Source organism: Sarcophilus harrisii, chromosome 3 (assembly GCF_902635505.1).
Source record: "Sarcophilus harrisii chromosome 3, mSarHar1.11, whole genome shotgun sequence".
In the NCBI taxonomy this organism is placed as follows: domain Eukaryota; kingdom Metazoa; phylum Chordata; class Mammalia; order Dasyuromorphia; family Dasyuridae; genus Sarcophilus; species Sarcophilus harrisii.
Window position 1 is genome coordinate 216173714 of NC_045428.1, and position 144179 is coordinate 216317892.

Sequence of the window (144179 nt, forward strand, 5' to 3'; positions counted from 1 at the left end):
AAAGAGGATAGAGATAGAGAATCACCAGTGTATTCTCATGTAGAAAGATTTAATTGTTATATAATTGTCATGATTATTTAGTCATATTCAGCACACTCAAATCTCATTGTTCAATGAATCCAGGTTACAGAGGAGAAAAAAAAGACCCAGAGCCTCAGCTGAGTTTCCTTTCTGACCTAGAATTTCAATCCTAGAAAGGAAAATATTTCTTCCAGGTAATAGAAGGCACTCCAGAGAAGATTATAGAAATTCAAGACAGAGGAAATGTAATTGTACTGGACTTAACCAGAGAGGGAGGAATGGACACGGCCTAGACACATAGAACTTCTCAGAGCACTAAAATTTTGGTCACTAAAATAGGAAAAAGAAGCATTGCTCTTCAGATTCTCTTTGGAATTGTTTGGTGATTAGGGGACAAAATGACAGCATTCCTTTACCTCTCATTCTTTCTACTTTAAAAATATGAGACCTTCCTTTCTCTCCTCTTATTCCATCTACCTCTTCCCCTTTCCTTTTCTCTCTTTTTCTTTATGATCCTTTCTCCCTCCCCTTCATTTCTCTTTTTGGAGTCAGGAGGCCTAAATAGCCCCATGTCAAGGTAGGCTCAGTTAGATTTAGGAATAGCAATCTAAAACCATATTCCTTTATGAGTGTACTTATGTGCCTTATTTATTACCTTTTCAAATTCTAAAGGATTTTGAGTGGATATGCATGTTTATCCTGAGCTAGATATTTTGTTTGAAGTCTAGGTATGTGCTTCTCTTCAATAAATACATTTCTCCCTCTCTCTAAAGTAAAACCATTTTTTTATTTTGTGAGTTTCAGTCAGTCAAGCATCCTTTTGTCCATTACCTAAAATATTTCTGAGTTACTGACTGGGAAGGATAGATGTCATTTTACCTCAAAATAGCTTCTCAGGCAATTTTGCTTTAAGTTGTTGGTCAGAGGGCATGGGTATAAAATTATAAATTTAGCAGATGTCTTCATAAAGAATACAAATGGAGTAAAGGAAAGCAATCCATCCATAAAATATCTCCAAGCATGCAGAAGGTCAGAAAGGAGAAAAAATATCAGAAATCTCTCTCTAAGAGGTAGAACAATAAAGGATTTGTCCATAGAGAGTAAAGATGGCAGATTGGGAGCAGCCATCTATCTGAACTCTCCCAATATTACCCTCTTAACAACTTTAAAATGATTTTTCAAATCAAATATTGGAGTGGGAGTGCCTACAAAAGGTTGGGGTGAAACAATTTTTTCCAGACCAAGAAAACTTAAAAGGTTGGCAGGGAAGTTAGTGACACTTGGCTAGAGGGCTATTCAAAATACATATACATGGTGGTAGTAACAGTAACTATAGCAACGGCTTCAAGCAACAGACAATTAGGGTAGAAGAGAAAGTTGGGCAACTGGCCAGAGATTATAGGAAACCTTTACCGGCACTGGATATAGCTGGTGTTGATTGGTAATCCTATTGCCAATATTTGGTTCTGGATAGCTGTTCCAGGGCATAGAGGAGTATTACTGATTGGTAACAAAGAATCAGAAGTTTCAGAAATTCAGGGGGCTCTTCCTGAGTAAAGATCAAAGAGCAGACCAGTAGAGCAGTGACCACACCTCTTCTGGAATCACACTATTTTTGAAACTCGAAAACCCCCAGAACTAGCTCTGAAAACAGCACACACACACACACACACACACACACACACAAAACAAAGCATGAAGCTTGGGATGGTGTCTTCTTGCTCCTTGGTGAAAGAAGTCCAGCTTTAACATATATATAACTCAAAATCAAGAAAATTGATTGTCAAATTAGCAAATAATTAAAAGAATGAATTTCAGCATAAAAAGCTACCATGGTTGGAGGTAAGACCAAGACATAAATTTAGAAAAGTCAAAAATGTAAAAATAATTACTCCTAAAAGTTTCAAAGAAAAATGTTAATTGGATCCAAACACAACAGTAATTTTGGGGAAAGTGTTAAAAAGATTAAAATAGTACAAAAAATTGGAAAAATAAATGAAAGTGAAACAAGGAAAATATGAAAAATGATTATCAGCTTGGTAAAAAAAAAAAGGCACAAAAATTACTGAAGAAAATAATACATAACAATTCAAGGCAGTTCCAATAGATTTGTGATGGAAAATACCATCCATATTCAGAGAGAGAACTATGGAGACTGAATGTGGATGAAACCATAGTATTTTTACCTTTTTGTTTATATTTGTTTGCTTGGTTTTTTTTTCTTTCTTGGTTTTTTTTTTTTTTTGTTTTTTTTTGCTTTTGATGTGATTTTTCTTGTGCAGCATGATGAATATAGAAATATGTTTAGAAGAATTGCACAGCTTTAACTGATATTAAATTGCTTGCTCTCTTGAGGAGGGGGAAGAGGGAGAGAGGGAGAAAAATTTAAAACACAAGATTTTGCAAAGGTGAATGTTAAAAACTTCTTTGCATGCATTTGAAAAAAACAGAATACTATTAGAAGACAAAAAAGAAAGAAAAGAAAAGATCACTTTAAAAAGCAAAATTGGCCAAATGGTAATGGAGGCACAAAATGACTTATTAGGTCAAATTCCTTCTTAAAATCATATTGCTATTATTGATGGAGGTGAGCCCTGAAACTATTTCCCCTTTAATCTGTAAAAGAAGGGAGATTTGGGGTCTCAGGCTCTCTCCTAGGAAAAACATACCTTTTCTGGACAATCCCTTCCCAAGTTAAATGGTTTCATTCAATCAGAGATCTTGGTCAAATCACCCTCCTTTGAAACTGAGATCTTTTAGGGGTAGCCTGGAACCCCTTCAGGGAATTCCCAGACAGTGGGAAGAAGTCTTCAAACTCTCAGTTAAGCAATTTTATTCAGTTAGAGATCTCTGTCTGATGGCCCTTTAATGATTACCTCAGAGAGTTTCCAGCCCCAGGCCAACATTTGCCCATATAACCAGGGGCCTATTAATACACCTTTGCCAAATTCCTAATCAGGAATTTTGCTTGCTAAGAGATCCTCCTTCTTAGTGAACAATAAACTTCCCCTTTTGTCATACAGACTTTTTGAGTTTGTGAATTCTTTCACATTGGACCTGCTCTGACCAGAGGGGAATTCCTCAGTTCTTGCACCTCTTCACTATCACTAGCACCATATCATTAGTATATACAGTACTCTCTTGGTTCTACTCATTTCATTCTTCGTTAGACATCATATTTCAATAAATTGTTAAGAAAACTGTCTTGCAAACTTAGATCCAGAGAATCAAGTAGAAACTGAAAGGATTCATTGATCACTTCCTGAAAGAAATACCAAAATGAAAATTCCCAGAAATATTATAGCAGAATTTCAGAGCTCCCAGGTCAAATAGAAAATGCCTCAAATAGCCAGAAAGAAATAATTCAAGTATTGTGGAGCCACAGCCAGGATTACACAAGATTTAATGGCTTCCCTCCACATTAAAGAAGATGATGGCTTGGAATAAGAAATACTGGAAGGCAATGGAATTAGAATTACAACCAAGAATAACCTATCCAAAAAAACTGAGTGTTGTCCTTCAAGAGAAAAAGAATGGATATTAATGAAGCTTTCAAGAATTTCTTTAAAAAACCAGAGCTGAATTTAAAAAAAAAAGAAAACAAAAAACAACATTCAAACAAGAATTATGACAATCATAAAAAGACAACACGAAAAAGCAACCATAAGAAGCTCAATAAAGTTAAACCACTTACATTCCTATATGGAAAGATGATAACATGTAACTCCTGAGAATTTTATCATTATCAGGGCAGTTTAGAAGGAATTTGCATAGAGGATATGATGGAATGATCTCCAACAGAATAAAGAGGTGAGAAAGAAAGATGCATTGGAAGAAGAGAGAAGGGAAAGATAAAATAATTACATTTTTCTCACATAAAAGTGGTTAAAAGGAAGAGCTTTTACAATGGAAGGGGAAATGGAAGGTGGGGTGGAGTAGGGGATGCTGTTGTTTGTCCTTCAGGGAGATAATGCAAAAATATAAAAGTGAATTTGATTATTTGAATTCAGTGGCCAGATATAGATCAGAATAACTGGACATGACTTTGTGGGAGAACTTGGCCTTTTTAAGCTAAGATCTTTAATAGGTCTCAGTTTGACTAAGGTATCTGACCATGCATTGATTAAGGATAGGTAAGAAATGAGGCATAGAATGCCATCTTTTACCTAACAAAAACATATAATTAATTATCAAAATTGGTCTAGTTTCCTTTTAGTTAATTAATAAACACTTATTAATCACCTATTATATTTCAGGCACTGTGCTAAGCACTGGTGATACAAAAAGAGACAAAAGAGTGGTTCTGCTCTCAAAAATTTCAGTCTTACTTGGAAAGATAACAAGCAAATAAACTGAAATCAAGATAAATAGGCAATAGGGAAGCAATAGAATTAAGAGTGGCTGGGAAAGATTTCCTGCCATTAAGATCTTGTAAGCCTGCGCATTTCATGTGACCTAAAGGAAAACATACAATTAGATTATAATCATTTAATAGAATTAAAATTTTTAAAAAACCCTATGATATTGAAATCTCCTATCATTCCATCTGTTTGGTAAAAATCTGTAAAAAGCAAAAACAAAAAACAAACACACACAAAAAAAAACCAAACTCCAATTCCCATTTCCTCATCTTCAGTCAGGTGTTTTCAGTGCACCTGAGTGAGCTTTCCATTTTCAAAGTAATTGGGGAAAGCAGAGGATTGATCTTACTAACATCTGTTTGAGGTCTCATACCTTTATAAACAGATTGTAAAATAATTCAAGTAACTGTCTCACAGAGAATGCCACTTACTGACATCTTTGCTCCCTTACTTACTTAGAACCTAATGAATCACCCCTGTTTTCTTCTCTGGCTGCCTTCTGGCAGGTCTGTTGTGCCTCTGAAGTCAAGATGACAAAAGGATTCAGGTATCCCTTATTCCTATGCCATAAAAGGCAAGATAACTCCCACCGAAAATCTCTCTGTGATAGATTCACTATCCATGGGGTTTCTTTCTGGCTTGTATGTAGTTAAGTGTCTGTCCTAAACTGGTCTACTTCTTTGATTTTATATTCCCTGCTCAACAAAATAATTGAAGACTTTCTAGCCATAGATTTTATAATAATTTAAAGCGACACATTCCTTGACCCTTATATTTCCTATCCTTTTCTGATGACAAAGTTTTTACAAGAATTTTCAAGGAAATACAATGTAGCTTCCAACCTTAGAAACCCCATGGTCTTAAATAAAGGTTTTATAGGAATGGAGGGAGATTCAAAAAATCTTTGAATAGTCACCTTAGTACAGTGCCTAGTATCAAGCAATCTAATATTATATATATTTATCAAGTGCCAAATATATTCTAGGTACTATACTCTAGCACAGGGATTAAAAAAGGCAAAAAGTTTCTTATCTGGAACAGGGGAGAGAACATGTAAACAAATAAGTATAAAAATATAAGCATATAAAAGATACGTAAGAAAAATAGTAAACAACTGAGGGAAGACTCTAGAATTAAGAGGGAATTAGAAAAGCTTTTCTTTAAAAGATTTCTTTTTTTAATTGAAATTTAAAAGAAACCAGTAGTTAGAGTTGAGGAGAGAAAGCATTCCAAGCGATGCAAACAGCCAGAGAAAAAGCATTAAGCCAGGTGATGAAATATCTTGTGTGTGGAACAGCAATAAAGCTATTGTCATTAGACTGAAGAATATGTGGCAGAAACTAATGTATAAGAAGACTGGAAAGGTAAGAATAGGCAAGGGGTTTAAGGACTTTAAATGCCAAACAGAGAATTTATTATGTGACTCTGGAAGTGACAAGAAGTATCTGAAGTTTATTTGGTAAGAGGGTAACCTTGTGCTTTAGGCAAATCACTTTAGTGATTGGTTTGAATGTATTGAAGGAAAGAGATGTGAGGCAGGAAGATCTACCAGCAGATTATTGTAATAGTCCAAGTGTGGGGTAAGGAGGGCCTGAACTAGAGAAGAAGGAGAAAAGGGGTTATATTTGAAAGATTTTGCAAATTACATTGACAGGCTTTTTCAACATATTGGATGGGGGAGGGGAAGTATAGCTATAATGAGTTAAGTATGGCACCTGTATTGTAAGTCTGAGGAACTACATGGATGGTATTGCCTTCTTCATTAACAAGAAAGATAAGAGGTAGGGAGAGTTTAGAGAGAAAGTTAATGAATTCTGTTTGGATATAGTGAATTTAAGATGTCCACTGGATATGAAATTTAAGGTGTTTGAAAGGCATTTGGAGATATAAGATTGAAGGTCAGTGGAGAAGCTGGGGCAGGATAGATTTAAGAATCAAAACCATAGCGATAGTGGTTTAATTCATGGGAGCTGAAAAGATCGCCAAGTGCAATAGCATAATAAATACATAGTAAGTAATTAATAGATGTTTTTGACTAACTAAATAACCATTTTTAGTAGAGTCTGCTTAATTTTTTTTTTTTTATCACAACTGCGTTGGAAACATTCTGAGCCCCCAAAAGAGTACAATGAATAAACAGATTCAGAATGAGTAAAACAGTTCAAATTTTTAATAGGTTCATGAAGAAGAAAACCAGAAAACTCCATATGAGTTCACAAACTGATACAGAAGGAGAACAAGCTTTTATACTCTGTTCCTACTCCTCTCTTCAGAGTTCTGGCTGGCCCCAGCCTTTCTGAGTTATAATCTTTATCCACTCCTTGCATGTTGTTCCTAGATGTGTCCCCCCTCTCAGGTCATATATACCATGTTCAAAAATGGTAAGTAGCCCCTCCTTCAGGGTGTGTTACTTAATATGTATGAGGTTCATTAAGGATATGTGTTTGCATAAAGCTTGTGTTCTATCATTGAACCAGCCAGTTTTAGCCAGCCTTAGGCCTAGGTCCCTTTATCAGAAATTTTGTGCTTTAGCTAGCTTCTTAACTCACAATGTGATTGGATATCTTAACAGGATGTTTTACCCCTTCTCTTTATTCCTTTGCAATGTGTATGGAAACTTAACTATCAACATTTCTTACAACCTCTTCCAAGACAATTGATTATTTTATCATCAGAGGAAATCTGTCCTCTCTGGAAATAGATATACACACAAAGCATAGAACAACAAAAAAAGAGAGAAAAAAAAAAAAGATAGATTCAGACTGCTGAAGGTAAAAAGGATTCCCTGGAGTTGAGAAATTGATCACTTCGTGGTCCAGCAAACACACAGTTGATATGCTGCCAGAGAACCCTCTAGCAAAACAGCAAGAACAACCTGCCTAATCACTAAGAATGCCTGGCCCCAAATCTCTATTAAACTGGCTTTTTTATGACAGCCCATAATTGGCACCCCACTTTGACATCCCAGGAAAAATGCTTACAATTGTGCTGCTGCAGAAGACTGAGGCTGTAGGTGTCTTTCAGCATCATTGTTCTCTGCACTCTGGGCAATTGTAGCTAGATCTATGACCTTACTTAGTCTTCTACCATTTAACTAATTTAGAAAAATGATGCCAAGCTAAGGATTTCCCCTGAGCAGTGCTATAGGCAGAGCTTCTTCACCTTCATTAGGACTACAAATAGACTGAGTTTTTGACAGAATTGGATAATTAGAATTAACATTCTAAACTATAAAGACAACTAATTGACATTTTTTAATGAATTCCAGATGGAGGACACCCATCCTGGGATACCAGAAATCAAGAAAGATCAGAATACTTAAAATCTGTGTTTAGCATTTCTGGTCTTGGAGGTCATGAGAATGCTCAGAAAAATGAAATATCACTTGGGTATATCAGTGTACATTTGAGTATATTAAAAATAGGCTCAGATTTATTGTGTATCCAGAGACTGAGAGAAGCAGAAGTGAGAGGAAATAGTCCTAATTTGTTCTGTACTGCAGAGAGAAATATGCTTACAACTAAACAAGGATGACAGACACCTTAGAGGTCATGTTTAACATCTTTATTTATGTAAATATGAAACTGAGAACCACCCAGATTTTATTTGCCCCAAGTTCACAGGGATAGTCAGTAGCAGAGTAAGATTTAAGTTTAGTTTTTCTAACTCCAAATCCAGCTCTCTATTCATTGAATTATGCCATTTCCACGAGAATGTTTGAGGATTTTCCCTTTTCCCTAAGGAAACACACATTCCAAAACAGGGTTTGGGAACCTTTCTTTGCCAAAAGAAAATTATGCAAAAGAAAATTATGCAGAGAAATCTGGATACATCCAGAAGCAATTCAAGCCAGTCCTCTGGAAGTTTTAGGCTTGATATTAGAAAGAAATTAAGATTTAGTTTCTGCAGCAGTTAACCAGACTTTAATTATATTTACTGCATTTATAGTAAATTCTACCAATTCTAAGTTTGCCAAAACACATTCACTTCAAAGGTGATTTCAAAAATATGATTAAAGTAGGATCTTGGCTCTTTTTTGAGAGCCTATTCAATTAATCTTCTGAATTTTTGATAATTGACAATATAGCATAGCACCATTCTTTTAAAAAGTAGGATCATAACACCATGGATTACAAATTTAGAGTTGAAAGAGATCTTAGAAGCTATCTATTCTCATGTCATTTTTCAGATGAGGAACTGACTAACAGAGATATTAGGTGTTGGCATCACACAGGTAGGAAATAAAAAATCCCTAATTTGAACCCAGACTCTAACAGTTGAAGTGACAGAAAAGTTGTACACAGTGTTTTTATAGTTTAAAAACTTCCACATGTTTCTGGGCTATAGATATTTATTAGCTGTGTGACCCTAGTCAAGTCATCAAGTCTTGTTTGTCTCAATTTTCTCATCTTTAAAATGAGCTACAGAAGGAAATGACAAATCATTCCGGTATCTTTACCAAAAAAAAAAAAAAAAAAAAAAAAAAAAAAAAAAAAAAAAAAAAAAAAAAAAAAAAAAAAAAAAAAAAGCAACAATATTATAGGATCATGAAGACTCAAGAAAACTGAACAACAATTGAATTGAATGCAAGTTCCTTAAAAGAAAATGGTTATTTTTCTCTTTATCTTCAGTGCTTAGATGAGTTACTGGAATATAATAGATATTAAACAAATGGTTGTTGATTTATTTATTTATTAGTAAATTCTACTCTCCAACTTGTGATTCCTCTTTTTTTGTCCTACCCAACAAATTAGGTCTTATACTTCTTTTGTTTCCTCCATTCTCCCCTCCTCCAAAAAAAAGAAAAATCTCCTAATAAATAGTTTTTTTTAAAATCTAGGAGGATTAGGAAAGGAGAAAAGAACAATCTACTTCTCTCTTCTCCACTCAGAAAAAAGAGGCCCTCAATGAATTCAGACAAGTCAGACAATTTATATCTTCAGGAAGATGGAAGCCAGAGAATCAAAATTCCTCTTTTTATTTCCTTGTAGATTTGTTCCCATGAGGAAAGAGAACCTTTAAAATTTGTCTTTGAATCGATTTTGTTATTGTCATCACTGCACAAACTTTAGAAACTCCACAAAAGGCAAGTCATTTTTCTTAAAAATTCTTTAAAGATTCTGAACTGTTTCCAACTGAATTATTCCACTCATTTCTATTGGAAATGTTCTAATATCTTTTAAATATTACTTTTTTTTCCTGCAGAGGCAGCTAGATGATATAGGGACTAGAGTGCTGGGTCTGAAATCAGGGGGACTCATCTTTGTGAGTTCAAATTTGGCTTCAGGCACTTACTAGCTATGTAATATTGGGTGTAGGGATTTTGATGGATTGTTGGTATTAAATGACAGGTAAGTTTGAGCTTTAACACTTTCTTAATTGGTGGTTGCTTTTAGGCCTACAATGTTTTGTGTTTGTTTCATTACCCTCTAGGTAAATTTGAGCCCATAATCTGCAGACGAACCTTAATTCCTTTGACTGGCTACTTCAGGCCCATTTGTTCCTGTTCATGTCCTGTCCATGTTCAACCATGCTTTTTGTGGAGGCATTTGTGATGGTAACAATGCAGTTTGGCCTCATATCGTGGCATCTCCAATGATCGTTAAGGCATTAGGTAGTTTTTAATTTGGGGATGGTTTATCAACAGGGCAGGAACCTGGGGGACGCCATTAAAATAGCAGACTTACATAACAAGATCCAATAACGTTTCAATCAGACATCAACTGAGAATGATAGCGGCACACACATTTATTTCCAAATGGTGTTATTTAATGAATAATGATCAAACATAACATTACCTAAAATCAATTATAACATGTAATGTTTGGATATTAAGCTAAGTAATTATAATCAATTGACATAATTAATCAATGATCGTTAGACATATCTTCCTGAACAAATCACCTAACCCTATCTGTCTCAGTTTCTCATCTGGAGAAATTAAAATGATCTGAAGAAGGAAATGGCAAATTACTCCAGTATCTTTTCCAAGAAAATCCTAAATAGGTCCACAAAGAGTTGGACATGACTGAAATAACTAAGTAATAACAACAATTCTATTCTAAATCTTGTGGACATCAATTAGTCAGAAGAAATTACAAAGCTAAGTGGTATAGTCATATGAATACAGTTCAGCATAATTTTTGCCTGTCCTTGAGGTGTTTAATCACATATCAACATTTTTCATATGAAAATTTTATTACTGAATAGTACCTAGGAAGGTTAAAATGCATCAATTAATTGATAACCAAATAAGGATAAGGAAATATATGCTTTGGATAAGGAAATATATGCTAGAAAGAACTATAGTTCTCATGGGACATCAGCCAGACATTATAGACTTTTGATGGACTAATTGTTAGAAGATTAGTTGTCTATCCAATTTCATAACTTAGAATACCATCAATTAGCATTTCTCTGCATTCTAACTATTGGGAAAGTGGGCCATAGGACACAAACAAAAGAATGAAAAGAAGAAAATGCTAGGTGCCATGAACCCATGTAAAAAGGAAGGTTTCGTTTGATCATAATTGGTTGTTCCTAAAATGGACAAAAGTCTATTAGAATTAGATCCGCCCCAGAGTATTATATTTGGAGGATGAATTTTATTTTCAGGATTCAGAATGGTGTTGAAAAGTGACAGGTAAGTGAAATCACAGGCCATAGAGTAAAAGAAGGAACTTGAACTCAGCACTGGACATGGGACTTAGACTTCTGGAATAATATAGCCCAAAAACATGTGGAAGTTTTTAAAGTATAAAAACACTGCGTACAACTTTTCTGTCATTTCAAGTGTTAGAGTCTGGGTTCAAATTTGGGATTTTTTTATTTCCTACCTGTGTGATGTCATAATCACCTAACATCTCTGTTAGTTCCTCAGTTCCTCATCTGAAAAATGACATGAGAATAGATAGCCTCTAAGATCCCTTTCAACTCTAAATTTGTGATCCATGGTGTTATGATCCTATTTTCTTTTAAAAGAATGGTGCTCCTGAGAAAGAGATTAAAGGAATAAGAATAGGCAATGAGGAAGCCAAATTATCACTCTTTGCCGATGACATGATGGTATACTTAGAGAACCCCAGAGATTCTGCTAAAAAGTTATTAGAAATAATCCACAACTTTAGCAAAGTTACTGGTTATAAAATAAACCCACATAAGTCATCAGCATTCTTATATATCACTAACAAAATCCAACAGTCAGAGTTACAAAGAGAAATTCCATTTAAAGTAACTACTGATAATATAAAATATTTAGGAATCTATCTGCCAAGGGAAAATCAGAAACTTTATGAGCAAAATTACAGACCACTTTTCACACAAATTAAGTCTGATCTAACCAATTGGAAAAATATTAAATGCTCTTGGATAGGGCGAGCAAATATAATAAAGATGACAATATTACCTAAACTAATCTATTTATTTAGCGCTATACCAATCAGACTCCCAAAAACTATTTTAATGACCTAGAAAAATAACAACAAAGTTCATATGGAAAACAAAAGGTCAAGAATTTCAAGGGAATTAATGAAAAAAAAATCAAATGATGGTGGCTTAGCTGTACCAGATCTAAAACTATACTATAGAGCAGCAGTTACCAAAACTATTTGGTATTGGCTAAGAAATAGATTAGTTGATCAGTGGAATAGATTAGGTTCAAGGGATAAAACAGTCAACAAATATAGCAACCTAGTCTTTGACAAACCCAAAGATCCCAGCTTTTGGGATAAGAACTTACTGTTTGATAAAAATTGCTGGGAAAATTGGAAACTAATATGGCAGAAACTAGGCATTGATCCATACTTAACGCCGTACACCAAGATAAGGTCAAAATGGGTTCATGACCTAGGCATAAAGAATGAAATTATTAATAAATTAGAGGAACATAGGATAGTTTACCTCTCAGACCTGTGGAAGGGAAGGTTTTATGACCAAAGCAGAACTAGAGATCATTACTGATCACAAAATAGAAAATTTCGATTATACCAAACTGAAAAGTTTTTGTACAAACAAAACTAACGCAGACAAGATTAGAAGGGAAGCAATAAACTGGGAAAATATTTTTACAGTCAAAGGTTCTGATAAAGGCCTCATTTCCAAAATATATAGAGAATTAACTCTAATTTATAAAAATCAAGCCATTCTCCAATTGAAAATGGTCAAAGGATATGAACAGACAATTCTCAGATGAAGAAATTGAAACTATTTCTAGTCATATGAAAAGATGCTCCAAGTCATTATTAATCAGAGAAATGCAAATTAAGACAACTCTAAGATACTCACTACACACCTGTCAGATTGGCTAAGATGACAGGAAAAATAATGATGATTGTTGAGGGGATGTGGGAAAACTGGGACATTGATTCATTGTTGGTGGAGTTGTGAACGAATCCAACCATTTTGGAGAGTAGTTTGAACTATGCTCAAAAAGTTATCAAACTGTGCATACCCTTTGATCCAGCAGTGTTACTACTGGGATTATATCCCAAAGAAATTATAAAGAAGGAAAGGGACCTGTATGTGCACGAATGTTTGTGGCAGCCCTTTTTGTAGTGGCTAGAAACTGGAAACTGAATGGATGTCCATCAGTTGGAGAATGGCTAAATAAATTGTGGTATATGAAAATTATGGAATATTACTGTTCTGTAAGAAATGACCAACAGGATGATTTCAGAAAGGCCTGGAGAGACTTACACGAACTGATGCTAAGTGAAATGAGCAGGACCAGGAGATCATTATATACTTCAACAACAATACTAGATGATGACCAGTCCTGATGGACCATCCTCAGCAACGAGATCAACCAAATCATTTCTAATGGAGCAGTAATGAACTGAACTAGCTATACCCAGAAAAAGAACTCTGGGAGATGACTAAAAACCATTACATTGAATTCCCAGTCCCTATATTTATGCACACCTGCATCTTTGATTTCCTTCACAAGCTAATTGTACAATAATTCAGAGTCTGATTCTTTTTGTACAGCAAAATAATGTTTTGGTCATGTATACTTATTGTGTATCTAAGTTATATTTTAATATATTTAACATCTACTGGTCATCCTGCCATTTAGGGAGGGGGGGGGGTAAGAGGTGAAAAATTGGAACAAGAGGTTTGGCAATTGTTAATGCTGTAAAGTTACCCATGTATATATCCTGTAAATTAAAGGCTATTAAATTAAAAAAAAAAAAAGAATGGTGCTCTGCTGTATTGTCAATTATCAAAAATTCAGAAGATTAATTGAATAGGCTCTCAAAAAAGAGTCAAGGAATTTCCCCTTCTCTATCCTACCTTAATCATATTTTTGAAATCACCTTTGAAGTGAATGTGTTTTGGCAAACTTAGAATTGATAGGCAATATCTGTATTCCAAATGTGTATTCTAATTCTATTTTTAAGTACAGTTTTTATTGTTTTTATTTTTGAGTGAGTGGACAGATCAAAAGTGCAGAAAATCAGGAAGAAAAGAAAGCCTGGAAGCAACATACTTAATGTCTTATTTTTCTCTGATATTGCTTTGAACTAGATTCTTCAATATTTTATTACCCAGAATCTTTAACTTAATTAGAAAAAAACACAGAGTTTAGAAGAGATGGATTCAGGGAGGATATAACGAGTTTTGTTTGGGACAAGTTGAGTTTTAGATGTCTTGATGACATCCTATTTGAAATGTCAAATAGGAGATTGTTGATACATGCATTTAGTAGTTAGCAGATGAGGTGATCACAAAAGTCTGTGTGTAGAAGGTGGTGCTTGACTTGCATCTTGGAAGAAGAGATTCTCTGAGGTGGAGCCAAGGACTGAGTTCCTTACAGGCACAAGAAAGACCATTACAAAAGCAAAGAGATAGAGAGTTCTGTGTGAATAACAGAATGAAGGCCACCTTGGCTAGATAGAGTATGGGAGAAAGGGTAGTAATATATAATGAGGCTAAAAATATAGATTAGAGTCAGATTGTAAAGGGCTTTGAAAGCTAAACAGGAATTTCTATCTTGTCTTAGAGAAAAACCCTGTGGAGTAGAGTGAATAGAGGAGTGACATAGTAAGCTCTTTTAGTAGCTTGTGGAAGATGGACTGGAGTAAGAAAAGACATGAAGACAGGTAGACAATTTTCTTTGCAACAATCTTGGTTAGAAGTGATAAAGGCTTGAATTAAGGTATTAAGTATATGAGTAGATTAGTAGTGTACCAGTAGCCACCTAGTGGAAATATAAAAATAGCAAGACTTAACAATTGATTAGATAGGTGGGGTGAAGAAGAATGAGAAATTGAGGGGAACACCAGATTTATAAACATGGGAAATTAGGGGAGTTGATGGTGCCTTTGACAGCCACAGAAAATTTGGAAATGGGTAGATTTTGTGGGAAAATAATAAATTATATTTTGGACATGTTAAATTTGCTATGTCTCTAAGACATTCAATTTGAAATAACTAATAGTCAATGCTCATAAAGGGTTAAAGCTCACAGGAAATATTAGGGCTGAATATTTAGATTATGAATCATCTGTACTTAGATCATAATTAAAATCAAGACTTCAGTGCAAAGATAGTCATTGAAAAGAATCATGGAAATCATAATTTAGAAGTTAAAAACAAGATTAGCTAAAGACTTGTTGGCTACCCAAAAGCTTAATACCTCTATATTAGGAATATCTAGTATAAGACTTCTGAAATTTTTTCCACTTATGACTCCTTTTCAATCGAGAAATTTTTACATGATGTGTTTCTGGCAGCATTCATGCATGCACAGTACAAAGTGTTCATGTCGTTTGTTCAACACCAAGGCTGCAGTGAAATTATGCAATGCAACATGGGCAAGCCCTACCAGAAATACCTCAGATTCATTACACATTTGATTTTGAATTAACTTTTGGTTATTGCATTCAAAAACCTTTTGTTGTTGCCAAGTTTTTCATGCTGCTCACATTCAGTTATGGAACCCTATGTGAGAGCACAACCCACTGTTTAAGAAGCTTTGATCTAGTATACTAGTACTGAAGTTATTATACACAGTAAGATAAAGTAAGAAGGCATACACTTGCCAATTTTTAGGTTTTCTTGTTTTCATGAAAGATTTTTGAGTCCAAACTGGTACAGTATGTTTTCCCTAAAAAGTAAAGTTCTCTAATTGTTCCTCATCACTTGCCTCACCATATTGATAACATGAGGTCCCAGGTTATTGAAATGTCTCCTTAATTACAATCAAAATACTATGGCCTAACTATTCCCACAGACCCCCAAAAAGTGGATGAATAATACCTGGTTAAGATTATGATATGTAATTGCTCATAGTTCTAAAGTGCATGTATCTTGGACAGATGCTACTGATGTATGACAAACTTCATCTAGAATTAATCCAGAAAATATTAGGATGGATTGCATGTCAGAAATTGCACAGTATTTTTAATGATCACAAATCTCTCTCTGGTACAAAGACTTATCTTTTAAAAAGCAATATTCTTTTGTTGGTGTTTTATGGCTGTGAGCTGTAGAACACATCTTTAAAGGATTAAAGTTGCTTATTGTACAAGGAAAAATGAAAATTGACAATGAAAAGGCCCATATCAAACTGCAACTAGTTTAATTTATTAAATCCCACATTATTCTGAAATGGAATAGGATGGGTCTTCAAAGTGCGAACTTTGAATGAAGAATTACACAAGAGAAATGACACACTGGATGTTCATCAGAGAGATGTATGACCAGAAAAGAAGAGGACTGATCATGTATTTCATGTAGATAAGGAAGGAGACTGATCATGTAGGTAGTGGATAACCCAACTGCTTCACTGGTATCACTCAGGAGATCCAAAGAGAGACACTTAGGAAAGTATTTCAGAAGGATGTGGGCAAAAGTCATACATAATGATAAGATGAGAATAGTTTACAACTATGCAGTCAGAATGAACACCCACAGCAAGATAATAGATTTGTCAAAATATAAAGGAACTAATCAATAAACATTTAATGAGCATCAATTATGTGCCAGACATTGTATTAGGTGTTGGGCATGCAAAAAGAAGAAAAAGATAGTCTCTATCCTCAAGCACCTTACAATCTCCTGGAGAAAACAAAATGCAAACAAATATATACAAGGCAAGCTGTGTAGTGATAAGTGGAAAATAATAGAGCATTAGAATCAAGAGGGAGGAGGAAAGATTTTTTTATAGAAGTGGGTTTTAAATTGGAACTTGAAGCTGAGAAAAGTCAGTAATCAGCATGGAGGAGGGAGAGCATTCCAGACATGAGAGAAACCAGAGAAAATTGTCAAAGCTGAGAGATGTGATGTCTTGTGCATAGAACAGTCAGGAAACTATTATCGCTATATCATAGTAATGTGAAGAAATTTTTTTTTTTAAATTGCAGCTACATGTTTTTTTTTTCAGAGTTCTCACTTTGGAGACTCATGCTATTCTATTTCAGAATAATATGGGATTTCATAAATTAAGAAAATGAAGTACCAAAAAGTCAAAGGACTTGACAGGAATCAACCAACCAGTTGTAAGTGAAGGATGCAAGTTTCCAGAATTCCAGACTTAGCCTCAAACTACTAGACCATGTAACCTCTTAAAAGTGCACTGAAGCAATAAAGGAAGCCAAATGCTTTATCAATTTTGTTCTTCTCATGCCCCAAATGTGTCATTATGCTCATTTAGAATATACCTGAATACTCATATTAATAAATTCCTTCCTCATTCTTTTAACATAAATCAATAATATTCAGAAATAGGTAACCATAAACACATTCTAATAACTGTCACTGCTATCAAAAAGTGACAGCTGCATTAGTTAAAAGCACTCAATACCTACAAGAGCCATAAATACATAATGTCCTTTAAAAGCTTTTCTAAATTACAGACACCTCAGAGGGAAATGAGATCCTATTTCTCAATTTGCTTCTAACAAAAAAGCTATTTCCTACCTCCAAACCACCTTAGGCAACAAAGGCACAGATTACTGTGATGATGTCTAGGTCATTAAATATTGAAAATTTAAAATATCATCAAATTGGTCATTTTCAATAAAAAAAAAATTAAAAGCCTTAATGAATTGTTACCTTTCTTCCACAAATTAAACTGGACCTACAAAAACATGGTAACTTCTAGGTCAGAAAGAAGTATTTTAATGGTGGAATTGAATCTACTTTATTAAGTGTTTAATCATAACCTTGCTTGAAAGATAGTAAGGTCATTATGTGATGATCAACTGTTATAGACTTGGCTTTTTTCACCAATGAGATGATTCAGGCCAATTTCAATAGACTTGTGATGAAGAGCGTCATCTGCATCCAGAGAGAGGACAACAAATAGGGACTAAATGTGGATCACAACACAGTGTTGTCACCTTTTTTGTTGTTGTTGTTTTCTTGCTTGTTTTTTTTCTTTTTCACCTTTCCTTTTTGATCTGATTTTTCTTGTGCAGCATGATAAATGTGGAATATGCTTAGAAGAATCGCACATGTTTAACCCATTTTGAATTACTTGCTGGCTAAGGGAAGGGGGAGTGGGGAGGAGGAAAAGAAAATTTGGAACACAAGGTTTTACAACTGTAAATGCTGAAAATTATCTTTGCATTTATTGAAAAATAAAAAGCTATCATATACATACATATATATGAAAAATAGTAGGTTATTCTAAATAATGGGAATTGCCTAAATAATAGGATTAAGAAGATAATGAAATCTATCGGGTTGTATTCTTTTCTATGACATTCATGGTACTGGTGAAATGGATTGTGACTGAAGTCAAAAAGGCATTAGTTTGAATTCTACTTTAGGTACTTATTAGTTATATAATCTTGGATGAATCATTTAATTGCTCTCATCCTCAGTTTCCTAATCAATAAAATGGGAATAATAGCAATTTCTATTTCATGGAGTCATTATTAGAATTGATTCAAAATAAGGCTTTACAAACCTTAATGTACCATTATTATTAAAGACCATGAAAATAGCTAGAATTAATAACTAGCTAGAATAGAGACCAGTGAGATACAGTGAAGAGCTGTGACCCTCTGGTCAAGTCATTTGATCACAAAATGGGGATAATAAAACCTACTTCCAAGGTTTGTATAAAGATAAGCATAACATTTGTAAAGCAGTTTCCAAACCTTTGAGTGCCATATCACATGACTATTTTGATGATGATGATAATTGATGATGATGGTGACCCCAAAAGTAACTAAAACCTGGGATAACTAATTGAAAAGGAAACAAAGTAGAAAAAAAGAATCTACATACTACATAGATTTTGAGAAACTGAGGTTCAATTCCTGAGGGACAATAATAATTTATTTTTTGCCAAAATAGTATCATGTGCTTTGAAAACACTAGCCTAGTATAGGTAAAACCAATATGAAGACTTAAATATGAACCTGGCTAATAGCTACTTTCTGAAAAGGGAAAAATAAAGATTAAAAAATAGTTGATTCTTTAGAAAAACTATAAAAGAGGAATTTAAACATGAAATGGTTCTCCACTTTTTGAAAGACCTTCCTCCCAGAGTCTGTAGTATTTTCTACTTGATTGACATAAATAAATAGTAATAAAAGCTAAATTATTCCCATTTGTCTTGCTGGTTTGAGCTGCCCATAGGGAAGGAATATCCCCAAATGTTATAGCTGTTGTGTTTATGCTGTCGGCTCTGAAGAGGGCCATTAAATAACTTCAAAAATATTTACAATGAAAAAAATACAGCAGCCTCAAAATGTAAAAATCATTCTAGTAAACAACGTATGCCACATGCATTTGTTCTAACCATCTGGAGCCAGCTTGCTGGTAATTTTGACAATCAAAAAGAAAAGAGAAAGTTGCTTTTTGGAGTGTTATTTTTGTCCACTGCCTGTTGTGATGATCGCACCAAGCACTGACAATATTCTAAAATAACAACAATGAGAATCATCAAGGATCGAATTTTCCCTGCATGTGTTTCCCTTTCCTAGGGTGGAACTCTTGTTGATTTCAAAGGAAACTTTATATGTAAAAGGAGAATTGACCCACCAGGAGAAAAGAGCTTGACCACAGAAAACAAATTAACACAGCAAAACAACTCTCCTACTTATATAAATGTGATCTTTCTTTTGAAGAGTCTAAAATGTGTTAGTTCATCGTGTCTTTTTAATACATACAACATGACTACAAATAAAGTAGAGCCAGAGCGCATTACTGTATAAAACAAAGGTTCTTAATTTTTTTGTGTGTTTCCTGGACCCGTTTCACAGTATGGTATAGGTTATGAATCCCTTCTCAGAATCATTTAAAAATGTTTTTAAATGCATAAAATAAAATTCACACAAATACAAAGGAAATCATTTATATTGAAATTCAGTTATCAAAATACTTTTTTTAATCTTCACGAATCCTTTGGAGATTCATGTTCCCCAGGTAAAGAAGCCAGATACGTTCATTAGAAATCAGCCTCCCAGTCCTTGCTCTCCCATCTTTTTCTATTTTAGCTGTGAAAAACAGAAAAGATATTGTTGACTAAAGGGAGCATTTATCTTAACCTCTTATAGTTGTCAGTTGGCCCATATCATGTAAGTTTCTATTGATAAAACTGCCTTCTGGATGCCATCTATAATAAAGAATTTTAGTTTACTGATAGTACATCTCAATCCTCTGTTGTCCTTAAAAGATGATACACCAAGATGCCCAAAAGTTGGGGATATGACTAGAAAAGCCATAGTATATAAAGATAATGGAACATTATTGTTCTATAAGAAATGATGAGCAGGCTGATTTCAGAAAAGCCTGAAAAGACCTACATTAACTGATGCTGAATGAAGTGAGCAGAATTAGGAGAACATTGTGCATAGTAACAAGATCATGTGATGATCAACTGTGATAGACTTAGTTCTTCTCAACAATATGGTGAATCAAGGCAATTCCAATAGATTTTCGATAGAAAATGCCAGTCACATCCAGAGAGTGAATTATAGAGATTGAATGTCGATCAAAGCATAGTATTTTCAATTTTTTGTTTATTTGTGTGTTTCTACTTATTTTTTTGTTTTAATGTTTTCTTGTACATGACAAATATGGAAACATATTTAAAAGAATATCACATTTAAGCTATATAAATTTGCTTGCTGGCTTGGAAAGGAGGAAGATAAGAAAGGGAGAGAGAAAAAGTTATAACACAAAGTTTTACAAAAAAATGAATGTTGAAAACTATATTCACATGTATTTGGAAAAATAAACACTTTTGAAAAAAAGAGTTCAGGGGTAGAGTAATGTTTAAACTTCAAATTAATGTTAAAAGATCCAAATGGAGAATCCTAAATAAAAAGACTAGATATAAGCATTGTTGAACAACCAGAATTTGAGAAGCAGCTTTTTAAAAAGGGGGTAATTTTGTTTCTGGACTTACTAGACAGGCTGCTTGCCAAGGTAAAGAGGAAGCAATACAGTAAATTGAAACTTTTACCTACTAAGGTGCTTTTCAGAATCTAATCAATAAAACATTATGCTTATCCCAACCAGGAAACATTATTTGAAGGTTAATAAAGGCAACTAAAAGTTTTTCATCTTGGATTTTATCCTAATGGTTCAACATGAGTGAGTGAAGTGAAATTTTGAAGACAAAATTCTTCAGAGGATGGAAAATTATTTATATTAAATTTGTGATATTACCTGCACAGTTTGTAACCATGTGCTATTTGGTGAACTCTTCCCCTGAGGCATGACCTAGAAGAGAAAGAAGTTGCTTATACATGGCCAGACTTATGTCTTCATATTATTTTAAGTAGTTAGGGCTCTAACCTATAGAATACAATTCTTATTGATCTGACTCATATCATCTAAGCTTATAAAGATATAAATAAGATAGGGGCATAGCCATAGATGTAGACATAGAGGAGATATTAATATAGAGATAAATAGATAGATAGATTATACAGATATAGATACATGACATAGATATAGACATATTTATGAGACACTGAATTGAATCCAAATCCCTCCTCAAACACTTACTAGTTGTGTGATTTTCAGCAAGTTACTTAATCTGTCGGTCTAAACTTCCTCAGTTGTAAAATTGGGATAATAATAACACCTGTTTCCAGAATTGTTATGAGAATCAAATAAGATATCTGTAATGCTTAAAACAGTGCCTGGCATGATATTATCATTTGGTATAGGTATAAGAATAGATGTGATAGATAGAACATTTGATTTAGAGATAAGATTGAGGTGAGACTCTATGAAAAATGTACAGAACTTAGCTGAGCATCCCTGGCCACTTCTGGTGACATATATGGCTTAGGGCTAAAGGACCTATGTGTTAGGAAGATAAAGAATACCCTATATTGGTCCATTGAAACCTTTGCAAATCCTAAAAATCTGTAAGTTTGTTAAATATACATTTTTTTCTCTTTCAATATTATAGATAATTTTGTGGAATGTGATAATTTTGGCCAAAGGCCCAGTTCTTTTGCTTGTTAGTAGATATGATTCTAGGAACCGTGGTCTTTTATTGTAGCTGCTGATAAATCCTGTACAATTCAAATTGTAGCTCCAGCATATTTGAATTAGGTTTTTGTTGTTGTTGTTGTTTGTTTCTTTCAAAATTTTCTCTTTGGTTTGGGAGTTTTGAAATTTGGCAATAATATTCCTATGTGTTTTCTTCAAAAGATCTCTTTGAGGAGGTGATCAGTGGATTTTTTCTATTTCTACTTACTCCTCATGTTCTATTACAGGACAATTTTCTTGTATTCTTTCTTGCATTATCGTGTCAAGGTTTTTTTTTTTTTTGGTCACAGCTTTCAGGCAGTCCAATTATTCTTATATTTTCTCTTCTTGATCTGTTATCCAAATCTGTTGTTTTTGTGTAAGATGTTCACATTCTGTTCTATTTTTTCATTCTTTATAATCTGTTTTGTTATTTATAAGTCTCTCATAGCCTCACTGGCTTCCCCCTTACCCAGTTCTAATTTTCAAAGAGTTATTTGGAGACTCTGTATCTTCTTTTCTAGTTGCTTAATTTTTTTTAGCATTTTCTCAATGTCTCTCATTTGATTTTTAAATTCTTTTTTGAGTTCTACAAATTCTCTCTGGGCAAGGAGCCATTTCATATGATTCCTTGGGGCAGAAGCTTTTTATACTGCAGTGTCCTTCTCTGAGAAGAAACTCTAGTCTTCCCTGTCCCCATAGTAATTTTCTATGATGGGGTTCTTTCTTTGCCAGTTCATTTTAAAAAATAAGATATATTAGTTATATATATATATATATATATATATACATATATATATATATATATATATCACCTCTAATCACGGGGTGGGGATGGCATTTCTAGCTTCACTTCAGCTCTCCCCTCTGACCTGAAACCCCAAACCAAGAGCTCTACCCTTTGAGAAGTGCCCGAAGCCAGGAGCATCCTTTTCCTACTGCTTTCCCGAAAATTCTGGTTCCTTCTCACCCAGGACACAATTAGGCCTGGTGTTCCTGATCAGTCAGATTGACTCAGTCTTCCTGGACTCAGATGCCCAACTGCACATACAATGGGGAGGTGAAAGTTTCTGTGGTTCCTGTTGAGGTTTTAGCCAAGCTAGCCCCAAGGGATTCCCACTTGGGAGCTGGTCTGGAAATATTTTCACTTCACACAGGTTAATCCCTAGCCTGGAGTCTTTCTTTAGATTTTCTCAGATTGTACTTGGAAGATCCTGTTTTGCCTGAAATCTTCTTGATTTTTTCATCAGTCTATGTTCATCCTGAGGTATAATCTTTTTTTTCTATTTGGGGGGAAATCTGAAGAGCTTAAAATATACCAACCTACTCCATCATCTTCTCAGAATCTTCCTTAGCTCCTGTCCCCTCCCCCAAAAAAATACTTGGTAAAAGGGTATATTAGAGGAAGCTTAGAGTACAGCTTAAATAGAAAACAGTGAGACACATGCCTTCCAAGGTTTTTGCCACTATCATAAATGATGCTCTAAAAGGATCTAAAGGAAAGAGGGATCCCTTATATCTTTTGAGATCTTCAAGATGCTTTTGTTTGCAGCCAATATTGGCCTGATTGTGGACAGTATTAGACTGGTTGTATGAGGTCCCAAAACATTGAAGAGCCCACTAAATGACATAATCACTGAAAAAATTAAGCTCAATTATCCACATGGGAAAATTCAAGTGGATGAAAAATATGAAGAATACCAATTGTTCAGAGTCTATGATACAGTTGAAAAGACCTCATACTTAACCATATTCTGGGCCTAGTCCATATTTTGTCCTTACTGTCTGCCTGATCATTCACTCAAATGAATGTGAAGGTAGAATGATGGTAATGATAGGTATCACACTGTTTCCAAATTATTTTGATTTCTTCTGCTTGATCTCTATAATTGGATTTTTTTTCATTCCAAATAGTCTAAATATTTAAAAATAGTCCATATGAGAACATTTATTTAAAGTATTTTCACATGTTTTGATGGATAAATGTTATATTCACACACTTGTAAGTAAAGAGTTCTGGCTATAACAAAGTTCAAATTCCAACACAGTTTGTTTGTGAAACTCAAGAACATTCTAGGATACAATCTGTAGTACAATTCTTCATCATATTTGAGTTTGTAAAGGATAGCAAGCCTCCTGGTATATAATTCAAGATGCATGATTGTATTCTTCTAGATATCCAACAAATTCTAAATTTTTGCAGCTCTTAGTGATATATTACATACTTTCCACCATTTCATGACATGATATGCATTAGTCTATTAGTCCAGGCTCTTTAAGAATAATCTTCCCATAATTACCACTGGCAATAATGTGATCATGAATTACTAAATTAAATTCTACCATTTCTAAAAACAAACCTAAATGACTTGTCCATTTGTCCAACTTTTCTTTCTTAACATATTGTTGGGTGAGCACCTTTTGAATCAAGCAATAAGTCAATAATTAGCAAACAATATTCATTAAGTACTTGCTATATGCTAGATATTGTGTTACACACAAGATGTGCAAGAATAAAATGAAAATGTTCTTTACTGGTGACACTGAAATGAGCAACACTATAAAATCTCAGTCCAGAAAATACATGATTATCACAATATTTTATACCAGAATTCCCATACAATTTTTAAAATAAGTACCATCTTGAAATATGTCACTAAAGGAGATGACAAAAGACCAGTGCGTGCTCTGCAGATAGCAGAAGCTACTTTTTCCATTAACTGAGACACAATGACAATTTATTGTAAATAGAGTTACATTTTCTGTTTCAGTCACACATTTAAAACCCAATCACTTGCAATATTTTATTTGTACAAGAAGCTCTTAAGCAATTTTAGAATCTGAGGCCATAATTTAAAAATGTTTCTTAAGTTCTATAAAACACAACTGAATGATTTCTGTAATTTCCAGCTTAACAATCTATAGACATTTACATTAATATTTTGGCTACTGAATAATTACATGCAGCAGAAGATAGTTTTTCAAGCTCAATTTCATTTTGTAAAAGCTGTCATGATTATCTAACCACAAGAACAGCTTCAACAAATTCACAAGATTCATTAACAGAACACTAGATTTCTTTAGCAATGAAATTAATTACATAAGGATACCACAGACAGTAAAGCAATGAATTTTACATATATTCATAGGTTAAGAAAAAACATGACAGCAAAATACACTCTATTTGAAAGTTATCCTGTAATCATTTTTTAAACACCTATATCCAATCATTCTCTGTGTTTGAGAATAGAAAAAGGAGAGGCAATTTTTGGTTTAAAAATGACCTTTTTTCAAGATTTCACCAGTTTATTAGATTTCTTAATGGTAAGATATTAGAATCCCTACTTTGACCAAGTAGCTTCTGTAATCTGAGCATATATATATATATATATATATATAAATAGAAATCATGAACATTTTTTCATACTGCTGTATTTGTAGTGGTTAGACATGGTTCCTAATCAATGGAGAGACTACAGAAGTAATTCTGTGTTTCTGTATCATTTGTGAACTTAGAATCAGAGATCCTTGGAAAAGAGATGTGTGGGTCCAAAAGTTCTTTAGGAGAGATATGTGGAAAGAGGAAGAAAGAATTTAGAACCTACAGACATGTTAGGGAAATGGACACCTAAACATGACCTGGTTTCTAGTTTGCCTACCTTAAGGACTTCTTTTTGAGTGAGATTAGTTAGACCTTCTCTCTTTCAATTTGAGCTAAGATTTTATCTCATTCTCATCTAAATTGACATTTGTTCTCGTGTATTTTCTGGAATATGCTGATCTGTATAATTTCTTCAACTTCTATTTACTATTTTCTTAGATAAATGTATTTGCTCATGATCTTTTGTAAAATGAGTGTTTTGTGGTAAAGAGCCAAAGTGGTACATATAAGCTTAAGTCTATCCTTCCCCTTAAGCATGACTAGTGAAATAACTTTTGTTCTAATCTAGACCAATAAGGTCCTGGAGATGGAAGAAGGGGAAGGGAAGAGAAGATGTAGCTGATAGATATAAATCTAACCTATAATTCTATTAGAGATAGGGAAGTAACAAGAGCTCAGTCACATCTCTTTTGCTCTCTCTGAGCAAAAGTCCCAGACTCTCACAGAAAAAGCCAGTTAGATAGGTAGCTATCATACCACCTATGTGTTTATGTAATTTAACTATCTTTGTGGAATATATGTCTTATGTGGTCAAATATATCTTCTATTTTCAAGATCGAGAATAGAAGGAATTAAAGGCCAAGACCATACATTGCCCAAGTAATCAATAACTTATGGCAAACATTTTTTTACAATAATGTTTCTCATATTAGGAAATAGAAAATACACCATATTTCAGCAGAAAAATCAGGACTGAACTTATAATTTCATTTGTAGAGAGAGGAAATTCCATTCATCAACATAGATCAGCAACTTTTCTGCAGCTGACAATCTTTTAGTGTACATACACCACACTTCTTTTTATCATTATATTTTAGGATAGATAGGTAGATATCAATATGTGCATGTTATATTTCTGTGTATATTATATATGATATTATCTTATATCTGTGGCATTAATATGCTGTATATGTTACATATCTACCTTCTATCTATATAGTAGCATATTACAATATAAATATATTTATGTAATATATATTATTAGCATGTTAAATATCACTTATCATTAGATTATATTATAATATATAATTATAATATATATAATATAACATGTATTATATATAATATATATAATCATTATATTATATATCTATATTAGATTTCCCTATGATACCTTCATTTTAAGATATCAGTGCATTCCCAGCTGCCACAGAGACACCTATGCCACCCACAATATATAGAGAATAATGTGAAATATCTAAAACAGGCTGAAATTCACAGAACCCCAGTTGAATGGCTTCTCCTTACATACATAGCAAACTCTTCTTCCTCACTGTGTACCCAGGCAACTTTCACTGATCTTTAAATTCATGGCTGTGACCAAACCCTTCACCAGTGTGGATTCCACCTTTTCAAGTCTTCTCATCCATCTGAATTGGCAAAGAACAAAGAATCCCATCACTGAAACATATTATGGGAATAGGGAAAAATGGGGTTCATCTTCAGAGGAGGACACTGGAGTTAAAAAAAAAAACAAACTTCTACTCCAAAGAATAATGTGAAATGGCTCCCAGTCCAGAGAGAATTTATACAAGAATTCAAAAAAGAAAAGATGGACTCTCAGGAATATAATTTCTTCTACTAATATATACACTTTCTTGATATGATAATTTTATCTTATTATAAGATAATAACGTCCTTAAAATAAGCTTTTTATACTTTGTGGTTTCTATCATCATTGCTGCCATGTTGAAGGTAATTCTACTCTAAGATATGTGAGTTTTAAACTATGGTCTTCCTCAGTCATGTTACTGAGCTTCAAGGAAATGATGAAGAGGATATGAGTGATATTACATTTGTTCTATTACTATAGATTATCTTAAAATGAATCCTTCTAGTGGTGGTAGGTCCAGATAATAAAATCATGAACAGGAATGTCAGATAAAAATTACTACCAAATACTAGTTAACAATAACTGCATCAGAAATAAATTTCTACCATTAAATTGGTCTTCTTAATGATGCTAAATGCAACCTCTGTAAATATTTTTCCAAAAGTCAATGCACTGTGAGAGATAGGGTTCTCCAATTGTCCATACCTTTCTTTTCATACAAGCAGAGGGGATAATTAGATTATTAAGATTGCACATCTCTTGTCTAAATATTACTGTATGAAAATATTAGAAGCCAACAATTCTGTATGGAGATTCATAGATACATATTTAAGTACATTCCACTCACTCAAAAACATTAAGGACTCCAATTAAAGAAACAAATAATTACAATCGACAATTAAAGTCTAAACAGTGACAATATTTAATGAGGTGCTAATTAATTGGATATTCATATGTAACATGGTATTATTGTATATATAAGTATGTTACAGAGACAGAAATAAGCTCTTCAGAGTTTGACACTACTGATCTCCCTCCCCCTCTATTCCCTTTATTCTTCTAGGTTTTCTTTGAGATTTTAATTTCAGTTTATTCATTTCATCATTTTTCTGGCTTTCCTTGAGATTCTCTCCTTTTAAATGTAGCCTTTTTAGATATCCTTTGCCAGTTCATCATCCTTAAATGTGTACTTGTGTGTGCATGCACACACACACACACATACACACACACACACACACACACACCTAAATACTTAAATTCAGCTGTCAGCAGCAAGAAAAAAAATCTTAGTAATTTTTATTAATTGAAGTCTTCTTTATAGTTCTGTTGTGAAAGATAATTGTTTATTAGTTAACATAAGATCCTGAGTCTTCCTGCTTGTCATCATGTTAAAATAGAAGCTGAAACTGGATACCTATATGCAAACATCTGCCTGGTTCCTTGCCCCTTTGTAGCTTGGTTCACTTAACCACCATCCTTAAATTATAAGACCAATTCTATTTTCAATGATCGTGTTTTAGGATTTCAGTGACTTACAATCAAGTCACCTTTCCTGTTGTCTTACTCCTAATCTTCTCCTTTTCTAGTAAGTAGGGTCCTAACTTGTTCCCTATTAAAAAAAAATAACATTGCCACATTTTAGATTCTGTCTGAATATAGGTTTCCTGTGTTATTCCTCTATATCAGAATCACTTATCTGGTTCTCAGCTCAGTTCCTTAATTCCTATGGGAATGGAGTTCTACTGTGATTCCAGAGACTAGAAATGTATTCCCAAGCTTGGTTCCAAATGTTGAATCTTTGCCATCTGTTATAAGAATTCCCAGATATTTTTGCCTAAAGTTTAATTTCCTGCCTATTGAATATTTTCCTCTTTATTTTATAATTCACTCTAATAGGTCAGTCCCAGGTCTCCCACTACCAATTGACTCTTGCATAGTATACCATGATAAAAATGAAGGCATACAATTTCACATACAAACACTTATATGTGTGTGTACATGCATGTGTACAGTTACAGGTCCTAATAATTATAATAAATTAAGGAGACCTCAATTCAAACAATAATGATTAAAGTTGACAACAGAAATCTAAACATGACCTAATTATTGAATTGTTAACATCTATTTTCAGTTGTGGACGTTGGTTTATTCATGCATACAACAACCATTTGATTGTCTGCTACATGTAAACCAATGTAATATGCCAGTAATTTTATAATTTACATAAAACATGTAGATTATGACAAAGAATCATAATAATAACATATTATCATTTTGTGTGATAATATTTGGCATTTCACCTTAAAGTTTGCAAAGTGCATTACAGATTATCATTCACTGATATATATTGTCATAGATTTTAACAAATACACAATCACAATAATAGCATATTAATATATTATATATAATATAATAATCATAATATTTGGCATTTCTTTTAGCACTTTCAAGTTTACAAAGTGATTTACATATCATCATTCAATATCTATTAAGCCTTACAGCAAAGTTTTGAGTCAAAAACTACTAACTTTATTATCCCCATTTTATAGATAAACATACGAAGGTTTAAAAAGGGTTAAGTGATTTGTCTATGGTTGCATTAGAGATGGGATATGAATCCTGGTCTCTCCTGACTCTGTTGAGTGCCCAATGCTTATTCCACTCCACCACACCATACACACATATGCCTAATAACAGATACCAAATCCACATGTGAGCATGGGATCATCAATTTAGAATTGAATTTAATCCATTTAATCCATTCTCCTCTTTTTATATCCAGTTTGATGAGCAAACTGGAAATTAAAGTTGTTTTGTGACTTGTTCAGGATCACAGAGATTAATAAATAGTAGAGTTGGGATTTGAAACAAACTCCTCTGATTCTAAAAGAAATGCTTTTTTTCCCTATAGTGTGAACTGTACATATGAAACCAATGTCCACTTTGAATAAGGATAGTCAAATCTCACCATAGTGCTTACGTTTCCAGAACTAACCCTGTCTTCCACTACCTGCTGGTCGTACTTCTTCACAGTCTTAGGAAATTCTTCACCACCAACATGATAATGATGCCAACTTAGAATTCATCATATATAACTATAATTCTATTTAAAGAGGAAAATGTCTACCCTGGAATCATTATCAGGATGTTGTTCTAGATTTAATATTCTTTAGAAATTATTGTTCTATGGGAGGCACAAGGATTTAATTTGCCAGGTCTCTTCTGACTTTCTCACTTTGGGTACCAATGTCTCAGACTAACTAATGATGACAGTAATTAGTGTGCAATTGATTAGGTAAAACATAATTTCAGGTTCCTCATTTAGAGTCCATGACTTTGACTAAGTGACTATCCATAGTTATTTTATTAAAATATCATCATATAAATGTTCCCACATTCAGCAGGGGAAGAAACACTCTGATATCCTCATTATCCTACATCTTCTAGCAGCAACTGGCTGTGATATGTGAAGCAACATTTTAGCAGAAATGTGACTGGGATTGTGAGCACTTAATAGGAGATTTTCTACTAAGCTAAGTAAATGTCATTCTTAGCATTCAAAATGGCTCTTATAATGCCAAGTCTGTGTTTTAAAAATGTCAAAAAAGACATAAAGAGCTAAGTACCCCTAAGGAAAACTTATATAGTTCATGTTCCAATAACACCAACTCAAATAATTTTATTGTGTTAAGATATCCTAACAACTGTATCTAGCTAGTTGTCGATATTTTCATTGGATTAAATGGTCTAGAGGACAAACAGCAATATCAAATTTATTAAATTAAATTTAAAGAAGAATTGAGCCTGCTCCTGACCTATATTCACCATTATTTGACTCTGAACTAAGTTGTAATGTATTCATTTCTTAGGTATATTTCTTAGACTCCTTACTTCCAGAGATGTGCTGAAGCCAACTTTTAGCAGCTCAGGAGTTAAATTTTCAGTGTGAGCATTTACATCTCCAAAATCAGTGAATGCTACAAATTTGGCTTGATTTATTGTTTTGTTGATTATCTAGACTTAGATAGATGTGGGAAATGATGCAGATTAAACTAAAGAGTGTATCCTGTGTACTTTTTTTATTTTGGAGAGCTGGTTGTTCAACATTTACTAATGCATACACCTCTATATAACCAATGTGCTAGGTTTTGTCTCCTATTAGTTTTTATTTCTCAATTACTTTTCCCTTTTTTTCTTTTAGTTTATACTTCACAATCAGTTTTCACTTATTTGGGGGGCAATTCCTGAAATCAATGAGACATGTGTCTAATTTTGTATAATTTAAAAGTATCTCTAGAGGAGAATTATGACTTCAAATGCCTAGAAATTAAAACCTGGAATCATTAAGATTTTTATATGGATTTAGTCTAATCCTGAAAATTATTCTTTTTTTCATTTTTCTCTGTAGCATATCTTTGGAACTATACTCTCAACCTTCATTCACATTGGTGGGCTTGGTATCTAGAATAAGGTTGACTGCTTCTCCTCTTAGGGATCTTGGAGGGAGTAGTTATATTATTATGATTCATTAGGCCCTACCATTGATTATCAATTATTAGTCACATATGTTGTATCACTTTAGAAAAGGATAAGTAACAGTAGTTACAAACAGTAGAAAGAACAGCAGTTATAAAACATCACTTGAAAAGTCTGTGTCATTCTCCTAACAGTGCATACATAGTCCAAGTAAATGTGAACTTGGGTGAACTCTTATCTTCTAGTTGGTAAAAAGGTCCTTTTTATCCCTTTCATGAGGTCCTTATGAAATTCATTTTATATAAGGTACAACTTTTTTGCTGATGGAATTTCAGTGTTTCATTTCCTCCTTTTTTCTGGTTGGAGACAACTTTCAATTCAGATATAAGGATGCTGATGAGAAATCCAAATGTTTCAATCTCCTAAAATTTACAAGATCTCTCTCTAATCAAGATATAAAGAAGAAAGAAGTTCCTTTCCTTCTCCTTTCTCAAGTTTCCTAGCTGATAATATTTCCATCACTAGCTGACATTAGAGGAGATACAAGGCATGACAAAGTTTCCCTAGCCAATTGTTACATACTTCCCAACACACATGGTTGAGATGCCTTTGATTGATTGACTCAATAGAGATATTTTCATCCGACAAAGGTCTTAGGGCTAAAATATCTTGTTCATTCCTTTAATTGAATTGAGTGATTGATAGATGGACTGACTCAGTCAAACCTTACCCTAATCTTTTATACCCCAAAGCAATAAACAATGAGAGGAAATAAAGTAATAGTTGTTGAATACTACAAATATAGGATTATTTAAAAATATCTTTTTAAGATGAACATATCAGTGCATACTTGCAGACCTTTGAGGTTGAGGTTGGTAAATTGATTGAGTATGGGAGTTTCTGAACTATAGGCAGACTAAGGCTAAATACGTATCTACATTAAGATTGTGATCACCAAGAGAGTGAACTATCAGAAACAACTATCAGAGGTCCGCCTGACTGAATAAAGAGGAATTTATTAGCTCTAATCAGAAAAAAAATGGAGTATGTTAAAGCTTCTGTGCTGATTGTTTTGAATAGGTGAATGAGAGGCCATAGTACTCTCAAACTGCATGAGATAATAAGGTCCAATCTCAAAAAATCCCCAACAAACCATTCTTAAGTTACTTAGGATTATAGAATTAAAAGCTAGAAAGGGGACATCAAAATTTAGTGAGGCATATGATAGAAGTGATAAGGACCTCAAATGCCATCATCCAGTCTAATCACCTCATTTCATGGATGTGAATATTGAGGCTGAAAACAAAAAGGTTAAGCAATTTGTTAAACAATTGCAGGATCACATAGCTAGAAAGCATTAGAAGGATATTTAAACCCACGTTCTCTCAATACTAAACTACCTGTCTTTATGTAGTTTTAGGTTGCTTCATTATTTTGTAGAAAAGAAAACATGAACTTGAGAGATACAAATGTTTTGCCCAAGATCACACAAATAAAATTAATAACCAACATCTACATGATGATTTCAAGTTTACAATGACTTTATCATGTATTATTTCTTCTGTACCTCACAACAATCCTGTGAGATAGATGGTGAAAGATCCAGAATTTGAACCCCAATCCTCTGGCTATATACAATACAATCCAGTGTTCTTTCCAGTATGCCAAAATGGTTCTCCAATTCAGAGGACATCTAATACAAATAGGAAGCAAAACCATCACACTCAAAATACGTGACATAATTGGCTCAAATATTTCCAAAGCTATTTGGCAAAGAAGAACCTGACCTTTATTAATTCAGCTTGCCACTTTAGTGACAGTCTCCAGAATGTTCTGGAATTAAAAATGTAGGAAATCAAGGTAAGTCTCATTAGATCTTGGGTCTGATATACAATAGGCAAAATGTGTCTCTATATATCATGGAAAAGAAATTATCAAGATGATGCTCAAAAATACAGTGCCTACCCCAAAACTTTCCAGTAAGTCCTAAAGGAATACAAGCAATCAAAGTAAAGCCACAAAATGGGTTTTTATGATTTCTGCTATTCCTCTCTGCCTTTGTAGACAAATCCAGAGAACAAATGTATGTGCTGTGGCTTCCTTTTGAGTTCTGAACATTTTCAGTCACTGCTGCTTTACTATTGGCTGGCACAATGCAGGCATATTTAGGGATTTTATGCTATGATCATGACCCGCAATAAGTATCATTGTTTTTAGCACAAAGATCCCATCCTGTTGCCTTTATTTGGTGAGAACATCTCTATTCAATCAATCAATCAATCGAGTAGATTTCAACTGCATGAATCAGGAAACATTAAGGAAACATTCTCAGGACGTTCTATCATACCCTGTGAAACTTCTGTAAATTAGCAAGGATTATATGATTCTTATGTCTGATCAATGAATGATGAGATCAATTCCACCCATTAGTTGAGAGCAGTACACTACACATAGTTGGTATGTAAAGTATTAACTGAATTCATTTTTGTTTGTTTTCCTGAAATGGTAAGAATCATACCCAATCTGGGCAATATGAAAAATGAAAAAAAAAAATTAACCTTGAGACTCTTGGAAGATAAGTAAGATTGTTGCTAGTATATGTTAGGCACAACTCCCAACTTTTCTCATGTCACAGGCCCTTCTCAATACTGGAAAAATTACATGGGCAATTTTCAAAATGAAAACATTTTCCCCCTTTGGAATTTTTCATAATTTCCAATTATAGAAATGCATTCCCTCTTTTGTCCTGGGCTTGGAGACTTCAAAGCTCTACTACTCACAGAACTCAATAATCAATTAGAAGTGGTGTCAGGCAGGAGAGACTTATTATAAGCCAGCTTGTGTTTTACTAGAATTTGAATATTCTCTAGGTCAGAGATCCTGTCCTCTGAAACAAAATTATTTCTGATAAAATCTTAATGCAACACAGTTAATTTTAATGGAGCTATTAACACTCTCTCCAAATACCAGCATTATAAAGGAATTTCACTGTAGTTTGAAGCTTATTTTTGAATGTCCCAATACTTCTCAGATTTGAAGACACTGTTAAAATTGGGTAATTGTGCCAATTGATTTTAAATACCCTAAAAGGAGACATAAAATAAGACCTTTAAATAAAAGACCAGTTATATAGATAGATAGATCTATATCTATCTAATTATATCTATTTTTAATAATGTCCTCATTTCTATCCTTCTGGACAGTGGGAAAGTATAGCAATTTATTCCAATGATTGCTTCTAGTGTTTAGGAAGGCATTCTTTAGATTCTTATATTTTAATATAAGAAAGATGCTCTCTGACATATATCTCTTCATGAAGCACAGAGATCTCAGTTTGTCTGAAGTAATACCTATTCAATCACTGAAGTCTAGGAGTGAAAGAGCCTCAGAGTTTCTGACCAGAACAGAAAAAATGCCAGGCATATATCGCAAGTCACTGACAAAAGTGGTGTTCATATATACTAGTTCATATATACTACATTATTTATAGGATCACTTGTAATGGTAGAAAAAAGCTGAAAACAAAGTAGATGCCCATCAATTGAGGAATGTCTAAACAAATTGTAGAATGTAAGGAGATATTACTGTGTCATAAGAAACAATAAATGTGATGAATACCGAGTAGCATAGAAAGATTTATATGAACTGTTTCAAAGTAAAGTCAACAATATAAGAAAAGCAATATACATGATGATTTCAACGATGTAAATGGAAAGAACAATAAATAATAAAAATAAATGTTGCAAAATTATAATAAAAAAGCTTGGCACTAGAGAATTTATTTGAGAAGAAATCTCCCTTTAATCTTCTGTTTAAGGTGTGGTGAGAAGTTTATTCCATGGATGTGAAACATTGTTTCTAATGAAAGATTTTTATGTATTGATTGATTTTGCTTCATGTTTTTCTCTTTCCTTTTTTTTCTTTTTTTTTTTAAAGAAATAATTTGTTATAAAGGAAGACTCTCTAGAAGATGGAAGAGATGCAAGGGAAAATTTAGTTGATATAAAATAAAATTACAATACGGCAGGTCTTTTTGACTCCAAAGACAGTCCTACTATGGATGATGTCTCTTGGGAAGGAACACAGGAGGCAGCAGTGATTTTAGCAAAGGGATGCTGCCACCTTCAGTTTTATCAATTGAATCCCAGGAGAAGCCTACAAGTTCCCTTGTAAATTGCTGCCTAAGTAAAGCTAAATTATTATGGAAGTCAAGAATCTTAATCATCTGAAAATGATTGGAGGACATATGTCCTTGGCTATGTCACTTATTTGGACATCATCTCAAAAAATAAACACCTTCAAACTGAATGTTAGAAGTGCAAAAGAGTGGAAAATGGAAAATGTAGTTGATTTTTAAAAGAAAAAGCAGAGGAAAAATGAATCTTTCATCATAAACTCACAGAATCACCTTTATGGTCTTAGATTAATTGGAAAGTCTCCTTTAGCTGTTTATATTTTAATATAAGGCAGGTGTTTTCCCTGAACGTGCCATAAATTTCAAAAAGGAGCATTGTGCTAACCAGGTGACATCTCCAGTAGAAAGTGGAGATAATACCTTCTTGTAAAATTCTGCTGTTCTATAATACAGTCATCCTCTGCTTTTCTGCAATGCAGTTTACTTTTTTTTAATGCAGCAAATATAAAACTACCAGGCACAGAAAATGATGAGTCCAAGCATATAAGGTTCATTATTGTTCAATTGTTTCTGTCTTCTGTTCTCAGTACTAATTTTTCCATTTCCTTTTGAATTTTTTTGTCCTTATTGTTTTGATTTTATACTTAGAACACAAAAACTGCACTATATCTGAGTGAAGCACATATTTTGGATCTCATATGTGTTGATAATTCTTATCAAAGAAAATAAATTCAAAGGGATATAAATGGCCAAATTGGCAGGTGAATTGGTAATATTTTTCCTACTTGGTATTCATGCAAGAATGTGGCATGTTCTTTCTACAACACAAAACACATTTCACCAAAACAAATTGCTCCTCACATGTTTTGTCACTATTGCATTTGAGAAATAGTTTTGAATTTCTTTTTTTTTTTTTTTTTTTTAGTTTTGAATTTCTGAAAAGAACTGGGTAAAAGAACACCTCAGTTCTGTTCCTTGGCTCTGAGGATGTACTCACAGAAGAAACACTGTATAAATAACAAACTCAAAGTGTTCTCTCAAAAAAAAAAAACACACCTTTCCAATTCTTGCCAAAAAAAATACTCTAAATGCTAAAGAGTTCATTGAAAGGACCTGCTAAAAATTTGATTAAGTATCTCAAAAGAATTATATTTGAAGCCCTAAGATATACAACTGTTCTAGCTGCAATTTTAGGTCAATTAATAATTATTTTTTTTAAATTTCTTAGTTCAAGCTCATATATTAATAGTTGCTATTGAAGGGTCAGGTAGGTGGTGCAGTGGATAGAACAGTGGCCCAGGAGTCAGGAGCACTTTAGTTCAAATGTAGCTCACATAATTTATTAATCACATAACATTGAGGAAGTCATTTAACTATTGTCTCTAAAATTGTCTCTAAAAAAAAAAAAAATAGTTGCCACTATAAGAAATGTATCAGAATAAGTGTTAGCAATGTTTGGATGCCTCTTTATGAATACTTGGGCAGGATCAAGAACCAGAATAATTATGAATCAAGCCTATCTTATTTATTAAGAAGTATAGCTGCATGATTCTTTTTTTTATCTACATCATCATCACCACCACCAAGCCTCCCATACTATTACTTTCCCTTTACACTTTGTAGACAATTAAAACTCTCCATACAAAATGCCATTATCTTTATAAACACTTTAATTAGATTAAATAAAAGGAAAATAAAATTAAATAGAAGAAATAATTTCACACACACTCCAACCCCAGGGTGGAGCCTCATTTGTGTAAATTCTTTCATTGTGAAAGAAAGAAAAGTTCAGGTGCTTAAAGCAAATCTCTGATTTCCTGAACTTAGATTCATGTAGACTTGGGAGAAGATGTCAGTCAACTAAGAACAACCCTTACTAACTACAGTGACTTAAGTTTCTACAGAAACTTCCCAGTTGTCTTATCTTTTTCTACCTTGGCCTCTCATCAACTTTGTAGAATAAGAATTTATTCTTTTATTCACATCAAATTCCAGCTGACTCTACACTGTTTATATTTGATGTCTTCTACTACTAAAGGGACCTGAAGCAGAGTCTTTTTCCTGCCACTATGTTTTGTTCTGTCTTTTATCTTAAAAAATCCAAGACAATTTTGAAAATGACATTCATTACCCTCTATCTTTCATATTTATCAGAATGTCCCAATCGACAGTAGGCATTGTGTAAAGTCAAGCAGGTTACATTAGGATAGATTACTTATAATAAGACTAAAAAGTACCTGCTATATTATTTATCAGAGAATACTACTTAAATAAATCCTTGAGATAAAAACCTTCATGGTATTAAATTACTAGGGTCTAGATGGATGTATATATGGCTATGATAAAATTCTTGATGAGTTCTAGACATGGGGTACCCAAATGAAATTACAGTTTAATTGAGGTCTAGTGGCAGGTTCGGGTTACAGGGAGTCAAATAGAGCTCCCCTGAAACTCCTTTGGATTCGACACAAGGATACAGAATGAAATGAAGTCTAGTAGTGGCACGAGAGTGCCCTGTAAAGGAATTTACAGGCCCCCAAACCTAGATTGATAAAAGAAGTTTATTATGGGGTTGGAAATAAGGTTAAAGTATAGTTAAGGAAATAGGTGAAGATAAAGAGAGGAGGGCACCGGAAACAGGGTTCCAGTGGACAGAGTCCTTAGTGCCAAGCATGGTGCTGACATGTTTCAACCCTCTGTGAAAAGAGAGCTCCAGCTTGACTCTTTTATAATGAGAGTTGGCTCCTCGCTGGATTTCAGTGAGAGCTAGAGTTTGCTTGGGGGGGGGTTGACTCTTTTATAATGGGGGGTTGGGAGACCTGAGCAGATCATTAGAATGGGGGCTGGGACAGCCCAAGTTGGCTCAGATCTGGGTGGGGGCTGACAGGCCCCAATCTTCTATTGGAATTCAAAGGATTGCTTTTGACCAGGATTTGTGAATCAAAGGTCCTAGCTTCCTGAATTGATATTATGAAGTTGGGAATCAGAAAGGAATAAATCAATCTAGTTTTTTAAAAGGGACCACAACCCATATCACTCTCGCTGTCCAAGAAATCCTCTTTGGCTGTACTTGTGATTTTTTTTTTCTTGTGATGTACCTACAATGAAGAAGCTGTCTTCATATTTCTCCTTTGGATTCACCAATAATCTGGGATGTTTGCTAGACAATTTTTCAGTAATTTTTTTTGATCTATTGAGAAAATAAGTATTAACTGGAGAGCCTAGCAAAATTTAATTAATCCCAAAGTAAAGCCATGGTATTTTACAAATATAAGAAATGCTGTTCTGTGTTGAAATTAATGTATTGGCTAAGGCTGGATATCTATTGTGAAATGTAAAGAACATACTTCATAGAATCATGTATTTGGAAGAGTCCTTTTAAGTCATCTAGTCTAAAGATGAGGAAATTTTAACCAGGGCAGATTAAGTGATTTACTCAATAAAAGCTCAATGCTCAAAAATGGTCAGTAAATAGTGGCCATAAAGGGTAGGATTTGAATGTTATTAAGTCATTTTTCAGTTATATAAGACTCTTCTTGACCTCTTTTGCAGTTTTCTTGGTTTGCCATTTCCTTCTTTAACTCATTTTTACAAATGAGTAACTGAGGTAAATAGGATTAATTAATTTTTCTGTAAATGTTTGAGGCCAGATTTGAATTCAGGAAGATGAATCTTCCTGATTCCAGGCAAGGCTCTCTATTCATTATGCCACATAGCTGTGCATAAGATTTGAATCCAAGACCTTTTACTCTAGAGCCAGCATTCTTAGCCCAGTAACACATGATTTATATCTAGTACTGAATACAAAATTTTAAAAGATTTTTTTCTTTATTAAGGCTTTTTATTTTCAAAACACATGCATCAATAATTTTCACCATTTCATGCTTGCAAAACTTTGTGTTCCAATTTTTTCCTCTCTTCCCTTCATCTTCTCCCCTAGATGGCAAGTAATCCAACACATAACAAATCCAACAAATAACACAGTCAATTCACACACACATACACACACACACACACATATCTACAATTATTATGCTTCACAAGGAAAAATCAGATCATAAAGAAAAAAGGAGAAAGAAAAAATGTAAGCAAACAACAAAAAAGTGAAAATACTAAATTGCAATCCATATTCAGTACTCACTGTTCTCTTTCTGGGTGCAGGTGGCTCTCTTTATCACAAGGTTGGAACTGACCTGAATTACCTTGCTATTAAAAAGAGTCATGTCTATCAGAATTGATCATTGTATAATCTTGCTGTTGTTATGTACAATGTTTTTCTGATTTTACTCACTTCACTTAGCATCAGTCTATACAAGTCTCTCCAGGCTTCTCTGAAATCATCCTGCTGATTGTTTCTTATAGAAAAATAATATTCCATAACATTTATATAATATAACCTTTTCAACCATTCTCCAACTGATGGGCATCCACTCAGTTCTGGATACTAATTTTTTTAGATCAAGTCACAGTTTCTTTAAATAATACTCTCTAGTACCTTAAGTATATATGGTATTATCATTTGTGAATTTTCCAGTTGTTCTATTCTTCTAAAAATATTTGTCTTTAATAATGGCATGTGGATGGAATAGACAGAAATAATCATTATTGTAAGGCCTCATGAGTATGATTAGGAGTGGAAAATAAGAAAAAGGAGGGAAGATAAATTGATGCAAGAAGTGGGAAGGCGGGGGGAAAGATAATCTATGGGAGAAGTAAAAGAGGTTCATCTTCTTGAGTTTAAATCTGGCCTCAGACACTTCCTGTGTGATCCTGGATAAGTCACTTAACCCTGTTTACCTTAATTTTCTCACTTGTGAAATGAACTAAAGAAGGAAATGGCAAACCATTCTAGTATCTTTTCCAAGAAAATCCTAAGTGGGGTTATAAAGACTAAATAAACAAAATGAGAAGGTAGTAGAAATGAAGGGCTCTTTGAAAGAATAAAAAGGATCAAAAAAGATAAGTGAAATAAAGAAAATTAAATGTAGGGAAAGGGAAAGTATAAGCCAAAAGACAGAGAAATGGTAAGGCAAAGAGAAGTAAGCCAAAGGGAAAGGCAGAGTCGAAGTGTGGATAATTTGAATAAAGTGAATAGAAAAGAGCAAAATAAAAGGAAGGAACTAGATAAACAACTAGAGATGCTTAACAAATATTCTATCACTTAGATACCACTGAGATATTTACCTTAAATGATCTTAAGATGAAACTGTAAGTGTATCTGGTCAAAGCTCACATAGAGAGAAGAACAGGAAGGCATCATTAATGTTGCTAAAAATATACTCACCAGAACATTAGCAGAATAAAAGTGGTAGCTAAAGTTAATGAAAAAGAAGATAGCCAGACAGGATCCAAGGGCTAGGGTTAATCAAATGTCATGCTTCAGTGTGTAAACTGATCACCTGCAGGGATTAGAAAGAACCTTTTCACCTTCATGTACAGAAATGCTCAGTTAGACAAATACAATTTTTTGTGTCCTTTAATCCTGCCTTTTAAGTGTCAGATAATGTCACAGTTATTGACTAGAAAATGATAAACCTGTGACCTATAATCTGGCAAATCCAGTATACACATGAGCATCCAGTTCCTCTGAAGATGACCTGTCACTAGATATAATCCTCTAATGATAGAACATGAGCTAGAAGCTAAGTCAAGGTTATCACCAGCAAAAAAGGTCAATCCAGTTTTGTGCACAATTTAGTGAATGCTAAAATAACCTGAAATGATTTTGTGGCTTTCCAGGACACTCTCACCTCTAAATAAGTGAGTGAATAATATTGTTCAAATCTTAAAATTAATCCCAGACCCTATCCATTTTCCTAGAATTTTCTAGGTTTTGAGATCTGGGCATCATGTGCACTACTCCTGTCTTTACAGGAAGCTTTCACACCCCCCACTCCTTAACTTGATTTATATATGTCAGGATACCTGAAAATGAATGAATAAATATAAAATAAAACATTTTACAACAATGACTATATCAAGGCAAATCTTCCAAGTTTACTTCATTCATCCTTCTTCACTAGGGCAACTTTAAAGATGTAGAAACTAGCACAAAATACAAAGGATCATAGTCTTAAAATGGACCTTTAATCCATTCTCTTAATTTCATATAAATACAGTGCCAAAGATGCCAAGTATCTTGTCCATGTTCATATAAATAGTGAGTGATCACTCAGATCAGCTTAGCTTCTTTGACTTCAGAAAGTTCTTAAGGTTCCTACTGAAGTTACCCATTGACAAGTATGAATCTAAATTGTAACATATTCCAGGGAATTTATATAGTTGTGTGCCTTTAAGTTCTACCATATCCAAGAGACAGGGAACTCTTTAAGTGATGGTGGACAGATGCTGTTAAATTGCCACTTGCTGCCTCCTACTTCAAAATACATGCAAAATTTACTGTTGTAATGTTTCCCCAACAAAAAAATCAAGTGATTCAGAATTAAATATCATGATGACATTCAGAAATTCATTCATTTGCTCAAAAGCATTTGTATGAAGTAAATGTTATATGCAAAGATAATAATAATTCTCTATAACTGTATAGGGAGCAGCTAAGTGGTACAGTAGATAGTGTACAAGGCCTGAAGTCAGAGAACTCATCTTCCTGAGTTCAAATCTTGTCTCAAACACTTACTAGCTGTGTTATCCTGGGCAAGTCATATGACTGTTTTTCCTCAGTTTCCTTGTCTCTAAAATGAACTGGAGAAGGAAATGATAAACTACTTGAGGATCTTTGCCAAGAAAACCCCAGATGGGGTCACGAAGAGTCAGACACAACTGAAATAACTAGACAACAACATAACCACATAACATTTTCAATTAATAGTCAATTAAATTTATGGTTTCATTTCAATCTCACAAAACCAATATGGATAATTAATAAATATCTTCATTTTATAGGTGGAACAACTAGTACTCAGAAAGGTTCAAATAGTTTGTCAGTTTCTCCCAAGTTCATCAGTGACAGATCCAGGATTATCACCCATGTCTGCTAATGCCAGACGCAGGTGTCATTCCACAAGTTCATTTTTGGTGGGTAATAATTAGTGAAGAGTTAATCTTCAGGATCTATAATACTTGGTCATATATTACTAGTTTTGCTATAAATGATAGGTTGTCAGATCTCTCTTTAGAATGTTCCATCTTAAAAAAAAGAATGTTCAATCTTACATGCAGAACAACTTATGAAATATAGGTAATGTATAAAAGTCAAGATTTGAGTTTGCACTATCAGATTCATCATATATATGTGTGTGTGTGATATATATATATATATATATATATATACATATATATATATATGTCTCTTAAGAGCAAGTATTTATCTATATAACTGTAGTAGAATATTAATTAAAAGAATCATTTGTTGGGTTCCAATAAGCTCTCCTCATTCTATCTGGGAAAAAAATCAATAGAGCCATTTCAATTGCTGAGTGTTAAGTGTTTTTACTATATAAAGTCAATTCTATGCAAGTTAATTAAACTCTATTTTGAATAGCTAGAATCAAAGTCAAGAAATACAAATGAGAAGGTACAGTAATAGTAAATCATCTATCCTGTCAATTTGGAATATTAAATTAATAATACCTTGTACTTCAAGGAAATTCTCTGATGAGGAACAAAGTACTTTAAAATATTTTAAAAGTCTTCATAGTATCATTCTTATGCTTATTGAGCCTTCAGATGATATCCATTGGTAGAAGTATTTTTACTCTAGAAGACAAAAGAACAGTTTAAAATTAATTTGATGAAATAGAATAATGCCTGTTGATCACAAGGTAATCTTAATGAGGAAAATCACAGAGAGGTATACCAAAGGATCAAAAACATATAGAGATGTAAGATGAAGGTTACCTGGGTATGTGCAAGAACAGTAGAAAAAATATGTGTGAGGTATAACACTTTAAATAAATTAGTAATTAAGAAATATTGTTTTTCTTTTAAGTATAGTGCAGCAAAATGGGAAATATGCCAAATATAGAGTTAGAGGGTTTGAATAGTAATTCTACCACTATGTGACTTTGGTCAAGATCTCTTTCGAGGCTTCAATTTTCTCATCTGAAAAGGTGACATCTAAAAGTCCCTTCCATCTTTAAAATTTTAATCTATATAAATCCAAACCAAAGCAAATAAATCAGGTTGGTGATTAATTTCATTAGAAAATTACTTCTTTTACCCCCAAAGTGTTAGTTTGCATAAAGTTTTATGTATGTCTTATAACTTGTGGGTTGCATGAGATAGTGGAAGGAAGGCTGGCCTTGAAATCAAATATCAGTTCTGATACATATTGGTTTTAAAGACAATTACTTAACCTCTTAGTGTTTTAGACAACTTTCTAGTACTATAAGTTTCAAAAAAAAAAAAAAGGCTTACTTGCACTAATAAATAGTTTTCTTTGAAGAAAGGAAATAAGAATTATCAGATGCCTATGTTCTAGGCACTGTGTTAAGCACTTTGAAAACAATGTCTTCCTTAATACTGAAAACTACCCTCATGGTAAATATGTTATTATTCCCATTTTATAGTTAAGGAAACTGAGGCAGATAGAAGTTGAGTGACTTGCTTAGGTTAACACAATTTGCAAGACTGTATTTGAACTCAGGTCTTCTTGATTCCAACTATAATGCCCTATCTACTACATCACCTTTCTGTCTTGGTATAGGCTCTCTGGAGTAATCTGAACTGTACCAATGAAATCACTAGATTAGTTCAAAATACTATTTGACAGAACTATTTACAAGTAAAGATAAAATGATCGAATTAGAGTAAAAAAAATATGAAGACATCTCTGAAATGATAATGTGCAATGAGGAAATAGGAAAGAATAATTTAATTTAAGAAAAATCAAATTTATGAGCAACTTTAAGAGATGTATTTCTTTTTAAAAATGAAGTAGACATACATGTAATATATATTTACAGATGTGTGTATGTTGAGCTACCATAAGCAAGAGTATGATGTACAAGAACCAGAAAATAACTCTTTACTATATTTGACATTAGTCAAGAAAGACTCTCCACCTTTATAGATGGATGTGAAGAAGTTGGAGAGACACCAGAGGGAACAAAAAAATTATGCAGTTGAGTCTTTCAGGAAAAAAATTGAGTAAAAGAAGTATAAAAAAAGAAAGAAGGACTGAAGTCAAATTAACTTTCCTTAGTATTTGAAGGATTTCATGAATACTGAGGAAATGAACAACTGTTTCTCAGATTTGAAAGAGTTACAACTGCAATAAGAAAGATTAGGTTAGTATAAAAAAAGAGAATGTCATGTGTTAAAAACAGATTATATAACATATATAAAAATGAGATTGAACAGAGATCATTATGTTTCCTGGTGAGAGTTAAGCACAGATAGGCCTGTAAGTTTGAGTGAATGAATGAATTAGTGAAAAATTACTAAGAGATTACTATATATGACAAGTACTAAGCTCTAGGAATAAAAAAGAAGAGTAAAATAGACTCTACTTTCAAAGAGCTCATATTCAAACAGGTTGAGAAAACACATATAGTAAGTTTGAGCTGCAAATCTAATGGAAAAGCACAGTGGCCTTAAGAATATAGAAAGGCAGATAATAATCCATTTTCATTACTGGAATTTCCATTAATAAAATTATATCAGTGTCAGGTGTTGAACCATTTGATACAACCAAGGACTTTGTTGGTGAGAACTTTCTTTCTTGTATCTTTAGTAACTGATTAGTGAGGAGGTGGAGGCTATTACCTCTACAGAGTCAGTTATCAAGCTCCACCTCTAAAAATTGATATCCTGGATGATGTCAGGAAGATGACATTCACTTTAATTCTGTCAACTCTGCCTTTCTTTAGGTATTTTTAGGATATTTCAAACAAAACCTAAAACTTTATCATCCAATCTGTAACCATAGAATATATTGAAATCAATCCATTAATAAACATGTATTAAGAGCTTATTGTGTGTCAACTATTGTGCTAAGTTCCAAGAAGAAAAACAATGGCAAAAATATAGGCCTTAAGGAGTCTACATTCTAATTTGTGAGACTGGAATATTTATACCATTTCAAAATAGATACCACTGTTCAAAAACTCAGATGATATTAAAAACTAAATTCCTTTGAAAACAAAAACAAAAACAAGTGTAATATCTAAGAACAATGAGATTCCTGTTGTAACTTGTTTTGCTCTGGCATGGGTTGGTTATACTGTGGATAGAGTCATATTTCCATGCAGTTAGTGATATATCACAAATACCTAGCAGCCAATACTAATAATTTTAAAAATGATAAAAGTGGGGCCTAAAAGGTAATGTAAATTAACTAAAATGATGCTATAAATTAGTGGTGTAAACTCAAATCTCTGAACATCCAGGCCAAAGCATTTTCTAGTTCTCTCACTAGAACACAGAAAGCATATAACATATGTTATCTTCGTCTCTCAACATCTGTGTTATAACAGATTGTTCTGTACCATATTTATCTTGGTCATTTTGCTGGCTTCTCTAGCACAAATGGCATTTGCAAAATCACCTTCAAAAGCCAATACTTTTGACTTTGCAGGATCACTGTCTATGGAATTGCTAAGCTTTAAATTTATTCATTACTATGTTTCAGAGAGTATTCTTATGGGACTCCCTTAACTATTCCAATTCCCTATCAGCACCATGGACAGCTAAATTGGTCATTTAAAGGTATGATCTCCCAAATGTATTTTTCTCTTTAGATTTATATTGCTATTTTGCAACATTTCACTTAGGCTGGACTTACATTAAAAAGTATGGAACATGGTCTGAACTCAAAGAATGTATTTGGATTCATTGTTAAGATAAAAAGAATTTAGACCTTCCCTATTATTGGTCATGATATCTCCCAGTCAGTAAGATTTGCAAGCTTGGTATCATCCTCACTTCCTCACTCTTATTCCACATATCCAGGCAGTTGCCAGATCTTTTTGTTTTCACGTTCATTAAATCTCTTCTATAAGCTTCTTTTTCCCTATTAACATTGCCATATTTCTAGTTCAAATCCTAATCACCTTTCAATCTGGTATTCAGTTATTTTAATCATGTCCAACACTTTTTGATGCCATTTGGGGTTTTCTTGGCAAAGACACTGGAGTGATTTGCCATTTCATTCTCCAATCATTTTTACAAATGAGAAAACTGAAGCAAAGAGAGTTAAGTGACTTGTCCAGGACATATAGTTAATAAGTGTCTGAGGTCACATTTGAACTCATAAAGAGGAGTTCTCCTAACTCCAGGTCCAAAGCTATCCATTGTACCACCCAGCTTCCTCACACATAGAAAACTACAAAAAACATTTGCTTCAAGTCTTTTCTTACTCCAACCCATGCTGCTAAACTGATTTTCCTAATGTGTAGGACTTCACTGTCCTTTACAGTGTGTGTACACTTTACACTGTGTGTGTATATATATATATATATATATATATATATATATAAAATTAGCTTTCATTTAATGTGCAGAGAGGTCAGAGGTGATAACTGAGAAAAACAAACAAACATTAGTAGCTTTGGATTGTCAATTCAGTTGAATTATAAAATTAATATCCAGTCCTGTAGAAAGTTAAGAAGAGAGTAACAGGAGAGGAAATGAAAGCATCAGTTGTTGACAGACTTCTCAAGGAGTTTAGACAATATAGAGTAATAATTAGTGGGGATGAAAGAATCAAGTGAAAGATTTTTCCAAAATGGAGACATAGGTATGTTTGTAGTAAATAGGAAAGCTGCTGATAGGGAAAGATTAAAAATAACTGGAAATAATAGAGAAGGCAATGTACTGAGAGCTCGAGGGGATTTCTCTGTGTTCTTATTGTATAATTGTACATTGTATCATTGTATAATGAAGAACTTGTAATGAAGAAGGAAGAACCTGAGTGAGCTATAAGATGATAAACCAATTTCAATTTATCCTTTGTTATCCATGACAAGAGAGGGGAACAGGGCCTGTTTCAAACAAGATTGGCCATGGAACAGGAAAAGCTACCCATTTAATAGTCTCAAAAAGAAAAAGAGATTCCATTGTCTTTAGCATATCAAGAATCTTCAAGTTCTCTCAAACTTCTATTGATATCATTAGAAGTTCCTCACACATAGTAACAAATTTGTGTGTTTATAGCTGAGCCTTAAACTGAAACTTAGTTGGTTTCCTTTTTCTGATTTATATTTCTTTTTCTATATACAAATGACTGTACAACAATCCTGAGGTGTGAATATTTCTCTTCTTATCAGGAACCTTATGAATCTCAGACTGTTGGATCGAGTTATGATTGATCTGCTGGAAATTTGGGTGACAACTTCTCAGAAGAGAAGATACTACTTCCAGAAGGAAGACAGGATAGCCTGGTTATCTAGAAGTTATGGAGCCTGAATGAGTTTTATAGAGCTGAAATAGATAAAATGAAATATCCTTTCAACAGTGACAAGTATTTCATATTCAATCAGTCTATTAAATGAATGTAATAGAACTTAGGGGTTACTGTTTCATTTTCACAATGCTTGGAACATTTTAGGTGCTTAATAAATGTTCATTGATTGATTAGGGTTTTGTCAGTGCATGCTTTTATATTTTAATCATTTCTTTTGTAGTGGATAAACAAATGAACTATCCTATACCTGAATTACTCTAAATGGGATATTTTTTAAGGAGGAACTCTGCTAATTGTCTCTGGGGGAAATCCTAGATGTGAGCCTAAACTTTTAGGTTTTTAAAGAGATTTTCTTTAGAGTTCTTCCCTGTGGTGAGGGCAGAATGAGTCAGTTGAGTACAAGAATACCCTGATCTTTAGAACATAAATATGTTCAGTATGAACCCAGAACAGGATCCCATTAGTAGGACAGGGCTTCAGGTTTTACAACAGAATTAAATTGGGCCAAATTTCTAGAAGCCTATCTTAGTCTCTAGTAGCCTGGTCAAATTCTCAATTTATCAGCTTTAAAATCATCAAGTTGTCCCTTCTATCTAATCTAAATCTACTTTTCAGAGCTGAAAAACAAGTATTGGCTGTTGGTATTCACAAATTTCTTCAGATACTAAGAACAAGTAAGTTGACACCAGTCTTTTTTCTTCCTCTATTCTTTTCCATGATTTCTTTCTTAAAGATTGTAATATATTTATCATTTTTAAAATTTTCTTTAAACTTCTTCAAACTCATCATCAAAAGACAGCTCTTTTTTCTGAGGAACACTATGGCTTTCAGATGGTGATAGATAGAATTACTATGAATTACTATTGTACATCCCTTATAATTCATTTTTAAACCATAATAAGTATCTTCCCTCAAAAGGAACCATAGAGTGCCAATATCAGTAGAGACATTAAAGTTTACCAAGACCAACTCCTATTTTTCAGTTAAGGAAACCATGAACCAATGAGATTGGTTAGCAGCAAGACCAGGATTAAAATCCATTTCTCCCAACTTCCTATTCAGGGAGCACTAAAAAGGATGGCTTCCATTAGCCACTTCAATGAAATATCTTAGAACATGTCACTATTACCATTCAGTTTCTGGAGACCAATGTCCAAACCTTTTTTTATTTAAATTTCTGGGGAAAAGAGATTTATAAAGGGATTTGTTGTTGTTGTTGTTGCCAGTTTAACACTTTAGTATTTCTACTCCTGATATTAGCAAAAAGATTTCAAGGGCTTTGGGAGAACATCTGCTAGCAACTTAGATTTCCTTGCACAAATAGGAAATATGTTCTGTAGGATGTGTGAAGCAGCTCAGGAAAGTACATCGGTCTTCATTATTTCTTAACAGAATGTCAACTGGCTGCTTAGCATATGGTAGATATATCCCATAACATTCTCTGTTATTACAGAGTTAGGGTGTCACTACACTAATTACTTTTTGAACCATCTATGGAGAACTCATAGTTTAATGATGACCATCACTCATAATCACTGCTAAAAGACTGAGTGAAATCTCTTTTCTAAATAAACTAAAAAGTTAAATACCTCAACACACTGAATATACTTAAGTGTTTCTTAAACATGAGCAAGCATATTTTAACTAGAAGCTGATGTGTTTTCTAGTCATCTTTATGGATTTAGTAGAGCATATTCCTAATGCCTAAAAATAACCCTTAGTAACATCATTATAAAACTTAATAAGAAATCATCTGAAATAATTGCCTTTAGCAGAATAGAATTCACTTACTTTATTTGAAAACATATCATATTTCTAGCTGGACTAGTTACTTTCCTGTGTTACTAAGAACAAAAGGATTTATGAAGAGAAAAAGTCTCCAAACAAATACAATTTTGAAGGAAATGTAACAGTGGACCTACAGGATATTACTCCAGCTCCCTTTCCCTAAGAGGGATGGACCTTCTCCTTTGAAAATAGGGATGTCCTAAAACTGGTTTCAGTTCTGGAGCAACCTAATTTCTAATGAAAAGGGAGAGACTCCATTTTCTCAGACGTGATATTTTTTTTTTCCTTCAATTCCGCACTCCAGCATCTTGTTAGCAAATTATTTAAAGCTCAAGTTTTGGCTCATATCTAGGCTACTCACTGTCCAATATGAATCAAATAAAAGGCAGATATTTTTTCTTACACTCAAAATAAAATCAAAAACAAATAAAGAGAAAAAAAACCTTTCACAATTATATATAGACAGTAAGGCTTAAACTCAACAACTACCAGCAATAGTACTAAGTATTGTTATACTATGACCTTCGTAAAGGTTGGAGAGACAGGTTTCTGGGCAATTTCTTAATTTTATTAATAAGGCCACCAGGTCATTAATAAATGGATGTTCATTTGACCAATCTCTCTTAGACCAAAGACAACCTGGCAGACTTCCAGTTTATCTACCCTCCAACTAAGAGAGCTGATATCACCCCATCATCATATCAATCTTGGACAAAGAAAATATCTCTATATCAGATGACCCTAGCCTTAGACTATCTAACTCTCTTCACTTACACTTGAATGGTCTTCCATTAAACACAATGATCTTCCTCCTAAGATTAAATTCCTTGTAAAGTTGGGTGGGGTCTGACCAAGTCAGAGGAGAGTTAATACAATCTCATTATCTGTAATGTCTTTCCAGGAAAACTGAATTTAAAAGTCAGGATTTTGGAAGAAGAGGAGTGGGAAATTCTGGATTTCTCCAAGGTATTGTTTACTAACAATCATTTCACACAACACTTAACCTGAAAGTTGACACTTAAAATCACTTGAGAACATAAAGCCATTTGCAGGACTGCATATTAAGCATTTTACATTTCATCTCAGTTCTGTACTGTCTTCACCTCCATGTCTTCTAGTAAAATAAATCATAATTGGCCCAAACCCAATTTTTTACATTCATCTTTTCTTCTGCCAGTCAGTTCCAACAAAAAAAGAATTCAAGAACACTTGACCTTTTGAATTCACAAGGTTCTTCCCAAGAATAAACATAAACTTGTTTGACCAGCTGAAGGTGACCATTTTCTCCTACCCAAGTTTAATCACCTACTCAAGAAAGAAAACACAGCCAGTAGTTGAGGGATAGTCTCATCCAATCAAATTCATATTCTTGGTGGAAAGAAAAACAAAGTGAAGGGAAAGAACACTGTCCATCCCTTCATCCAATATCGGGGAATCAAGAGATAGAGTTTACTACACCCTACCTCATTCCTAACTCCTGTTGGACTAGAGTTGAGGGTCCAGAGTGCCAGGTCCTCTCAATGCTAGGTCACAACATAGCTAGAAGCAATCAGTGAATTTGTTCTATCCATGGAACTAAATGTGAGTCACACATATTTAAAAGCCAGAAGCAAAAAAAGAGATATCACTTTAGGCTCTGTATAATTCATGTCAACACATACTTTAAATACCTCCCATAGCTAATAAACACATTTGTATGTGTATTTATGCAGAACAGCATATTGATATGCTCTCTTTTCTGGGGGGAAAAATGACTGAATAAAAACAGATGTATCAGGGTATAAATATAATATCCACATTAAAGAAGGAATTATTTCCCTTTTCAATACTATTTCTTTAGATATGAATAGACAATTTTCAGATGAAGTAATTAAAGCCATTTTTAGTCATATGAAAAAATGCTTTAAATCACTATTGATTAGAGAAATGTAAATTAAGACAACTCTTGAGGTACCACTTTCTACCTTTCAGATTGGCTAAGATTTCAGGAAAACATAATGATAAATGTTGGAGAATATATGAGAAAACTGGGACACTAAAGCATTGTTGGTGAGGTTTTGAACTGACTCAACCATTATGGAGAGCAGTTTGGAACTAAGTCCTTTAATTTGGGCACTACAGGGTCTGTACCTCAAAGAGACCATAAAAAAGGGAAAATGACCCACATGTGCAAAGATATTTGTAGCAGCCTTTTTTATAGTGGCAAGGAACTGGAAAATAAGTGGATGCTCATCAAGTGGGGAATGGCTGAATGAGTATATGAATGGTATATGAATGTATTGGATATTATTGTTCTATAAGAAACAATGAGCAGGCTGATTGCATAAAAGACTAGAAAGACTTACATGAACTGATACTGAGTCAAGTGAGCAGAACCAAGAGAACAATGTACACAGTAACAACAAGATTATATGATGATCAATTGTGATGGATTTGGCTTTTCTCAACAATGTAGTGATTCAAGACATTTCCAATAGATTTGAGATGGAAAATGCCATCCACATCCACAGAGAAAATTATGGAAACTGAATATGGATCAAAGCAAAGTATTTTTACTTCTTGTGTGTTTATTTTCTTTCTTTTGGTTTTTTCCCCCTTGCAGTCTGATTTTTTTTTACACAATATGACAAATATGGAAATATGTTTAAAAGAATTGCATATATTTAGCCTCTATCAGATTGCTTGCTGTCTTGGGAGTGGGGAAATAAGGGTGAGAGAGAAAAAAAAATTGGATTACAAAGTCTTATAAAAATTGATGTTGAAAACTATCTTTACATATATTTAAAAATAAAATACTACAAACCACAAAACAAATAAGAAAGAAATTAAAGAAGTAAATAGAATATTAGAAAAATTAGGTATGTTGGATCTTTGGAGAAAATTGAATGGAGATAGAAGGGAATATACTTTCTTCTCAGCAGTTCATGGAACCTATTCAAAAATTGACCATATATTAGACATAAAGACCTTCAGAATTAAATGCAAGAAAGCAGAAATAGTAAATGCTTTCTTTTCAGATCATGATGCAATAAAAACTACATTCAACAAAAAGTTAGGGGAAATAGACCAAAAAGTAATTGGAAACTAAACAATCTCATCTTAAAAATGATTGGGTGAAGCAGCAAATTATAGATACAATTAATAATTTCACTAAGATAATGACAATGATGAGACATCATACCAAAATTTGTGGGATGCAGCCAAAGCGGTAATAAGAGGGAATTTTATATCCTTAGAGGCTTATTGAATAAAACAGAGAAAGAAAAGATTAATGAATTGGGTTGCAACTAAAAAACTAAAAAAAGACCAAATTAAAACCCCAATCAAATACTAAATTGGAAATTCTAAAATTAAAAGGAGAAATTAAAAATATTGAAAGTAAAAAACTATTGAACTAATTAATAAAACTAAGAGTTGGTTCTATGAAAAAGCCAATAAAATAGATAAGCCTTTGGTAAATCTGATTAGAAAAAGGAGGGAGGAAAATGAAATTAGTAGTCTTAAAATGAAAAGGGAGAACTTTCCACCAATGAAGAGGAAATTAGAGAAATAATAAGGAGTTATTTTGCTCAACTTTATGCCAATAAATTTGATAACCTAAGTGAAATGGATGACTACCTCCAAAAATACAGACTTCCTAGACTAACAGAGGAAGAAGTAAATTGCTTGTATAGTCCCATTTCAGAAAAAGAAATAGAACAGGCAATTAAACAACTCCCTAAGAAAAAATCCCCAGGACCAGATGGATTTACATGTGAATTTTACCAAACATTTAAAGAACAATTGGCCCCAATGCTATATAAATTATTTGATAAAATAGGGAATGAAGGAGTCCTACCAAATCACTTCTCATGACACAGACATGGTACTGATACCTAAAGCAGGTAGGCTGAAAACAGAGAAAGAAAATTATAGACCAATCTCCTATCGAATATTGATGCTAAAATCTTAAATAAGATATTAGCAAAAAGACTCACAGAAAATCATCTCCAAGATAATACACTATGATCAAGTAGGATTTATACCAGGAATGCAGGGCTGGTTCAATATTAGAAAACTATCAATATAATTGGCCATGTTAATAACCAAATTAACAAAAACCATATGATCATCTCAATAGATGCAGAAAAGCATTTGATAAAATCCAACATCCATTCCTATTAAAAACACTTGAGAGTATAGGAATAAATGGACTTTTCCCTTAAAAATAATCAGCAGCATCTATTTAAACCATCAGTAAGCATCATATGTAATGGAGACAAACTGCAACCATTCCCAATAAGATCTGCAGTGAAACAAGGTTGCCCACTATCACCGTTACTATTTAATATTGTATTAGAAATGCTAGCTATAGCAATAAGAGCTGAGAAAGAGATTAAAGAAATAAAAATAGGCAATGATGAAGCCAAATTATCACTCTTGCCGATGACATGATGGTATACTTAGAGAACCCTAGAGATTCTGCTAAAAGTTATTAGAAATAATCCACAACTTTAGCAAAGTTGCTGGTTATAAAATAAACCCACATAAGTCATCAGCATTCTTATATATCACTAACAAAATCCAACAGTCAGAGTTACAAAGAGAAATTCCATTTAAAGTAACTACTGATAATATAAAATATTTAGGAATCTATCTGCCAAGGGAAAATCAGAAACTTTATGAGCAAAATTACAGACCACTTTTCACACAAATTAAGTCTGATCTAACCAATTGAAAAATATTAAATGCTCTTTGGATAGGGCGAGCAAATATAATAAAGATGACAATATTACCTAAACTAATCTATTTATTTAGCGCTATACCAATCAGACTCCAAAAACTATTTTAATGACCTAGAAAAAATAACAACAAAGTTCATATGGAAAACAAAAGGTCAAGAATTTCAAGGGAATTAATGAAAAAAAATCAAATGATGGTGGCTTAGCTGTACCAGATCTAAAAACTATACTATAGAGCAGCAGTTACCAAAACTATTTGGTATTGGCTAAGAAATAGATTAGTTGATCAGTGGAATAGATTAGGTTCAAGGGATAAAACAGTCAACAAATATAGCAACCTAGTCTTTGACAAACCCAAAGATCCCAGCTTTTGGGATAAGAACTTACTGTTTGATAAAAATTGCGGGAAAATTGGAAACTAATATGGCAGAAACTAGGCATTGATCCATACTTAACGCCGTACACCAAGGTAAGGTCAAAATGGGTTCATGACCTAGGCATAAAGAATGAAATTATTAATAAATTAGAGGAACATAGGATAGTTTACCTCTCAGACCTGTGGAAGGGGAAGGTCTTTATGACCAAAGCAGAACTAGAGATCATTACTGATCACAAAATAGAAAATTTCGATTATACTAAACTGAAAAGTTTTTGTACAAACAAAACTAATGCAGACAAGATTAGAAGGGAAGCAATAAACTGGGAAAATATTTTTACAGTCAAAGTGTTCTGATAAAGGCCCTATTTCCAAAAATATATAGAGAATTAACTCTAATTTATAAAAATCAAGCCATTCTCCAATTGAAAAATGGTCAAAGGATATGAACAGACAATTCTCAGATGAAGAAATTGAAACTATTTCTAGTCATATGAAAAGATGCTCCAAGTCATTATTAATCAGAGAAATGCAAATTAAGACAACTCTAAGATACCACTACACACCTGTCAGATTGGCTAAGATGACAGGAAAAATAATGATGATTGTTGGAGGGGATGTGGGAAAACTGGGACATTGATGCATTGTTGGTGGAGTTGTGAACGAATCCAACCATTTTGAGAGTAGTTTGAACTATGCTCAAAAAGTTATCAAACTGTGCATACCCTTTGATCCAGCAGTGTTACTACTGGGATTATATCCCAAAGAGATTATAAAGAAGGAAAGGGACCTGTATGTGCACGAATGTTTGTGGCAGCCCTTTTGTAGTGGTTAGAAACTGGAAACTGAATGGATGTCCATCAGTTGGAGAATGGCTGAATAAATTCTGGTATATGAATATTATGGAATATTACTGTTCTGTAAGAAATGACCAACAGGATGATTTCAGAAAGGCCTGGAGAGACTTACACGAACTGATGCTGAGTGAAATGAGCAGGACCAGGAGATCATTATATACTTCAACAACTAATACTAGATGATGACCAGTTCTGATGGATCAGGCCATCCTCAGCAACGAGATCAACCAAATCATTTCTAATGGAGCAGTAATGAACTGAACTAGCTATACCCAGAAAAGAACTCTGGGAGATGACTAAAACCATTACATTGAATTCTAATCCTTATATTTATGCACACATGCATTTTTGATTTCCTTCACAAGCTAATTGTACAATAATTTAGAGTCTGATTCTTTTTGTACAGCAAAATAATGTTTTGGTCATGTATACTTATTGTGTATCTAAGTTATATTTTAATATATTTAACATCTACTGGTCATCCTGCCATTTAGGAGGGGTGGGGGGTAAGAGGTGAAAATTGGAACAAGAGGTTTGGCAATTGTTAATGCTGTAAAGTTACCCATGTATATATCCTGTAAATAAAAGGCTATTAAATAAAAAAAATAAATAAATAAAATACTGTTGAAAATAAAAAAGAGAAAAATAAAAGTCATTATGGTTGCTTTGAGAAACAAAATCCAGTTAGATTCCATTATAGAAGAAAAAACAACTATTCCTTTAAACCCTGACCTCTTGGCACATTTTGTTGTTTACAAAACTGCACAAATGTTGATAGATTCAATATCTATCAGGAATGAAGGTAGACTATTCTAAATAATGTATCAATAAGAAAATATAGAATTTACAAAAGTCAATACAGATCAAATATGGAGAAGGAGTGCTTTGATCTAATTCTTTAAATTAGGTAGAATGGTAGAATATAATCTTGGAACAGAAGGACTGTTTATAGGGAGGGGTGATAACTTAATCTTTAAAAAAAACCCAGCAATTCTAAGATAAATGGGAGAAAGGAGAATATTTTGGGGGAATAAGGGAAATAGGAAATATGTGGAAATTAATGTAAAAGTACAAATTATGTAGATTAGTATGAAAATCACAACTTTTGTCACAAGAGAAAGATGATATAAATAACATGTAAAAAGACTTGTTTACCTTTTGTTCTCAAAAAGGAACAATGGCATCAGCAAGATCTTGACTTGCAAGTGAATTGGATTTAAGTGAGGCAGAGTTGTGCAAAGTCATCAGCCTCATTTTCCAAACTTGAATCTAATGGTAAGACCTAGATCAGAATGACTGAAGATGGCCCTAGTTGCAGTGAGAGACCTTGTCTTTTTAAGATAAACTCTTTTCTAGGTTTCAGTTTGTCTAAGGCTAAAAGATAGGTAAGAATTGAAAAGGGGCAGACGGGATCTGCTAGGTAACCCTCACTGGGCAGTTTTAGTATCCAGGAATTATCAAATGCTACATCACTATTGCAGAGAGTTCCGTTATGCAGAAAAACAAATTTAAAAAATCTTGGATAATCTAAAAACCTATTATAATCTATAATCTTATGTAACCTTCCCTTCTCCCCTTCTCCTTGAAGAGTGCTCTGAAATGATCTATTCCCTGGTGCTCTGATTAGAAGTAATCATTAAGGCAATAGCTATGGGAGGGGCCAGATAGTATCAATGCTTGATGCAAAACTAACCAAAGAGGAGGAAAAAAGTAAAGGCTAATAAGGCCAACAGAAAAAGTTTTGGAGAAATTAATTGTCCCTAGAAAAACTGGCAAGCAGAAAGAAAAAAAAGGAGGTAGAATGGGCAGTGAGGCCAGTGACATAACAATATAACAACACATTATAATGTAATAGAAAATAACTGCAAAACCCCTAGTGAAAAAGAAAGTAAAAAGATAAAAAAACTCTGTGAATCCACTAGGAACTGGAACAATAGCAAGAAACTGGAATAATTTAGAAGAGAAACAGGACTATTCAATTAGGAAAATAAGGATGGAAATGAGCAAAATTAGCACAAAAAGCAGAGATATAAAAGAAGAAATGAATAAGACAAATGATAGATTAGAAAATGATAACTCGAAAACTGAATGATGCATTAGAAAAAGAATATGTCCAAGGCAATAGAGACTCTGTAAAAAATCATGACAGATATGAAACTCAAAAATATAGATTTGTAGGGGAGGAAAATAACAGAATCAAAGGATGGCTTTATCAATCAATTGACTAAAAGGCATTATCAAGAGCTTATCAAATGCCAAATACTGTGCCGTTTTTTAGGATGCAAAGATAAAAATGAAACTGTTCTTGCCTCAATAAGGTTATATTTTAATAAGAAAGATATCACATGCAAGAGAGAGAGAGACTGTGTGTGTATAATATATACAAACTAGCTAAGCAGAAGAATATGAGCAACTAGGGGGGATGAGGAAATGCTTCATGTAAGGATTGTATTTGAATCAAAAGTGCCTGAAGGAAACCAAGGCAAAGATGAGAGAAGGAGGGAGAAAGATGCATTTCTCATATTTAAAGTGAAGTCTTGCAAAATTTTTTTTTTAATTTTTGGAGGGTTGTATTTTGTGGTTTCCAATTTAATGTACATACTTCCTGAAGTAAATAGTTCCATTCATGAATATCAACAACTCAATTCCAATTTATGGTTTAAGAGATTTGTGAGGAACACTGAGTGGTTTAAATGATTTGCCCTTGGTAGTAATGAATATAGTTCCCAAACTCCCCATGTATTGCATTTCAGGTAGTCTATATTTACTACTGGTATTTTCTTTCATTGTGCTTCATTCAAATGCTTTCCTTCTCTGAGTTTCATCTTTAATCACTTGAACATATCTTCCTATTGTATAATATTGTTCATTCCCACTTTTTTTGCTTGTTCTGTCTCTTTTGATTAAGAAAACACCATGTAGGAAATGTATTTTCATTACAGTTTTTATTATGCTAAATTTCAGTAATATTTCTGCTTACTACATTAAATGTGTAATTTCAGTAATGCAGTATTCCTTACAATTATGAAGACTGAAATCTATCCAACCATGCCAATCCTATGCAAACTCTTCTATATATCTTTTTATATGTTTACCACAAGGCATCCATTTGATCATCAAGTTCTTCTAATATAGCAAGAGAACATGTGAGTTATCCATAAGTCATTCTTCATTCTTGCCACATCATCATCTCATTTTCATTTGCACTTATACATCTTTTTGATGGCATCCTTTCTTTAAAACTACTTTCCAGTATTTCCTTGTTTGTAATGTGCTACAGCTTGTTCAAATAAATGTTCTTCCTTCCCTTTGAGTATTCCTCAACTTCATTTTTTTAGAATCTATAGATTCCATAGACTATACTCAAAGGGGAAAATAATGGTATTTAAATATATGTGTTTGTTTCTTGGAAAAGCTTGAGGTCTTAAAAAAGATTTTGTATATACCAAAGGCATTTCATCCCATCTACTTACCCTGTTAAATACTGGCTCCAATTTACTATCCATTTGCTGCATTTGTCCAAAATATAATTACGAATTAAGATCTCTCTCTTTCTCTCTCTCACTCACTCACTCACTCTGTGTGTGTGTGTGTGTGTGTGTGTGTGTGTGTGTGTGTGCATGCACAAAAAGAGTGGCTGTTGAGTCATTTCAATCACGTCTGAATCCTTGTGACTCCATTTGGGATTTTCTTGGCAAAAATATTGGAAAGGTTTTCTATTTTCTTCTCCAACACATTTTATAGATAAGGAACTGAGGCAAACAATAAGCATCTAATCTTACTCATAGCCCAAAGGAATCACCACTAAAATATAACCTGTAAGTAAATTCCCAGACTTGATTGAATATCTCCAATGAGGAAAATTGTGATGACTGCATTTAGCACCCAGAGTATATTAGAATCAGCTGGAGTCAGAATAAGGGAAAATGCTTGATCTTTATTCTTTGTGGAAGTGAAGGGGAATGGCGATAAGAAGTGAGAGCAATCACGACACGAATCCGGCCAATAATGCCTCTGCCTCTCTCACTCCACCCACCAAATCGTCACTATGTCATCTCCTATACAACACATCAAAACTTGCACAGAGAGTGGGCGGGGCCATTCTTTCTCCAAGCATATATTAACATTGTCCAATTGCTATTTAGCCTCATGTGCTTGGGACTTCAGTGCAACAACTCAAGAGCTTCAGCCCATTACATCTCCCACTTTCTTTTGTTTTAGAACACAGGTGATCACACCCTCCCTGACATCTCAGGAAGGGAGATGAAAAGCACCAAAGGGAAGTGGAGATTGCTAGCAGGTTTCTGGGCTGAAGGGTCTTATTAGAAACAGGTATACACAAACTCATCAGCATGGGAGGTATTACACAAGCACATAGCAATAACACAGAGGCTATTAGTGATGACTCTCCCCACAGTCAGTACAGGCTCGATATGGTGTGACAAACATGAATTGTACATGCAAGTAGCAGTACAACAAACAATATAAATCAATGGTATTGTAAAAGATTTCCAGAAGTCCTAGAAGGAGGGTATGTAAACAACAGTCACAAATATGCCTTCTTCAGCAGCCAAGAGATAGTCCAAAACCAATCTATTGTCCATTGCTTCACGTGTCAGGGAATCCAATAATCCCCCCAAATTTTTGAAGTCCTGCAACAGTCCTTTTATGTGTTAGGGAATCCAATGATTCCAGCAGATTTTGAAGTCCTGCAACAGTCTTATCATTTCTCAGAGAATCCAATGATTCCTGAGGGTTTTCAAGTCCTACAACAATCTTATCATGTCTCAGAGAATCCAATGATTTCTGAGGGTTTTCAAATCCAACAATTTTTGATGTCCATGAGTCAAATGCCATAACTGCCATGCTCTTTCAGTGGTGAGTACAATCAGCAATGGAACCACCCAATGTTTCTTGGGTCTTCTCCTTTGTTTCAAGGGTCTGCTCTGTCTCTCTGCAATGGATAAAGTGAATACAGCTCCTTGACACCCATCTGATTCCTTCTCCACCTGTAGAGAAAGAAGCAAACCCTCTTCCCCAAGAAGTTAACCTATCTGGTCCCTACCATTCACCACTTTCTGGGTCTCTCCACATCACCTGGTGATTATCTAAAGATAGTGGAGCCGCTAGCACTGGACACTGTCCTTCTGGTGGGTTATAAAACCTGTCTGCCAGAGCCAGTGCATCTTTCTCAAAGATCAAGAAGTTAATAGTATAAAGGACTAGATTTTGAAGTTCTCTAGGATTACCTATGGCTCCCCCTGTCTTTTGTTTTTGGAGGAGCGTCTTAATGTCTCTCTTTCTCCTCTCTACTGTTGCCTGTCCTTGAGGATTCAAGGGTATGCCAGTGTTGTGTAAAATCTTATACTGTGCACAAAAGTGTGCAAAATGTTTAGAAGTATATGCAGGTCCATTATCTGTTTTTATTGCTTGTGGCACACCCATAATTGCAAATGTTTGAATAAGGAACTCAGTGACCACTCAGGCAGTCTCTTTTGCTGCTGGTATTGCAAAAGTGAATCCTGAAAAGGTGTCTACCACAACGTGGATAAAAGACATATGACCAAAAGATTTATAATGGGTCACATCCATTTGCCAAATTTCATTGGGTCTCAAACTATGAGGGTTCTTTCCTGGAGGCAATGTAGGAGCATGGAAAGGAAGGCAAGCCCTACAGGCTTTTACTATGCTCCTAGCTTCCTCTCTTGTTATTCCAAATTGTAAACATAAAGCTCGAGCAGCCTGATGACATTTAGAATGAGATTCCTGGGCTTCTTGTAATAAAGGAGTATTGACCAACATAGTTTGAAGACTATTTGCCTTTGAATTATCATCAAAAATAGGATCTGGAAATCCACTATGAGGGTGGATATGCAAAATATAAATCTTACCTGGATGCTTTCTTACTTGCTCTTGAAGTTTCTTAAAATGCTGATATATATTAGAGGCTACAAATTTTATTTGGTCTGTGGCAATTCTTTATACCACACCTACTGAATAGGCTGAATCAGATATTATATTTATATCTCCTGGATAATAAGTAAGAGCTAGAATAATTGCATACAATTCATTCTGCTGAGTGGACTGAAAAGGAGCTCTGACTACTGTCTTTATAGTTAAGTCACAAAAGTATACAGAGCAAATATTATGTTTGGATGCATCTGTAAAAATAGTTCCTCCTTTAAGAGGGACTTTAGAAACCTTTTCTTTAAGAATCCATTGCCAGCCCTGTTTGTAGTGGCTAGAAACTGGAAAATGAATGGATGCCCTTCAATTGGAGAATGGTTGAGTAAATTGTGGTATATGAATGTTATGGAATATTATTGTTCTGTAAGAAATGACCAGCAGGATGAATACAGAGAGGCCTGGGGAGACTTACATGAACTGATGCTAAGTGAAATGAGCAGAACCAGGAGATCACTATGTACTTCAACAATGACACTGTATGAAGATGTATTCTGATGGAAGTAGATTTCTTTGATAAAGAGACCTAATTCAGTTTCAATTGATCAATGATGGACAAAAGCAGCTACACCCAAAGTAAGAACACTGGGAAATGAATGTAAACTGCGTGCATTTTTGTTTTTCTTCCCAGGTTATTTTTACCTTCTGAATCCAATTCTCCCTGTGCAACAAGAGAACTGTTTGGTTCTTCACACATATATTGTATCTAGAATATACTGCGACATATTCAACATATATAGGACTGCTTGCCATCTAGGGAAGGGGGTGGAGGGAGAGAGGGGAAAAACCGGAACAGAAGTGAGTGCAAGGGATAATGTTGTAAAAAATTATCTTTGCATGGGTTCTGTCAATAAAAAGTTATTATAATAAAAATAAATTTAAAAAAAAGAATCCATTGCCAATTATGTAATAGTCTGGTTATCTTTAATGGAGACCCATGTGTAAAATTTGGAGCCGTGGTCAATAAAATTTGCAACTCTGAGATGGTCTCACATTAATTTGTGTATTAGTATAAAAAGTGTATATCTTGTCAGGTCTTGTCCCAGATAATTGTACTGCTTGCTTAATGGCCTTTAATAAAATTCTAGGTTGTGGTTCTGTGGTTCTGTTCTGGTTGTACTGGGAAGTTCACCCACTCTATCACACTGTCTCTTTGATGAAGTACTGCTGTGGGTGCCTCGTGTAGCAAAAACTGGTATGTCCAAGGGTTTTTGAGTGACTCTTTCAACCACATTGGATAAAGCCAGTTCAACTTCTTTCAAAGCCTCTTGAGCTTCTTTTGTAAGCTAGCGTGGTGAGTTTAAAGCACTGTCTCCCCTTAAAATATCATATGATGGTTGCAATTGATAGATAGTCAAGCCTAACACTGGTTGCATCCATTGGATATCTCCTATCAATTTCTGAAAATCATTTAAGGTGTTTAGCTTCTCTGTTCTTAAGGACAGTTTTTGTACTGTAAGCACCTTAAAGTATACTTCATATCCTAAATATTGAAAAGGAACATGTCTTTGAATTTTTTCTGGCGTTATGTACAATTTGTAATTCCTTAGTGTTTCTATGATCTTTTGTAGACATGCTTCTAACATTTGTTCCTCAGGTGCACATCCCAATATATCATCCATATAATGTAATAACATTACTTATGGAAATGCTTTTCTTACTGAAGAGCAGCAGCAACATACATTTGACATATAGTAGGGCTGTTTTTCATTCCCTGTGGCAAAACTGTACATTCATATCTTTTATAAGGCTCAACTAAGTTAACTCTGGGCACTGAAAAGGCTAATCTGTTCATATCCTCCTTATCCAGAGGGATAAAATAGAAACAATCCTTAATGTCTATAACCCAAAGAGGCCATTCTCTAGGCAATTGAGTAAGAGATGGAAGTCCAGGCTGAAGAGTTCCCATAGTTTCCATCTGTTCATTCACCTTTCTTAAATCAATTAACATCCTCCATTTTCCAGATTTCTTTTTTTACAACAAATATTGGGGAATTCCAAGGACTTAGAGAAGGTTGTAAGTGTCTTTGGTCAAGTTGTTCCTGTATTATATCTAATAAGGCCTGAATTTTATCGCTACCTAAGGGCCACTGTTCTATCCACACTGGTGTATCAGTTTTCCATTGGACAGGAACAGGTGAAAGTGTTGGCAGGCTTTCAACAGAATCCCTGCCTAAAAAGCTGAAGTACTCATTTTTAACCCTAATTATTGTAAAATGTCTCTTCCCCACAGCTTGATGGGCATTTTTTTAACTATAAAAGGATTAAAAACTCCTGTTTTGCCTTCAAAAGTGCATCTCATAGGGGCAGCACTAACTTCAGCTGCTATTGATCCTCCTAAGCCAGACATGTAGGTGTCTGCTTTAATCTTTGGCTAGTGACTGGGCCAGTTGGGCCCTCTAATGACTGTATGATCTATACCAGTGTTTACCAATCCTAATAATGGCATGCCATTTATATAGATCATGAGCATAGGTCGATCAGCTGTTACAACTGCTATCCAGTATATTCCTGGATTTTGTAGCTTGGAGTCAGAATCTGGGCGACTATCTCCAGATTGCTTATTAAGAGTTTATATCAGTAGACCTGATGCTACTACTTCTCCTGGGTGATGTCACACATTGTCTACCTGTATTAGTAACTGGGATATTATCTACACATTCCCCAGTTTCCCACATCAGTGTGTGGATGGACACTGTTTTGTACATACTCTCAGGAGGTGAAATGGTCAAGCCTACTGTGCCTGGAGGCAAGGGATCCATAGGCTGGAGAGGAACAGATTTCACTTCTCCAGGGCATATCTCAGTTGTCCCAGCTGCATACAACTCTATTCTCCCCAACTGTAATCCCTTTCTCCCATCAGGTTGCTTCCTGGCTGATTGATTGTGTAATCCCTTTCTCCCATCATATGGCTTCCTGGCTGATTGGTCATGTCTGGGTACTGAACTTTTAGGCACTCTCTGGATGCACCATTGGCTGCCATCATGCCCCAAGTATTTTTTGCCTTGGGCCCTGGGGCTGGCCTCTTATCCCATTTCCCTGAATCAGTCTACATTCTGAGGCCCAATGGAAGCCTCTGTTGCATTTTGGACATGGGATATTGGGTCTTTTTCTCCCACCCTGTTTTCTCCCTCTGTCTCTATACCAACATTGAGCTTTCAGATGCCCTACTTTACCACACTGAAAGCATTGACAAGTATCCCTGGAAGTCCCTTACCAAAAGGGACCCTGTCTTCCCATGTTCGGATCTCAGGAAGTCTGCATCATGGCCTGGCTATAAAAGGCATTTGTGCTCACTGTGGCACAGCATCTTACGAGCTCCTCTAAAGGAGCATCCTTGTGCAGTCCTAATATAATTCTTCCGCAAACCTCATTAGCATTTCCTTAGCAAGTTGCCTTATCAAAATGTCTGTTATTGCATTTTCACCATTAGTTCTTGTGATAGCTGTCTGCAAACATCCCACAAAATCAGCAAAGGATTCATTTGGCCTTTGTGTTATTTTTGTGAATGCCTCTCTCTTGTTGTCTTTATTGTGGATCTAAGCTCATGCTTTGATAGCAGCAGCAGTAGCAATTTGCTCCTATGCTTTTATGGAGTAATTAATCTGTACTGCGATGTCTGCATAAGAACCTACACCTGTTAGTTGGTCACAGGTGATTGGAGTATGAACTTCACTTTGACTATTTTGTTGGGCTTGTATCCTACAGAGCTCACTATATTCAGAAAGCCACAACAAGTTTTGTCTAGGTTCTAAGTTTACCCTTGCTATAGATTTCCAGTCACTAGGGGTTAAGACTTCAAAAGCCAAATTCTGTAATAACATCTTAACATAAGCTGATGTAGCTCCATAAAGAGTGTAGCCTTTTTCAGGTCTTTGAGGATTTCTATGTCAAAAGGAGCATATTTTCTACTTTCTTGACCTGAAGAGTTAAACTATTGAATCACAGGGAAAATGTGTGGTCTTAACTCAGTTACATCTTTCCTTTCTTCTGTGACTTTGAGTAGTGCCTTTTGCAGTCTACTCATAGGAGCAGTTGGATGCTGGGGGGGAGGGAGGGAATAGGGGAGAGATCTGGTGGTTGTCAATGCCACCACTCCTCCTCCTTTAATCCTGGAAGGTGGAGTTGATGGAGGAAAGTCATTTATCTGCTCCGTAGGTTGTGTTGAGGCTGCCTAGTGGGGTGGAAAGTCTGGTACCACACTCTTGAGCCTTACTTAAATCTCCATGCCCTGTGGGATATGGTCATTAATCTGTTCATTGTCTTCCTCATTTTCCCTACACTTCCTCATCTGGCTGTTCCTAGAAGTTTTCTTTTTTCTATAACTTGCAGGATTCTTTAAGGCCAACTGTATTATATTGTATACATAGAATGCTTCAATGGAAATTGAATGAGGACCTTTTTCATTGTAATATTCAGAGAGCTGTTGTCCTATTAATCTCCAGTTATCTGGAGAGGTTTGCTCTTCCTCTAAGAATCAAAGGGAGGTGTGTTTTAATGTACCCAGAATTCTAGCTATCTGTTTCTAAGTTATAAGTAGGCCTTGTCCCTCTATCAACTTAAGCATGCTTTCTATAGCGCCCCTTTGGGGTGGGGATGGGGTGGGGATGGAGGAGAATCTTTTCCCAATATTTGTCCTATTTCATCCAGAAAAGATTACTAGTTTAGCCCTTAACAAAGTAAGTTCCCTGTTTGTCTATTAAAATACTTACCTAATTTCCTGGTCACCAGAGACTTCTTCAGTGAAAGTAGGGTCCTTGGTTCCATGTTGGGCACCAAATGTGATGACCACATTTAGCACCCAGAGTATATTAGAATCAGCCGGAGTCAGAATAAGGGAAAATGCTTGATCTTTATTCTTTGTGGAGGTGAAGGGGAATCACAACACAAATCCGGCCAGCAGTGCCTCTGCCTCTCTCACTTCACCCACCAAATCTTCTCTACATCATCTCCTATACAACACATCAAAACTTGCACAGAGAGTGGGCAGGGCCATTCTTTCTCTAAGCATATATTAATAGAGTATTATCCAATTGCTATTTAGTCTCACATGCTTGGGACCTCAGTGTAACTACTCAAGAGCTTCAGCCCATTACAGAAAATCTCTTACTTTCCAAAGTAACCTGCTCAATTTTTGGATACTTCAAATTTTTAAGATATTTATCATGACTTTAAATCTAAATATTCATCTTTATAAATTCTTCCTATTTTGCATTTGATTTGAGTATCTGAAGTCAAACAGAAAAAAAAAAAATCTAATCCCTCTTCCATATAATGACTCTTCTGATTCTTAAAAACAACAACCATATCTTCTAATTCTTCTTTGTTCTAGACTAAGCACTTCAATTAGTTCTCAAAGTGAACCATTTCAAGAATGGGTCACAGGAAAGGCATGAGAGTAATCAAGGGTTAAAGAATGATGTGAAAACTGTCAATGGGACAAAAGTACATGAAAAAGAAAAGATAGAAGTATACCAAGATTAATTTTGCCTCTCTTTCAATTGACCAGTGGCCAGAAGTTCAAAAGGGTAGAGACTAAATCTATAGATGAATTATCTGAAAAAAAGTTGTTCTATAAAGTTGTATTTCTCTCTAAAAGCTCACTGCTAGTATTTATCCCACAGACTCTCTGAAGAACTATTTCGTTTTGCAAGTGTCATTGAGAAAAACAAAACGCCAAAGATATTTGGGTCCATGAAAATATTGTTGTACTTTTCCATATTATTAAATAATGCAACATTATGATTGATTAGAAGTTGAAATTTTCCTGGGGGACTGGCCAGATTCATGAGCCCACTCAATATGATTGGAACTAAAACAAACCATATCAGAAAACAATTATTTTTTTTTTTGCCTTTCAACTTGCTCAGAGCCATTATAAATTCACCAAGGTCACCAGGGCAGTTATGTTTCAGATTTATAACTTGCAATAAAAAAATTTAAGAGCTGGAAAAAAGAGAAACAAGGTGATTCCAACTTGTGACTCTTAATACTGTTCTTCAGTGACCATTTTCAAATATAAGTAGGAAGAAGAGAAGCCTCCAGAAGTAGAGTAAACAGAATGCAGTAAACAACATACACAATTACTACACTCATGTAAATGAAAGCAATGTTCATTATAATGACCCATCTGGTCCCAGAGAATTAAAACATACCTCCATCCTCCTAGTAGAGAGATGGATAACAAAACTATAGGATATAGTATATACTATCAGGCAAGGTTGTAATGTATGTTGTTTATGTTAAAATATTTTTCTTTGTTATGAAAAGATTCATTATAGAAGGGGGTAGGAAATTAAGATAAAATGTCTGTGGTTTAAAAACAAGAAGCATGAATAAGACTTTAAAAATAAAATGGACATAATATTAGTTTCCTTTAGATGCAACACTAAATTTTCAGAGGAAAAACAAGAAAAATCAGAAAAATATAAAAAATTAATAAAAGTTCAAAATTTTTAGAAAACAAGGGTAAACTGCCAGCAGTTTTTTTTTTAATCAGAGAGACAAGATACAAATAAATATATACAAAGCAAACTATAAACAGGATAAATAGGAAATGATCAACAAAGGGGAGGCATCAGAATTAAGAGGCAAACCCAGTGGTAAAGGCTTTCTAGAAAAGATAGGATTTTAGTTGGGACTTAAGGAAACAGAAATGTCAGTAACCAAGAGAATATGAGGTAGGAAAATATTCCAGGCATAGAGTAAAAACCAAATTTGAATCTAGGTCTTTGTGTTTCAAGATCGTATTCACCACACTACCTTGTTGCTTTTTCCTGGGATCACACAGCTTATAAATATCAGAAACAAAATATGAGTCCAGGTCTTCTAGTCTCCATCACTAGAAATATATGTTAGGTGCTATCTCTTTTATAATAATGCATTAACAAGTATTAACTGTAACTTGCATGTAAAATCCATAGTGTAAGACATTATGTCTCTAAAATATTTAGATAAACTTTGTTTTCTCAAGTAGGCAAACATTACTCCTCATGTTTACACTGGTAGTAATCAAATTAATGTGGCAAAAATAGCAAGGTAATACTGTGAAAAAAATGCTGAGTCTGGAATCAGAAAGGCTTGAATTCAAATATGGACTCAAACACTTACTATTGATATGTACTTGGGCGAGTTAACCTTCATATGCCTCAGTCTCCTCATCTGAAATAATGAAATAAAAGTAGCACCTTCCTCCTAGTGTTGTTATTACAAAAATTCAAAGTTATTACATTTATAAAATAATTTGAGGTCACACATTTATATGTGATATTATTATTATTATACCAACAAGCATATTCTTAAATTTTTAAATTTACTTATTTATTTTTGACAGCAATAACTTTTTATTTTCAAAATACATGTAAAGATAATTTTCAATATTCACTCTTGCAAAATCTTGTGTTCCAAGATTTTCTCCCTCCCTTCTTTACACCCCCTCTCCTAGACAGCAAACAATCCCATATGTTACACATGTGCAATTTTTCTATGCAGATTTCCACAGTTATCATGCTGCATAAGAAAAACCAGATCAAAAAGGAAAAAAAAAATGAGAAAGAAAAAAAAATCAAGCAAACAACAAAAAAGGTGAAAATACTATGTTATAATTCACATTCAATCCCCATAGTTCTCTTCCTGGAGGCAGATGCTCTCTCCATCACAAATCTATTAGAATTGATCTGAATCATCTCATTGTTGAAAAGAGTCATGCCTGTCAAAGTTGATCATCATATAATCTTTTTGTTGCTGTGTACAATATTCTCTTGGTTCTACTCACTTTGCTTAGTATCAATTAATTTAAATCTCTCCAGGCCTTTCTGAAATTATCCTGCCGATCATTTCTTATATAACAATAATATTCCATTACATACATATATCATAACCTATTCAGCCAGTCCCCAGCTGATGGGCAGCCACTCAGTTTCCACTTCCTTGCCATCCCAAAAAGAACTATCAACAAGCATATTTAACAGATTTAGTGAGCTAATTGAATATTTCTCCATAGAGAAATAATAGATTGATATTAAGGAGGAGAATCTTAATATTGTAATATCTTCTACATTGGGATCTGCTTCTCAGATCATTATACTTCTCCTTCCAATGTCTGTGTCATCTTCAATTGATAAGTGTACATCCTATCATTTTATCTATTTCCTCTCTTAGAGCTTCAGTTCCTCACTCTAAAATAGGCTAATAATACTTGTATCCAATGCATCCCAAAATTGTTATAATGAAAGTTTTTCACAAACCACTCTGTTAACGTGAGTTATCAAGTATTTGTTCAAGTTTCTGATTTTAAAAAGCAGCGAAAAGTCAAGGGCAGATCACTGGAATACTCTACTAAGGACTTTCTGTCAACATAAACCTGTTAATCACTAGTCTTTTGAGTCAAGTTATTCAACTACTTCTGAATTCCTTTAATCATGTACTATTATCTACTGTACATTTCTTCATCCATCTATGAAGAAAATATGAGATTTATCACTTTGCTGAAATCCAGAAATTTGTGGCATTTTCATGATCTACTAGTGTAGAAAAAAAGAAGGAAGGAAGGGAAGGACATATGGGAGAGGGAGAGAAAAAGAAAGACAAGAAAGAAGGGAGGGAGGGAGATAAGAAGAGAGGAAGACAGGAAGAGAGAGAGGAAAAAGAAGGGAAAGAAGGAAGGAAGGAAAGAAAGAAAGAAGGAAGGAAGGAATGAAGGAAGGAAGGAAGGAAGGAAGGAAGGAAGGAAGGAAGGAAGGAAAGAGGAAGGGAGAGAGGTCGAGGACTCTAGGTCAAAAAGGGATAAGCTATGTTAGGCTAACTTCACCTCCTTATATCTCTATATAAGATATTGGGGGGAAATCTCTGCAACAAATATTGATAACATATGTCTGACAAATAAGATATATAGGAAATTGCATCAAACATGACAAAGAGCCTTTCCTCAATTGATAAATGGTCAAAATATTTAAACAAATAGTTCTCAAAAGAACTGCAAATTATTAACAAACATATATAACATTGCTTTAAATCATCAATAGTAAAAGAAAGGAGAATTAAAACAAGTCTGAGAATTCACTTTATACTCAGCACTTTGGCAATGTTGCTTCATTGAGAATTAATAAATATATTAATACACTGTTGATAGAGCTGTGATTTGAAAGAATTACTAAATTATTAGCACTCTTTGATACAGGGATTTTACTACTGATTGCAAGGAGATAAAAGACAAAAAGAAAAGATGCCACATATACCAAAATATTCAAAAAAAATCACTTTATATGATGGCAAAAGATAGAAACCTAGTGGGTGTCCAGAATTGTATAATGATTAAACAAATTATGAAAAAAACATAAAGCAATGTTATTATATTGTTTGAAATGACAGCTTTGTGAAATTCAGAAAAAGAGAAGACGTGTATGAATTAATGCAGCATGAAATAGGGAGATCCAGAAAAATAATGTGACAAGCATGATTCTAATAATAGAAATGAAAGAATAATAAAAAGAAGCTGAGATCTGAATAATTATAATGATGAGTCTTGACCCCTGTGAAGAAATGAGGAAAAGCTACTTTTCCCACTGGAGAAATAAAAGACAATAGGTATAAAAATTTTCACATAGCATTACAAAATCACAATGTTGATTGCTTTTATTTACCTGTTATTTGTTACAAAGGAAAGCTGGGAGTAGGGAGACTGAGGGAGTAAATATTGGAGGTGGTTAATGTCCAGCAAGATGATTGTGATGTAAAAACAAAAGGCATCAATAATTATATAGAGATATAAGGAGGTGAAATTAGCCTAACATAGCTTATTCTGCTGAGTTCTCAGTCATCCGTTCTTAGTTTCCTACTTGCTCACAAACCATCCATTTTATAATATATTCTAGAATATTGCCAGTAATTACAGCTAAGTGCATCAGGAGATACTTTTAAGAATCCATCTGCTCTCTCCCCCCATTTTTTTTTAAATAGGACAATTGGCTTGTCTCCAGTCATGCAGCACCTCTCCCTTTTGCCAGTTTTTTAAAGATCACTGACAACTCAGTGATGAGTACATTGCCAATCCTTTCAGTATCTTGAATTGTAGCTTGTCTAATCCTGAAGATCTGAACTCATTTAGGGTGGATAAGTGCTTTTACTCCATCTCATCAAACTTATTGGATCTTAATATCTAAGTTTGCTATTTTATTTATTTCCTTTCCCTCACAAAGAAATGCCCTCATCAGTAGAGAACACATGCAAAAAAAAGGGAAACTTGTAGAAAATATCTTGATGATAAATGTCTCCTATTAGTATTATATCACACTTCTGTGACAGGTTTATGATCATTTTTCTGAACTCATTTATTTCCCTCTTTCTGCCTACTTGGTCAGTAGTTTATTCCCAGGAAAAAATGTTATTATTATTAATAATAATCATTTATATAGTACTTTAAGATTTTCAAGTCATTTTACAAATATTGTCTCATTCTATCCTTACAACAACTCTGGGAGAGAGGTGCTATTATTCCAATTTTAAAGATGAGGCAATTGAGGCTGAGAAGGGTTATTTTAGTAGCTCCCTGTCACCATCAAAATCAAATATTAAATTTTGTTTGGTGTTCATAACATATTACCCATTCCAGTTTCCTTATATCTCACATCTTCCCACTCTCTTCCACTCCCAAATACCCTTCAGTACAGAGACAACTGATCTTGCTCTTCTTCAAACACACTCAATTTCCCAGTTCCATGCATTTTTACCAGCTGTCTCCAAACATAAAATTCTCTTCTTCACTTCTGCCTCCTGGATTCCCTGATTTCCTTCAAGTTTCTTAAAATACTACCTGCTATGGGAAATCTGTCCCAATATATCTTAATTTTAAGACTTTTCCTCCATTGATTATCTCTACTTCTTCAAATATAGTTTTAAATCTTATTTGTAAACAATTGTTTTCATGTCACCTCTGCCATTAGATTTCATGCTTCCCATGAACAAGCCCTGTCTTCTACTTTCCTTTGTATCCATCACTCTTAACACAATCCCTGCCACATTGAAGACATATAATAAATGTTTATTGACTAATCAACCTAGCAGGTATCTGAGACTAGATTTGAGCTCAGGTCTTCTTGACTATGTCCACCACTATATCATTTAGTTCCCATTGACTCTCATTCAAATTCTTGTTTCTTATTCCAAGATATATATTTCCATGTGACTATATCTTCTTAAAGATTCCACACTCTTTTTGTTTTTTTTTTATCTATTCTATTGCTTTCTAATTTGGTATTCTCTTCCCAAATCAAATTCCAGTCAAATAAGAGCTGCCTGTAGCTTTTGTCTCTGAGGGGGTATAAAGAAGGAGCCAAATGTCATTCTTTTTCCATCCTCTTTTTACTTCTTTATGCTCTCTTCTCAGACCATTTCATGTATTATTACTTTTTTGGCTTCAATTGCCCTTATGTCCCTATATCTTTTCTGACCTCTGACTGATCTCCAAGACCTTACTCCTTCCTTCCATTTCTTTCTTTTTTCCTGAGGAAATTGTGGTTAAGTGACTTGTTTAGGGTCACACAGTTAGGACATGTTAAGTATCTGAAGCCAGATTTGAACTCAGATCCTCCTGACTTCAGGGCTATTCACTACACCACCTAGCTGCCCCTCTTTCCTTCCATTTTTCTAACAACTGTGACTCTGTGTTATTCCTACCACCACAAGTTTCTATTTATTTATATCATGGTGGGGTTTTTTGCCTATTCCCATAATAGGATAGTAGTTTGCTCAAGTTCCTTTAATTGATAATTAGCAAATTCCTCATCTTTTTTTTCTCTTTGAGAAACTTATGATATTACATACTAAGGTCTCTTGACTCTAGGTGCAGTGCTCTTTCTAAATCAGTGATTCTCAAAGTGTGAATCAGAGAATCCTGAGGGTTTCTGAAATCCTTTCAAAAGGTTTTTAAATTCAAAATTAGTTTTTATTTCTAATATGGAAAGTATGGGAAGTGTAACCCAAATAAACAAAACTCTTTGGAAGATTTTTAATTTTATAATTTTAATAATATAAAGATACAAAATGAGCAAAAGCAAGAAAACATTACCCACAGTAAGGACAAGATTATGTGACGATCCACTTGTAATGGACTTGGCTCTTCTCCATGATTCAAGGCAATAGATTTGTTATGGGAAGTGCCATCTGCTTCCAAAAAGAGACCTATGAAGACTGAATGTGGTTCAAAGAATAGTATTTTCACCTTTTTGTTGTCGTTATTTGCTTGTTTTTTCTTCTTCTTTTTCATGTTTTTCTCCCTTTTGATCCAAATATTCTTCATAGCATGATGAATATGGAAATATGTTTAGAAGAACTACACATGTGTAATCTATATCAATTTGCTTGCTGTCTTGAGGTGGAGGAAAGAAGGAAGGAGAGGAAGAAAAATTTGGAACATAGTTTTGCAAAGGTGAATGTTGAAAACTATCTTTCCATGTATTTAAAAAATAAAATGCTATTAAAATAGTATAAAGATACTGTGGGCAAAAGTTTAATTGGGGACTATATTTGGTCAGTTGATTTACCCTATTTAAATTTGCTTGAGTCTGACTAGCGTACTAGTTCATATATCATTAATTTATTGTTGTAGATAAATTTGTCCATGCAGCCATATCTAGATGTCTTTTACATAGTACTTACTTAGCAGGTCAGGCCATGTAGCAAATAAAAATCAGGTTCAGATGGTGACTTATATTGAGGATGAAATCAAAGACTGAGGAAGGAGGTAGTATTGAAGCATGCCCACCTTTGGTTTCTGCTGCCCCTTCTTTTCTTCAAGCAGCCCCATTCCATCACCAGGAAACTAAGAACTTCCATATCATTCTGAACCTTTTTGTCCTCATTATGATTATCTAACCCAAAGTTGAAGCTTGGTTCAAACAAGACTGTCTACCAATGAGATGAAGATGCTATTTGACTATAGTGAAGGAGTTCTGAAATTTCATAGAACTTCATGGAAGATGGAAAAATTACTGGACACATAGAAGATGCTAACATGTGTACCAGTGTTTAAAAAGGAAAAGAAGAGGAATAATCCTGAAAACTAGACCTGTAAGCACAAAGTCTATAAACAGGACAATACCAGGAGACAAAGCCACAAAATCAATTTATAATCTGCTTGATGTGATAAGGGCAGTGCCTGACAACTAACATGTCTTCATAAAATAAAGTCCTGTCAGCTTGAGTGACAGTCTTGGCAGACTGAGAAGAAGAAACAGATCTTATCTGTCTTGACATTAGCAAGGTTTCTGATTCTATGCTGCATGACATGTTCATTGGTGAATGGAGAAAAGAAGCTGAGATCAGAAATCAGTCATTTGTATTATTGTTGTCATTGATGCACAACTGAGGCAATTGTTTGTGGCATTGCTTATCCCATTGCCCATCTTGCTTTTTTCTCTTCTCTTTGTCCTTACTTTTTCTGATTGTCTTTTTCTTCTCTTTCTCTCTCTTTAATCTTTTCTCTCATTCTCTTATCTATCTATGGTGAAGAAGAATTTTCATGCTGTAGGTTCTATATATCTCTGTTTCAGAAAACAGCTTGTGTAAACTAAAATGATGGCTAGAACTTCTTGTTTCTTCTTGTCCCCATGATATGAAGCAATTTTGTAAGATGAGATGAGAGTTTGATCAACATGAAATAGGGAGATTCATTTATGAGTGAAATTTGCTACTCAACTTCTCTCAATTTGTTAGATTGAGCCCCAGTCTGTGAAAGAGAAGATGGTCTCTCTTTGTCAACCACTTAAGGTTATTGATCATGATGGAACTGGATTCTTTTTCATCCTCTTTTTAGATAAATAAGCTTTAAATAGGAGATTGCTTTCTAATTTCAATGAAAGAATTCCCAAATTTTGAGGAAAAAAATGCTTCTTTCAATTCCCCCAAACCTTGGGATATCTGGAATGCAGTGAATTTACTACAAAGGAACTTATGTGAGGAGAAAAGTGAGGAGGCAGAGAAGTCCTTTAGTCAAAAGTAGCATAATACTACTCATAGTAAAGTCCCAAAGAGAAATCAGTGGGGAGGGACCACTATCAGCCACATTCTACTCCACAATGGGAATATCAACTGTACTGTGATGTTAAGAATAAGGTTCGAACTTCATGACAGGGGAAATGATTATAATTAATATGGTAGTGAAGGATAGAATGGAAAGAAAAGGAGATGGAGGGGGAAAGAAGAGGAAGAAGAGAAGGAGATAGTGAAAAAGGAGAAAGAGAAAGAGAAGAGAAAGAACCCAAGGAAGATAAAGATTAAGAACAAGATTGAAACAAAAATATGAACAAGAATAAAACAAGAAGTTCTTGATGATTAAATGATTAATTAATTAAGATAGTGAAAATGGAAATTCACTTTTTAAAAGGTACATTCTAAACAATATGCTGGAGTTCCTTATCTTGCAGAATCCTCTCAGATTTTATGTAAATCTTCACCACTATAAAACATGTAAAATTGTGTCATCATTTCCTTCTGTTAATCGTTTAGCTAATTTCAGTCATCTCTGCCTCTTCCTGCCTGTTTTGGACACTAGCATTCAACTCTAATATATGGTAAAAAGGAAAAAAAATGCTTCTTTGAATTAAAAAGCTCCTAGATTAAAATGGTATAAATAACCTAGAGACAGTTATCAATGGCTACAAGACTCACAGGACTGTGAAATAATTCTTTCTTGGTAACAGAGTCAAAAATTAGAGGAATTTCAATGTAATCAGTAAACTACAATAATTTGTTTGTCAAGGGCTAATTGGGCCTATCCCAATATGCCAATGAACTTCCTGACAGAAAGTCAATCACTACTGTTCTTCTTCCACCTGAACACTATCACAGTTTGAAAATGTACTGAAGGGCAACCATTTGTAATGTGTAAAAGACCATAGATTAGAGCACTGTTAATTTCTATGTGCTTAGGGAAAACAATTAAGCAATAACTGATTTCTGCTATAAGCTTTTCAATGCACTCCAGATTTATCGGAAAATCTTTACAGAAGCAGCTAGATGGCCCAATGAATAGAGTAATGAATTTGGAGACAGGAAGACTTGAGTTCAAATTGTGTTTAAAGATATTTATTTGCTTGACTACGTGATCCTGCACCGATTAATCTCCCTCTACCTCAGTTTCCTAAACTGTAAAATAGAGATAATAATAGCAGCTATCTCTTAGGTTTGTTGTGAGGACCAAATGAGATATTTGTCAAGTGCTTAAGAAGAGTGTCTGGCATATATTAAGCCTCAAATAAATTGAGCTGGAAATATTCTTTTAAAATTTGGTTTGAATTTTTAGGAATCAGACCTTAACTCAATTTGAACTGCTGCACTAATGTTGATTTGGAGTAAATTCTAAAGTCATTTTCTATAAATACATGAAATTGTTCATTTGATTTCTATTGTTACTCTAGCTCTACTCGTCAGTAGCTCCAACAATCCCCTGTACAGACCTTGTACTTCTCCACCTCCATGTTTTCCTTTGTTCCCTCTACTTGGAGTACAGTCCTTCATATCCTTTACCTATCGAATTCTTATCTACTCTTTAAAGTCTAGTTTAAGATAGCTTTTCCAAAAAGCCATTCCTAATTCCACTATTCCATTACTGTTGGCAATAAAATTTCCCTCCCCTAATTATTTAACATGGAACTTATACAATTTCTAATGTATTGAGAATGTCTTATTGTGTTATTATACCATTTTTATTATACTTATTTGTTTATGAATTGTCTCCTCTGACTATACCATATTTCTTAGTTTCATGTTTCTTACCTAAACTTCATATTTCTCCATTGTCTAGTACATGCCATTCACAAAGAAATGACTTAACAAGTGTTATATTGAACTGAGTAACAGAATATAAAGCATCCTTCACTCTGAATCAGTACAATTCACTTTCTTTGTCCTCCCAAAACCCTATTTAGCTTTCCTTCACAGTACATATCTCACAAAAATTATTGATATCATCCAATATTTCCACTCATGTATTGATCAGCAGAAGCAAAATTTGCAAGTTGAATGCAGATCTTTTTATAGTAAGGATGGAAGAAAATAAACTCTGAATTTACATTGTTAATGCAAAAGTGGTAAGGAGCTTCTGGCAAATGGAAGGAAAGAGTTTTTAAGGAAGAAAAAAAAGACTAAGGGGAAAGAAGTCTTTAACCTACAATAACTCTTCAAGGAAAATAATCTTAGATGCATTTGGCCCCAAAATTACATAACCATGGCACATATGCAACCAATCCCCACAGGTTCTGAGTTTATGGAAAATTGACCATCCTTTCAAACATGTTGATGCCAGATCTCTCTTCCCCACAGGCAGAGTTAGAAATAGGAGTGGCCCTGAGGACACCAGCCCTTGACATGGAGTGTAATGTCACAGCCGAACACAGGAAGGTCACCTAAAACTAAATGAGAAAAGTGATCAAGAATAGGGTTCATGGCAACTGTCATCAAAACAGAAACATCACTGTGGTGGTTTTGTGCTTCCTAGAATAAGATGGGGAAAGGGGATGAACTGTATTTAAAATTCTATGGCAATAAAATAGTGAGGTGGGCAATCAGTGCAGTGGCTACTCTGCCTATGGACTAGAAATTCTCCCCTCCATAATTAGCTCATGCAGGCAGATTTCAGAAAATAAAATTATAGCCTGAAAAGAATTCAGTCTAGGCCTATCTCTTTCTGAAACTGTTATTGTCTTCTTGCAAATGAAAAAGAAAGTTGAGCTCAATAAAAATGGAAAATGAATGCACAGAGAGGAGGGAAAAAAACCTCTTATGCATTTTCAAGCAATAACAAAAGTGCCTAAACTGTTCTTTTGGAAGTGATTTCAAATTATTGCAATCTATGGAAAATGTCCTTTGAAAAAGTCAATAGGATTAGATAGAATCAAGCCATAAGATACTACCTCTTGATCTTTTATAACAAGATAAAGTTTCTAACACACATTTTTAGAATCATATTCTTAGTATCATGAGACTGCAAAAGAGATGTCCTGTCTCTATGCAAGACTCTCATTAATAATAATATCAATGATGACAATTGTTATTATCTAATACTTTAATTTTTGTAAAATATAAATATTTATTTGACCTTCACAATAACCCTTGGAAGAAAGTACTATTTTTATCTCCATTTTACAGAAGGGGAAATTTCTGCACATAGAGGTTAGGTAATTTGACTGTAGTCACATAACGATAACACGGCTAAGACAGAATCACAATTCAGCTTTTCCTGACTTTCCTGACTCCAGGTCCAACTCTCTATCTACCTACCTGCCTATTTATGGTGAAACACACAAGGCAAGTGTTACTTTTTTCTCTTTCAAAAATTGCTTAACAAAAACAAAATTTCATATTCCCTTGTAAGAGATTTCCTGACAGACAGTTCTGTGGTGAATAAAGTCATTATATTACAAACTACTTTTCTCTCTAATAGAATTTGGTTTTTCATGACTTTTCAAAACATTTTATTTTCAATTTATGAAATAAAACAAGCATTTCCACAACAAAGTACAAAAAAAAAAAAAGATGATTGTATATAAAACTGCAAATCTGCCACACACAAATACAATAAAATTATCATGTAAATTTCTTTTTTCCTCCCTCCTCCCTCTCCTCTGTCCTGGAGGTAGTTACTATTATTTGCTATTGTACATTGTATGTCTATTTTATTCCATTGATCTATCTTTCTATTTCTTAGCCAATCAGTACCAGATAGTTTTGAGAATTACTATCTTATAATATAGTTTAATATCTGGTACTGTTTATGCGTCTTCTTGTTTATTCTTTTTTCCATTATTATCGTTTATTTTCTTGACTTTTTGTTTTGGCAAATGAATTTTTCAGTAAAATAATTTTGGATAATTTAATTGTGATCGCATTGGTATTATGGCTGATTTTAATGAGCTAAAATTTATGACATTTTAAATTTTTCAGAGTTTCGTATGTGTTATCTCATTTTCTCAAGGAGGTCAGTGCTATTATTGTCTTAATTTTACAGTTGAAAGTGGGCTAAAGACTGAGGTTTAGAGAGGTTACATGAATTGACTAGAATGATATGGCTAACTGATGCTTGAAAAAGGTTTTGAAATCAGGTCTTCCTGACTCCAAGTCTAGCTTTTCATCCACTTGGCTGAATGTAGCATGATAGAAGAAAGGAGAAGAAGGATGAGGAGAAGGAATATGAGGCAGAGCAGGAAGAGGAGGGAGAGAAGGCAGAGAAAAAGAAAAGAAGAAATAAGAAGAAGAAGAAAGAGGAGGAGGAAGAGGAAGAAGAGAAGGAGGAGGAGGAAGAGGAGACGACTTATCTAAGAGTAAGGCAAAATTGGATATCCTCTATGTAAGAGGGACAATATATATAAATGATAGATCTGCTTTCAAGTCCTGTCTACAAACTAACAGTGTAAATCTGAGCAAGCCTTTGAATCTCATATTGTTCCTAGGCAATTCCTTAAGACCATACATTGCACATTAGTCATTTGATATTGATAGAGTTTTCACATAATGAGTTCCCTACATTGATGAAATTATCATTTCATAATTGTACTAAAAAGAAAAAAAGTATTCCTAAATTTATAGGAGCTTTTTGTTGTTATTACAGGAAAGCACTGAAAACTAGGGAGCCATTGTCCATATATCAGGGAAATGGCTGAACAAATTATGGTCTGTGAATATAATTGAATATTATTTGATAAGAAATAATAAGAGAAAAATTTCAGGGAAATATGAGAGGACTTGTATAAACTGAAGCTGGATGAATTAACCAAAACCAGAAGAACAGCATATCTAAATAAAATATTATACAGAAAAACAGCTCTGTAACACTTAATAACTATGACCAGTGTTATGATCAACTATGGTTCCCACAGAATCAATAAGGAAGCATGCTATACAAGCTGTAATGTTCTTCTCTAAAATATAATGCTCTCTGGGAGCAGGTCTCTTGAGGGGCTTCTGGGAGCAGCCTTCATTTCAGTTCAGAGTATTCGCCTCAAATGCAACCAGGAATTAAAGTCCAAATCCTTTATTTTCTCCTTCAAAGTCTTGTCTCTTTTCCTGGGGCCTGGTTAGCTTTAATAGAGGCCTATCTCTCTCCTTGGTTCTGAGAGCTTAAACTGCTTTCTTTGGCTTGTGAATATTCTCCACTGAATCCTGGCTGAGGCTCTTTGGCCCTGAGAGCTCCTCCTTATATATGCTCTCTTAAAGGTGTGAATCTTGTGGAATTATAGTAAGTACTAAGTACATGTAAATTAGAGAATCATTATCTCATCAATTCCACTGGCTTGGCACCTAGTAAGAATCCTAACAACCCTTAGCAAGGAAGTCAAATGAGATACGCATTTTCAGATGCAAATAAAGTGGAATTTGTTTTTCTTGACTGTACATGTTTGTTGCAATGATTTTTTCATCTTTTCTAATGGAAGAGGAATTAAAAATAAAATAACTTTTTTGAAGAAAAGGTTTTGCTAACTTGTATACTATCCTGAAGATAATTACCTTTGTTCCTATTTGTCCATAGAAATTAAGAAATCAAAAAAAAAAAAAAAAACTATTCTTTAAGAAAAGTTTAATTACATTCACTATTTTAAAAATTTTAAAATATTGTTTAAAGCTAAAAATACATGAGAGAACAAAAGTAAAAATATATTTAACACATATAGAGAAAACTTATTAGAAGTAAAAAGGAAAATGATCCAGTAATATAGTAAAGAATAAAAAGGAAAAAAATTCTCTGTTCTATTCAGCATTAACCAGACTTGACTCATAACTATACCACCATCTAGTTTGGAATGACATATACTAAAAAATCAAGTTGTTCTCTTTTATAGGAAAAAAAAATTGAGGGATCCCATAGATATTATACCACCTGCAGCAGAAAGTTGGCTGGTAATTTATTTGTCTTTTGGTAGACACCTTTACCTAAGGCAACTGATATATGAGCAATAAAAATAAGGGGGTAGATAGGGAAAGCAGAGTTAAAAAATCAATAAATAACAAAAATGGTATTTTGCAAGCTAAATTTCCTCCCTCACTAAACCTTTGAGACTAGAGCATCCCACAGATACCTAAATGGGCTATTTTGAGTCCAGACCTCTTCCCTGACTCATCCTGTGCTGAAAGGGAAAATAGGCAGTGAAATAATTGTCATGAGGTAGCCAGCATGAGAGAGGAGGAATAGAACCAAAAGTATTCTTATGAAACTTTGATAATCAGCACCCTTTCCTCTTCACCTTCTAATGCTCCCTGAATGATCAAGGCTTGATTATATAAAAATGTAAAATTCATTTTAATGTCTGTTTTACACTAGTACTACAATAATACGTTATTTATAGTTTCACAGAATTTAAAACTTGAAAGTATTTTGGAGATTATTTGGTTGTATCCACAGAAGGAAACAAAGACCACTTATCCAGCATCATCAGCACTTCATATAAATGAATTTTCCATATAACTGGAAGCTAATCCTTAAGATACCAAACCTTGCTATTGAAACTATTTTCATATAAATCTTTCCTATCTTCTTACACAATTAATTACAATTTAATTTTTCTTGATAATTCCTAATTACCAGTATAATATCAGTTATTATATACTGCTATAATAATACTGAAGGTCCCACAGGTTGCCCTCTACTGCTTAATGAATAAAGTGCATTTGCTTTAGTGATGTCTATTTTAACAACCAATAAAACAAGATGGAAATATGGATATAGTACTGGCCCTGGAATAAGGATGACTTGAGTTCAAACTCAGTTTCAGACACCAGCTGTGTGACATTAGGCAAGGCACTGAACCTCTGGCTAACTCAATAAAGCAGAGAATATAATAGCATGTATCTTCCAGGATTGTTGGGAAGATGAAACAAGATTACATTTATAAAGGATTTTGTAAATATTAAAGCTTAATATAAATGTTAGCTCAAACAAGCATTTTTAAATATCTATCACTATCATTATGCCAGTACTAGGTACTAAAGATAAAACATGTGAAGAATATTTTAATAGGATCCTTTTTTAGAATATTTCATTTTTGCTTTCAACTATATTTTAAAATTGTTTTTATTAAATTTTATTTTAGTTTTAAAGATCGGCCTTCTCTTCTCACCCCTCATTGAGAAAACTAGAAAAACAAACCCCCTATTATAAATATGTATAGCCCAACAAAACAAATTCCCAAATGGTTCACATTCAAAACAATATATCTCAATCTTCACTCTGAGTTCATCATCATCATCTCTCTCTCAAGATGAACTAATGTTTCATCTGAGTTTTTAGAATTGAGTACACAGGAAAAAGTGACTTCTGAAGTGAAACCATCCTCTATCATGTAGGTCTATATTAGATAGCATTATGACATGCTAGTCATAATAATGAGTTTCCATTGAAATCTTTCCAAAGCATTATATACTATATATCAGGCACTATGCTAAGTGTTGAGGATACAAAGAAAGAACAAAGGAGATGGGCAGGGAGAGAAATAGTCACTGGTCTCAAGAAATTTACATCCTAATAAGGGAGACAACATGTAAATAACTAAGCACATAGAAGATATACAAGAGATGGAATTAACCAGAAAGGGAAGACATAAGAAGCTTCAAAAAGGCCTTCCCCCCAAAATGGAATTTGAGCTGGGTCTTTAAAAAATCATGTTATAAAATTAATATTATTTGATATCACATAAAATTATAGCCATTACTTTAAAAATACAATATATTTAAAAACCAGTTTAAAAAACATACTTCAGTCTCATCAACATAATTGATCTGCAATGTCATTAATACAAACATTTCCTCTGATGTTTCAGTTTGTAATCGATTTGTACTTTCTTAGCCTGTATGATTTATAACTATTTTCCCATAAAATTACACTTATTTCACAGATAAGGAAACAGAGACAAAACAGAATTTAAATGACTTGCCCCAGAGTACACAATAAGTTTCAGAGGCCAGATATTTACACAATGTGTAAAAAAAGAGGTTCCCAAATAGGTTAATCTCTTGTTTCCCTCAATGGTCATTTCTCAGCCACTGATAATCTTACTGGACTCTCAATGGTTAGCATACTCTCAGTGCCTCATATGCCTTCCATCCTAATGATTCTGAATTCTGTCATTACACAAACTTTGTTCTTCACTCCCAATACTCTTTCCTCTTATGCCCATCCCCTTTTTAGCCCCACCTCTCAAATGCCCTGCTACAGATATACTCCTTCCACTGTACTCTTTGAAATGATATCATCCTCAACTCCTCACTCATACTCACCCCATATATCATATATCAAATATCAAATCTTATTTCACAATTTCCAGTTCTTCAAATCTTAATCACTCACTGATCATGGTGAGGAATTTCAGAATATGCTTTAATCTTTATTGTCACTTCTAGATACTCCTAAACCTTACAACATTGAGTAATTGCTCCCCTTTGGAAATCTATTTGTGTGTTTGTTTGTTTATTCCAAACTTATCACCTAATCAAGATTGATTCCCAGACTGAATGTGGATCACAACATGGTATTTTAACCTTTTGTTGTTGTTGTTGTTGTTTGCTTGCTTGTTTTTTCTTTTTCATTTTTCCCCTTTTTGATCTGATTTTTCTTATACACCATTATAAATATGGAAATATGTTTAGAAGAATTGTACATATTTAACCTGTATTGAATCGCTTCCTTTCTAGAGGAGAGGGGAGGGAAGAAGGGAGGGAGGGAGAAAAATTTGGAACACAAGATTTTGAAAGGGTGAATGTTGAAACCTATCTTTGCATGTATTTTGAAAAATAAAAAGCTATCGTATATATAAAAAAGATTGATTCCCAGGACATTATTCCTCTTTTCTCAATGAGTTCAATGCCTAATTCAGTGTTTTCTTCACCCCCATTTTTACAATCATATTAGGGAACTTTAGGGTATATATACTGATAATCAAATACTCTATCTTCTCAGTTAATCAGTCTATTCATTCTCCATAATCTACTAGGCCTCAGCTGTACAGAGAAATGATCAAGCCCTGGATTTTGTCAGCATCCATAAGTGTTCAACTTTCAGATTCATGAACTAATCATAATCTTTTATCACCCTATCTTTCTCTCTGTCTTATGATTCGTAACTCCATTCTGTATCCTCATTGTTATCTCCAATCCTTGCTACTCTCACTTTTATGCCAATCCATCACACATACATTGGTCACACTCTTCCATTCCCCATCTTGACCCATTGGGGCTATTGCCACTTGTTTTAACCTTTGTCTTGTCTTTGAACTCCAGTGACTCTGGAGGAGAGAGCAAGGCTGACAATTTTGCATGGCTATACCACACTCAAATCCAGTTCACATGTGAGTCATAACATTCATGTCGTCATTGGTCCTCTTCAAGAATGAAGGATGTACACCAACAACCAGGGTGCCACTGAGAAAGCCAAAAACAATATATTTTTCAACATTGTATGAATATAAGTATAGCCTTCAAGCTATTCATTAGTTATTCCTTGCACTTATTCATTGTAGGACTGCTGTATCTTGTTTTCCAGGTCCACAGTTTTCTGATGATATCCTTTAATCTGAGTTTCCTGTACTATTTATTAGTAATTGCTGATATGTCAGCCTAGTCATGTCTACCATGCACTGCCCTTTGAGGGATACACAGTTCTAATTATTTGCAGAGTTATATTTCATAGTTCCCAATCATGGAGGATACCTGGAAGAATAACAATGTTTAATTTAAAAAAAAAAAAAAAAAAAAAAAAAAGATGGACCATTGTTTGAGAAATAAGCTAGAGGTCACTAAATACTCCAAATATTATTATGCTCTCTCTCACTCTTTTTTTCCCCCTGAGGCATTTGGGGTTAAGTGACTTGCCCAGCGTCACACAGCTAAGAAGTATTAAGTGTCTGAGATCAGATTGGAACTCAGGTCATCCTGACTTCAGGGCTGGTGCTCTATTCACTGCATCATCTAACTGCCCCTCTTTCTCATCTCATTCAATTTTGGGCCAAGTTCATTGTACATCTGCAGTATCTATACATAGTTTGTGGATTATTCATTTAGCTGCATATCATAGAATAGCCAATAGGCATTTTTCATTCATTTGCCTTTACTTGTGGAGATAGACTTGGTAAAATCAGTTAGCGTCATCTATAAGAAGGAGTATATAGAAGACCTCTTCATCTATAAAATATCCCTCTTTTATTGGGATCCTATGCAGGAAACCCTTAATGATGATAGCAAATACCTTTGGAGAGCATACATCTGTTTTACTTTTTTATTACTATTAGTATTCAGGGAGTCTAACAAAATTATCTCTGCTATTATACATTTTAGGGAATTCTATATGATTTTTACATGTATTTGATATCTTGTTGGAGGGAATACTTTTAGACAATATTCTGCTCAATCAATATAAAAATAAAATCTGCCATTTCAATAAGTTATTAATAGAAACTAAAGATTTATTTGGCTTCCATGAAATCTTCTGTTATCCTTAAAGGTTTTTTTCTTCTCCACTGGATCCTTATTTGCATTTCTCCCATGCATTCAATCATAACTGAAAGAGAGGAATGAGAATAGTGGACAGATGAATGAGTAGTAGGTATAATTGCTAATAATAGTATAGACTTCACTCCTCTGGTTTTCCCTCTTGTTCCTGAGAGATCCTTCCCACTTTAAAACTGTCTTTTGTTTTTCTGTTTTTTAGTTTACAGGATGTGATTTTGAAATGTTTATATTTATAGTTTAGTGCATATTCCTGGACACCATCGAAGGCCTTAGGTTCATGGCTTAGAATCATAAATCAAACATCGATATGTATCAGGCCTTAGTTCTCAGAATCCTTTCTAAATGGAGGCAGCTGTAGGAGCCACTAAAAGAATTTCATTTGCAAGGGCAGCATAGTACCATTCAATGTCATTATTCCTCAGCTACTATCCCCTGATTTCTCTGGGATGTTTCAAGATTCAATTCAAATCCTACCTTCTGCAGGGGACCTTCCTTGTTTTTTAAATTATTATTAATGCTTCCCATTTCAGACTGCTTTCATCTATCCTGTATATATCTTTTATGTATCTTGCTATTTAAATCTATCTCCCCTCTTAGAATGTAAGTTCCATAAGGACCAGGATCAAGTTTTTGTTTTTAATTACCTAGCATGCTCAGAGTTAAATATAATGCCTAGTATAAAGTGCTTAGAAAATATTTACAACTGGCTGACTTTATGAATATATTACTTTTTTCTATTTTATTTTATTTTTAATTTATGATATAAAGCAAGCATTTATATAATAAAATATAGAAAAGGATCATTTCACATGAAACTACAAAACAATTATATACAAAATACTATTCCTTTTAAATATATAAAGTTACATATATATATTACATATATATATATATATATATATATATATATGTCTTTTTTCTTTTTTTTCTTCCCTCTCCTCCCTCACCCTAGAGATGGATACATTAGATACAAATAAATATATGTGTGTGTGTATAAAATTCTTTTATACACACTTTTATTCTATTGTATATCATCAGTTCTTTTTTCTGGATGCAGATAGGGTCTTTCTTCATACATCTGTTAGGGTTACTTTAGGTACTTATAATAACATATTCAATGGGACTTGAAAAAATAATACTTATAACTAATGGTTTACTCCTTTGTGAAAGATATATATATATATATATATATATATATATATATATATAGTATTAAGAATATGACTACGAAAATGCAATTTTTGTTAGTTTGTCTCTAAGGACTATATGAACTACAAGTTAGTTTCAGAATTATTGTTTTCAGGACATGCCACTGCTTACTTGTTATGTTTTCTATTCTTCATCATCCACATATTCCTAAAGAAATGAAATGATATCATCTCTGATTGTAGCCTGTCCTCACAAGCCCTCAGTTGTTCTTCCATTCATGTTACTCATACATGAACTACTTTCCTTTAAATTATGCTTTAAATTCCAAGGCCCTAGCCTTGGAATATCTTCCCCTCCCACTCATTTTTTCATCTAGTTTATAGTGGGATCAATTATTTTGACACACAAATATAGGGTAAGGTCCATTTATATGAATTCTATCATTCTGCTAGTGAAGATGCCATTCTGCCTTCTCAGAGGCACAGCTTGGAAAAAGCTGACAGAGTACAATGATAATAACTGAAAAAATGATTTTTAAACACATCTCATAACCACCCAAATAATGAGTCTAAGAATGATCTGTAATTTCTTCAGAGTAGTGAATTCCCCTAACTAATGCAAGTCAAAATTCAATAGTTGTATCATAGATTTAGAGCTGGAAAAAATTTAGAGGTCAGGAAATCCCAGTCACTTGACTCCAGATTCAGTATTTTTTTTCTTCTGTGCCATCCTGGCCCCAGAGTTATCTAAATTGTAGAGAATTTAAGGTATTTACCGAGGTCATAAAGGTAGCCAATGGCCACCCAGGTCTTTCTGATCTCAAATCCAGTAATCTATCTACAATAGCAGCAGAAGCAATGGCAACAATATGAACATGGTATGTTGCTTTTATAGCACATGATTTTAAATTTTCCGTGTGTCAGATATCCTTTGCAAAGCTAAGGCCCAATTCTCAGAATTTCATTAAATGAATAAAATAAAATATGTAGGATTATGAAGGAAATTAATTATATTTAAAAACAGGAGTTAGTGTTAAGACACATTTCATTAATTTTATGCAGAGCTACTCAACATTTAAATCCTTGATTTTGCTGTGACTATGATTATATCATCATTATCATCATCAATTATTTGATCATCATCAATATTTATTAAGTCTAAATATAGAATTAAATGTTTCCCCAAGTTTTTTCTTCCTTTGACCCTGAAGAAACTTTTTGCTATGACATTCACAGTGCCTATGTATTAAGACTATCCCCACATGTAACATGTAGCATCGCAACAAGAATTATAATCTTGCAGTGGCTATCTTGGTCACCTGACTTTTGAATGCCATAATTTTCTCCAAGTAGACCCCAAAAGATACACAGTTTTTAATGATAGCAGCAGAAGTAATAAAGTCAGGGGAAAAGAAGCTGAGGAATTCAATAAATTGCAGATATTACCCAAGAAAAATACAAATAAGAAAGATGAAAAAAATCATAAAAAAATCAAAGAGAAAATTAAATTTAAAAGGTCTTATTCCCCTAGTTCTATTGAAGAAAATATTTTTTTTAAAAAAGAGAGAAATCTCAGAAGAAGGAAAAGAAAAGAGAAGAGGAAATAAAACAAAACAAAAAATGAGAAACATCACAAGAAGGAGCAAAAGAAGGAAAGTTTTTTTTTTTAAATGTTAGGACAGGAATAGTTCTGCCTTATGGGTCTTTTCCCCTTTAAATAAGTAAAATATACATAAAAGTAGTACATTGTTAGAATCCTTATAAAGTGTTAACTCACTGAAATTGATAGAAACAATGCTTAAGTTTACACCTTTGAGAGTTCAAACATTAGCTCACACATTAGAGTTCACAAGTTCAGGATATTCACAAGTCAGAAACCCACAATCCCACTCTCTCAGAGGAGGAGTCAACCTTTGGGTTCACACCTTTAAGAGATCATATATAAGAAGCTCTTAGAGCTTCAGTCAAGAGACTTGAAGAGATTGAGAAGTGAGAAGTCAGTTGAAGAGATTGAGAGTCAGCATTCAGTTGGGAGATTCAGAACCAAGATTCAGAGAGAGCTGGAGGCTGAAGCTAGCAACAAGAACTCTCAGAACCAAGGAAAGCTAACCAGGCTATTTTGAAGGAGACAATAAAGATTTGAATTTTAACTCCTGGCTGCATTTGAGGTGATTATTAATCTGAACTGAAACTAAGACTGCCTTCAGAAACTCCCCAAGAAACTTGCTCCCAGAGAGAACCATTATAATTGAGAAAAGAAGAACACTAAAGTACATGAATCAGAGAGAGAGAGGAAGAAGGAGGAGAGAGAGAGGGTGGATGGAAGGAGGTTGGAGGGGATGTCTAATCTTTCAGAGACTACATCAATTGATAAGCTACTTTGTTGTTCTCAGTTTTTATGGGCTCCTGTCCCCTATAAAGCAGCCACAGAAATATAGTTCCTTCCTTTAATCCTTTCAACACTTTGGGGAAAGTGATAGTTTAAAACTGAACATTCCAAGAAGCTCTTAACAAGTGTCATTCTTTTTTTTATTTGGCATAATACAACATATATTATATCTATAGTGTGGATGTTATGTGTGATAATATGAATAAAAAAGCTCAGGAATGAGAATGAGGACCCCTAAAATTAGGAATGAAGCCTTAAGAGCAGAAATGAGATTTTTTTCCTATTGAAGCATATTCCAAAGATACTCACAGATGGGTATTGACTGATACCACCAAGAGGAGTCTGTTAATTAATTATTAAGGTGGCAGCCTGCTTTTCTGTAGGCTTGCAGAAATTAGGACAGTGAGCTAGAAAGAGACTATTAATGCTCATATATAACCTTAGGTTCCACCTAAGAAACCTATCAACCAAGTATATATCCCACTTTACCCACTATGTGAGTAATGTTGCTACAAGAGGGCCACTTTTCACATATCCATCACCCATTCATTTTGCTAAGATAGAAACAGTGATGCTTGGGCTAGAGTAGGAGGGGAAAGAAGAGAAGAGAAGGAATAATGATAATGAAGGTCAGTTTAAAGGAGTTGGCATGGTAAAAAAAAATGATTGGTTTTCTCAATGTTTTTCTCCACATCATCCTTTTCCCCATACTGTTCTTAACAAAATATACACAATAGAGATTCCTTTCATTACTATATTTTATCATCTCATTGAGAGTCCTTCATTTCTGACCAATCCTATATTTGAAAATAACTTCCCAAAACATATTCATAACAATTCATTGGACCATACTTTCAAGATTTATACTTATTCAGTATTCTTTGCAAATCCATATTCAATAGAAAAAGAGACTCTACATTCCAAAGAGGAATTAAAACAATTCAGCTTTCTGTGAATTTATATACAGATGGCTAGGAAGTACAACAGACAAAGAACTGGACCTGTAGTCAGGAAAACTTGAATCCAAATACAGTCTTTGTCATTTACTAGATGATGATCCCAGACAAGTCATTAAATCTTTCCTGCCTCAGTTTATATGATGATGATGGAGATAAATGAAGCTAAAAATAGCACTTAACTCTTAGAGTTGTTGTGAGAGTCAAATGAGATATTTATCAAGTGCTTAAATCACTTTATAAAAATTAGCTAACTAGTGGAGCAGAAGTAGCTGAAAGAGCAGCAGCAGCAATACAAGTATCACCAGTAGCAGCAGGAGTAGCTGTAATAGTAACAGTAGCAGCAGCAGTAACAACAGCAAATAGAAGCAATAATAGTAGTAGCAGTATCATCAGCAATAGCAATAGTAGCAGCAGCAGCAGCAGTAGCAAGGAGAATCTGGGTTACTAGGTGGGGTTGTCAAAGAGATCCTGAAGTATTGATGAAATTACTTCTTGAGGCAGGCAGAGAAGGGCAGTGATGGGAATCAGTTTCACCTTATAGTCCCACCTTCTGTGGAGGTTGTAGATAGCCCCACCTTGTTATATCCAGTCAGAAATCCAAGTTATGCCAAACCTCCAAAGTTAAATTTCCCCTATAATTCTATTCATGGTTCATGCCATCTTTGCTGAATTTCTTTTGGAGTTATAGCCCATCATGGTACTTTGCCACATAGTGTCTTTCATTGCCCCATTCCCCCATATTACAGGATGTCTTTCCTCTCCTTTCTCACCATTCCTCTATATTTTTTCCTTCTTATAGCTAAGTAGTTCTTTTAGGGTACTAAACTCCTTTATAGATTTAGCCTGCCAATCAGTGGCATACTCCCACTTTATGGAGTATTTCCTTTTTTCCTGGTTAATTGTGAGTTCTACTAGAGAACTTGCCTTTTCCATTGTTTTAGTGGTAGTTGAATTTATTCCATTTGGTGCCTATAACAATCTCTAATTGCTGTCCTGAACGTGGTAGTAGTAATATATATATATATATATATATATATATATATATATATATATATATATATATATAATTACTCAAAATATTTACAAGAAAAACTTTTTAAATCTTAAAGAAAAAGTAATATTAGGTGAGCTATAATTATCATTCATAGTTTTATTTGAATAAATACAACTACCACAAAACAGGTTTTAACCCTTTTGTGCCTTACTAGACAATCTTCATAAGTTGTTGTGGCCAAATCTCTTATCTCAAACTTTTGATCCTAAAACTTTCACATTTATGTAAATTGTTCCTCTGTCAACATTGAGAGAGAGAGAGAAATAAAGAGAGAAAGAGCGGGGAACAGAGGGAGGGAAAGAAGGAGAGAAGAAAGGAAGAAGGAAAGAAATCTTTTTGCATGGCTAGTTTTTCAAATTTGAATTCAACTTTGAAAACACGCATGTACACACACACACACACACACACACATACACACTCACAAAATCATTTATATTGAAATGGAATGGTTTCCCACAAATCACAGGCCTCTCAACACCATTATGAAGCATTCATTTATTGAATTCACATTTATTGAACATGTGCTATATGCCAAACGTTTACTAAAAATCAAAGACAATACAAAAATCATCTCTGTGCTCAAGAAACTTACATTCTACTATGTAGAAGCAACCAATATGTAGATAAATAAATCTTATCAATATTTGAGGATTTGAGTAGAGTTTCTCTTAGGAAATTTAATATATTCTCTAATACTCATTTATTCAACGTCATCCAAATATTTTATTTTCTTTTTAAACCAAATATCTTTATGTTATCTAGGCTGAAAATGTAGTTGCTAAACAAAGTCCTGATCTCAGTATTAATCATCATAGAAGCTTTATGTGGCTGTTTCTTGCCCCAACATGAGCCTGTTTGACCCTTTCTTAGGTAACCTACTATAATACCTCCTCTTTAAGGGACTCAACATTTTGAAGCCAAATTTAGAGAAGACACTCAATCAGCTTAGTCCACTGGAGCTCAGAGTTTCACATTTCCTAATATCCAACAACCTCATCTGCCCTAGAAGTTGGGAATAAAAATATAAGCCACCTGCCCAGTACACTAATAAATTCTTTAGCAATTATAAGATATGAGACATTTTAAAGTCTACATGTAATAGAAGTTCTGATTTTTTAAAAAAGTGGAAGTCACAGGAATGGAATGGCAGTCCACCACAGCTGAATTTGATGATAAATTCTTAGGAGCAAATAACTACTCACTGTACAAAACAATGTATGGGGATCATGGGCAAAACCACTTTCACTGAGGCCATTTCTGGTTTCAAACACACAGTGTGAGATCTAAGTAAACAAACAAAAATTCTGCAAAGTACATTGAACAATCATGTATGGAGACTATGGCACACTAGCTACACCTAATGGGAAAATGTATAACTGCTTCTCATAACCCAACAGAAATTGCTATAAAAGACTTCCTTGGGATATTCAGCTTCCCTGAGTATCCTGCTTATTTTGATCACTTAAAGTTAATCACATTCTTATACCACCCGTCTGCTCTGTTTTATCCATCAGGTTTGAAATCAAATTTTAAATGCCCATTCAATTCACTTTTATTCAGTGCATCTTATTCTGCTATTTTTAGCTTGTTCCTAGTAGTGATGTTTCAAATAAACTTACTAATTGAAAACCTGTATATGTCCATTTCCCCTACCTGATACAAATCATTTTAATATTAAATATTTGTTGATTGCTCAATTAATATTTAATTTTCTAAAAATGCTTTTAAATCAACCTTCTGTGGTAGCTAGCAGAATCTTCTACATCTAGTAGGTGCTCAATAAATGTTATTAGGCATGTAGAGATATAAGACATTAAAGAGAATGGCAAGATAAATACAAATTTCCCTTATTTAGATGCTTTTTTTCTATTCAAATCTAAAGATTTTTTACCTTGCATTCATTTTGATGAGTTCAGAAGAATATTCTAAAGAATGTGATTTGGAATATGAAAAAAAAAAAAAAAACACACCTGATTTTGTCCTCAAGGACATTTGGAGTGGTACCTCTGTTGTGTTTGAGGTTCAGCATCAAATGATGAAATTTAGGAGAGCAATTGGTATCAAATGTTGGAGTTTGGCATTAAATGTTGCAGTTCAGTCATGATGAATTCACAATGGCCTTTCTCTTTGGGAAAAGGTAGGTTTATTTATGAGAAGAGGTTACAGACAAACTGAAGAGATGCAATAAACACCAGAAATGGTAAATATGAAATAGATTTGAGAGAGCATATTGTAAATAAGGAAAGAGGTTTTTACAATTAACAATGGAAAAGACATGTTCCATAGTGGAACTCACAATTAACCAGAAGAACACAGCTTTCAGATTAGCTAAGATAATAGGAAAAGAAAATGATAAATGTTAGAGGGGATGTGGGAAAAGTTCAGAAAGGTTTGAAGAGGTTTACATGAACTGATCCTAAGTGTAGTGAGTATAATCAGGAGAAATGCTGGAAATGTGATGCTAAAAAAAATTCCAACCTCTCTTAGCCTCAGTTTCTTCATCTATAAAGGGAGGATGATAATAGCAACTACTTCATAGGATATTGTGAGGAATACATGAGATAATATATATAAAGACATAGCACTTCAATACACATACATATGTGTGTGTATGTATATGCTAGCTCTTATTATTATTATCCTTGTCATGTCACTAAAAATTCCTTCTTCCTCCTCCTCCTTCAATTCTTCTTCTCTTCCTCTTTCTCTTCTTCCTCCTCCTTGTTTTCCTCTTTCTACTCTTCCTCTTTCTCTTCCTTTTCCTCCTCCTTCTCCTTTTTCCCTTCTTCCTCTGCCTCCCTTCCTCCATTTTTTTCTCTTCTCCCCGTCTCCACCAAAGATCTTCTAACCAAACCCAAAGTCTGATTTTCCTAAGTCTGATTATTTTTTTAGCCTTTTTATTATATTTTGTACTGCCATCCCTGACTTTGTATTCACAGGGACACAGGATTTAGAGCAGGAAGAGATCTTGAAGTCATTAGCCAAACTCTTTAATTCATCTTGTACAAATGAAGAAATTAATGCAAGTGAATTTCCTAGGACTAAGCAGATAGGAAGTAGCAGAATCAGGATATAAACCCAGGTTCTCTGATTCCAAACTCAATGCTCTTGATAATTTACCCTCCTGACTGCCATTTAATCCTTGGGTCATTCTTTTTCTATATCCCTTCTTGACTGTATTTCATTTCTCACTCTGGACATTTTTCAAATTTTATTTGTTGGCTCCTTGGCTTCTTAGCCCTTCTTGTTAGTTGCACTCTTTCTCATAGAACTCATAGACAAATGACTTCATCAAACATCTCCATGCTGATGACTCTCAAATCCACAATCCAGCCTTGATCTCTCATTTTCTCTTTAATCACTTACCTCTAGCTGGCTGGGAAGATATTTTCCTAATCTATTATATTTCACTAACCACTGTTTCTCAAAACTTTAAATTAACAGTTCATCACTAGGATTATAGATTTAGAGCTAGAAAGAGATAACCAGGTTACAAATATTTATTGAGCATTTACTATATGCCAGGCAGCTGGAAGAGATTCAGCTAAGAGAAATGGGATTGGAGTCAGGAAGACTTGAGCTTAAATCTGACCTCAGATAGTTATTAGCCATGTGACCCTAGGAAAATAAATTAATCTCTACTTGCCTTAAATCACTGGAGAAGGAAATGATTCTAATACTTTTGGTAAGAAAACACCATGACCAGGATTGATATGTCTACAAGGTCATAAAGAATCAGACATAACTGAACAATAACAACAATATGCCAGGTGGTGTGCTAAGTGATATATAAATTCAATTTTTAAAAAGAAGGAAGTCAAGAAAATCTTTCAAGGAAGCCAAATTCTAATGGGGAAGACACTGTACAAAAAGAGCTGAAAGGGTTGAGATGGTAGGAGAGAGGAAAAAAGGAAAGTATGGGCTGAGGACATGATAGCAAAATATAGAATCAGAAACAGAGTTAAGAGAGAAATGAGGAATGGCTAGACCCTTCCCCAAAAGGAAAAATTGAAGTCATCAAGAGAAAGTGGAACTGGAGAAGCAGAAGGCTATTCCAAATTAATAAAGTAGTCCAGGCATTTTTGAAAGAAGAGGACATAGAGGTAACCAACTCTACTCACCCTCTACTTTAATTTACACATGGGAACACTGTGTAAGACTCTAAAGGAGCATTTGATTCCAAATCCAAACACCTATCCATTACAACAATTTTTCTCAGCTACAGTGAGACTGTCTAATGTCTGTCTTCAGATAATAATGAAAATAATGAAATAATGGCACCTTGTATAGTATGAAGTACAAAAGAGAGGATGCTTGAGTGGGGGAAGGGGGGATATCAGGTGAACAAATTTCCCAGATATCTTCTAACTCACTCAAGCTCATAAGGCCTTTTACCTTTAAGCTTCTTTTTTAGCTTAAAAAAAAAAAAAAAAAAAGGCATCAGTTGGAGCAGCTAGGTGGCACAGTGGATAGAGCACTAGCCCTGAAATCAGAAGCATTTCAAATTCTGGTTCTCAGACACTTAACACTTCCTAGCCATGTGATCCTGGCAAATCACTTAACCCCAATTGCCTCAGCAAAAAAAAAAAAAAAAAAAAAAAGCATCGTTAACTATAGCCTCACAATAAGTCAATAAAGACTTTTTTATACTCAATACAGTCTTTTTCAGGATGATTCTATCTTCCTGTGGATGGTAAGAGAAGAAATAGTAAGAGTGGAACGCTCAAATGAAAATAACAAAAGAGAATAAGAAAAATATGCTGTTTGGGTGAATGATTCAGACAGAATCAAGATAGCCTCTGAGATGTAGGGGAAAACTAGCAGGAGCTATGCTCACTCCATTAGAAATGTTTAATAGAATGTCTCTTGGCTGGGGAAAGCTTTGTTGGCACAGAGCCCAAAAGAAGACTGACTGCACAGGTAAGGTAGAAGGTCCATCCAAAGAGTTTTGTCCCCCAAATGATGAGGTTCTGCTCCTCTCAATTCCTGGTCAGGGAACCCAATGAAGAGTTTCAGGATTGTGTCCCCAAACGATGAGGTTCAGTGCAGGGCAGGGAGTTGTGGTGAGCGCAGAGATCCTTCATAAAGGAATTTATGAACCCAAAAAGCTAGACTGGCAAAAGAAGTTTATTATTAGAACTGAGAGGTCAGCTTTAGCAGACTGATTTCCTTAGTGGCAGGTTCTGACAGAGTAGTGAAAGTTTCTAGTGGAGGAGTGCTGGGAGAGAGAGAGAGAGAGAGAGAGAGAGAGAGAGAGAGAGAGAGAGAGAGAGAGAGAGAGAGAGAGAGAGAGAGTTTCTAGCAGAGAAATCCTGTAGCAAGAAATACTGATAGAGAAGTGAATAAAGTCTTGTTAGGGAAATCAAAAGATAAAGAGGGAGTAATGCTGAAGGAGAATATCATTTCAGCAGGCAGAGGGTTTCAGCTTATGCCAAGGGAGAGAGAGGTTCCTTGGCATGACATGTCAGGTCTTCTCCAAGGAATGAGCCCCAAGTTGCCTCTTTTTATAATTGAAACCTTGCCTATAAGCTGGGGGCATCTCTTGCTAGGGGTCGGGAGCAGTTTGAGCAGGAATTAGAATAGAAAATCCTGGAATTGAATGAATATCTCCGGGCTAATTTCCAACTCAATAGGGTTAGAAACGTCCTGGACTCAACCAGTCCCTCTCAGATAACAGAATGAAACCATTTTATCTTGATTCCCTAGGGAGGGTCTCTCAGGGGAAGAGCTTAGCATTCTCCCTAAAGTCAGAAAGAGTTTCCAGGCTCCTCTTGTCACATCCATAGCAACACTCCCAGAGGAGACTAACTGCAGAAAGCTGGAAGAAAATAAAAGTCCTAAATAACAAAACAGATGAAGTCAGTGTCTCAGTTTTAAAATGGATGATGGCACCTGTACAGGGGGTAGAAGGGAAGATATCTTCTTCCTTGCTCTCTGTCAAAGGAGAAAACTTAGTAAAAAAAAAAAAAAACAGAGGAGGCTGATAATGCAGTAGACAGCTCATAGAGCAGCATGTCATATTTAGGAAAGTCAAGGACAAAGTTCATTTCTTCAGGGACCAATGAGTCTGGAAAAGAGAATTCAGTCAAATCATAGCTAGAAAGGAGTAGCATTGAATTCAGTGGTGGGGGTCTATCCGTCTTCAGATTTCAAAGGAGTAATGAAATAAGGAATGCCTGCAATAAACTACTTAATATTTAAATTTTTTAATTAAAAAACAATAGGGCAATATCATATTATCGACTTAGATTTGGTGAAATTGGTCTTAGATATTTATTAGTTATATGACATGGACAAATTATTTAAACTCTCACAACTTCACTTTCCTCATCTGTAAAGTGAAAAGACAAATTTGACTTCAGAAATATCACTGAAAACTATAAAGATGAAGGTCAATACCAGAAAATTATTTTGGACATGTTTAATTTATTCAAAAAGAAAAGGAATAGGCAATAAAGACTTTGGAAAGAGGCAGCATCTATATTAAGAAGACCTTTTCACGTGAGGAAATTAAGGAACCAGACAACAAAAGAATGGTAGAGAACATTTTGATAAACATAAATGAAGAGAAAAATACCATAAATTTTGTCATTGAACTATAGATCACTAGAAAGGGAAAGGCAGAAGCCTAGCAGGTGGAAATGGTATAATGATGATGAAGGACTTAAATTATTCAGACATCCATAGAAACATTCTGCCAAAAGTGAGTAGATATTAATTTCTTGACTTACCTTAATAATAATTTCAATATTCAAAAGATGAAAAACCAAAAAAGAAACTAGTTTTTGTATTTAATTCTCAAGAAAAGTGAAAAACTTTTTTTGCTGGGGTAGAAATGATGTGTGGGGGGAGAGTGGTCACTATCTACTAGAATCCTTGATAGAGCAGAGGAAAACTGGTGATAGTCTAACATGCAGCTTTGATTTGGGGAAAGTATATTTGAAAAGGCTCAGAGGAAGGATAGATAGGATTCCATGGAATAAAATTTTGCAGAAGTCCATCTAAAAGTAATGTGGAACTAGCAAAAACTGAAGAAATAGGGAGATGCAAATGGAGAGAATTTCAAGAAGGAAAAGTTTGAGGGTACCAGGTGGTTGTCTGAAGAAGTATTATTTGGATGTACAAAGAACTTGTCAACCAACTTAAGTGTCTAAAAGAAGAATGCAAAAGATGGAAAATAAAAGAGAAAGATATTGTATGATTCTGTAAATCTACAGTCAGGAGTGCTAAGGCTCATAATGAGCTGAAGCTAGTAAGCACAACAACAATAACAATAATAAAAGTATTATGTAACTGTGGGAAAAAAGAAGATCAAACTGTGATGGATTTGACTTTTTTCAACAATGAGGTGATTCAGGCCAATTCCAAGAGATTTGTGATAGAGAGAGCAATCTGCATTCAGAAAAGGAGATATAGGGACTGAATGTAGGTCACAACATAGTATTTTTACCTTTTTGTTATTGTTGTTTGCTTGCCTTTTTGCTTTTTTTTTTCTCATTTTTTCCCTTTTGGATCTGATTTTTCTTGTACAGCATGATAAATGTGGAAATATGTTTGGAAAAATTATACATGTTCAACCTATATTGGATTACTTGCTCTCTGGGGGAAGGAGATGGGGAGAAGGGAGAAGAAAAAAATTGGAACACAAGGTTTTTCAGGGGCAAGTGTCAGAAGCTATCTTTGCATATATTTTAAAAATAAAAAACTATTATTAAAAAAAAAATTTAAAGAGCCCTAGAGGGAAGAGGTATTTCAGGTTATGAGGAAGATCTGAGGTCCACTTCATTAAAGGGCTCCATGGATCCTTTAATAAAGTGCTATTGTCTCAGGGGAAAAAAGAAGAGAAGATTAATAAATGATTCAGTAAAGGGAATAATAATAGAAGACAGAATAAAGCAGAGACGATCAAACATTACTTGGCTTCTATGTTCTTTGGCAAGGACAGTAAGTTTTGTACTGGGAAAGACAGAACAAAAATGGCTAACAAAAAGTTGATAACAAGATAGACAAGAAAACATTATGATCATACTTAGCTACTTTTGATGAATTCAAATCATCTGAATGATATGGATTACATCCTGGAATACTTAATAAACTTGTAGACATGATTACTGAGCAACTATGACTGCCTTGTAACAGTTACTACAATTTAGATAGAATAAAATGACTTTGTTTTGTTTCAAAGGACTATAGATAAGACTCATTTATTTCCCTTTCCTCAGCATACATTAGGAGAACCTAGATGGCAAAATAGAGTCTTCATGCATTCAAATCTAATCTTAGACACTTATTAGCTATATGACTCTGGGCATATAGCCTCAGTTTCCAAATTTGTAAGAGCTAAAGAAGGAAATGGCAAACTACTATAGTATCTCTGCCAAGAAAAGTCCAAGTGAAGTTATAATTGTTGGACTTTATTGAAAAAGGACTGAATAGCAACAATATATAAACATATACTATTACTGGTGCTTATAAAGCACAGGTTACAGATATTCATAAAATATAGCATATGTTGTCAGATGGAGTCATGCTGGTTTCTTTTCTTTTTTCTTTCTTTCTTTTTTTTTTTTTTTTTTTTTTTTTTTTTTTTTTTTTTACTTTGTTACATTGGACTAGGCCTACTGAGAGTGGGTTAGAAACACTGATTATGGTATGAAAACACACAAATTGTGTGTTTTCATTCAAAAATATCAATAAAATAATTTTTAAAGATGTCTCTGTGAGCACCGTATTAGTAGACACATAATTATTGAGTTTTTCTTTAGGGTGCCTTTGAGGATAGTTGATCATTCAACAAGTATTATTGAATTCTTATCACTTGCCTACTAAGGGAAGTTGTTCTTTCATAGGTGCTAGAACAATGGATTTAAGAGCTGACTGAGAGGCAGAATGATTTGATCCAGTGAAATATAGAAAAGGGGGTAGACTGTTATAGGGCTTACTTATCACAGGAACAAAGGTTTCCAGTTAATAATACAATTTATGGCTTAAATGTATTTTGGCTAGTCTAGAGTACTTCCTCTAGAGGCTGGCATTCAAGTTGTCCCTTTCCTGTAGATGATGTGTTCTGGACTCTTATGAAAGAATCTTCTAAACTCACAGTGAACTATAAGGAACAATAAATATCCACTTCTGGCACTGCTGCTTTGAAAACTTTCAATGTTTTCTCTCCGTTGGATTTCAGAAAAAAAAAAGGGGGGGGGGAAGTATTTCTTTCCCTCCTAAACTCATACTAGCAACAATGGCTGCTCACAATACAAGCACATTTCAAAGAGAACATATGCTTGCCTAGGTAAGCCTGAAGCCCTACCTATCTTCTTCTATCTCTCTGTGTGGTTTTTTGTTTGTTTTTTTCTTGAACATAAGTTTGTAATCTCAAATCTTACCTTCTGCAAGATATCTCTCATCTACCTCATTTCTATCTCCACTACAAACTGATTTTGCCCTCCCACTGAAATTAGTTCCCATTTATGCCATATATATTTTCTGTATACATGGTTGTTTGCATGTTTTAGGTAGAATTCAATCTGGAAGACAGGGACCATGTTTTTGCTTTTCTTGTATCCTCAGTAATTAGCAAAATGCCTGGTTCACAATAGGTGCTTGATTAATGTTTATTTACTAACTGAGAGATGGACACTTCCAGATTGTAATACTGTAGAGAGAATCTCTGAGTAGAATTTTAGGAAAATCTGGATGAATACTAATCTCCCTCTCCCACTGACTCATTTTCTAAAGGGACTGCATAGTAGTCCTTCAAAAGGCCACATAACAGAAAGTGGCCAGAAAACATCGCAGGTTTAGTGGAAATATCCCAGTTTACCCTTTGCTCCATATAAAATCCAGTTTACAAATTATCTTTGGTTATTTAATATGAATTATGAACAGAAATAGCCATCATTCTTACTTCTGCCTTTAGTTAGTGTGTCCATCATCTCCCTTAAATATGTATCTCTTTTAATTCCCTTTGAATTCTGTCTCACATTTAATCTCATTTTTTACCAGGTGACAATTGCCTTCCTGACTTCTGTTTTCTGTCAGCTACACTGAATTTTATCTTTTCCATTTAGTGAGAATATTGAAATGTTAAATGTCTCCCCATTCCATTTTCTCCTGCAACATTTATTCCAAAGTTCATTCTTCCAGAGTTTGACAGGCTTTCTTGAGTTTTATCTCTTGTTTGAGGTGATAAAGAGTGTATTAAAAAAAAAAAAAACACTCCAGCTCTTTTCACTGGATTCTAGAAAAGTATTATGCAAACTAGAAAGCTCCTATAACAAATTAGGTTACTGAGTTTCTTAATTATTGTTTCTTTCTTACTAACAACATTCTGACTTTTGGAACTTGAAGAAGTTGGGAATTGTTGCATTCAAATAAACTTCTTTTCCTCATGGTTTTGGTCATTAAAGCCATTTTTAAAATTGAAGAGAATTGATCCACCAGTAAAATATAAACTTCTCGGGGTTGGGTATTGAGAAAATGCCATTAGATTTGACAGTCCAGAAATCACTGATGAGTTTGGAGAGATCAATTTCATCTGAGCAATGAAATTAAGAAGAAAATAGGAACAGGAGAGGGAAAGGGAGGAGAGAAGAAAAGAAGGAAAGAGAGTGTGTACGTTTGGATAACTTTTTCTAAAAATTTGGCAAGAATGGAAGGAGAAACATGGGATGATGTTTTCAGGAATGAAGATTTTTAAGAATGAGAGAGTCACAGGAAATGTTAAAAAGCAGTAGGGACTTAACCCTTCAAATTTTGTATTTGGGTAATTAATGAGAAGGGCAATCAGGTGGCACAAAGGACAAAGCCCTGAGTCTGAAGTTAGAAAGACTCATCTTCCTGAGTTGACATTCTAGCCTCAGACTCTTACTAGCTATATAGCCCTAGGCAATTCTTTTAACCTTATTTACCTTAGTTTCCTCATCTGTAAAATGAGCTGGAGAAGGAAATGGCAAAACACATATCTTTGCCAAGAAAACCCCAAATAGGGTTATGAATGAAAAAGAATGAATAAACAACAATAGCAACAATTAATGAGGGATACATAACATTCTGCATAATGGAAGTTATAAGATATAAAAAATATATCATTGCAAAATCAAATTACCAAAAAAAATAGATTTTATGAAATTGAACAGTTTCAAATTCAACATGAACTAACATTTTTTTTGGGGGGGAACAGAAAGAATATGCTATTACTATGATTATTTTCCCCCCTCAAATTCAGTTGTTAGTCTCTAGGGTCACATTTCAAGTACAATTCTCATAAGGGTCAGGGGAGGAGCCACACACAGTGCAATCAGGAAGTACTAAGGCCTTGAAGCCTGAAATCCCCTGATGTGTTTTTTCTGTGATCAGCACAGACTGCTTCATGGGTGGGAGTTCTGGTCACATTGAGATCTGCATCATCAACGGGAGGTGTCTCCTTCTCTAATTGGCTGTGTGTGTGTGTGATCTCATAGACCCTATATAAGATGTGGGGACCAGGAAGTAGGAGGAGTCCTACCAGGAGTTTTACTAGGAGTTGACTAAGAGTGAGCAGGAGGTCAGAAAGGTAGGATGTGAACACATGTAATAAAAGAGCTTAAGCTTGCATGTGGCTGTCCTCAGGTGCTCTGTGGTACATAAAACCACCGCTGGATGAAGTGGTGGCCAGAGATCTCTGAAGACCTCTGATTGAGATCAGATTGGTAGAAGTACTATACTAGACAGGAGCCAAAGATTCTTCTGAGGGCCTGAGAATTAAGAGGGACTGGTAATAGTGGTTTCTGTCTGGGGAACCATAAATTCTGAACTGAAAAAGATCTAGGTCATCCAGGTAAATCAATACTAACCCCCCAAAAGAACTAAATCCAAATCATTCTGGAGCTCTCTGTGACACTTATTTCCTTAGCCTCTGAGTATAAAATCCAGTGGAGAATCAAAAGGGTTCTGGATCAGAGGACCCTCATTCAAACCCTCCTTGTACCACTGACTACACATAGGACTTTAGGAAATCATCTAATTTATCTAGGTCATCTTCAATTGTAAAATGAGAAAATTTGATTAAATGTATTCTAAGGTCTCTAACAGCTCTAAATCTATCATCTTTCCATGGTCTTTTCATGTTAGCCATGGTCATCAATACAGCTTTTCTTGTACTTCTTCACTTTATCCTTTGTTAACTCTTCTAGCCTGACACAGTGGGAGATTTAAAAATGTTTGTTGACATTTTAAAATGTAATTTAAATTTAAATTAATTTAAAATTTAATTTTAAGATTAAATCATAATCTCAGAGATAGAGGAGACTTTATCAATCGAATCATATAGTTAGAGCCAAGACTAAGACTTAGGTTCTCAATTAAAAGCCCATTTTCTTATCACTTTATAACACAATTTCTTACTGAAAAGGGCTGTTTTTATTTTAGGAAATTTTCAAGGCAGCCTCCTTTGGAAAAGGTGATTATTTTTCTAGTTTTATAGAGACCATTTCAAAAGTTAGGATTCCCCATCCTTGCAGTGAATCAATGAGCTATAATTCTATACTTCGTGCTCTAATTTTTTGAAACTTATTTTCTTATCTATTATCTCCCATGCTCTAAATTAAAACACCAAGGTCTCTATATAGTAATAGTAATAATCATTGTTCAAGATTAGAATTTAAACACATTTTTTCTGTCTCCAGACTAGAATCCTATCCCCTATTTCATGATTATACTTACTCAGAATTGTTAAATAATAATTTTAATAATTCTTGATCTCTTAAGTCATTATTCTGGCTTTGAGGACTACAATTGTAACATCACACATCACCCATAAAGGTGCTTGCCACACAGTATACCAGAGTAATCTAACTTTAGTTCCTTTGGGTTGATTTGACTGTAAAGTATGTTTGCCTCCTGCCATTTTATAGGAAACATTTTCATCCTGCCCAGTCTTTTAACTTGTGGAAGGAGACATGATAGCCAGCAACCCCAGATGTTGCTTCTGCCCTCATTAATTCTATATCATCCTGAACATCAGTTTTAGATTGAAAAGATGTGGGTTGTTCACAGATGCTTCCTCTGCCTCTCTTGGAGGCACAACAGTAAGCTTCACTTCCATTATCCCAAATCACTGGAACTGATGGAGTGATGGGAGGGGCAAGAATTCTCCTTAGGGTAGAGGAAAATTGGAATAATTCTTTGAACCATCCTAAACCTCTGTTAATCATTAAGGAAACAGATTGGGTGGGCAGCGACTCAGAGACAACTGGGGATACAGGGAGGGAGCAAATGTGATATTTAAGAGATTTAAAAGACATAATTTTTGTGTAATTAATCATTTTATTAATAATTCTAATATTTTAATAAAACAAGTCAGTGGCATTCTGAAATGCCAAAGACCCTCATGGTGTGGGCTCAAGGTTTAAATGTCTTTGGAAAAGTGAGTGTTCATGAGTATGGCAATTATCTCTGATTGGTTAACAGTAATGAGAGAAAATGAATATTACAATGGACTGGTTCTATTCTAATAATATTATTTACTTCTATTCTATTATTCTATTTTAATTCTATTTACTTCTATTCTATTATTCTATACTATTCTAAATAATATTATTTACTTCTAAATTGTCCCAGCCTTGGGCAATCTAATCAAAGAATTTATCCCTACCAGAACCAGAGTACAACACAATGGGCTTCATCACCTTAAATTAAATTCATTGCAAGATTGGGTGAGATCTGACCACAATCAAGGAAAAAGTTAATTAAATGTTCAGAGACTGAGTTTTGAAATGATGAATTTTTCTTTTCTTTTTTTTTTATTATAGTAACTTTTTATTGACAGAATCCATGCCAGGGTAAATTTTTTTTTACAACATTATCCCTTGCACTCACTTCTGTTCCGATTTTTCCCTCCTACCCTCCACCCCCTCCCCTAGATGGCAAGCAGTCCTATCTATGTTGAATATGTCCTAGTATATCCTAGATACAATGTATGTGTGCAGATCCAAACAGTTTTCTTGTTGCACAGGGAGAATTGGATTCAGAAGGTAAAAATAACCTGGGAAGAAAAACAAAAACGCAAACAGTTTACATTCATTTCCCAGTGTTCTTTCTTTGGGTGTAGCTGCTTCTGTCCATCATTGATCAATTGAAACTGAATTAGGTCTCTTTGTCAAAGAAATCCACTTCCATCAGATTCTTTATACAGTTCGTTGTTGACGTATATAATAATCTCTTGGTTCTGCTCATTTCACTTAGCATCAGTTCATGTAATTCTCTCCAAGCCTCTCTGTATTCATCCTGCTGGTTGAAATGATGATTTTTTCTAGAAAAAGAAAGGAACTCTGGATCTCCCAAATCATTGGTTATTAATAATAATTTCTCTCAGAAGGCAGAGTTTGCATATATATAATCAGTTTATAATAATAATTACTAACATGTATATACTGCTTGGCATATATTATCTTACAGTTTTTCACAACAATCCTGGGAGGTAGGTGCTGTAATTAAGTCCATTTTAAAGATGAGAAAACTAAGGTAAACATAACAAATATGACTTGCTCTGTGTCACACAGCTAGTGAATGTAGAAGGCTTGAATTCAGGTCATCCTGATTCCCTATTGGGTGCTCTCTACACAGCTCTATATGTCATAGTACTTCCTACTGTCAAGGAGATAATGTCCTTCTCTTCTCTCTTCTCTTAATGTGCTTACCTCTATATTCTTTGTTGCTTCTTTACCCTTTTATGGATGTGCTCTGTACCTGTAGGAAAATTTAAGAAAAAGGAGAGATTGAATTGCTTCCATCTCTTTCCTTCTTCTCAAATGACTCTGGGTCCCTGGCATTTGAGAGTGTCATTGACTTTTTTTATTAAAATGCTAGAATTATTAAAATGATTAATTACCCAGAAATTATGTCTCTTAAATCTTTTAAACATTACACTTCCTTCCTCCAGCCCCACCCAGTTATCTCTCTAAGTTAAAGCCCACTCGGTTTGTTTCTTAAATTATTAACAGAGATTTAGTCAAAAAATTATTCCATTTCCCTTCTAACCTAAGTTAGAACCCCAGAGTTGACCCTAAAAGGAAAAATTATGTACAAGGGCTTGACAGGAGCAAAAGAGGACATCAAGAAATGACATTTAATTTTCCTCCACAAATTGCTGGGTAAGGAGGAGGCTATTTGAAAAATAGGAAATTATTTAGATTTCTTCTTGGGAAACATGTTAATTGGCATTTATATCTGAGAGGATGTCCTGCCCAGATTACTTGAACCTAGTCCAAATGTTACTCCACTCAAAGAAGAGTATATATGAACCATCTCAATGCTCAACACCTCTGTCCTCTAATCTCTCAACCCCTCCTTCAGGGATTTAAGAAGAGAAATAGTTGGGGCAGAAAACCACTTTAGTTCTCATTGTACTTGCCATATCACTAAAGAAGTTCAATTGAGCATTTGACACAATGATTTACAATTTAACTTTTTTATTGGGGCAGAAAAGGCTCTTGAAGGAAATGAGAATTGCACCTCTTTAAAATTAGGACCCTGAAGGGCTGAGAGAATTGCTGGAGTTCAAGACTTTACATTTTTATTAAAACCAGTCCCAGGGCCTTGGGGAATTTCATACCAGGACTTTCAAAGAAAAATCTTTAATCTACTGAGACCTACTCCAGCAACTATAGTCAGCCAATGAATGCTTCCTTAATGAAAAAGGACTCTGTGTCACTGTGGTCTTGGCAATCTGCCTAGTAAGTACAAAGTAGACTCCTGGTATATATTGTACCATTAAGCAATAAATATGTCTTTACCTGCACATCTATGATAAGGAAGGAAATGACAATTGGGAACCTTCAGACTAAATGAATCTAATTCTTTGTGTTCAGTGGAATTATAAGTCTAAAATTGGAAGGGGTCTCATATGATACCTAGTCCAATCTCTTCTTGCATCCATAAAAGATTCTTCACATAATCCAAGTCTTCCTGGGTTGTTGTTGTTTTTAATCTAATTGTATTTTAAATATGCCAAGATAACTTCCTTTTTAAGATAATCTTAAATTATTCAGGATTACAAACTTGGAATCAAAGCCTTATACTATATAAAATAGATTTGTGAATTAAAGTCCCTAAGTCATACCTGTCTGACCTAATTTGCCCTTTACCACATCAGATCAGTTGCATGTTTTGCCAGTTTTAATACCACAATGTCTCCAATAAGTACCCTTCTCTCAATTCATGTTATTATTACTTTCATTCAAGCCCTTGGCCAGTCTTGTCTATAATTTTATAATACTTTTCTAATTCATCTCCTTGAGTCCAGTCTCTCCTGCTTGTCCTCCCCTTCCCTCTTTCTTTCTTCTTTTTTCTCTATCCCACTCCAATATCTCTTTTTTCTATCTGTCTGAATGTATCTCTGTCTCTGTCTCTGTCTCTGTCTCTGTCTCTCTCTCTCTCTCTCTCTCTCTCTCTCTCCATCCTCTACAAAGATTTCAAAATAATTTTCCTTAGGCATAGGATGATAAATTTAGAGGTAAACACAACTTTAGAGGACACCTAGTTCAACATCTGCATTTTACAGTTAAGGAAACTAAGTTCCATATTAGTAAAGAGATTTGCCAATGGCCATAGAGATGGCAAAGCCAAAATGTAAACTTAGCTTCTCTGCCTCTAAATCTATTGCTTTTCTTACTTCACTATATAGTTTGATGTTGCTATTCCTCTTCTCAGAACTCTTCAGTGAGTCTCCCATCATCAGACTTCAATCTACCTTTACAGCATTATTTCATATTACTTGTCTTCAGGCTATATTATAGTCAAATTGTACTAACAGCATGTATATAGATTCCATATTCCATCTCAGGATTCTATGGTTATGATTAAGATATGAATGGAAAATTTCTCTTCTCTGCCTTTCTGAATTAATAATAACTTCCTACAAGTATCAGCTAAGTTGCTACTTTAGCTTTGATATAGGTGATGTAGACACCAGATGATGGTAGACACCAAAAATTGGGGTTCAGTTCACAATAGCCATTCTCTTGGGCAAATGTAATGTGCTAAAACTGAGCAGATGCACTGAGGTTCGGACAAGCAAGCACTTAAGGCTAATTACCTGTTGGACAATACTCTATTAGCATTTGCTTGCAAAATAGCCTGCCCCACCATTCTGTGCTGGCTTTATCTGTTGGCCTATAGAGAGATTTGGAGGAGGGATTAAAGGGTGGAGTAGGACAAGAGAGGGTAACTCCAGGCGGTAGAAGAAAGAGGAGATTCCTATGTCCACTCTCTCTTCTCTCCTTTTAACAAAGAATAAAGATCAAGGACTTTTACTTATCCTGATTTCATCTGATTTTAAAGTATCCAGGGTGCTAACACAGTCATCACATTTGGCGCCCAATGTGAGACATGATAAGATTGTTGTAGGACTTGAAAACTCTCAGGAATCATAGGTAGATTTAATTAGGGAAGAGGTTACAAACAAAATTAAGGGATACAATAGGCATGGGATTGTCTATGGTAAATATGGTAAATATGAAATAGAGTGGGCGAGCATATGAAAGACAAGTTTCTCATTGGAACTCACAATTACCCAGTAGAAAAGGAGTACCCTCTAAGGTTGGGCCATGCCCTTAGCTGACAGACTAAATCCTAAAAGGGACCTAGCACCCTAAAAGAGTTAGTTAGCTGTAAGGAGAAGCAGGATTGAGAAGCAAAGTGGGATTAGGAAAGATACCAAATGTCTCTGGGAAAGGGGGAAGACACTATGAGGCAGAATTCCATGGTCAGTTGGACCCAAAGGAAGGCAGCAGCAATGGGATGGCCTATAAGAAGATTTTATAGAGAAATTTTAACCTCAGAAACATGACTGGGATTTCTGACAGAGCATGGCAAAGTGAGACTGCTTGAGTCTTCTACAGAAGATAGGTCTCAGGAGCTTGACATAACTTGGATTTCAGACTGGACATCCTCCCCAAAGGAGTTAAACTGATCTCCATCTGTGCCTTCTCCCTGCTTGCCTCAAGGTTTAATTTTTATCAATTCCCTTGCTAACTGCACCTAACATTGAAGACATCATCACTATTGCTTTCAGAAATCGAGACAGGACTGAACAACTTTGGAATTCTAACCCTCCACAGCTTGATGGAACACAGGAAATTGTACATTGCCAGACAATATTCTTCTGAGTAGAAAAATGTAAATAGCAGCTTCAGAACCACAGAAGAGACACACGTGGGGACTTCATGCTCTGCTGAGCTGTCAAGCTCAGGGCCAGTGTTAACAATATCAAACTCACTGAACAGCAACAATGCTCAGTACTGTTGGCAGCATGGGTCTCCTCCTTGCTAGAAAATGGAAAAATCCTGAGAAATTAGAGAGTAAGTTTTGAGGGAAAGGTGGATGTGTGTGTGAGAGAGAGGTTTCCAGTTGTCTGTGACCTGAAAAAAAATGTTTTTATGTGTTTTTGCAAAGCATACTGATGAATGCAGTAAATGGGAAAGTTTTGTGTGAAAAGCAATTGAAGGCATGGTTTCTGAATGATCTCCAAATCATATTTCCCCACTCTGGCAGCTGAGGGGAGCTGAGTTTGGGCAGCATTCCCAGAGGTGGTGATTGCCTTTAGGCAGTTCACTCAACCACACAAACCTTGTGACACTTCCTTCATCCTACTTGCATAGTCTTGAGACTGATAAATCCCAAGGTGGCTAAAGCTAAGCTGGATAATGGAAATTATAATGCCATACTTTTTTCTGTGCCCTTTGACACAGTATCTTATAGGCTACAGAGAATGAAAAAGAAAAGGATTGGAAGAAGGAGGCAACCAAAATTAATGTAGCTAAGGTTTAGGGAAAATGGGGAAATCAAAGAAAAAAAAAAGCAATATAAATGAGAGAAGCACATTATAACACAAAGTAAATGAGAAAATAAAGGACAAGAACAAAGATTTTATTTTCTGATCTGCATGCATGTGTTACTATTGGACCAGGAATTTTCACAACCATATAGTATTCAGGTTCATTTTGGGGAACTGCTCAATTTTTCTTTTTCTTTTTTTTTTAATAGCCTTTTATTTACAGGATATATGCATGGGTAACTTTACAGCATTAACAATTGCCAAACCTCTTGTTCCAATTTTTCACCTCTTACCCCCCCACCCCCTCCCCTAGATGGCAGGATGACTAGTAGATGTTAAATATATTAAAATATAAATTAGATACACAATAAGTATGCATGACCAAAACGTTATTTTGCTGTACAAAAAGAATCAGACTCTGAAATATTGTACAATTAGCTTGTGAAGGAAATCAAAAATGCAGGTGTGCATAAATATAGGGATTGGGAATTCAATGTAATGGTTTTTAGTCATCTCCCAGAGTTCTTTTTCTGGGCATAGCTAGTTCAGTTCATTACTGCTCCATTGGAAATGATTTGGTTGATCTCGTTGCTGAGGATGGCCTGGTCCATCAGAACTGGTCATCATATAGTATTGTTGTTGAAGTATATAATGATCTCCTGGTCCTGCTCATTTCACTCAGCATCAGTTCGTGTAAGTCTCTCCAGGCCTTTCTGAAATTATCCTGTTGGTCATTTCTTACAGAACAGTAATATTCCATAATATTCATATACCACAATTTATTCAGCCATTCTCCAACTGATGGACATCCATTCAGTTTCCAGTTTTTAGCCACTACAAAAAGGGCTGCCACAAGCATTCGTGCACATACAGGTCCCTTTCCCTTCTTTATAATCAAGCCTCCTATTGCATTTCTGAAATTCACATAGAATGCCTCTGAGGCAATTAAATAATATTTTTCAAATCATCTTGGATGATGTGGACCTGGGAAATGATAGACTCTCCTGACTCTCCAGCATGTATTCCCTTAGGAAAGAAATAACAAAGAGGCTGGTACTGTCCCCAAATTGACTACCTTTGGTTTGTTGTTTTGTCATATGTTTGTTGTAAATCCATTGTTAGTCAATTGAATGTGAGTATGAAGGGGAAGTATCCTGAACTACAGGTCCACACAAATGATTCAGAGAAGCTGGAAATTTTCCTAAAAATTAGAGTTGCCTAAAGGTGGAATGGACTTATCTTAACAGCTACTAAATTTCCTATCACTGAAGATCTTGAAACAGAAAGTGAATGACCATTTGACAGGAATTTTGAAAAGAAGATTTGTATTCAGGTAGTGATTTACTCTATGATCTCTCCAATTCTACGGAACATATAAAATAATATATGTTAAAAAAAAAAAAAAAAAAGCTTAAAGAGCTGTATAAAGGCCAGCAATTGTTTTTCTATGGTGCTAGATGTCAGGATATGATGAGGTCTAGCATGTAAGGAAATACAATTAAATGCTCCAAGAAAGAAATTTTATAAGTAATTCTGGTTTTCAGAATTCCCAGGATCATGGGATTAAAGTAAACTCAAAACAAGCAAAATTGAAAAGTAGGTTATCCTTTCTCACTTCCCATGCTTTCAGCCTCCAGACTGGATTTCATTCTTGCTCATTTCTATGAGTATATTGTCCCTTATGAAAAGAAAGAGAAGAGCTGATAAACACATAAAGCAAATTAAATAGATAAAATGGATATTCTAGAAATTATCCATCTTATAGTTGTTGTTTACATTCTTAAAGGATACTAAATCCCCTTGAGGAACTCTCCAACTGGTTTTCTGGTTTTCCACTGATCCACACTCTAATTAATAGGACTCCTCTAAATTAGCTTTAGACACCTACCTAAATGGCAACAGACTCTGTGTGTTTTTGTTCCTGCAAATCTACTTAAAGTAACCCATTTATTTTTTGTTTATATCTGCTCCCGCACAAGCCAATGTCACTATAGGTATTGGTTAAAGTTTATTCTTCTCTAAGCAAGTGAAAGAAATTTCAGTTCATTTACTTTTTAATTTAAAATTTTTTATCATTTATTTGTAATATTCTTTTTTTGTTGTTAATTTTGAGTTCCATATTCTTCCCCCTCAGTCCTACCCCTTCCTTATCACTGAAAAGGCAAGCAAAATGACATTAATTATACATATGAAATCTTGCAAAACATATATTCATATTAGTTATATCACAAAAAAGTCAAAAACACAAAGTGAGAAATTTTATTTCAATTTGCACTAAAAGTTCATCAGTTCTCTCTCTGGAAATGAATAACATTTTCCATCATGAATCATTTGAAATTGTCTTAGATCATTATACTGATCAGAGTAACCAAGACTTTTGCAGCTGATCATTACAACATTGCTGTTGACTATACAGAATGATCTCTTGCTTCTCACTTTACTTTGCATCAGTTCATAGTTTCATTTTTTTTATGAAACTATCTCTCTCATTATCTCTTAGTGCACAATAATACCCCATCACAATTATGTTCTCTCTGTGAGAAATATCTCCTCATTTCCCAATTCTTTGCCATCACAAAAAAGAGTTGCTACAAATATTTTTGTACATATAGGCTTCTTTCCTTTCCCTTTGAACTCTTTGGCATACAGACCTAGTAGTACACTAGTTAAAGAGTATGCACAAACAGATTTCTCTAATAAAGACTACATTTCTCAAATATAGAGAGAACTGAGTCAAATTTATAAAATTAAGATATATTCCTCACTTTATAATGCTGAAGAAACTGAGGCAAGATAGAGATTAGAGAGTATTTAATAATTTATTTGAAAGGGAGAGATTTACTGGGACCAAATGGATCCATGGTTTGATCCCAGGGCTGAATGAGACTATCATATCCAAGAATTCAGCAAATGATGTGAGTTCTCAATGACATATATATACATGTGGCTCAGACACAGGGGATAGACCAAGGCAGGGGCAGAGTCAGAGTGCTAAGAGCAGGAACATGGGACTAACAATCCACTTCTGAAAGTGTAAAGGGAAGCAGGGGGAGTATCTGATAATTGGGATTACAAAATGGGGAGAGGCACCCACATTCTGATGATGCCTAAGATAGAAGTTCTTTCTCCTTATCTGGATCATCATGATTAGGAGGGAGGAGTGGTTGAACAGAACAATTATGAACTGAGGCAGAACAATTCAAGGTAACCAAGGCAGGACAATTTAGGAAAACTGAGGCAGGACAATTAGGGAAACTGAGTCAGGACAATAAAAGAGAATTGTAGCACATTCCACACACACACTCTCTCTCTCTCTCTTCTGAATATTCAAATCATTGAATTACCTTCCTCTAGATAGGTCCTAGCACCATAATTTTGACCAACCCTATGTAAAGCAAATTAACCAAAATAAAACTAGAAAAAATGTAAGGACTTATAGGGCTGGGACAAGTCTAACCCAGAGTTAATCAGCATTACAAAAGGCTCCTTGTTGCAAGAATGTCAGGTCCTCAACAGTTGGGACTTCTCAGCCAGAGAATCCAGTTTGAGATGGACAGTTCACTGTGAGTTAGCCCCATGGTCATTTGTGCATTTAACTCAGCCTCTGCTTATATAGGAAGTAGCAGTGCTCAGGACAGTCTTGCTGCCCATCCTAAGAAGGGCATGCCAAGTCAGTCAGGGACTCCAAAAGGGGGAAAAAGTGTTGCCTGGAGTAGCTCCAACTGTCCTCTCTCAATCGAACAAGAGCTGCTACTAGGATCCAGATTTCTGAGCAGATTATGCACAGTTAGACCAAAGCAGGTAACCCCAAACTTTTAGAGGCCTAATACCAAACTCCAAGGTCTTTAAGAATGCTGAAATACTAATTAAGGAACTGGGGTTACAAGAATGGAGAAACTAGATCAGAGAGACTGCTAGTCCCAAGACAGGTGTCTGATTTCTGGTTGTTTCTAAAAAATAATTCCCCAAACTGAGTCTATTTTCCAACAGAATAAGGGATTTCAAAATTAAAACATAACCAGCAAATCAAAATCCAGTAATTTTAAGCAAAGACTAAAAATGAAAAGGACTGTTTAAAGGATTTCTAGAAAAATACACGTTTCCCCAATTTTCCTATCTCTTTCTTCTCCTTTTTTTTTCTCACAGAAAGGAATTATCAAATTACATACCACATATTAATCCCAAGAGTGAATCAAAATTCCTATATATAATAGATTAATACAGTATCCTAAAAAGTTCCTCAAAGATAACAGCAATAGTTCCAGTTTTAACAATTTCCATCCCAAATCTTAAACACACAATAATAGATGACCCAATCAGGGTTCCCAAATTCCCCATATTAGTCTATCAGGGGTGAGGGACAAAGCCTCATTCAAAACTGCTTCAGGCTGGGCATTGGTGGAGACTCTCGGTCCATGCAGGGGATATGTGCGGTGTGATGTGCTGGCAATCAAAGCTGATCTAGGTCCCACAAGAAAGTCAATACCTATAATTTGACCAAAATCTAGAACAAAAAAACACAAATCTAACAAATAAAGGTTAGAAGTCTGAGATAGAAAGACTGGTCCACAATGACTGCTACACAATGTGTCAAGGCCAAAATAGATTGGCCAGCAGCTTCCTATGTGAAGAGATAGTTGTCTCACAGGTAAAAGAATCTCAGTTATAGTCCCCATAAATAAATAGCAGTTAGGTCTCACTGTGCTAATTGTCCTCTCATTATTTAGAAACTTAAAAAAAAAAAACCACTTAAAAATCTTATTTTGCGCAAATGTTTAGGATATTATGATTACATATAACCAGATTGGAAACAGCAAGGTATGACATATAATCAGATTGGAAATAGCAAGGTATGACATAATTGAATTGCATTAACAGTTTCTATTGACCATTGATCTGATCATAGAAATCAATCACAGGAGGAAAAAAATGCAGGGATACAACTATAACATAACATAAGCAGTTAAAACTCAACTTTCATCAAAACAGGATGAAATAGCTTTAATTCATTTTTACAGCAGTTAATTGATCCACTAACTATCAGAGGGTGGAGCTTTAAAACTCCCAAATAGCATTAACTATAAGCCCAAGAAATTTTTACTTTCAATAACAAATCCCATTAACTAAAGTTTGAGATAAATCCTAAACAGATATTTACCATAACCTTATATTTATAACAGTAAGAATTTGTCTCAGTAAGTTCACTTCTTTCATATCTAAGTAGATGTTTCCATAAGTAAACATTATACACACAAACCAGTTTGCTTTTAAAAATACCCAATACATAGACAAATATCCCAAATTACATATTGTCCATAACAGAAATATTTTCAAAAGGACAAAAAAAGAAAAAAAAAACATTTTTTTCAGAGGCTCTTTAAATGACCTCAAGCTGACTCAATACAATCAATTAAAACTTAGATAGAATATCCTATACCACATAAAAGAATTCAAGAATTTCTTAAAAATATTAAACTTTTAGAAATACCATAACCTCGTATTGATAGCAGTAAGAAATTGGTTTCAATAAGTTCACAAGTTATCTTTCATATTTAACAGAAACATTTCCAAAAGGAAAAGGAAAAAGTATTATTTTCAGAAGCCCTTTAAATGATGGGCATAACCTCACAATACAATCAATTAAACTTATACAGAATACCCAATTCCATATAAAAGAATCTGAAAGATTCTTTTAAAAATCAATTAAACTTTTAGAAATAGCCCTACCAAATTATTGATCAGATTAAAATTCTGCTCTAGATTTTGTTTTGTTTTGTTTTGTTTTTTATCATATTCCTTAAGCAAGGAGACTATTATGCACTTAACCATTAAATAATTTGCTGACAACAGATGGGATATTTTAGTAGAAAAAAATTGCTTTCAGAAAACTTACAGTTCCAACAAACTTCTTAGAGCAGTTAGACTTGAAAAATAAAAATAAAACATTCACTTATCAACACCTGTAAATATAGGCTGTTCCTTGTTCCTTTAAACAGTAGAAGCAATTAATGTTTGAACCAGCAAGGAGCTGCAGTTTGTTTAAAAAAAAAGCCACCATACTTAAGGGGGTAGGAGGATTAGATTGTCCATATGGTTGCCCTTCCCCCATTCCACCATGCTTCCCAACCCCAACTTCTTACAGCTAACCTTTTTAGGGTGCCATTTCCCCCAGGATCCAATCTGCCAGCTAAAGACAGGCCCCAAACTCATGGGGGAATCTCCTTTCCCATGACAGATGGGGTCTGTGCCTTTTTGTTCCCTATTTCTGGAAAGCCATTTTCTTCTTTCTTCCTCCTTCTCTCACACCATCTCTTCCTGTTCCATCTCTATCTCTCTCCTTTCAATGCCTACTTGTCCAAACCTTCTCTGACATACTTTAAAGACTCCCAAACCAATACTAGATGTTCCATTTAAACTATTAATTGCTTTTGCAAATCAATCTTTCTTGTCCCTTGCCTTTAAATCACTTTTTAAAAAAACTTTAAACTTCAAGATTTGCAAATAACTTTGAACCAAATTTCATAAAACTTATACATATACCCAACAGAGGATAGTTTACAAATTACCCAATAGTTCTAGAAAGCAACATACCATCTAAGTAGGGAGATACAAACACGATCTTCCAAGGTAAGCTACTGGCATTTTGTTTTAATAATCTATATTTAACTTAAAATCCAGTCAAATACAGCTTTAAATTCCCAACAATATAAAACTTCTTTTGCTATCATATTTCAAATAATGAATTTCACTAAACAGCATAGTTTCTTTCTCTCCCTTTTGCCCCACATGGCCATTATTCCCAATGGACTTTTCCTAAGCTCCAACTTTGGCCAGAGTGGAGACTTCAGAAAAGTCAGATGCTTTTTGGCACATACTTTACCTAAGTAGAGGCATGTGACCCCTTTTAGGCAAGTTAACAGAACTTCACTTTAACAAGTTTCTAAGATCTTATACTCAAAGATAACTAAATCTAGCCTGCATAAGCAACAATAAAATTATTTCCCACAATTTTAAAACTGCCCAAAAAAATACTCAGAGCAAATCTGGCATGCAAAGGCAATAGTAAAATTACTTCCCACAATTTCAGAATTATCCTAAAATTCCTAATCAAATGTTTTCTCCTGCCTGAGTTTCAATCAGATAAGGTTTTTTACTCTTTCCCTTAGAAATCCTATTAGCTAGCTTTGAAAATCTGTTCCAAAGACAAAACCATCAGCCAGTTTAAAAATTAATTACAAATTAGTGCAAAAAGTTAAAAGTTTAAAATCACAAGCAAATTTTATACTAAGTACAGTTGCAACATTGATATAACCAATTCCCAAATTTCCTAATCATTGTTCTTAAAAGTTTAGTAGAGCTCTTAACCAACAGAACAGACAGACAAGTCACACAGAACACAGAACACAGAACACACAGACATAGACTTAGCAGTTATAACATTAAACAAAACATTTAACACAAAGACTAAGGGCTATCTGGAAACCTTAGAATAGCCCTGAGAGACGTTATTCCATCTCGAGAGTCTTCCCTCCCAGAATTCAAACAGAGCCTTTTTAGGCTTCTAAGCCCCAGTTTGGTGCATTTCTTTGCCTTCACAGAGAATGCCCAGAGAAAAACCAGATAGTACCAAAAGGTATTCTGAACCAGACAGTGCCACATAGCATTTTATTGACACTTCCCAGAGTTGTATGGCTCATCTGCCCAACTTTTTCTGGGGACCTAGATTTCCTAGCTATCAGAACAGACAGAAAACTTATCCTGCAAGGTTTGAAACCAGGTTCTCCCTTGGCCAAATGGAGGTATCTGCAGTAGGTCTTGTCTTGCCTGAGAAACTGTTCTCTTCCTGGAAACTCTGAAAAAATCCAGAGGGCCAGCCTTCTCTAACAAAAGAGCCCAGATCCTCAGCCGACCCGAAGCCCAAAGTGGAGACCCAAAGGTCTCTAATCTTTAATCCAGCTCTCATTTCCTAATATCTCAGTGGGACCTCCAAAACGCAATGCTAGAAAAACTGAGGCAATATAGAGATTAGAGAGTATTTGATAATTTATTTGAAAGGGAAAGATTTACTGGGACCAAATGGATCCATGGTTTGGTCCCAAGGCTGAATGAGACTATGTATCCAAGAATCCAACGAACAATGTGAGTTCTCAATGACATATATACATGTGGCTCAGACACAGGCGGCAGACCAAGGCAAGAGTGGAGTCAGAGTGCTAAGAGCAGGAACACGGGACTAACAATCCAGTTCTGACAGGGTGAGAGGAGGTATGAGGGATATCTGATAATTGGGATTACAGAATGGGGAGAGGCAACTAACATTCTGATGATGCCTAAGATAGAAGGTCTTTCTCCTTATCTAGATCATCATGATTAGTAGGGAGGGGTGGTTGAACAGAATAATTATAAACTGAGGTAGAACAATTCAGGATAACAAGGCAGGACAATTTAGGGAAACTGTGTCAGGACAATAAAAGAGAACTGTGGCACAACAACTTGACAAATGATCAAAGGATAACAACAGGCAGTTTTCAGAAAAAAGAAATCGAAGTTATCCATAGTAACATGAAAAAAATGCTCTAATCACTACTAATTAGATAAATGAAAATTAAAACTACTCTGAGATATGATCTCACAACTGTCAGATTGACTAACATGACTGAAAAAGAAAATGTCAAATGCTGGAGGGAAGATGGAAAATTTAGTTCAACCATTCTGAAGAACAATTTGAAATTACACATAAAGGGTTATAAAACTGTGCGTGCCTTTTATCCCAGCAATAATACTATTCAGTGTATATTTGAATTCTTTCTTTTTGGTTGCTTGAAATATTTTCTCCATGATCTGGAACACTTGAAATTTGTCTATAACATTCCTGAATTTTCATTTTGGCATCTATTTCAGAAAGTGATCAGTGGATTCTTTTAATTCCTATTGTATCCTCTGGTTTTAGGATATCAGGGCTTTTTTCAATTATAATATCTTGAAATATGATACTCAGGCTCTTTGTCTAATTTTGACTTTCAGGTAGTTCAATATTTCTAAATTCTCTCTCCTCAATCTATTTTCCAGGTCAGCTATTTTTCCAATGAACAACTTCACATTTTATTCTTCTTTTAAACATTGTTTTGTTGTTTCTTAATGTTTCAAGAAGTCATTAGCTTTCATTTACTCAATTTTACTTTTTAAATAATAATTTTCTTCAATGAGCTTTTATATGTTTTTCCATTTGACTAATTCTGCTTTTTAGAAAGTTCTCTTCTGCAATTAACACTTTAACTTCCTTTTACATTTGTCCAATTCTGCTTTTTAAAGAATCCTTCTCATCAATGGTTTTAGTTCCTCTTTTATCATTTGGCCAATTTTGATTTTTTTAAGGTTTTATTTTTTTTTTTAGTATATTTTGGGCCTCCTTTAGCAAACTGTTACTTTTTATAATTTATTTGCATCACTCTCGTTTCTCTTACCAATTTTTCCTCTACCATTCTTATCTTTTACTTTAAATCTTTCAGTAATTCCTATTGGGTTTGGGTCTGATTAGCATTTTTCTTTAAGGCTCTATTTGTAATTATTTCTATGTTATTGCCAAATGAGTTTATGTTTTGGCCTTTATAGGAGCTTTTTGTGGTTAAATTCTTTTTGTTGTTGTTTGCTCAATTTTCCAGCATATTTCTTGACTTTGAAATTTTTTTATATTTGGATTCTGGTCACCTGAAGATGGGGAGATATTGTCACAAGTTCTAGGCCTTTTTGCATTGCTGTCTCAGAGCCAGTTCTGGGATTCTGTGAGTTTTCTTTGTTTCCAAAGTGGTATTAACCTGAAAAAATGTGTTCACTGATCTCTATCTGTGCTCTGATCTTTACCCAGGAAGAATGCTAATCCTCTGCAGACTCAAGTTATAGCATTCCTCTTGACCCTATAACTGTGCTTGGGGTTCCTGCTCCCTTATGACCAACCCCCAGTACTCAAGTGCCAACCTCCTAACCTGTCTTAGGCTGGAAAAAATCATATTTTGTCTTTTTATTGGCTCTGTACCTCCAAAATTTGATTTGAAGGGTTATTTTATAAAGTTTTTTTTTTTTTGAGAGGAATATTGAGAGAGTTTAATTGGATTGCTACCTGCTTCCATTTTCTGCTTCAATTCCATCTCATTTAATTTTGATAGAATTGTCTCTAATTCTCACTGATTACATACCCAATGACAATCGGTAAATTGGATTTAAACAATCTATTATTTTTATTTATCATAGAAAATTCTCACAATAAAAGACTAGCTTAACTAAAATAACTTTTAAGGGGACAGATCTGTTCTGCCCTAATTATGCCAATTGTAAGATGGTATGCCCTCTGAGAGAATATTGAGATGCCAAAGAAAAAGGATTCTTACTAGCTTGACTACTAACAGATTTAATTAAGATTAATTAAGTTAATTGGGGGTGTTTGCTCAGAAAAGATCTTCCTGGGTAGGAGCAGTACAAAGTATCATTATGGTTCCCCATACAAAATCCAAATCAGATCAAATATTATATAGAAACAGAATAAAGAAGGCAATAGTGCATGAGGATGGCCCAGGGTTATGTTCAACTGCTCCCATGGGATAATTGGTGCTTCTGTCATTGTTTGCATTTACTTATGGTAATTTACATTTTTTCCATGGAGTCATAGGTCACGTTCCCACTCTTGTTACTATTATATACAGTTCACATTTTTATTATAATGGCGTAATGTTTCCTGATATTTAAAATTACTTTTACTTACTGGACTCCTTATATTTGATATGTATATCTTTTGATGTAACAGGTATGTATATATTATAGGAGTAGTAATTTAGTTTCAAAACTCCATAATTTCAACCATATGAATTTTCTCTCCATAGAAAATATTTGTGTTTTAGCATATGGTCTTCATGAACATGTCAGTCATTAATAGGTTGATATGACTAAGTTTAATGAAGGAAAAAGGTCTAATTTACAGGATGCCAACATTTGCCTATTCACTGGCAATATAGAAAATTGAGCTTAACAAATAGTTAGAAAAAATAATCAGTTTAAATAATTATTCACGACCTAATCTCCAGCTCTCAAAGTAAGGTTTCTCTAGAAGTAGCCTTCAGTCTGAGTGCTGGGACCTATATCTCTCTGGTCAAGGTCATCAATCTGTCTTTTTGTCTCACTTGCCCTAAGTGTGGTATGTGGTACTTTTCTTGGGAACAGAAATTCTACATTAAAAAAAAAAATGTTACCCTTTGGAAATCAACCTTCTGCTGGGTAATCCTTCTGAAATTAGTTAAGCTAGAACATAGATGTAACTCTTTGTGAATTTATAGTTGAGGCCTTTCTATTCTAATAGGATTTGTTCTTCACTGGAATGTCCATTATCCTTAGACCCTTTGAGTCTATGGTGATTCTGCAGTCACCTCATCAAACCACAGCAAATCATCAATGTAGCATTTCAATTGACAATAAATACAATGTGTTTTATTTATGGTGTATGGAAAAAGGTTAATTTTGAAAGTAAAAAGCGGATCATTTCCTTGGTTACCTTTATTTCCTATATTTCCAAGACTTAGGGACAGCTCAGATAGGAGTTACTTATTGGACAGGAAAGGCCACACTTGAGTCTACTGCTTGTAGGGTGGGAATGGGAGGAACAGGAGGAAGTGAAAGATTATACATCCATACTGTTTTCCAATCTTTGGTCCAAGGTATCTAGGGCATCCTGGTGTAAAGTGGTAATGACCTAATATGCTTCTTGCTGCCATGATCCTTTTTTTCTTTTTACCTGCTGGAGGCAGTGTAGTATAGCTCTAAGGATGCTAGATTCAGAGCCAGAAGAGTTGGCAAAGATACTGGAATGATTTTCCAGTTCCTTCTCCAGTTCATTTTACAGATAAGGAAGCTGAGGCAAACAGAGTTAAGTGACATGTCTAGGATCACATAGATAGCAAGATATTCCTTGCTCTCAAGAAATTTTTTTAAGGTGGGAGACAACATGTATACAAATATATAAAAAGCAAGATACATACAGGATAAATAGGAAATTATTAACAGATGGAAGGCTATGGAAATGAGAGGTTGCAGAAGTTTTCTTGAAGTAGGTAAGATTTTGGTTTGGACTTAAAGCAAGCCACAGAGGTCAGTGCCTAAAATGAAAGTGGGAAATCATTGTTAATCTCTTTAAATTCAGTTACTGATCTTATTCCATTAAAATTGGTCTCTCCAAAGTTACTAATGGTGTCTTAGTCATCAAATCCAATGATCTTTTCTCAATTCTCATTCTCCTTGACCTCTTGGTAGCCTTTGCCACTACTGACCACTGTCTCCACTGTCCCTTCTCTCTAGATTTTTAGAATACTACTTCCCTGTTTTTATCCTACCTATCTGACACTCTGTTTCTATTGCTGCATCAATAGAAACTATTCTATAAGGTTTCTTATAGAATGGGAAACTATCAGAGAAAATGTGCAAAGCCAATCAATAGAAAGTCTTGTTCATACAACACCCAGGAGGCCAGTGCCATTAGACTGAAATCTGTGTCTGAAGAGTAAGTTGTTAGAAGACTAGAAAGGTAAAAGGGACCTCAATTTATGAAGGGATCTGAATGCCAAACAACCATTTGTTTTATTTGAATATGGAGGCAATAGAAAGGCACTGGAATTTATTTAGTAGGAGAGGAGTGAATTGGAACTTAAGGAAAAATCACTTTAGTGGCTAGAGAATGGATTAAAGTGGGGAGAGACTTGAAGCAAGAAGATTCACAAGTAGGCTATTACAATACTGAGGTGATACGGGCTTGCCACAGAGTGGTAGCAGTGTCAAAGGAGAATGGGGGTATTTAAGAAATGTTGCAAAGGTGAAACTGGAAGACCTTGGTAAAAGCTTGGATATGGAGAGTGAGAGATAATGAGGAATCTAGGATGACTCCTCTAAGTTTTAAGCCTGAGAAACTAGGAGAATAGTGTTACTCTTTAAAGTAATGAGAAAGGTAAGGCTTAGGGGAAAGATAATGTGTTCCAATTTGGACATATTGAGTTTAAGATGTCTACTGGACATCCAGTTCAAGAGATCTGAAAGGGAGATGGAGATGTGAGATTAAAGGTCAGGAGAGGTAAGGTGAGAATCATTGCATAAAGATCAATCAGATCAAATCCATGGGAATAGTGATCACTAAATGAAATAATATAGAATGAGAAGAGAAGACGACCCAGGACAAAATCTTGAAAATCATTTACAATTGGAGAACTTGATCTGGGAAAAGATGCAGCAATAGAAACAGAGTGTCAGATAGGTAGGAGAAAAACAGGGAAGTAGTATTCTAAAAATCTAGAGAGAAGGGACAGTGGAGACAGTGGTCAGTAGTGGCAAAGGCTGCCAAGAGGTCAAGGAGAATGAGAATTGAGAAAAGATCATTGGATTTGATGACCAAGACACCATTAGTAACTTTGGAGAGACCAATTTTAATGGAATAAGATCAGTAACTGAATTTAAAGAGATTAACAAGAGAGTAAGAAGAGGGAAAGTTGAGGTACCTATTGTACACTGTCTTTTTGAGTAGTTTAACTACAAAGGACAAAAGAAAAAATATCAAAATTAATAAGAATGAAAGGAACAAGTGAAGTTTGTTGTTGTTTTTAAGGATAGGAGAGACATGGGATTATTTGTAGACAGTAAGAAATGAGCCAACAGAGGGGAGAAACTGAAAAGAAGAGAGAATAGAATGACAGAGAGAACAATCTGTTGGAGGAAATGGGATGAAATGGGTCCTTTGAACCAGTGTGGAGAGGTTAGCCTTGGAAAGGAATAAAGCCACTTATTCCTGTGAGGCAGGGTGAAGGAGTAGAAAGTGGCAGAAAGCACCAGAGAAGGGAAAAAAAGGAAGAGGAAAAAAGTAGGAGTTCACAGTAAATGACCTTAATTTTTCCTGTTAAGTATGAAGTGAGATTCTCAGCCAAGAGAATGGTAGAGCAGAAGAACCATGGGAAGCTTGAAGAGAAATGAAAATGTTTGGAAGAGCCTCTATGGAGAGTGGGATAGTGAGCTGACAAGAGGGGCATAATAAAATTGACTAGCATTATTAAGAGCCCAGTTGAGATTATACACCATGTTTTTTTGGTAGGTACAATCAGAACATACATACATATATGCGTATATATGTATGTGTATATCTACACACATTTAGTATGTGGTATTATTATTGTTATGGTGATGATGAGGTTGACTAAGTCAAACTTTCTTTCTACTTTGATCTCATTGCATGTTAGTTCACTGGTAGAATGTAAGTTTCTTTAGGGTAAGAATTGTTTTTCATTTTATCTTTATATCCCAGTTGCTTTGCAGAATAGACATTTAAATAGAAGCTTAATGAATTGAATAAAATATATTTTTAAATAACTTGATGACAAAAAGGTCATATTATAAACTAATTATAGCAATTGCTTATTGTGTTTCTTTCTAGATTTTTATTAAAAAGAGCAGCAATGAAGAATCCAAACATTCATTTTTCTTAAAGCTCTTTTGAAAATAATATTCTCTAGGAATAGTTAAGGAGATGGTATTGTTGAATTCTTGGATCACTTCCTCTAGATTTTATGTATAAGAGTGTTTTCCTACTTCACTGAACTTATCTATCCTTTGTTGCAAGCTCCCTGTGTTCTTTGAGTCTGAAAATATTACTTTTTTTTTTTCTGGAACAGCTCAGATGACACAGGAGGTCCTCAACCATTCATACAAACTATGTTCCATAGAAATGAACTTATTGGGGGGCGGAGCCAAGATGGTGGAGAAGACACACGCGACTTTCTAAGCTCTTCTCTTACCCTCTTTATCAATATTATATCGAGCCTCAAAATAGTCTTGACTGCTACAATTTGTAAAGATAAGAAATAGAACAACTCACCAGCCGAAGAAAATCTGCAGTCTCGCCAAAAAGGTTGGTTCTGGGGCTGTGGGGAGATACGAGACTGGGAGAGAAATTAGTTCTGAGGAGAGCCTCAAATCGAAAGTGAAAGCATAGATCTCAGCAAAGCCCGCAGCCCCAACCCACAGTACGGGCTTTTCCTTGGGAGTGGATCCTGCACGGCAGGAGGACGCAGCCTGGGTTAGCCTCCAATCTGCGGCAGTGGGGAGCCTGGCTTGGGGCCATAGAGCTTTCCAGGGCCAATTTGCATCAGGCAGAGCTGGGGGCAGAGTTCGTGGCTGTTCTGGGTCCGTCAGCGCAAACCACAGTACCACAAGAGGCTCTGGCCTGGGGCAGTGACACTTTCACCTTTAACCAGCTGAGGGCAACCGCTAACCCACACAGCCCAACTGGCACTTGATAGCTTGGCCAGTGCTGAATCCACCTCCTGTTGGGGAAGGGAAACCTCACCAGAGCACCCCCAAACCTGGAGCGGAAATCGGTTTACATCCTCCCTGCCTGCAGAAAGCTTGGTAACCCCTGCCTAGGAGACATACCCTAAAGGCTTTAAAACATGAATAAAAGATGAAAAGAATTATCGACAGCTTCTATGCAGAAAAGAGCAGGTCAGCAAACCTGAAGAGACCTCAAACAGCAAAATGCATCAGACTGTCCTCCTTACATGATGCTCTCATGAAGAGACCATTAAAAGTCTCAAAAGAGAGTTAGAAGATAAAATGGGGAAAGGAAAGAGAAGCCTTAAAGAGAGCAAACAACTTCCTGAAATACGAATTGAAAAGTTAAAAATTCCCAGGAAGTGCAGGGAAACAAAATTGGTGAATTGGAAAAATAAAGAACTCGAAGAAAGTAGGATCTGTGGAATTGGAAAAGAAAATAATTCACTAAAAAAAAAATTTGTGAAATGGAAAAATTCCACAGACCAAAACAATACATTTAAAACTCAATTGACATACACAGAAAGAAGTAAAAAAGCTAATGAAGAAAATAATTCTTTAAAAATTAGAACTGAACAAATAGAAACTAATGATTCATTGAGACAGCAAGAATCAGTCAAACAAAAACAAAAAAATGACAAACTGGAAAAAACCACGAATTATCTACTTGCAAAACGACAGACTTGAAAAATAGATCTAGGAGAGATAATCTGAGGATTATTGGACTTTCCGAAAACTATGATGAAAAAAAGAGCCTAGATACTATTTTACAAGAAATCATCAAAGAGAACTGCCCAGATGTAATAGGAACTGAAGGTAACATAGGCATTGAAAGAATTCATCGAACACCTTCTGAAAGAAAACCCAAAATAAAAACCCCAAGGAAATTGTGGCCAAAATGTCAGAACCTATCAGATTAAGGGAAAAATTTTACAAGCAGCAAAAACCCAAAAACAACATTTAAATACCGAGGTGCCACAATAAGGATCACCCAAGATCTGGCTGCCTCTACATTAAAGGAAAGAAGGGCCTGGAATATGATATCCAAAGGCACAAAAACTTGGGATGCAGCCGAATAAAACTACCCAGCTGCTGAGCATTTTCTTCCAGGGAAGAAGATGGATATTAATGAAACAAATGAATTCCATTTGTTTCTAAGAAAACCAGAACTAAACAAAAAATTTGATCTCCAACCATAGAACTCAAGAGATGCAGAAAAGGTAAAATAACTCTTGAGAATTGTATTTCTGTTGTGGATATACAAAAGAATACATGTATAATTTGATTGATTGATATAAAATAAAAAGGAAGTAGAATGAAAAGGGACATAGAAAAGGTGGAAGGAGGATAAAAAGAGGGAAACCACATCCCAACAAAGAGGCAAGGAAACTTTAATCATATCTGAGGGAATTTAGAGAGGGGAGAACATTGTGTGAATCTTATTCTCACTAGAGTTCTCAAAGAAAAATAATTGACATTTGTTTTAGAGAAAATTCTCTCGCCTCATTAAAAACGGGGGAGAGAAAAGGGAAAAGAAAACAGTAATAAGGGAAGGAAGGGGGAGGGAGGGATTATAAAGAGGGAGCATCGTGATACAAGAGGGGCATGTTTAAAGGGGAAAGAGGGTTGGGGGAGGCAAGAATAAGAAAGATAATCTTGGGGTTATTAGGATGGCAGGAAAATACAGATTTAGTAATTCTAACCAATGGAATGGGATGAACCCACAAAGAGGAGGAGATAGCAGACTGGATCAAAGTCAGAACCCTACAATATGTTGTTTACAAGAAACACATTTAAAGCAGGGAATAATAGAGTAAAGGTAAAAGGCTGGAGCAAAATCTATTATGCTTCAGGTGAAGTAAAAAGGGAGCCATCCTTATCTCAGATCAAGCAAAAGTAAAATTGATCAATTAAAAAGAGATAAGGAAGGAAACTACATCCTGCTAAAGGGTAGCATAAACAACGAAGCAATATCAATATTAAACATATATGCACCAAGTGGTATGGCATCCAACTTCCTAAAGGAGAAGTTAAGAGAGTTGCAAGAAGAAATAGACAACAAAACTGTAATAGTGGAGATCTCAACCTTGCATCCCAGAATTAGACAAATCAAACCACAAAACAAATAAGAAAGAAATTAAAGAAGTAAATAGAATATTAGAAAATTAGGTTGTTGGATCTTGAGAAAATTGAATGGAGATAGAAAGGAATATACTTTCTTCCTCAGCAGTTCATGGAACCTATTCAAAAACTGACCAAATTAGACATAAAGACCTCAAATTAAATGCAAGAAAGCAGAAATAGTAAATGCTTTCTTTTCAGATCATGATGCAATAAAAACTACATTCAACAAAAAGTTAGGGGGAAATAGACCAAAAGTAATTGGAAAACTAAACAATCTCATCTTAAAGAATGATTGGGTGAAGCAGCAAATTATAGATACAATTAATATTTCACTAAGATAATGACAATGGTGAGACGTCATACCAAAATTTGTGGGATGCAGCCAAAGGGTAATAAGAGGGAATTTTATATCCTTAGAGGCTTACTTGAATAAACAGAGAAAGAAAAGATTAATGAATTGGCTTGCAACTAAAAAACTAAAAGGCCAAATTAAAAACCCAATCAAATACTAAATTGGAAATTTAAAATTGAAAGGAGAAATTAAAAATATTGAAAGTAAAAACTATTGAACTAATTAATAAAACTAAGAGTTGGTTCTATGAAAAGCCAATAAAATAGATAGCTTTGAAATCTGATTAGAAAAGGAGAGAGGAAAATGAAATTAGTAGTCTTAAAAATGAAAAGGGAGAACTTTCCACCAATGAAGAGGAAATTAGAGAAATAATAAGGAGTTATTTTGCTCAACTTATGCCAAATAAATTTGATAACCCAAGTGAAATGGATGACTACCTACAAAAATATAGACTTCCAGACTAAAGAGGAGGAAGTAAATTGTTTGAATAGTCCCATTTCAGAAAAGAAATAGAACAGGAATTAAACAACTCCCAAGAAAAATCCCCAGGACCAGATGGATTTACATGTAATTTTACCAAACATTTAAAGAACAATTGGCCCCAATGCTATATAAATTATTTGATAAAATAGGTAATGAAGGAGTCCTACCAAATTCTTCTATGACACAGACATGGTACTGATACCTAAACCAGGTAGGCTGAAAACAGAGAAAGAAAATTATAGACCAATCTCCCTAATGAATATTGATGCTAAAATAAGATATTAGCAAAAAGACTACAGAAAATCATCTCCAAGATAATACACTATGATCAAGTAGGATTTATACCAGGAATGCAGGGCTGGTTCAGTATTAGGAAAACTATCAATATAATTGTCAATGTTAATAACCAAATTAACAAAAACCATATGATCATCTCAATAGATGCAGAAAAAGCATTTGATAAAATCCAACATCCATTCCTTATTAAAACACTTGAGAGTATAGGAATAAATGGACTTTTCCTTAAAATAATCAGCAGCATCTATTTAAAACCATCAGTAAGCATCATATGTAATGGAGACAAACTGCAACCATTCCCAATAAGATCTGAGTGAAACAAGGTTGCCCACTATCACCGTTATATTTAATATTGTATTAGATACGCTAGCTTTAGCAATAAGAGTTGAGAAAGAGATTAAAGGAATAAGAATAGGCAAATGAGGAAACCAAATTATCACTCTTGCGATGACATGATGGTATACTTAGAGAACCCAGAGATTCTGCTAAAAGTTATTAGAAATAATCCACAACTTAAGCAAAGTTGCTGGTTATAAAATAAACCCACATAAGTCATCAGCATTCTTATATATCACTAACAAAATCCAACAGTAAGAGTTACAAAGAGAAATTCCATTTAAAGTGACTACTGATAATATAAAATATTTAAGAATCTATCTGCCAAGGAAAATCAGAAACTTTATAGAAAAATTACAGACCACTTTTCAACAAATTAAGTCTGATCTAACTAATTGAAAAATATTAAATGCTCTTGGATAGGGTGACAAATATAATAAAGATGACAATATTACTAAACTAATCTATTTATTTAGCGCTATACCAATCAGACTCCCAAAACCATTTTAATGTCCTAGAAAAATAACAAAAAGTTCATATGGAAAACAAAAGGTCAAGAATTTCAGAATTAATGAAAAAAATCAAATGAAGGTGGCTTTTAGCTGTACCAGATCTAAAATTATATTATAGAGCAGCAGTTACCAAACTATTTGGTATTGGCTAGAATAGATTAGTTCATCAGTGGAATAGATTAGGTTCATGGGATAAAACAGTCAACAAATACAACCTTAGTCTTTGAAAACCCAAAGATCCCAGCTTTGGGATAAGAACTACTGTTTGATAAAAATTTGGAAAAATTGGAAACTAATATAGAAACTAGTCATTGATCCATACTTAACGCTGTACACCAAGATAAGGTCAAAATGGGTTCATGACGTAGGATAAAGAATGAAATTATTAATAAATTAGAGGAACACAGGATAGTTTACCTCAGAATGTGGAAGGGAAGGTCTTTATGACCAAAGAGAACTAGAGATCATTACTGATCACAAAATAGAAAATTTCGATTATACCAAACTGAAAAGTTTTTGTACAAACAAAACTAATGCAGACAAGATTAGAAGGAAGCAATAAACTTGAAAAATATTTTACAGTCAAAGATTCTGATAAAGGCCTATTTCAAAATATATAGAGAATTAACTCTAATTTATAAAAACGCCATTCTCCAATTCAAAATGGTCAAAGGATATGAATAGACAATTTCAGATGAAGAAATTGAAACTATTTCTAGTCATATGAAAAGATGCTCCAAGTCATTATTAACCAGAGAAATGCAAATTAAGACAACTCTAAGATACCACTACACACCCGCCAGATTGGCTAAGATGACAGGAAAAATAATGATGATTTTGGAGGGGATGCGGAAAACTGGGACATTGATGCATTGTTGGTGGAGTTGTGAACGAATCCAACCATTTTGAGAGTAGTTTGGCACTATGTCAAAAGTTATCAAACTGTGCATACCTTTGATCTCGTAGTGTTACTACTGGGATTATATCCCAAAGAGATTATAAAGAAGGGAAAGGGACCTGCATATGCACGAATGTTTGTGGCAGCCCTTTGTAGTTTAAAACTGAAACTGAATGGATGTCCACTAGTTGAGAATGGCTGAATAAATTGTGGTATATGAATATTATGGAATATTTGTTCTGTAAGAAATGACCAACAGGATAATTTCCAGAAAGGCCTGGAGAGACTTCAAGAACTGATGCTGAGTGAAATGAGCAGGACCAGGAGATCATTATATACTTTAACAAAATACTATATGATGACCAGTTCTGATGGACCAGGCCATCCTCAGCAACGAGATCAACCAAATATTTCCGATGGGCAGAATGAACTGAACCAGCTATGCCCAGAAAAGAACTCTGGGAGATGACTAAAACCATTACATTGAATTCCTAATCCCTATATTTATGCACACCTGCATTTTTGATTTCCTTCAAGCTAATTGTACAATATTTCAGAGTCTGATTTTTGTACAGAAAATAATGTTTTGGTCATGTATACTTATTGTGTATCTTATTTATATTTTAATATATTTAAATCTACTGGTCATCCTGCCATCTAGGGAGGGGTGGGGGGTAAGAGGTGAAAAATTGGAACAAGAGGTTTGGCAATTGTTAATGCTGTAAAGTTACCCATGCATATATCCTGTAAATAAAAGGCTATTAAATAAAAAAAAAAAAGAAATGAACTTATTGGTCAGAGATAGAAATGTAAGTGTGCAGACATAAACTAAGACTTGATTTTGCTACCAAAAATCAATTTTCTCTTCAGTAAAATGGAGAAAATAAGACTAATCCCCATTCTCACGTGCTTTACAGTTTAGTAGCAATTACTGTAAATGTTTCTAATAGAAATTGAATTATTGTAAAAATGTTTTTAAATAATAAAACCAATTTAATCAATGGTGTTATTTTAAATTTGGTGACTCTAGAATAACCTGGCTTTAAGTCTGGTACATTTACATAAAACTCATTGGTGGACAGAATAATTACTTTCCACTATGTGCTGAAAGTTTTGGAAGAGAGTTTTTTCTCCCTTCTCCCTTTTGGAGGAGACAAATGATTCTAAACTTCTCTTAAGAGAGATTTTGGAGAGGGGAAAAACTGGAGGAAGTTGTCTATATTTAGTTTTCAGTTTCCTTCCTTGCAACTTTGAGAAATTTTCACCATGGGTGACACAAAGGACTCTCTCTTGGTTAAGCTGAAATATCTTACTCCCAGAAGGAGAGCTTATTCATTCTATGAATTGGTTAATATGTTATAATCTGCATAACATCTTTAACTTTTGGTTCCTATTTACTTAGAGAGATAGATTTTTACTAGACATTTTTATTAGACTTTTTTTATTAGATTTTTATTAGACATTTACTATTTGTGATGCACTTTTGTGTAATTAGCATTCATGGGAAGGAAGTAAAGCCTTCAGATATAATTTAGGTCATATCTTTCCATTTAAAGAACATAGCTTTAAATTTATTTTCCCTGGACTAACAATATTTAGAAGGGGTAGATAGAAACAATTCTAGGCCAGCACCATCTCTTTGAGGAGAGCTCAACAGTTAACCTGTGGCCCCAGTCTCCTGCTTTGCTTTAGGTAGGAATCAAAGAGTCTCTTGAAAAGAACAAGCTATGATAGATATTTATTCATCCCTCCCTATGAGCCACTTTAGACAAGTTTATGAGGGCAAACACATGACCTATATGTTCAACATACCCTATTGGAATTCTAGAATGAGCTTAGTCACAGGATGAAGCAGAAAGTTCATTGAATTTGTAAACAGAGGACCTAGGTGATAGTCCTGCCTCTTCTTACTCTTCATGATTATTAACATTTGTGGTCCCCTTCCTCAATCTTCTTCATTCCCCTTGGGACTCTGCCTCCAAGACCCTATGCTCTAAGAAGTGAACTTTCACTTTAATATATGCAGAACCAGGACCACCTCACTTCCCTTCTATTTCCACATTATTCCAATTTACACAGATTCTTCTCTCCTTTCTTTCCCCCCCTTTGTTATCCCAACCCCAATTAGAATAAAAGCCCCTTGAAGATAAGACTAATCTTGTTGCTTATATTTATATCCATGTCACTTATTGCACTGTCTGACACATAGATAAGTGTCTGACATACTTGATAAGTACTTCATAAATCAACTCAATTCTTTCATCTCTAGTATAAAGGAGTTACACTGCTCTGAAGTCACTTCTAGAGGTTAGTAGGTGGTGCAGTGAATAGAGCTCTAGAATTAGAGTCAGGAAGACCTGAATCGTAATATAACCTTAAACTGGCTAGGTGTCACTAGGTAAGTCACAATCTAGGTCTACCTCAGTTTTCTCCATTGTAAAACAGGAATAATAATAGAACCTACCTCACAGGGTTGTTGTGAGGATAAACAAATGATTTTTGTAAATTGCACTTAATAAATATTTGTTTCCTTTGCCTCCTTCTTGCTCCAAATTCATGATTCTATTATTGTGCTGGCTAACATTGGTGGGATATATTTATGAAATGGGGCTCAGATTTGTAGAGATTCCACATTTATGAAATGACTCATACATATGGCCAGAGTTAGACAGTTGAACACTAACATTAGGCAAGGGTTTTAGCTTTTGACCCTGTACAAAGAAAAGCAAATAAAAAACACCAGACAGCTTAAAAGCAAATCAGCCACAAATGTTTATAAAATTAACATTAGAAATCTAGCAAAATTCATATATATATATATATATATATATATATATATATATATATATACAATTAAATAGAAACAAGAAAGGAAAGAGTCACCTTTTCCCAACATTTTTTTCCTCAGCATTCCTTCTACTGAAATGAGTGTGTCCTACAAAAATAGGAATCTGTCAAAAATCTTAGCTTAAAAAGACCTCCTATATCATCCAGGGCCATCTTCAGTAGTCTTGATCTATAACCAGCCACTGGACCCAGATAGCTCTGTAGAAAAAAGTGAGGCAGGTGACCTTGCACAGTCCTCTCCTCTTACTTCAATCCAATTCACTTGTATGTTATGGCATCACTTCCCTGATGTCATAGTCCTTTTAAGAATGAAGAACAAACAACAATAAAAAAAAATCCCACAGTCACACACCTCTCCATTTCTTCATGAAGAAATCACCTTCCATACCTCTGTGAAAGGACATTGCAAGTATCTTGGACACCTGATTATGTTGTTGCCAGTGACCTTTCTGTCCTTTCTCATTGATCCCCCATAAACTGTAATATTCTGTCAAAACTCCTCTTTGCTAGTCTTATTCAAGGATTAATCTCAAATTACTTTCCTCTCTTACCAAACTAGGAACTAGGAAGAAGTACAAATCTCAGAGATCTTTGTGGTCAACCCATCTCCTTACTCTGAGTGGTTATACTGTATTCTTATAAAGTCTTACAATTCATCTCCACCCCTCATTATCTCTTATTTCTATGGTTCCTTCCTGTTCAAAATCCTGTACCTTTTCATGAGGAGGTAAAGGTGGGGATGGGAAAGATCTCCCTCTGAAAGAGATGTCATTCTCCTCTCTGACATAAATAACTTTTGGAGTAACAATAATAGCTGACGTTTATATAGTTTTAAGGTTTTCAAGATCATTTATATTCTTTATCTCACTTCTTCTTCAGTCCTATGATGTAATCAGTCTAGATTTTCAGCTCAAATTTACAGGTGAAGAAATTAAGACTCAGACAGGTTATTTGCCTACAGTCACAGAATGAAAGCTGTTGAAGTAATTCAAATTTAGCTCTCTTTCCACTATACTTCCTATTACTGAGATTATTTTTTTAAATTTTTAATCTAGAAACTTGATTGGAAGAGAGGTAGCTATAGGAAATAGTCACAAGGTATTCATTCTACATTCAAATGTATCTCCATTTATTAAAAAAAAAAAAACTACCCACTGTATTTGTTAACTCAGATAGGAGCAAGAGAGCATGGCAGCATACATCCGCTTCTATGATGATCTAAGCAAGGAGTTAGTGTAAAATGTATTTACTTTGATCAAACAAATTTGGCTTGATAATTTAGTCCTGGGCTCAGAGTGGAGAAAAGCTTGAATTAAGATGAAGTCAATTTGAAAAAGTGTGTAGTATTTTTAAGTATCAGCTATTCTCTGATATGAAACCCATCTTTTTCATACAAATTTTCTTTCAGTGATGGTATATAGAGATGCATAGTGGTTATACATAGACTAGAACATGTTTCAAAAAATGACCCACTTACAAGAAGGGTAAAAGTGATTTCACCCAGAAAATGTATGATCAGAAAAGGAAGTGAGACAATTATATAATGAGAGTGTAGTATAACAGATGGACAGCCCAAGTGATGGCACCCACAATACAAAAATATCTAGAAAATCTGCAGAACATTAGATAGATCCTTTGGAATCACATGGATAAAAGCCAAACATGAAGAGAATGAATAGACTGAAATTTGCACCAGTGAAGGGAATCCTTATAAAGGATTATGAAGTGCTGATAGTTTAGTCTTTAACAGAATTAAATTAATGAAATACTCACTGTGTTAGGAATCGGAGGACCTGACATCGATCTTTTCTATATCAGATATCACCAGCAACCAATCATTAGTATGTTCATCAAAAAAAAAAAAAAAACCACCTCAAATCTGAGTTCAAATCCAGCCTCAGACACTTAATACTTCCTAGCTGTATGACCCTGGGCAAGTCACTTAACCCCAATTGCCTCAGCAAAATAAATAAATAAATTACTGAAAAGAAATGCCTCCAATAAAAATCTAAACTACTATGGTCTCTCCAGCATTTCCCATATCCATACAGTTATAGCATAAAACTTGACTTAGTACTACTTTCTCTCTTTACATCTCAATTACATATCAAGAGTTATATATTATCTCACAATTCAGAATGCCAATTTGTCAAAATTCTCCCTCTATATTGAATATTACTACCAAATCCTATGAACATACAGAGTTCACTAACTAGACACTTGAAAAGTATTGCAGTCTCTTTAAAAGTCTATAATGAAAATGACTATTTTATTCTACTACTGACAGTAGCATTTTGTTATAATGGAGTCATCATTCAACCACCAAAAGGACTTCCTTTTATGTGAATTTGTGTCTGCATCCATGATTATTCCCTGCATTCATACTTTGCACCATGGTTTGTTTCAGCCATCATCAAATATTTAGGTTAGCTGGAGGCTCCCAAACTAATTTGTAATCTACTCTATGAGCAGCCAAAGCTGCAGAGAAAATGGAAAGCTGAACTACATCACACTGCTTGATACTTAAAAGTTAGAAATTAGGACTGATTGGACTTTCAAAATCAACCCACTGATAGATTTTTCAGGAGACTTTCTGTTGTTGTTGTTGTTATTATCCTTTGTTCTTGAAGAGGACCAAAAAGACATCACTACATTAGAGTCAAGTTTCTGTTTTGCTCATACAGCACTGTACCTTCTTGTTGAGGACACACAATGCTGGCCAGTCCTATGCCAATGTCTCCCATGTCATATAATCAATTCTAAAGTTCTTTAGAGAAGGGCAACTAGATGACACAGTGGATAGAGCACTGGCCCTGAAGTCAGGAAGACCTGAGTTCAAATATGGCCTCAGACACTTAATACTTCCTAGCCATATGACCCTGGGCAAATCACTTAACCCCAATTTCCTCAGAAAAAAAAATAAAATAAAATATTAAAAATAGAATAAAGTTCTTAAGAGAGTCCTTGAGATCATCCTTGTAATGATTTTTTCTGACTAGGAAAGGTGCACTTGCCTCGTGTGAGTTCTCATGAGATAGTCTTTTTGGCATTTGTACAATGTGACCAGCCCAATAGAATTATGCTCTCAGAAGTTGAATTGGCATGCTGAACAGTTTATCTTAAGAAAATACCTCAATGTCTGGTATCATACCTTGCCAGATGATCTTCAGAAGCTTCCTAAAACAATTCAAATAGAAGCATTTCAGTTTCCTGATATGACACTGGTGTACTGTCTAGGCATATAACTATGAGATTGGCACAACAGCTCTGTAGATCTTCAGTTTGGTAGTCTAATACCTCTCCTCTTTCATATTTTCCTTTAGAGCCTATCAAACTCTGAGCTAGCTCTCATAATGAATGTGTCAATTTCATTATCAATGAATAATCTCTGGAAAGTATACTGTCTTTTTTTTTTTTAAAACTTACAAGCCTTTATTACTGATTGGGTCTTGTCTCAGTCAAACTGAGACCTTTCAAAGATCTTAAATTAAAAAGACCAAGATCTCCCACTGCATACAGGATCATCTTCAGCCATCATGATCTATATTTGACCCAAAATAACTGGATCAAAATGGTTCTAGATGAGGCTGATGATTTTACACAGCCTATCATCATTCAAATACAATTTGTTTGCATGTCATGGCAATATCTTGGTCATCTTCAAGAATAAAGGATAAACAACAACTGCCAAGATATATGAACTTATCCACAGCATTCAGAACTTCTCTATTTACTGTAATTGATGATTCTACTTATGGATGATGTGGTGTTGTCTGATGGAGTCCCTATGTGGTGAGCCCCTCAAGTTACCAATTAGGATTATCTGCCTTACCATATTTTTGTTTTGATAAATATCTCAGAATTGAATTTCACATATATCTGGCCTATTTCCATTAATCTTGAATACACAAGAGAAACACTTGTTTTGGGAGATCTAGTTTTCACAGATGTGACAAGAACACATCTAGTACCTGGTAGATATAGAAAGCAATGAGCCCAGGGAAACCCATATGCAAATTACCTAGAGCTGGTGAAATGTCTCCATAGGCAATATGCCATTAGGAGAAGTGATAGTATCTAAACCTGTAGCTGCATTGCCTCCAGGTGAAAAAGATGATGAACTGTTTTGCTATATGAAGCATCTAATCAGAGCCCCATTCTCCTTCTGCCTCATGGTTTTCCTTTGTCTAAAGAGATGTCTCCCCCCATCCCCAGATTTGAATATATTCTTCCACTTAAACCACATTATCATATCTAGTGTATCTACATATCACAAGGTTGGTGACTTTGACCTATGTACTGTTTAAATTTTTTTTTCTGATTCCCTGACATTTGACATTTTTCTTTAAATTAAATCATGCCTTCTTTGATGGGTATGTTGACTTTCTCCTCAGCTAATAATTACTTGTATACATTGAACACTGTAGGACAGGGACACAATAGCATTGAGTTGATCAAGAACAAGTCATGTCCAATTCTCAGACGAAGAAATTGAAACTATTTCTAGCCATATGAAAAGATGCTCCAAGTCATTATTAATCAGAGAAATGCAAATTAAGACAACTCTGAGATACCACTACACATCTGTCAGACTGGCTAGAATGACAGGGAAAGATAATGTGGAATGTTGGAGGGGATGTGGGAAAACAGGGACACTAATACATTGTTGGTGGAATTGTGAATACATCCAACCATTCTGGAGAGCAATTTGGGAACTATGCTCAAAAAGTTATCAAACTGTGCATACCCTTTGATCCAGCAGTGTTACTACTGGGCTTATATCCCAAAGAGATCATAAAGAAGGGAAAGGGACCTGTATGTGTACGAATGTTTGTGGCAGCCCTCTTTGTAGTAGCCAGAAACTGGAAAATGAGTAGATGCCCATCAATTGGAGAATGGCTGAATAAATTGTGGTATATGAATATTATGGAATATTATTGTTCAGTAAGAAATGACCAGCAGGATGATTTCAGAAAGGCCTGGAGAGACTTACATGAACTGATGCTGAGTGAAACAAGCAGGGCCAGGAGATCATTATATACTTCAACAACAATACTATATGATGATCAATTCTGATGGACCTGGCCATCTTCAGCAATGAGATGAACCAAATCATTTCCAATGGAGCAGGAATGAACCAAACCAGCTACACCCAGCGAAAGAACTCTGGGAAATGACTAAGAACCATTACAATGAATTCCCAATTCCTATATTTTTGCCTGCCTGCATTTTGGATTTCCTTCATGGGCTAATTGTACAACATTTCAGAGTCCAATTCTTTTTGTACAACAAAATAATGGGTTTGGTCATGTATACTTATTTTGTATTTAATTTATACTTTAATATATTTAACATGTATTGGTCATCCTGCCATCTAGGGGAGAGGGTGGGGGGAATGAGGGGAAAAATTGGAACAAAAGGTTTGGCAATTGTCAATGCTGTAAAATTACCCATGCACATAACTTGTAAATAAAAAGCTATTAAAAAAAAAGACTAAATGGCCAAAAAAAAAAAAAAAAAAAAGAAAAAAAAGAAAGAAAGAAAGAAAGAAAGAAACTTCTCTGAGGTTTGGAGAATTATAGCCAGGGGTGGAGAGGAGCCAACTGGTACTGGTTCCTGAGAACCAGACATTATATTTTTATTGGGAATATTTATACTTCAGTGGGCTAACATTCAAATCAGGATTTGACTTATTGTTTTGTTATTTCTCTAGACTTTAAAAAGTGATGGAGAAAATGTTAATGATACCAAATAAACTGAAAAGTATCCTTTGGGGAAAAAAGAATAAGTCATGTCAAAGTAACCTCATTTACTTTTTTTGAGAATATTACTAAACTGGTAGATCAAAAAAATATAAACAAAAACACAAACTATCTGGATTTCAGTTTGCTGTTTATAAATTCTTATATTATTACTGTGAGCAAGTTAGGAAAAATATGGACCATTATCAGTCTGAAGTAAGTCACCGTAAAGGGTCCATAGTTGTGGTTCAATCCTTTCAGTCCTGTTACATTCTTCATATGGGCACATTTGAAGTTTTCTTGGTAAAATACTGGAGTACTTTGCCATTTCCTTCACCAGATCATTTTGCAGATGAAAAATTGGGACAAACAGGATTAAGTGACTTACCCAGAGTTATACTACTGGTGTCTGACGTCACATGTGAACTCAGAAAAATGGGTCTTTCTGATTCCACACATGTTGCTCTAACTACAGCATTAACTAATTGCCCAAATTATATAATACTCAATTATCTGTTGGATTGTAAACAGGCCACTAAATGTGTTTCCTCATCTGTAAATGGAGATAATAAAGCCTATAAGTACTCATCTCATGGGGTTGTTGAGACCTGAAAAGAGATAATATATATGTACTGCTTCATAAACTTTAAGTTTAATAAACATAATAATAAGCATTATCATTTGTATCTAAATGAAGTCTGTCCCTTTCAAGGAGTCATATTCAAGGAGTCTCAAAATAAGATTAAACTCTGAAAGTGTTGCTCCCAACGTTTTGAAGCTTCTCTTTAAAAGCTGCTTTCAGAGTCCATGTTACATTTTTCATAATATTTTCTAGAGTCACAAATATTCATCTTTTGAGGTTTGATTTTAAGTTTAGGAACAATCAGAAATTATTCTGAACCAAGGCACCCAACTGTAACTAACAATTTTGTATCTGGGAACAAGAGTTACCCCAATTCAAATAGCACCTACTGAGGAACATGCCCTTAAATCAGCTTTGTAATTCATGAATTTAAACAACAACAACAAAAACTACAGGTAATGATGAGACATTCAATTGAGTCGGAGAGAGAATGAGTTACCATAGTGGCAGAAAGAATGAAATCTTAAGAGTTAAAAGGGACCTAAAGGTCATTTAATCCAATCCATACAATTTTTTTTTAAAATAACATTTTCCCCAACTATATCTTAAAACAATCATTAACATTTCTCTTATTTTTTATTTTGAGTTCCAAATTCTATCCCCCACTCTCTCCTTTTCTTCATCTGTCTCTGAGATGGCAAGCAATCAGACATAAGTTATACATGTGACATCATGTAAATCATCTCTATAGTATTCATTTTGTACAAAAAGATTTGGAAAGGAAAGGAAAGGAAAGGGAAAGTTGAAGGAGAAGGGGAAAGGGGGAAAGGGGAAAGGGGAAGGGGGAAGGAGGAAGGGGAAGGGGGAAGGGGGAAGGGAGAAGGGGGAAGAGGGAAGGTGAAGGGAAGAAAAGGAAAGAGGAGAGATAGCATTTTTTCTATTTGTATTCAAACAACATCAGTTCTTTCTCTGTAAGAAGACAGTATTGGGATTGCCTTAGATTATTGTGTTGCTGAGAATAACTTAGTCATTTATAGTTCTTCATCAAACAATATTATTGTTACTATGTAATGTTCTCCTGGTTCTGCTAGTTCACTTTGCATCAATTATGTAAGTCTTTTCAGGTCCCTTCCCCCCCCCCCCAAATCATCTTGCTTGTCATTTCTTATAGCACAATAGTATTACATCACAATCATATACCACAACTTGTTCAGTCATTCCCCACTTAATGGGCACCCCCTCAATTTCCAATTCTTAGATACCACTAAAAGAGCTGCTCTAAATATTTTTGTACAAATAGATCTTTTATCCTATTTTTTTCCCTTTGGGAATCAGACCTAGCAGTCAATCCATAGAATTTAGAGTCCCATACTATTTATATTCCTCCAGAGATGCCTCATCAAAATTCTTTTTCCACACAGTTTATGAGACAGACTGTAGCATAGTAGTTATTACTCTCTCTTAGAAGAGGAGAAAGTGTCACTGCAGGGATGTGAGAAGCTGGTCTACCTAGAAATTTTTTAAAAAAGGAATTATCAAGGAGTATTTAAAGATGGAGTAAGGGAGAGTTTTTTTTGGGGGGGGGAAATCAAAGAGAAAGGGTAAAGTAAAGAGGCTCTAATCTGAGAACCCCACAGTCTTCTAAAATCTAAACCTCATTTTCTCCACTTTTTGATCAGGGACTCAACTAAAGATCCCCTTATCTCTGCCTGTTCTGTTGAAGAATTGAATTGCTAAATTTGGAGCCCTCTACATTCTGAGCTCTGGGATAAAAGCCCACTGGCCCTGACCTAGTTACAGTTCTACCAAGACTGGCAAATAAGGTAGATGATAAAGCTATATAATGCTTCTTGCTATCAGAAACAAGGTGGGCATAAAGTAATGAATCCATTTTCATGTAAAGCTGCAACCTGGCTGTGATGGCAATTCTAGAATAGGGGTTGGAATTCTAAAAGTAGCAATTTTGCAGAAATAAATGTACAGCTTCCCACAGGGACTGCTTTGAAGGTCAACCCATTTGGCCACATTACTTCCAACATAGGATAGATTCTAAAGATATAATTGTCCAGTAAGATACAATTGTCCAGTAAGTTGACAAGGAAAACTGGGTTGTGGCACTGACTATACTACTAAATAGCTGTCATTAACTAATAAGTTAGTGAACTTTTGCAGAAGGAAGTCTCCCCACCTGGAAAGTGAGAAAGTTGATAAAAGTTATTTCTAAGCTCCCTTCAAGTTTGAGAATTCTGGGATTCTGTGCATTTGTTTAAAAGCCAGTCTCATTATTTACATTTACAACCCATTCTTATTGCCTGCTACTATGCTGATTTAATGTTTTTATGTTTTTACCTGTTCTATTTTATATGTTTTGTTCAATCTGAGATTGAAGATTTATATAAGATATATGAAAATACAAGATTTAGGTTATAAACTTCCAGATAGTGCTGACACTATATTCAATTAGGCTCTTTTAATGATTATCATAATAATAATAGTAGCTAGTATTTATATAGCACTAATCCTCATGACCCTGTGACATAAGTATTATCATTGTCCCCATTTTACAATTAAAGAAACTGAGGCATATAGAAATTAAGTGACTCACCTTATGACTACTAAATGTCTGATGCTGGATTTGAATTCGGAGCTTCTGGATTCTAAGGTTTTATATTGACTGAGAATAAAACTGTAACTTTTTTGATATCTGATTTCTCCCCAGATGGAAAAGTTATTAATGGTTCAGTGTTCTTAGTCAGGCACTGAAGAATCTGGCTGCTTAATCTCTATTTCAGTTTGGCTTTCAGCAATGTCCCTAAAAAGAGAAACAGGCAGGGCTCCTTGTTCCTGGAGAGCCTACATCTTAGTTCCATTTCATCTATCCAAAGCACTTTGCCCATGGTCCCAAAAACTTGTTGAAGCAACAGTGAATTGGACTTTGCTGTAATGAAATGGAACTAACACTTTAAGCCAAGGTATCCTCTTCTATCTGAGAACAGGGAATTTCCAACATGCATTCACCAATATTGACCATAATACAGGCATATCTGGATTTCACCTTTGTGATTTTCATTATTCCCGGGTTGGTCATTGGTAATTAATTGGGAGTTTTGAAAAATTTATGGCGTATTACACAATTATGTATTTCTTTAATTTAGAAAGTCATAAATGCATACTGTGTGTTTTTATTATTTACTTCCATAAGTATACATAATCAAATTCATTATGAATAGTAAAGTTTTGTTAAATATTTCAGTGAGCTAAAGAACTATGGGTGATGCATTTTCTTTCAGAGTGTCTCTGCTTCATCTCTCAACCATCTGGACTCAGTCACATGATTTTCTCCTATAGTAATGTGTGTATCTTATGTTTTTGGTAAAAGAAATTCCATGAAACTGTTGCCGTAGCTATATCAGCAGCTGCAAAACTCTATATAATGTTAGAGATACTAATCTTTTCCATGGAGAAATTGAAACTTTTTTATTCATGTAGTATGTTATACTTAGTTTGTATGTTAAATAAATGTGATCAAAATTATAAAAATAAAGATTTAGGGTGGGGTCTAGATTTATTCTCAGTTTTTCACATTTCCTGGAGTCCCCTGTCCCTAACCATGCTGAATGTCAAAGGATGACTATATTAAGTCCTTAATAATAATATAATAAAGGTAATAAGGATTACCTTTCTCTTTCCTCAGGAAGGTACAGATTCAGAGGTGAAAAAAAAGTGGTATTGGAACAGAATATCCAATACAATTCTAAGCCATCTATAAGTGGCAAAATAATCTGGCAAGATGCATGAGGAAGAACTGAGTATCAAATTTAAGAGAAGCCTTAGACTATTTTTGGTGTTTGATGGTATCCAATTTTTTGTGATCCCATTTGGGGTTTTATTGGCAAAGATACCAGAGCAGTTTGCCATTTCCTTTTCCAGATCATTTTACAGATGAGGAAACTGAGCTAAATAGGTTAAGTGATTTCCCCAAGATCACAGAGTAGAAATGTCTGAGGCCAGATCTGAATTCAAGTTTTCTTGACTGTAGGCCTGACATTCTACCCAATGTACCTTATCTGCCCCTATTTGTCCACTATCATTTATTAAAGATTTACCAGGGATTAAATTAAAGATTTGCCAGGGATTATGCTAAGCATTAGAGACACAGAAAAAGTCAAAAATAGTCCCTGACTCAAGGAGCTCACATTTTAATAGAGAAAACAACATAGAATACTGTCAGGAACCAACATCCCCTCCTTTAACAATCTTTGTTCAGGTGGTCTTCTCCCCTCCCCAAGGGCAACTGCACTCTTAG

General features: G+C 34.5%; 1 protein-coding gene across 1 annotated transcript; it reads left to right on the forward strand.

Moving 5' to 3' along the window:
* The first annotated feature begins 11005 nt into the window (after window positions 1–11005).
* Window positions 11006–88806, forward strand: SREK1IP1 (SREK1 interacting protein 1). The gene is given in 2 exon segments (XM_031961257.1): window positions 11006–11025; window positions 88440–88806. Coding segments are annotated over 2 exon segments (387 nt in total).
* Window positions 88807–144179: the final 55373 nt, after the last annotated feature.